Genomic DNA, 114,244 nt, shown 5'->3' with positions numbered 1-114,244 from the left:
GTTCCTTGCTTACTCCTGGAATTGTAAATGAAAGAGCACAGATACATTATCATTATATCAGACCTTATCTAAAGCAGGCTGGGGGACTGTTCAGAGGAACAGATATTGCCTTAGAACTGGAAATTAAATACTTGAAAGGAAAGCTTTATGCACACACTTTGCATTTTAAAAGTCGCTGTTGCCCTTTTCCACTTGCACTTGGTTTGTTTTAAATAAAGAACATAAGTGAGCCCTTCTTAAATTAACAGTTCTGAAAAACTACCTTCATTTTTCCTCACTGGATGTAAAGTGTATGGGAAAACCAGCATCAACCCTGGGAATAAACCAGGGAATCACAGCAAAACCTAGAAATAGCAAGTATTTTATATTTTAATTGCAGTAATTATACGAGACTCTCAAAAATCAAGGCTCTGCCAGCTTGTCCTGAGACAGCCAGGGATGCAGTGGCAGCTCTGTGAGCAGGTCAGGGTTTTTTCCTCTCCCTGGCTCCAGGTGCAGAAGGGATTTATTGCAGTGAAACCATGGGAGCAAAGCTCCAGCTCAGACCTGCCCAGACCCACCTCCCCTCCTCCTGCAGCTCAGGCTCCCACCACAGATCCCTGTGCTGGGCAGAGACGTGACTGGAATGTTCCCACCTGCCAGAGCTGCTGCTCAGCCCTTGGAACATCCAACTCCACTGGACTGGAGAGTCAGAGAGTGAAGAGAAAGATGCTCAGGTATCTCAAATAATCTGGTGAAAGTTTCAACCACAGGAGCGCTGACACAGAGTGTTCATTTGCTACATATTATTATACCAAGGCACTGCAAATCTTTTCAAACACTCTCACATCGTCCATACAAAGACAGATGCAGATGGGGCAGGGGAAGATCCATGTCTGAATATTAACTTCCCAACAATTCCTGAGAAACTCTTCATATTAACTGAATACAACAGTGGGGAATAGGAGCACTTTAATAAAGCATGAATAAATAATTGCTAATTACTGCTTTACACCAGTACTTAAATAAAGCCAAGCTAAGAAAGAAGTATTTCAAGTGTTTTACTCTATAGATAAATGCTAATGAGAGGATAATAAAAGGATGTACCCAAAACCCATTAGATACCCAAGCAACATCAGAGGAGACCTCTCCCTTGGCTTTATTCATACAAATTATCCTTAAAATATCCTCTGAGAATTACATCTTATTTATCTAAGATCTCCTGACAGCAAAATCAAAATGACTTTCAGTTTCCTGCTACAGCTGAGCAGAAACACTCAGACAAGGTATCCTGGGGTTAGAGGAGCTGATGTAGGTTAATGCATTAGCCTTCCACCTCTGGATAATTCCCATCAATCCTGCCTCATTCTCCAAATGAATCTGTACCTGCTCCACACAGCTTAATTGCTGTCTTCAACAAAATCAGAGCACCTCTCAACTGGAGCAAATGGTCAAAACATGCCCAGACCATGACAGGTCCAGAGTCTGATTTCACAAGAAAAGTAATTTCCAAGTGTCCAAAATGAAAAAAAAGAAAAAGTTTTCTTAATAATGCAAAAAAACCCCCCCCAGGACAGTTCACCATTCATTCCTGGCTTCAGCTGGTTCAAGAGCAGGGGAATTTTGTCTTCATGCCAAAGGGAAAGGTCCAAGCTGTAAGTTTTAGATTTAGAGGAACAAGGAGTAATGTAGTTGGAGGGACCCTCTGAAGTTCAACCCTGCCAGGGCACTTTGCTCCCATATATTTAGAGCTGGGGGATATTAATAAATAAAACAGTGTGTTAAACAACTCCATGTCGGAGACTGGGGTTTGGAAAGAGCTCCTTGACGTGGATTTAAGCAAGTAAGGTCACATCACAATCAAAATTTCCAGGAGATTCAAGGACTTCCCCTCAAACTGAGATCCAGAGGAACTGATTTGACTTAAAATGTTTTTCAGTGACTGAGGGAGACAAAGGGGATGAGCCTTGCAAGTGCCAGGGAAGCAGAAGAGGCAGCTGAAGCTGATACTCTACTTTTTCATAACTCTAATATTATTTCTTTCCATCTCTCAAAAAATGCACATTTTTCCCCAAGTTCTGATATAGTTTGGAAGAGTTTACATGACTGTAAGCTCTACTACTGACATACTTTATTATTCATTATCCTAACCCCTGTGGTGGAGGATTTCCCTTTTCTAACAGAAAAGAGTTGAAGCCTTTTCTTTCTCCCTGTTCATTTGGAATGAGGGAGGTTATTTGACACTGCAGCACTGTCAGACCCTCTTAAGTCTTTCCTGCCTTCTCCTGCAGTTTAAATAACACATTCTCTAGACCTGTAACTGCTCTTTCTGCTCCTCTGGTCTCCAATTTACCCAAAGCTGTGCAGAGCACTGACATCTGTCAGCACATTGATCTCTCTAGCTAAGGCCCACCAAAGTTCAGAGGAAAGATTGTTCACTGCTTTTCCAGTATAACTCTAGGAACAGATTTTCTGGCCAGAAACCTTTTTTTTTCTCCTAGGAGTGAAGAATGTAAATTATACCTAAATTTATAAAGGTTAAGTGTGTGTCACAGTAGCTTGAGTTGGTTCTGCTCATATCACTTCCTCTTACACTCCTTTTTTCCTAGCCCAGTCTCCCAGGAGATCAAAGTTTTCCCTTTATTATCCCATAAAATTTATTGATATATAAACTTCCCCAACGTGTGCTAATCTTTTATTGTACATTTTTTCCTTCTTAGCTTCTCTTAAAAGTAGATACACGACTCAAAGTCAATCCTTGAAAATACTCTGAATAAGGACTTTAAATAATACTCATCATCATCTATGCCATGAAACCATAAGAGAGGAAACAACAGCAGTGGGAAGTAGAAATACAAAAGTCAGCTCAAGCAATCTGACAGCTTTTTCCATGGATGAAAAGAAAAATACTGTCACCACAAGCAAATTGCAAACATTTTCCCTGAAAAGACAATAACCTGTAAGTTTGGGGGCAGGAAATAAAATCCCAGGATGTTTTAGTGCTTTGTTTGCCAACAGCAGTGAGTACAGCAATAGCTGCATTATTTTAGGCCTTGCCAAAGGAGCCCATCGAGCTGTCACCCACGTGCCCAGCAGCCACCCAAGGCCCTTGGTATTTATGTCAGCAATAATCAGCTGAATCACAGCTCTATTTCTTAAAAGCATCTCTAAATTCCACAAATTTAGAGAGAAAAAAAAAACAAAACCAAAAACAGAGGCTTGAAAGTTTTCCTGAGAGATATGACTTGTTTGGTTAACAAGAAAAAGGAGTTTTACAGGTAGAATACATAAAATTTCCTAAGGGCTTCTTTCCTTTACAATTAATTTTCCAACACTGTCACCACTTCGCCTCTGGAGAACAAGAATGTTACTTTTTTGGCATTTTCTGTAGTTGTCCCACCAACAGACTGCAAAATAACCTCCCTGAGCATCTCCTGCAGGGTGGAGGTGTCTGAGCTGAGATTTCTCATGTCCATGCCCTGCCAGGAAATATCTGACAGCGAGTCTGGGACTCCAAAGAGAGCAGGGAGTGAGGCTGAAGGTTTTGGATCAATGGAGTTGAGTGTTTCCCTGCCTTACCCCTTCCAGCTGCCTGTCCTGACCTTCTCCCAGGGTCAGTGAAACGTGGAGAGTGAAACACAGTCCCATTTTCCCTCCTGCTGCCTTTGTTAGGAGGACAGGGACCGCCAGTAGAGGACAAAGTAACCATGAAATCAGAAAAAGAGGAGGGAAGTTTGGAGTCCCAAGAGTTGCTTACTTTAAAGGAAGTTTTGTCCGAGCCCTGGACCCTGAACAAAAGAATTGTGAATAAGGATAATTTTCAGCAATGGGAGGATAAACCAGAGAAATTGGACTGCTCAAGTATCTAGAAGATGGTTTGTTGTACCAGAAAACAGGTAAAAATGCAAAAATTAAGATACTGTATTTACACCTGCTTGGTTAGACAAAATACTCCAAAAAACCCTGTCTGCAGAATCTCTACCTTATTTTCAGAATTATAAATTAAACATGCACGTAACAGTGTAGTATTATTTACTTTTGCATCAATGGTGGAATTACTCTGACTGGATTCTTGTTGCAGTTCATCTCATCACTTGAACTACAGCAAACCACCAAAAGAGGCTCCAGTGGTGTCTTCCAAACACAGGAAGAAAGTTTGAACTCCATGTAAGTTAAAAGAACAAGTAGGATGACTGAAAACCCAATAACAATCTCTGTTCTGGGATAGTTCAAAATCTGTCACAGGTAGAACTTGAAACTTCTCAAAAGAGAGCAAACAGCAAACATTTCAATCCTGACACTTCCCTGCAGTTCTGTTTTCTCTTTCCTGGCGTTATTCTCCTTTATGAGAACATTTTCCATTAAAACAAAGGTTCCCCCAATAAGCAGATAGTATAAGTGAGCAGATGTGATGGATCTGCAGGCAAGGCAGCACATATTGCAGCACTATTTCTGGGTAATAGATGTGCACATCAAGAGAGCAGGAGAACTTGAAAGGTGCTTTCATCACCCTTCACCACAGATTCTACATCTAATCTATATTTCCATTAATCCTGCAAGGTAATAATTTCATGTCTAGTCTATGGAAATAAGAGTGTCTTGCTTCTTTTTCATTTCCTTTCTAATGTTTCGTTTTGTTTTTCCCTTCTGTTGTTATTGTTAGTAACAAAACCCTTAGAGATGTTGGCAATTTCTGCAATAGATGTGCTTCTTCTCCTAAAAGAGAAAATTCAGTTCAAATCAACAAGAAACAGAAGTTGAGTAATTTGAACTCAGCCCAACTCTATTCTGTTCCCTGTTAGTTTAACTTAATGAGTCTACAAAGAGCCATCAGCTGAGAACTATCTTCAAACCCCAACATACTAATTATTAAGAAGAGGCAGTTTATAAGAGGAATATTTAGCAGGGATAGAAAATAAATGGGATTATTTCTACAATAGAGCTTGTTTACAGTGAGACAAATGTGAGCTAATTCAGATTTTGGTCCTGGAATCAAAAACGAGCTTCACGGTGTTTCACCGGCCCAAATCACCCTCTGAGTCGCCTTCTCTAGTAATTATCTCCTGACAGGGTGTAATTAGTTCCTCAAGTCAAATTCCCCCACAACTATCACATTTGCAAAGAAAATTAAAAAAAAAAACAAACCCACAGAGCAGGTAGAAGGCTCAGAAAGCCCCAGGAATAGCAGTGGGGGTGTGTGGAATGTGTGTGTTTAGTTCAGGAGCACACGGGGTTAATACAGAACTACAGCTGTCTCAACTCCAGCTGCATCTAGACAAGAACCAGGAGGTTCAGATCCTGTTGAGCCCCTGAGTGTCCCCCCAGCAGAGCCAGGAACACCCATTCTGCCAGAGGAAGAGGCTGAGGAGCAGCAATTTTTGTCCTGGGCTTAGGTGTGCTCTAATATTCCTTCTTTCTTAGCCCAGACCTTCCTCTCTGCGACCCTTCCTTGCTGTGGGGGAGGACAAAGAGGTACCACAAACACAGGAGGGACAGCTGAAAGAGTTAGAAATCCCCATGGCTCGCTAGCAGAAGGTATCTTTAGATCCAAATTTAGCTTGTGCTGTTCAGCACTACATATACAACCACAATTCTCCCCAGGGAGCTCCACCACACAGTGCTCACCTCACCCCACATAAACCCAGTGTTTCAACCTCTTCTCAGGAAACACTCCCAGAGCACATGTCTTGAGGTAAGGGGTATGAATTCCAAATTATTGATTACATGCAAAGGTCTAAGCAGGCTGAGAGAATTGGGATTGTTCAGCCTGGAGAAGAGAGGACTTAGGGTTGATCTAAATCTTGCCTTCCAGGACCCGAAAGGAGCCACCAGGAAAGACTGAGACAGACTTCGGTCAAGGCATGTAGTGACAGGACCAGGGGGAATAGCTTCAAAATGAGAGTAAGTTTAGACAGAATATTAAGAAAAAATTCTTCCCTGTGAGGGTGGGGAGGCCCTGGCACAGGTTGCCCAGAGAAGCTGTGGCTGCCCCTGGATCCCTGGAAGTGTCCAAGGCCAGGTGGGACGGGGCTTGGAGCAACCTGAGCTAGTGGAAGGTGTCCCTACCCATGGCAGAGGGTTGGAACTGGATGAGCTTTAAGGTCTCTTCCAACTCAAACCATTCTGGGATTCCACACCTACCTCTAGTTCCTGTTGTGCAGCTATTTCAGCAAAACACTGAAGTGCTCCCTCAAAGTAGAGCAAGTGGATTGTTACTTCATGAAGCTGAGGTGCTAGTGACAAATGGTATTTGAGGGTTATTCACTAATAAAATTAGTTCCAATAAGATTAGAAAAAAATCATGTTCACAAATATTCTTTCATTGCTTTCTTTCTCCAAAACATCCAGAATGTGTTGATTATATCTTAGATATGTAGGGTTTTCAATGGGTTTTGTACAGCATTAGCACAAGTGAGTGCTTACAAGCCTTAGCAAATGTTCCCCTGTTCAAAGCAAGAGCTGTTTGTGAGCAGAGCAGTGAGATCTGATGGTTTACACTCCCAAACTGCAGAAAATACTTTCTCTGGGAATACAGAGTCAGAAAATGCAACAAGCAGAAAATGAGAGTCATCGTCTGGATTGGCACCTCAGCTGACTTTAACCCACCCATGCCCAGGGTTCTGCTACAAGGAGGAACAGGCAGAACAACACCAGGTTCCTCAGAGCACAGCTGTTCAGAGACCTTGGATCAAAGCCTAAGGAACTCTCCCTGCAGGTAAAAGAGTCTTCTCTCACCATTATGGAGAACTGGGTGCCATGGAAAGTGTTTTGAAAAGAGACAGCCAGAAAAAGCATGGAAGTAAGCAACAGCCAGCAGACACATTTTGTCTTGGAAAGAGACAGCTGGCAAAGAGACCTTGCCCATCATTTTACGAGCTACAAGGATGTCACTGAATCAGCATCTGAACTCTGCACACACCAATGCATTAGGACATATCAACTATTGACTGGTGTGTTATTTACTTTGTTTATCAGTACAAAGTGAAGACTCATCTGTTAGTGTTTATCAGCTGGTTTTCAATTGCACACCAACACAAAAAAAAAAAATAAATCAGAAGTTGGCAAGCATTACTCAGCATCATGGAACTGTGAGTAATAAAACCTCAGTGGATATCTTAGTATGCAAACTGCATAACAGGTTTGGGTTCCAGAACAGGGGTACATTTTCACTTCCCTCTCCCACCAAAGCTTCCCACCCCACAACCCAGGCTGACTCCTGAATCCACTCACTGTAACAGGGTAGGTGGAAACTTTCTGTGGGTGGACAGAAAAACACAAAAATACTCCACTCCATCAGACTTTGCAAATCAGTGCCAGGGAAAATGAACAAGAGCTGCTCTTGGGTCTTGCTAGGCCAGACACCCCAGGGAAAGGCAAGTTGTGGCTGTGTGTAAACCAGGGGTAGGTGAGCACAGATTTAAGTGGTAATGTGATCTTTAGAGTGGCTCAAATCCCATTTGATGGCCACCACATCTCCTGTGTCAAACTCTGCACAAAGAAACTGCTCAGCTTTTAATGAATGTGAAGTTGGTGTTGCAAATAGATACACAGATGACTGTATATGTCTGTACAAACAGAACAAGCCAGAGATCAATATTCCTCTTTACATCTATTAGCAAAACACACAGTAAAAGTCAATTTCATTAATAATGTTTCTTCTGTTAATTTAATTTTGCACCTTTTGCCTGTCCCATTCATTCCAGACAAACAATTCCTCTTCCAGATAAGGATTATCAGAGCTTTGCATATTTAAGCTAAACCTAATTTCAATTCTTGGTTCTATGGGAAGGGCTGGGGAAAGGGTGGGGAAATCTGAGCAGTGCATCCCAATTCCTGCTGTGAGCTAAACCAAGGAACAAATCCCTTCAAGGCACTGGATTCATGGATTCTCTCTCTTTCCTTTTAGCTCTGCTGAGCTATTGCTGCTGTAAAGGATGGCAGGACTCCAGACTCGCTTGACCAGCAAAGTTTTAGGTTGTGACTTCACCTGTGGTCCCTGGTGGTGCCAAAAAGGCTTCCTCAGGCACCTTCCCTCCTGGTGGATCCTGGGGACCATCCACAGGGATCTTTTCCACAGCCAGGTGTGTGCCCACACCACCACCAAAACGTGCTCATTTTCTCTCATGTAGCAACAGTTCTGGGATTTTGGTGATTTTTTTTTCTTAGTGATACAACAAAATATCCCCCCAGAGAGCCAAGTACACCAAAATGGTTGAACCTCTTTGCATGTCCTAAGCTACACCAAATATCCTGGCTAAGGGCATCCCATAACTCATGGAAACAATTGAAACACTAAAATTCATTACTTTTGAACTTAATAATGCTCATTTTCCTCTTTCATTCCTCCCAGATTCTGAATCTTTCCAACTGGCAAACGTATCAAACTTGGAAGCAGCTTGAGTTTCCCCTCAGCCATCGCTTCTTAAATGAAACAATCACAAATAGAATGCAATTGTGAGTTAAACCAGATTTAAAGCAGAGAGCAACTGCAACGAAGCTGATCCTCAGATTGGAAGGTTATTTTCAGCTTCATTAAACCAAGAGCTTACAGGGATCTGCAGGAACTCAGTCCTTCCCTGAAAGCAGAGAAAATTGCTTACTTAGAGACACCAAAATACCTTGATGTTTATGAACATCATAAACAATTTCAGAGCAATAGGCTTTTATCTACTCATTTGATGCAGTTTTAATTAGAAACTGATTTTTACAGCCATATTTATGTGATATTTTTGACGTTTAACCGACATTTTTCACATAAGGAGAGCAGCACAACTTTACATAAGCACAGACACATAAATTTTAAGGGTCTTTATAACTTCAGCTGATATATGTAGCTATTAATACATAGTTATATGATATATGGTTGTTAGAACATTATATAAATATTAAGTGCTACATAATTTCACCACTAAATATCACTATAATTAATTTTTTTTAATGCATGAAGAAATCTCTAAACAAACAAACACACAGAAACTGCACAGGCAACAAAGCCAGGGGAGTTTGGCTTTGCTGCAGTTTTAATCTGCCCATTTACCTTTTCCTTAAAAGTTAAAAAGTCACAACATTAGAGAGGCTTCTTAAATTAAATTATCATTAACATATTTCTGCCCAGTTTTAATGATTCCAGCATTTTCTTGCCTGTCAAACTACTGAAATCTGCTGGGGTGGAGAGAAGGTTGTAATTCCAATGAAACCATAGGAATCTTTCAGGCCTCCAGGATTAGGGTTTTGTTTCAATCAGAACTCTGAATCTTTTGGGGGCTCAAGTGTGACAAGTGATGAGGGAAGGTCACAGACCTCATAAATATCTGGATAATTAAGGGGTTTGATAAATCTTTGCAAATTTTTTTTTCTCTAGAGACCAAAATGCAGCCACTTTTATGAATTTAATCAAAGGCCTAAGGAAAATACAGATAATATTGCAGAGCACTGTTCCACTGGACTGGGTTTGTTATTCCCCCTCCATACACCTGTTTAATCAGTCATGCACTACTGAATACCAAGTCCATCTTCTGTGCCCTCTATAATTGCAAATCAATCATTACAGAGGATTCTAAGCAAGAAAACAATACTAATAAGAGCAAAAAGTGACCCCTAATTAATTAAACTCAAAGCCTTGGTAATCCAGCTGGTCTGGCTCTGTGACAGGTAATCATTGCTGGGCTGGTTTAATAACCATGTTCATCCTGACACTTCCCCTCTCTCATGGCCACTGGTTTGGTAGGTTTGTTAATTTATTTTTTTGGAACCTAAATGGAATGGGAGAATTTAATGTTCAAACTGAAATATTTTACTTACAGAGTCACTTACACTGAAGGTTATTTGGTGTATTTGGGAACACAGTTTGTGTTTGGAAGGAAGACTCTGAGGTGTAGAAATGAAGTGTTACCTCAGGATGAGATGCACACACATCCCCAGACTTGCCTGTTTGCATTATCTGCAACATCTGCACTTGTACTTTTTGCCCAGGGAAACTCCAACTCGTGACAGAAACAGGAAAAAAATTGCAAAATATTAGCCTGTAAGGGCAGTTTTATAAAAGCACAGAAGTGCTTGCTTTGTATAAGCAATTATTTTTTATTTTTCTGCCATTTTCACCTCCAGGCTTTTTGCTTCAGTCCCTGTGTGCAAATGGAATTACTCACTCAATACGGAACTGTGAGCAAAACACGTGCTCCAAGTCACAGCCCTGTAACACGAGGACTTCCTGATGTACCAATACAGGGTTTTATGGTTATAGGGATTTTTTTTTTTTGCACACAGTTTGGCTGCACCCACAGAGTCAGCCTGATCCTTGATCAGGAGTATCCTGATGCCAAAATCCCAGTAAAAACATGGACTAGACCTGTCCCCCAGGACAATCAGGGGGAGCTCCAGCCCACTGAGATTCTTGCCCATCTAGACCCAGAGAAACAAGAAAGACACAAGCAATAGCTTTGAGAACTCTATAAATTGCATTACTAATTTATTAAATTAGCAACACTGGTAAATTATTCAGGTTTTAAATCATGTCTCCTAATCCCAGTGTTTAAATAAAACACTCCTTAAGGACTATGTGTGTGATAAATCTCCCATACAGGATAATTCACACAGCACAGATTACAACATTGTTACACCGGTGGGCAATCACTGAGAAATGGATTTTATTCCCTGAAAACCACTTTACACACAAAACAATTTTCTCCCGAGATTAACTATGGAGTTTCTTACAGGTTACTGAAATTTTTGTAATGGAAAAGAAATAAAACCTTTTTTCCCCCCGCCCCGTATTTTCTTTCTTCCTTTAGAACAAACACAACTGCATCCTGTTTTACAAAGCAGGTTGTTGATTTGTGAAAAGCACACCTGACAAAACCCCTAATGAGGTCTGATAACATGCCCAGGACACGTGGGAAAGGCAAGACAGAGATAACAGGGTAAATGATTGATCTCCAGAGTGGAAGAACAGATCGCTTGGATAAGCCCTTGGGATCTCACAGGGGTTGCAGTTCAGGGAAAGCAAAACAGTCACAGGAGCTGCACTGGTTGCTGCTGAAACCCCAGCTTAAACGTGGGAGCATATTCATACAGATTCCAAGCCTTAAACTGCTATAAAACTCATGGTTTTCCCAGAATTACACTTTTTTTTGTGAGGCAGAGTGGAGCAAGGTGTGCTGTGCCAAGGGGGCACCATTAACACTGAACTCTGCACCAGCAACAAAACTAATTAAAACTAATCTCCAGCACCCTGATCAATACCCATTGGCAGCTACTACTGCCTTTAGCATTTGGTTAGGAACGTTTAACCTTATAAAACAGAGTTAAACGCTGATAAATTGGCTCTTTTGAGTTAAGAAAGTGTGGGAATGCACGTGCTTTGCATTAGCATATCAGAACACATGCAATGTGTTTTCATAGCAGGGTGTTTGCGGTGGGAAGCTGCAGAAGAATCTTCTGTGAGAAGAGGCCAGGGACAACCCCAGCCAGCTCAAAAATGGACCCAAATACGAGCCCACCAGTGGAAATTGGAGGTCTCTGTGATAATCTTTAAAAAAAGGAAAAAAACCACACACACAAAAACCCAACAAAACAAACCAAACCAACAACAACACCAAAACAAACAAACAAAAAACACTGCACAGCACAGCTGTGAGAGAGGTGTGAGGAAAAACTGTGAGAGAAACAGCCCTGCAGACACAGCAAGGCCACTCCACCTGGGTTCCTGGAAACCCCACAGCCACAGGGATGGATGAAGAGCAGAAGCAGTGCCAGCCCATCCACACCCCAGAGGAGTAAAGCCAGAGCTTAGGTAACTAAGTGCTTTTCTGTGTGGTCAATAACAAAGAAGTGTTTAAAATACCATAATCTGGTCACATTTTCTCCTATAATTTCAAAATTCGTAAGCATTTTTAATATGGCAATTATGTTACTCCACCAGGGAATATTCAGACTTCAAGTGTGAAAGGACAACATGCAAAAACACATATCTCTGAAAGGCATCTTAAGGCTTGTTCCTTTCTTTTCCAAAGCATAGATATAGAACAACTACATGGGCCAAAAATTATCAGAGTCCCTTCCATGACATTTGACTTGTTTAGTGACCTTTAAACTGTGCCTTGCACTCAAGTGGTAATGTCTGCATTGCTATGACAAAGGATTAATATCCTGAAATGTTAAATAGTGCTCCTGTTTTATACAGGCATCTCTCACAAATCCTTACAGGTTTTTACCATACTGGTTTCAAGGTGTTCTCTCTAAACACAACAGCTGGGAGGTTTTTTAATTAAAAACAAACAAACCAACCCCATAAACAAACAAAGGAAACAAACCCCAAAGAAACCCTGCTATTTTTACTGTCCCTTTTTAAGATGAGTTGCCAATTACTCTCCCAATAACCAGCATACAAGAAGCACCCTGAGAAATACCTTAAAATTTCCAACTCAGTTACCCCTACAGCAAATGCTGCTCCTTTATGGACACTTCCTTAGAAACACGGTTCAATATTATTTATAATTACTTATTGAATTATTATTAATCACACGTTAACAAATTATTAATTTATTGAATTATGAACAACTTACACTCACAGAAAATGTTCCTCCACAGAAGGAGCAGCCTCACTCCTGATGTTAACCTTGTTGTGGAGACATTCCTGCTGCCATCAGATAAATTAAACCTGAGCATATGAACCAACATCCCTTTAGAAAATGGGCAATATTACAGTATCCTTTATTTCAGCTGTGCCATTACTCAAAAAGGCTGTTGTTGTGCTGGATATGACACTGCTGTCAATGAAATATGCTAAAAACTGAAAAGACATTTCTGTAAAATGGGCCTACAATGCTGCCTGAATTCCTTAAGGGTTATCTTTCAGTAAAACTATGACTATATTTTTTTTTATGAACTGCTGTTTGCAGCAGAACTGTCAAAATATCACAGAAGCCCTTTAGATTACAGTGACTTTAAAAATTAAATAAATCCTAATAAACAAAAAAGAGTAAATCACCACCTAAATTAACCTATTTATAACTTGATCAAAAGCAAATATTGACCAAATTTTCACTCATTCAATTCACATTAAAACTGATATTGAGCCAGTGAGACCTAATCCTTGAACCAAAACATGAACAGAAATCCCTCTTCCCAACTTCAATGCCAGAAAAAAACATAAAGGACATATAAAGTACAAATTTATGGGAATAAAGACACTGTACTTGCTCCATGAGTGTGATGATCTCTGTGGGGCCATGTCCTGCTTTGGTCCTCACTAGGAACAATCATGACAAAACAAGACCCTGCCTTGGTTCAGGACAAAATTATTCTAGCCCTCATTTGGAAAAAAACAATATTCTTTCACTGAGTTTTACGTGTTATTCAGAATAAGACAGCAGATTCACTCTTTTTTGTGTGAAAAAAGAAAAGCCAAACACAACACCATCCTCATCCTCCTCCTCCTCTTCAAGTCCACGGATAGATGGGAGATAAAAATGGCAGTATTTAAAATTAAACTTCTGTGAGAGCAAACTATAGGCTGGTTTATTTAGTCCCTGTGCTTTTTAGGGGAAGCTACAGCCACTGGTTCTGCCAATTCACGTTAGAAACACAGAAATACATTGATTTTATGTCTTTACCTCTCAGCAGCATCTCAGGAAGTTGAACACAAACACCTTCAAAGCTCCCTGTCTTTCTTCAGTGAGGGAATATGAGGGGCACGTAGCTGGTGATTAGTGTGGGTCAGACCAAGATTACAGTCTGTTAATTTCTGGCCTTTGAACTTAAAATTCCCAGAGCCAAGTTGCCAAATTCAAGCACATATAAAAGGCAGATTGTATGAAGGAAATAGTGAAACAAATGGATTTGAAGGCAAATCCTAAAGACATGGAGGAAAAAAGCCAGAAGACAAAAGTATCAAAATAGATGGGAGAGATTTGGTGCCTCTACTACAGATACAGGACAGCTTTAAATGAGAAAAATTCATAATGCAGCCAAGTGGGATTGAATTGCTACCCAAGTTCTGATTAGGATCACAAACACATAAAAAATGTTAATAAGTGAACTCAAAGTGGTCCATCGACACCCAGGTCCCACAGCAACAGGGAACATAGATGGGAACACCCTTGGGAGCCTTTAGTACCTCATTCCAGGAGCTCCAGCCTGGTCACCTCTGGGTCAGCAGAAAGCTTGGATCCTGCCCTGTGGGTGGGTTTTATATTGGTTGGGAACCAGGTGGGCTGCAGTTTGCTGATGATCTGCAGCTGCCACAAAGCAGAAGACACAACGTGATCTGAGGGGGTTTGTTGTTATCAAGCCAAGCTTGTGAGTTTAGGGAATTCATCTAAGCAGGTACCATCCATTTGCTCACCCAAAAAGAGGCAGGTGCATGTCCAGCACCTACAGAGGTTTTAAGCACACCCACATTTTTTGCTGTCAGAGGCAACGGGGAGAAAGATTTAGAGATGTTTTCCAAACCCCTGGGGAATATGGGAAATAAGAAATAAGGAGAAGTAAGCAATGAGTGTAAAATAAAAAGACTTGTGCTGTACAGCTTGTGAAAAAAACCAAAAAACCAACATAAAAGACAAGGAAAAAAATATGAAGACAACTACATCTTTCACCTCTAATGTGTATTGCTTAGATAAGAAACAGGAGAAAGGACAAGGAAATATTTAATGTTTCATTTGACTATTTGCTGAGGTGTTGCTTGAAAAGGCTATTGGGAGGAAAAAAACCATTCCATTCACTTTTGCCCAGGATTGCAAGCCAGGAACCAGAAACTGCAGCCTCCAGAGGGTGGCAATCTAATCTCAAACGAGATTATCTCTTGGGCACTCTGGTCACCTGGGCTTGTACATGCCAGGTAAATGGTGCCTGTCACCTGTGCTGCCACTTGTCCACGGTGCCCTTGCTCATCCCCGGTGCTCCTGATGCTGCACGAAGCTTCTTGATCTCCAGAGCTGCTGTCACTGCTTTTCTGTGGCCTTATTGCTACAGCTTATTCTCTGCAGTGTCAGAAACATCCTGCTGTGACTCTGCACTAAGTGACAGATGTCACAAACCTCCTGCCTGTCACCCTCCCTGCCCCTCACGCAAGGAGGGCTCAGCCTTGTCCCCGGATTTGCTCTTTTGTGTCACACCAGCAGGCTCAGCTCTTGCTCTGCAGTGGAGTGACCTGGCCCTGGAGTGGTGGTGTTGGTGGATCTATTCTTTCTCTTTAGTTTCTGCTTTCTCATCCCTTTCTTCCTTTCACTATAAAATTGGCTTCCTCGGGGTGAGGCAAAATCAGCACGTGGAATTTGCTGCTGGTTTGCTCAGATGAAACCCCACAAGGTGCGTGGCCCTTGGAAAAAAAAAACCAAGGGCTTGTTGTAGCCTGTTCTGACATCATCCCTTCCAAAGTGCTGGGACTGCTGGGGAGGAACTGCACGACCAAATCAACTCAAAGGGAAATGAGAAACATCTTAAAACCTGAATATTCAGTTGTTTGTCCAAAAGGTACTTTAATTAAACAAAGAAGCCCAGCAGGCTGAGGTTTGGCATCTGCATGTGGCAGAAAGCACAGCACAGGGACCAGCTGCCTGAGCCCTGCCTTGGGAAGGCTGGTTTGGAAATGCAGAGACAATTCAGGTGTTGTTTCCACCTTCAGCCTGTGAGATCACTCCCAAAAGGCATCACCTGCCTCCAAATGATGAGGACATTGCAGGAACTTGGACAGAATGAATTTGGTCAGGACCAACTAGTCACATAGACAAAGAACCAGAACAACTTTTTGACAAATCCTAAACTGAATTTGAATTCCCAAAAAAAAAAAAAAGTGTTAACAAGCCTCATTAACATGAATATTGCTGTGAAAGTGGAAAGCATTATGCAATTGCAAATTATTTTTAGACAATGAACTGTTGGTTCTTAACGTGTAATTTTTCCTGTCTGAAGACTAACACAGATTCTTTTTTTCTAATTTTCTAAAATAAATCCTACTCTAAGAGTGAAAGTCAAAGCTGGCTAGATGTACTGTCAGAGAGAAAGGAGAGTGTGCCTGATTGATTTAAATAATTTAATTTATCTGTCATGTACCAAAAGTTGAGCTGGAGAATCACTGGGGTCATGGGATAAAACTACCTCTTGTATTTCTTGTGTGACGTGACACCCAGGAGAGAGTGACAAACCTTTTCCTCAGCAACTCCTGCTTTTCTTTTATGGGTGTTCCCTTTTCCTTCGGCCCAACTCATGATTTTAGGAAGAAATTGTTCCCTGGGAGGGTGGGCAGGCCCTGGCACAGGTTGCCCAGAGAAGCTGTGGCTGCTCCATCCCTGGAAGTGTCCAAGGCCAGGTTGGAGCAACCTGGGCTGGTGGAAGGTGTCCCTGCCCATGGCAGGGGGTGGGATGAGATGATCTTTAGTGTCCCTTCCAACCATTCCACGATTCCATGATAGTTTCAGCTTATGCAGTGCTAATCTCTCTGTGGGGTTTGCTTTTTTATCCACGCTAAATCCAGCACTGTGTGGCCACAGATGCTTTGTTTAGGTTATTCCTGTCAATAAGTGAAATGAATTTCAGGTGTATTCTCCCATCATTCTTCCCTGGAAGCAGCAAGTGGATAGTGTGGAGTTCACAGTCCCAAACCTTTGTTGCTGGTTGACCTGAAAGACATGCAGCAGCAGGAGGGCTCAGACTGCTTTAAAGCACAAACAAAACTGAAAAAAAAAAGAAAAAACTTGCAGATATTTGAAATCATTATTTCACCTTTCTCTTGAAGTCTGCGTGGTCTGACCTAAGCAGTCCTGGTCATCCACGTGGGGTGGGATGGGACTGTCATCCTGGAGGTCTTCACCTGCTTTTCTGCTGTTAAATTTAAAATTGGATCATCTTTAAATTGGGTTTAAAGCCCCTTGGTGAGGAATGGTTGCTGTGGAATGTGACAGAACCTCCTCAGGGATGGGCGTTGTCACAACACACAGGACCTGCATCTTCTGGCTACCAGAAGCTCTTGGGGCATCACAGCAATTCCTGGAGAGGGAAGAGTTTCTCACCCTGCTGCCTGTGCGTGTGGTTTGCAAGCAGAGCCCGGCTCTGCCCCTGGAGGAGCTGCTCTTGGAGGCAGGATGAGTGACTAAGCTTTGCTCAGAGGCTTGGAGGAACATCAAGTCTGCTCCTCAGTTAGCTTTTTAAGCATTTGAAAAGAAGGCAAAGCAGCAGATGCAAACAGATAAGCAGAGTCTCTTGCCTCGGGTCTGAGAGTTATTTCTGTTGATTTAATAAGTCCCTGCTTGGTCAGCTCTTGCTCTAAATGATGAGCTGGTTTCATTTTTCAGGTATGTACTTGTACTGCTCAGAAAATAATATGTGGTTTAGTAGAGAACAGTGCTGGAGATTGACTTCTTTAATTACCACAACTCTTGGATGTCTACTAGGGATGTTTGCCCCTGCCAGAAATAGTAAAATAATTTATAAAGTGCAAAGAGTTGGGTCTTATATTAGTTAAAAAAAAAAAAATAGTTTCAGATCAAAAAGAATTAAGTTCTTGCTTTTTCTTCAAAACAAATCTATATTTCATCTTCTGATCAAAAAGGGAAAAGAAGAAATATAATGAAATGTTTGCAACTTGAGTCTTGGAAAATCAGTCAGTTGTTGTTCAGACTCAGCTGTGTGTCCTCCCTACACAGCCAACCCTGACTGAGGCACTGGAGATTCCATTTTTGGAGACTTTCGATGCCTGTCTTGACATTTTACAGTTCCCTGTCCAGATTCTCCTTCGGTTTGAAGCTGTGACCTGGGAACTGTGGAAATTTTGGGCTCGGTGCTTCTCTGTGTGTTTTTGTGGACCCAAAAAGCCGTCACTGCAGCTGAAAACGCCTCACAGAGACCCCTGCCTCAATCCATCTGCACTTGCACAAACCCTCCACAACTGGAGCGCTTTCCTGAATGATATGTTTGATGTTTGTGCTTTAAAGTCTCATTTACATTCACTTTTGTGCTTGTGTGGCACTTACACAAAATTCAGAGGGTTCTCAAGTAAATGACTGTTGGTACTTAAATACAGAATATGCTTTTTAAACATATAATTAAACCCAAGATACTTCCAACAAGTGCACTGAAACCTACATGCCCAATTTCAAGGCTAGAGCCCTGTCATGTTCTACGTTTGTGTTAAAATCACATTTTAATTAAAATAATGAGGGTTTTTTTGGTTTTTTTTGCTGTCATGTTCTATGTACGTTTATCTTGCATGAAAAGGGGAGCTTTTGGGGTGTTTCCTCAGCCCGATTTTCAAGTGGGGGGTTAGATTTCCTTCCAACTCATCTCTGTTTCTGGCTTACACTTGAACATATGTTTATTTCTGAGGGAAAACCTTAGGCAACAATACAAGGTTGTAGATGTGGTGATGTAAAAAATGCTTGTTTGTTATCCAGGCCTGTACACTGGGAATTTTCTCCTGACAGTTCAGTGCTCGGCATCAAAGTCACATTTTCTGAAAATTAACATCAAAGTGATTCAGCTCGTTATGGTGGGGTTTCAGCTACATCCCTGTAAATGAAAATGGAATAACTGTTATTGGCTTTCTACTGACTGTATCACAATTATGTTGTAAAAGATGTGATCCAGTGTAGAGAAACGTTCCAGGAATTGAAAAAATTGATCCATCTTAAAAAATAAGAAAATAAGTTGGTTTTCCTTTCTTATTATGACATTTAACAATCAGTTAATTTTTTAACTATTTATGGTAGTGAAACTACATAAGGAATTCTCTTTCAGGAAAATAGATAATCCACAGTGTGGTCCTGAAGGCAATAATATAGGACATAATCAGTCCTATATAGTTTTTTTTTTTTTTCAGTTAGACAAAATCCCTGGTCAGGGACTTCATGAAACACTGACAGATCTTATCAGAAGCCAACAAGAGGAATTTGTCTCTCTGTGGTTACCATGACCCAGAGGATATTTTTAACAGATTTTGATCTTTCTGGAGAGGAGAGCTCAAGACCCAGAGATGTTGTGAAGTCCTGAGGACATCTGAAAAATTATTGCAGTATGTATGTTTTATATATGATAATAGCCATGTATATAGAAATGAAATTACAATGAGTGAATTTGAGAGGTGCCTGACTTGTTTTTTGATTAAAAACTGCTGCTGAAAAGGTCTAAGGTTTGTGTGTGGTTCCTTTTCCCAAAATACCACGTGGTCTTTACGTAGATTTCCAGTTTAGTTTCCAAAGTCCGTCACTAAACAAGAGTTATCCAGAAATAAACTGGCAAAGATTCGCATGGAGCAAACCCTGACTCACAACTGTGACCTCACTGTAATAGCCTTGATTTGGCCATTTTGTAATCTTGTGCCTATTTTTATGATTTGAAAACCAATTTAAAACTGTAAACACAAGCATGACTCATTTTATAGGCATATTCTCCAAAAGATGCTTACCCAGGGTTTTTAAATGCTTGCTAGTTTATGCTTCTGTTTCCTGGAGATATTTAGAGAAATAATTAGAAGTAGGAAGATGCAGAGCTACTACTTTTATTAATAATGCACAAACTTGGGGCAGCCAACAACTTGTACACAGTTATTGAGCATCCAAACAGTACAAAAGGACTCTATAGATTTTACATTAATATTATTTTCTTGAAAGCATTAATATTCTGGAATTTCAAGTCAATCAAGTTCCTCAAATTATAACTTAAACTCAGATAAAAGCATTAAAAAATGTGGGAATTTTGCCCAAACTAAAGTGGGTTTTTTTTCTTCTCTGTTTTGTGTATGATTATGCATTTTTCTGTTGAATACATGCCTTGAAATACAGCATATTTTCTATTCTAGCTGTTAAAATATAACCTCCATGATTGATGCAGAATCAGTCCTTATCATTCCCTCACTGGAATTTCTGATCCCACACAAAGCCACGTCCTCTGCTGAGACTTTCCAACCCTGCAGCTGGGAAATTCTACCAAGTAATACTAAATACCATTACAAAAGGGACAAAACCAACTGAAACCTGACTTTTAGGACTGCAAGCTTTTAAAAGGCAGCTCGGAATTTTGAGTTTGGTTTTTTTTTTTTTTCCATAACTTTTGTGAGTCTTTTGCTTTTCATCAGTAACATGCACAATCTGGCACGACGTGATAAAATGGGAAGCGAGTCCACCAGGAAATCATTTCAGTGCTTTTTCTGAGTGCTGCAAACTGCTTTGGTGGCTGTAAAGAAACTTATTTCATTGAAGGGATCCTTCTTGCGTCGTGCTGCTCTGAATTGCTCTGCAGCAGTCACAGCTTTGGGTGTCCACAGGGATGTGCCCACACAAAATCGTGGAAGGAGCCATGCCCTGGAAAAGCAATAGGAAGAATTACATTCTGCTTGTAACCCTCCCATTAATTGGTTATTGTTCCTTAAAATAAACATAAGAACAAGCAATGGTTTGCATTTTTGTTCCTCTTGTTAGGGACGATTCTGCAATTTTTCGGTTCAGATTCGCTCGGAAAATATTCAAAATAGCCCACATTATCCATAATCCCTTCCAGCCTAATTTCATTCAGTGTTTACTGATGATGCTAGCTGACATCCCCAGGAACTGAGGACTAAGTTTAGCCTCCAAACATGCACGTTCCATGCAGTTTTATCAGGATTCCCTGCAGACATGGATCTGCCTTGACTGCGAGGGATGTAATTTGTTTGCTCCGGTCAAGACGAACACGCGGCTCCCACGACACCGGGACAAAGCAGATCCTTTGTGGCAGCACCTCCAGGCCATGGTGCAACATCCCTGTGTGCAGTGCTGCTGATCCCTGCCAGCCCTGTCCCCCTGCCTTGGCACTGCAGGTGGCTGGGCCCTGCCCTTTGGCGCCCCAAGGACACACTGCTGCCCATATTTATCCCACAGGGAGCAAAAAAACCCCTAATAATGCAGGGACAGTGGCCCAAATGCAAATTGCACCCGAGATCGGGGATTTTTCACTGCACCTGAACACAAGGCAGGCACCCCAAAACAGGTTAAAAAAATCAGATCCAAACCATTCTCCCCTGTTTAGTTTCTCCCTCCAGCTGGCAGCACACGGGTTTGAACAGAAACCCACATACTTTTCTTCACCACCTTTACTGGTGGACATTTCCCTGCACTTCTGAAGAGCCACCACGGCCTCAGTGTCATCAGTCCCTGCTTGGGTTCCTCCTCCCTGCTCCCCACTTCTGGTCCCACAGTATTTCTGTCTCTGGCTCTTGGAGACCAGTGTGTCCCCTTTAGAAAAAAATGTGACTGATTCCCAGCTTTCTCATTATGCTTTCCATGCACTGATCTGTGCTTTGAGACAGGTGTTAGCACCGTCCTTTAGATAAGGAGAGGGAGACATGCAAAAACCATAGGGTTTTTTTCCAGCTGGCTGGTGTAGACTTAAGATCTCCAAAATTCAAGTAACCCACCCCAGCCTGGCCAAGCTGCTCTGCTGTGCCATTGTCTCCCTTCTTGCAAAGAAACATCTTTATTCCCATTTGCGGCCTTAAAGCGAAGAGCTATTGACTGCGAGCAAGCCAGTGGCTGGAACAGTAAATAAATCTTCCATGCCACACTGCTGCCTCTGCAGTGAGAAAACTGGAGATGACACGTCCCTCATTACTTTGTGCTGCTCCTTGTATAATTTATGAATCTCCATGGCATGTGTTTTGAGTCGTAAACGCGATCCGCGCCCGGGTTTGACATCAGGGATGCAAAGGACGGCTCCCAGTAACGCTGCTCCTCGTTCCTGGGCAGAGTTACAGTAAATAACACTTAGTGTGAAATATGTAGTGCCATAATAAACACGACAGTGGGCTGAGGTGGCTTCTGCTGAGGATGCTGAGGCTACTGGCAGTGAGGGAAGGAGCTGCAGCAAGGGCTGGGCACCAGGGTTTGCAGGTTCTTTGCAGAATGCCTCCTCCTCGCTGTTGCTAAGGCAGCACTTAAGGTAAAACACCACAGTAAATTTGTTTTGATGCTTCTGTTACAATAAATTCTAAGAGTTCTGTCTAGATGAAATAATATCTGCTCTTCACTCCATTAAAGCTACTCAGGAGCAGCTCCAGGTAATCCAAGCCAATTGATCCACTGTAAATGTGGATGTATCTCATCCACTGCTAAATATGAGCACAGTGTCTCCATCCAGGGCAATTTTTCACCAGGTTCACAGTCTGATCTCTGCATTCCCTCACTGACTCACTAAACCCAACCAGGAGCACTAAGTAAGATGCAGATTTGCTACAGGCCCTGGCACAGGTTACCCAGAGAAGCTGTGGCTGCCCCAGCCCTGGAAGTGTCCAAGGCCAGGTTGGATGGGGCTTGGAGCAACCTGGGCTGGTGGAAGGTGTCCCTGCCCATGGCAGGGGGGTGGAAAAAGAGGGTCTTTAAGATCCCTTCCAACTCAAACCATTCTGTGATTCTATTTTATGATTCTATGATATTTCCTGAGGTCCACTGGGAATCTCCTCCACACAGAGCTGTGCCAGTGCCCAGTAATGGTATTATTTGTCTCTCACGCCACACAAGCTGTGTTTAAAAGGTCAGCAGAAAGTGAAAATACCTGTATGTGACCTCTCAAGTGCTGCTGGTTATTATAATTCTCAGGTATTGCCCAGATCTTCCCCAGTGCCAACCTCTCCACAGAGGTTCCATCAGTCAAAGGTGGGACCCAATGATCTTAGAGGACTTTTCCAACCTTAATGATTCTGTGAAGCAGTTTGAGAGGTAAAAAACTTGCTGGGATGGTGCTCACAGCTCAGAGCTGAGCAGAGCTTCACAGTTTGGGACTTCCTGAATATTCCAGTTTTCTTTACTTGTTACAAGGTGCTGCAAAGTTAAGAATTGGAAACCAGCCCAAAACACAACCAGCTTTTCATGTGGAAGGCTCCAGGATCAAACATCTGTAAATCTCCAGTGCCTTCCCCTGTTTGGGCTCTCTCCACCCAGCTCACCACGGCACCGGGAAACTTGGAAAAGCCGTCGCAGAGAATCCTAATTCCAAGTTTTTCCTGTGCTCTGATTAAGCTGTGGAAAAGAAACAGGCGAATGTAAAGAGAGCCACCCACTGCAAGCACATTAATTATAGGTACTGAAAATCAGCCAGTAATGAAGGTGAGACAGAAATCCAAGGCTTTAACAGCTCAACAATGCTCCTTCTTCTCCCGTTTACCCACAGCTGCAGGTGTGCACAGCACGGGCTTTGTCTTTGCCAGGCTAATTTGAGCACCCTAAGCCCGTGACATTGCCAGAAGTGCTCCTTTATCCAGGAATATTATCCTGTCATACCTGTCCCATGCAGCACATTTTGTTTCACGCACGAATAAACAGATGAAAACCTGTTTGTGTGTGCCCTCCTTCAAGGACCATTATGTTTTTCTGGATTATAGTTGTGGCACAAAAGCAAAAAAAAAAAAACAAACAACAAATAAATACATAACTTAGGTAATTGAAACCATTTTCCTGATGTTGTGGTGGCATTTCCTTGTGGATAATAATAATTAAAAAAAAAATAATAAAAAAAAGATGTGTTGAGGAGTCTACCTACAGAAAAGACATCTTATTCCTGGTGTTAACCAGTCCCAGCAGTCAAGGAGCTGCCCATACACAGCTGAATGCTGCAGGGCCAACTAAAGACAAACATTTGGACTGCTTTCCTCTTCTTTTCATCAATAATCATTCAATTTTACTGTTATTTCATTAAATTGGACACACAAAGTAGAACTTTCAGTTTAAGTGCCAGGTATCACCGGAAAAGCAAAGTAGCTGTTGTTTTCCCCACCTTCTCCTATTCCCACCCTTCCATTTGCCCAGAACTATCACTTTTGGTAATGACAGGGTGGCAGCAACAAAGATTATGAACTCAGTCGTAGTTTGCACTTGTAATAATATAATAAAAAAAGTGAGTAAATCCTTTGATATTGATTCAAAAGGATTATTCATTCACAAGGCCCTGTTGGTTACACCCACATTTCTGGCAATGGAAGCCCAGTATTTTAATTTTAGGCCCTTTGCCACCAATACTTGAGTTATTCTTTTCTTCAGTACTTCATTCTTTTATTCATCCTGAATATCAGAGAATCCCAGAGTGGTTTGGGTTGGAAGGGACCTTAAAGCCCAATCCAGTTCCACCCCCTGCCATGGACAGGGACACCTTCCACTATCCCAGGTTGCTCCAAGCCCTGTCCAACCTGGCTTTGAACACTTCCAGGGATAAACCCTTTCTTTTTTTTCCTTAAAAAAGTCAAATGCTGAAGTGAGAGAACATGTAATTTCTTTTAGAAAAAAAACTGATACAGGTAGACAAAATTTTTTGAGTCCAAAAAACAAAACCTTCATGTGCCTGAGTGTTTGTTTTTTTTTCCAAAATACCAGCAAGATTAAAGATTCTTTTTTTTCCCCTACAGACAAAATTGGCAGAAATCAAAGCACATAAAAGTTAAGACATTTTTTCTGATAAAAAGGAAAAAAATTGATCTATTTCTATAAACATAAAAGTTTGACAAAAAAAGTATTTCCTTCTAAATTAGTATTATTTTCAGAAAACTTCCCTGAGTTTCAAAAAAATTTCAAAATTTTCTCAAGATGAACAATGTGGGTTTTTTTCTTAGGATGAAAACAATTTTGGAAAGGTTTTTGTTTGAAGTAACATTCAAGGAGTCAAATCTTTTTCAGCTACCAAAAAAATCATTAAAAAAATCAGGTTGAGGATTTTGGTTTCCAATTTTCCAACTTTTTCCACAGAAAAATTTTAAAGATTAAAAATCTTCAGCAATTAAATCACTACCAAACTGTTCAGACCTTAATCCTAACATTGCTACATAAATATCCAGATTTGTCAGTGATTTATTACCACAGCACAGTATTTCAGTAGGTTAATAATTATTTTGCTATGAATAATTTAACTTATTGATTGTTTATTTTTTACTTCACCCTAAAATCCCTTCCTACAGAAAGAAATACCAACAACATAATTTTCCCCTTCTTTTGTACATATGCAAAGTTCCATTAAATGGAGTATCTGGACATTTAATAACATATTATACTCATAATCTTTTTATGAGATAAGAAAACCTCACTGTCTTCTCCATGGAGATGGGAAATTGGGAACAGGAGAGCTTAATTCCAGTTAAATTCTAATTATTTGAAATATTTAAATGTTCAAATCCAACACAATCACCCAAAGCTCCAGGTAGGATTAGGGGGTGGCATAGACCTCTCCCTGGGAAATGTTTTGCTCCCCTTAAGACACAAACCCCTTAAGATCACTTTCCTCTCCCATATTCTACCTGGGGAATAAATTGCATCTGATTAAAGTAGGATGAGTCTGTACCAAAATGATTTACAGAGGGAAGAGGAGGGAAACTAAAGACTTTTCAGAGGAAAAATCTGTGGTTGTCTCTCATACTCCAGACAAGACCTTGGTGGTCAGTGCCTGCTTATTTGTTAATAAAATGCATTATATAAAGCATTATCATTATTCTTATGGTGAAAATACCTCTGGCTTAAGCAGGATTTGGTTCAGGGAGATTTCCTCAGGGATTTCTTTTCAGCACACGTGGACAGGAGCAGGTTTTAGGTGTGTGTAGAAGCTCGTGCAGGACTTGAGCAGGAGCCTGAAAAACCCTTGTCCTTGTGAATTAACAGCCCAAAGGTCATCACACAGCAATGACTTCAGCTCTTTGCACTCCCAGGGGATAGAAAAACCCCCACCTGGGTGGAAAGGGTGACGATGCCACACCCAGGGGAAGCAGCCCAAGAACTGTGCTGGGCTGGTGCCAGCTCATAGGAGCTGAGAAATTGGGCTGAATCATCTTAGTTCTGAAACTTATTTAAAGAAATACTGGTGGCTGCTTAGAAAGCCTTCCAGAGGAACACCAGCAGGTACCAAACCTCTTTGAGTCACCTCATCAGAGTGGGAGACTGCTGTGCTGAGGGCAGTGGAGCTGCAACCATTTAGACCAGTGGAGCTTCAGGCACCCACAGGGCTTTAGGGCATCTCATTTCTTTGGCTGCCTATCTGTAGCATCAGCTTGGTTTGTACATCTGATCCTAAAATCCACTTCACCACAAAGAGCCACAGCAAAATTCAACTTTACAGAAGGCAGGGTTGGTTTATTGTTTCTTTTAGAGCAGCAGAGCAAGACCAGGTTCACCAAAGACTAAATTCGTCCTGCGAGGAAGAGATTGCCCCAGAGCAGAAGGAGATTTGCAAACCTCACCACTCCTTTCCTGGCTTCAGTTTGTGGCTTTCCTGTGTGAATGGCTGCTCCCCTGAGCACACAGACATCGAGGCATCTTCTTGAACAAGTGACATCAGACAAACTTATTTCCCAAAGTCTCCAGATGCTCAAGCAAAGCAGTGGCTCTCTGAGCTTTGTGATTCACTCTGCTCAAATCCTGGTGCTTCTTGCTAAAAGGAGAAATTAGCCATTTGAGGATGATATTCCTGTGTGTGCCCCAGAGACACTGCATTCAAGTGCTTAGCCCGACATTAGGCCTCCATGAGTTAATTAAAAAATAATCATTTTTTCTGCTCCTCTTCTGGTTGCCTTCACTCAGGCAAATGTGCTGAAACCACAAAACCAGCAAAAGGATTGCTTTAGCTGGAAGATACTATATGAATTCAGCATATTTTCTGCATAGAAATATGACATTTGTATGGAAATGACCTATTTTCTTGAACAGGCAGCTATATATCACAGGGAGTTTCACTGTAACATTTATGCAAACGAGATTGGGAAGCACTTTCCTGTAAGGTGCTTATTTCCTCCAGACCAAATAATAAGGCAAAGCACAATCAAGAAGCTTAGAAGAAATATTTCCCTCAATGTCATATGTTTCGAGCCACTGGGTATTTGTTTTGATTTCTGTGATATTTCGTGTTTGTTTGTCTTCTGCCTTAAAGGAAGCGGAGGGCTCAGAAAGGAATAATCCATTCTCCCTCTTTTCTTTTCTAATCACATTACAGTTTGCAGACGATGGCAGATTGGCAGCATGACAGATCCACGCTGCCCTAATGACCATGGCAGCCCTGGCCTGGTCACTGGTGGAGGCACAGGGGCATTTCTGTGCAGCAGCACCACCAACCCCGAGCTCGCTGCGCAGAGGGAGCCAAAATCCTCCTGACAAATCCACGTTACCATGACCTACATTTATCCCAGCACAACACATGTGGCAATTCAGCAATCAGCCACCATTCCGGGCAGACAGCCTAAGGAATGCTGACAGGGATCATTACTTTGCAGCTTTTCCCTTCAGCTGCAGAATTATGGTGTGTTACTCCAGGGGCTTGAGCCGCTTCCAGCTCCAGTCGGGGCAAAACTCAGGGTAACGACCAGCAACACAAAATCAAACCCAAAGCCAACACATCACATCGATAGAAAGGTGTTGTAGCCATAGAACACATAACTAGTAAGTCATTTTTAGGCTGCTTTTATTGCAAAATTACAGTTTGAATTAATAGTTGCACAGCTACCAGATTGCTTTTTTCGCCAGCGCTGAATGAAACTCTCTGAACTGATTCAACCCCACTGAAGACAAGTGCAAAATTCACCCTGACATGAACGGGTTTCCAGCTGAGAGATCCTTTGAGCTTATCATGAATTAAGGTATAGCTTGTTCTGATGATGAATTGAAATGATTTAAAATCAATTACAACATAAAAGACATCCCAAACTAGATGTTCACTGAGCTAAGATTCTTGATTTACAGCCCAACATCCTGCCCCTAAATGGAAATCCATACATCACTGAATCAACGTAATCAGACTTCAGATAACTTACTTTAGAGCAGAAAATTCATCCTTTTTCCTCTATTCAAGCCATTAGCATTAGCTGGGCATTAACAGCAATCAGAATAATTATCAGTGCAGACATTTCACCATCAAAACTCCATGAGCATAACAGAGGCTTCCAAACAGTCAACAACCCACTATGAAACCAGCCCTGAGTCATTTTGGCCACTGCTTTATGTCACAAATGCAGAACAGCTGTGGAGCAGATAATGATTTACTCTGAGTCCTCTGGAAGTGTCAAACCCTTCCAGGCTTGTGCTCAGCCACAAGCACCACTCCTTTTCTAAGGAGAAAAGAAAACTTAAGACACTTGTGCCAATATGATATTAATGGAAGCAGCTTTTTGTTGTGTTTTAAGGAGAGAGGACACACCACTGAACTGTGAGTTCCCATAGTTGCATGACTATTTATATAGAGAAATATAAATTCATATAAATGTATACATATCTATAGATACACATTTTATACATTTTTAAGCATATACATACGTACATATATACACACGGTGTTATATACACATACACAGATTTGTATATACATATATATAAATATATATATATACACACAATTGCACACACAGCTTGCTTTTTAGCTAGCTAGAGTTATAAATTCTCCCTCCCCCACAGAGCCAAGATGATCCCAGCTGCCTCTGCTGAACACCCCACGGTTGCCTCTCCATCCCAAATTAAATATAATCCTCATTATTCTGCCGCTCTGGTTCCCGAGAAATTTGGCAACCTTTCGGAACGACTCGAGATGCAGCAATTCCTCCTGCCTTGCCTCTACTAACCTATTCTAGGAGATGCAATATGCTGCTAAGATTAAGTGTCCAAAATGCTAATATGTCTGAGAAGTGCCTCCACTGACCTACATTGGGAATGTAGGTCGTAAAGTGGCTATTTTTAGCTTCGTTACCGAAATGCCCATATTTTAATAACAGTCCATAGCAAGCCATGCTCCTGAACACTCACCCCAGAACTTTCCAGCCATCCAATTCTACACTTTAACAGCATAGATACAGACTTAGATACACACACAGGATATGTGCATACACTGTACAATCCCAGTGTCAGCATTTCCACAACATTCCATCTCCCCGTTCCAGAAGAAGTAACGACACGGGAGGCAGTTACCCCTTCTCTGAGTTGTCAGCAACTCATTCTAGGAGCATCTCCTCTTTGTCCCTGAAGTGCAGCTCTTTGGGATCCATCTGCCCCGGGGGATTTGTGCTCTGAAGGCTTTAGCAGGCTTTGGTTGGCTTGGAGGGGCTGGCGGAGCACGGGGCCCGTGGCACCGCCAGGGCCAACCTCGGGAGGAGGCTACAGGTGGGCAATCCAGTCGGTGCAGAGGGAAGTCTTGAGGTGCAAATACATCACTCTACAGAGAAACCCAACAGAGAGAGCCACGTTTTCAGCTGGTCCCCACTCCAGGCAATGTGCCAACAGAGGGGGCAGAACTTGTGGTCGGTCTGAGCATGCAGAGGGGTCGGAGCTGAGAATGCCAAAGACCTGGAGGCTGGTTGAGAACGTGGGCCAAAGGCAGGGAAAACAGGGGTTTGTGAGACATTTGCTCACTGCTCTAAAGGGTTTTCAGTAAGGTTTTCCTGTTGTCATTGACTGCCTCCACCCCAGCGAGAGGCACTTGGCTTTCAGGTGCCGTTGGCACTGTCAGCCGTGGCACAGCTCCCACTTGTCACAGCTCAACCCACCTCCCAGCAATGCCACTGTCATCCCCTCCATCAGCATTCCAGGCTGTAGTGTCACAGCCCCTCAGTGCTCACAGCAGGAATATATCTATTTATATTTATAGATATAAATTAGATACATCCACAATTCTTACTTTATTGCTTTAAAACTGAAGGGGAGAATTAACCATAGATTAAATGATGACTCTTTGCCTTAACCAGTGCCTTTACTCCTCCTCGGGGCTGCAGAACGAGGAGCCCATAGCTGTGACTCGCCCTTTCTTTGAAGAAAACACTCACATAAACTGGATCTAAAAAAATACCTTTACTTGCCATATCTCTTTGCTTGCCAATACTATCCACTTTCCAAAGCAGCCAGGGGTTTTGGATCACTGCAAGAAAACATAACAGAAGTGATGCCACACGAAATTGCTCTCTAATTAAGAAAAATGCATTAGCTACACATCTATTTTAGCAGTGCTTTGAGGACAGCTGATCAGATGTGCCCTTGCAGGGCAGTTTAACAGCACCAGAAAAACTCTGGATGGGTTTTCTAAAGAAAACAGAGACAAAATATTAAATTCCCAGCTTTTTAAAAGCTCCTTTTTTCAGCAAAACGCTACAACATGATTTTTCTAAGTGCTCCCTGTGCACACTGGACCAGTCCCTCCAGTGGTGCAGCACCCCAGGGACCGGATTTCTCAGGGTGGAGCAGATTAGCTGGACAAATCCAACCCTGGAATCTCACTAGTGGGAATTTCTTACACCTCCCTTTGAGTCAAGACTGTCCTGGGCACTCTCAGGACACGGCAGAGTGAACACATTTCAGCTCTAAGCTGAGTGGCAATGCCTGTACTCTTTTGAGCATAACTCCTTCCTTCTCCAAAGAAAAGAAAAATATTAACATTTAGAAGCCCTATTAAAAAGTATAGCTTCATGAGAATTTTCACACTTTGCAATGTTTCCCTCTCTCCAGTCATACTCAGAATAAAATCAAACCAAACAATCACAGAACAAGAAAAACCCAAACAAAACCCCCAAACAAACAAAAACCTCGAAACAAACAAACCCCACAAAAACAAAACCAAAAACCAACAAACAAACCATTAATTAACTTTGATTTGCAAAACTAAAGCTCAATGACAGACTTCGGTTCAAGGGTTATCCAGATAATGGACATTATATATATATATATATATATATATATATATATTTACACACATATAATAACTTGGAGAATACAAAACCAAAGGTTTTTGTAGCTTTCTAGAAAACTCATCTCAGTTTAGGACAGTCTGCTGTGACAGACTTAGTTTTAAACAATTTTGGTCTGAAAAAATATCAACAAACACATTCCTGCAGTTCTTTAACACCTAAACCAGGTACTGTCTCTGGAAAAGCAAAGCAAAGCTGAGGAAAGAAAGAAAAAAACCATAACAATCCCATAACAGTATATTAATGCCACTGGAACATCTGGAGAAAGTCATTATCTTCAGATGAGATGGTCCCTGCAGGACAAAGACTCCCAAACATTTCCTCTGCTTTTTTTTTTGGCTGCTTGGTTGTTTTTTTTAGGGTTTCTGTGACAGGAGTCCCCCCCTTGGCAGTGGTGCCAGGTGCCACCACCAGCAGCAGGGATGGCAGTGCCATCAGAAGCAGCAGCACATCTCAGGTCTTTTCCATTCCAGCAGTGATTTATCACAGTTCAGGAACCCCTGTTTGGAATCATTCAGGCCCTCCTGGAAAATCTCCTTGCTGCAGAGAACCTCCCTCACTGGCACCACGCTACAGCAAGGTGCCAGATTGCTGTGCCACGTGCCATGGGCAGGATATTCCTCCACAAAAACAAGTGGCCTTTGCTTGAATTCCCAGATACTGAGAGATTCAACCCTTGGCTATCCTAAAATATTTCTTCAGGACTCATAGGATATCTCTGAGAGACTTAGAAAATTCTGGTAGAGAAATAAAGACGTTAGAAAAAGTAAATGGACATTAAAGATTCAGCGAGTTATTCATATTTTATGTCGTGCTATGCCCTCTATTTGTATCTATTCTTTTCCAGGCACCCAACAGCTGAGTATATCATGTACATCTTCGTGACGCCTAAAAATAACCCCACACTTCAGATGAACATCCTTAACATTCAAAAAACACAATGGTTGATGCAACATCCACCCTGCAGGGACTGCCCAGCGTGAATGTGGGACAGAGCACTCCTACAGCAATGCCAGTGGCTCTGCTCCTCTGAGCCTTTTCCTGTCATTTTTGCCCAAAAATGATCCACCTGACACCATTCTGAAAAACACAGCGTCAACCAATTTAACAGAAAGTGCCACCACAGGGGAGCGTTTCCCAAACACAGTCCCAGTGATCAAAGATCACCTGAAAGTTTCACCTCCTGGGGGAACCCTGTGTGTAGCAAAGCAAATGCTCTCCTCAGGAACACCCCAAACTGCCCCAAACAACCTCAACAAAAATGAGAATCACCTGCTTTTACAACTGGGGAACTATAAGGATGAAGGAAAAGGTATTTTAAGAATAATTCTATGAAACAAAGTTGTCAGCGCCTGTTAATCATAGAATCACAGAATGGCCTGGGTTGGAATAGTTAATATTCTTGCTTTCAAAGTAAAAAGTAATACTAATAAAGTGTTTTCAAATAATTTGCAATTGTAACATTAATAATCTTCTTGGCTAGTTGGTTACCAATGACATTAGGTCTAAACTAATTTGTCTTGATGCAAATGTTCTTATTTTAAAATCAAAAGCATTAATTTGTGAGTGAGGTCAATCAGAAAAATTACTAAATTGATACAAACCCATTTTCTCTGTGCCATGACTCATTTTATTCTGAAATAGTTACAGGGAGCACTTGTCTCAACATACTTGAATCCACTTAATGTGTGTTGTAATTTTCTGAGATCAGCTTTTGCTCTTCACTCAAGTCTGTTGACTAAAACTGAGCAAAATGTGGTGTTTCAACAGTGGCTCCAAGGGAGCAGAATTGGGCCTCTAGCCCATCCCCACTCAAGGGTTTGTTCCAGGCACATTCCAGTTCTTCCACTAGCTCAAACAGGTTTCAAACTGGGGCACAGCTACACCTGTCCAATCAAAACAGCAATATTTCAAGAACTGGAAAATGGAACTGCATTTCCACTCATATCAGTATTAAAAACCAGCAATTTTTGTACAAAAAGCTGTCGTGAAGCTCCATATTGTGCGGATTTACATTTCTTCCATGGAGAACAACTGTGTTGTACTGTGTCACCCATTCATAAATCCATCCATCCATAAATTCACTGCGAAACCCAGCTATGAGGAAGCCAGATTTAGAATCAAGCCTAGGAAAACTCGGAAAATAGGAATATGCCGTGCACAGCAGCCTGATTTCCTAGTGTACATAAATCCACATTGTAAAAGCAAATGCCTCTGGAAGAAGTGCAATCCTGGAACAAGTTCCCACCTAAGTGGCTGGAGCTCTGCCAGGAGTCGTACCCTGTGGTTGAGTGATGTAGCTGAGCAATGAACTCCCACACTTACAGCCAAATTCTACACCATTTTTTTTTTCATATGAGCATTTCTGTTCCACCTAAACCCAAATCATCAGGTCTCATTCGTCTGGAGTAGCTACTCGAACCAAGTGGAAGCAGCACAGAGCTCATGAAGTGCCACTGGCACACCTGAGTTCTCCAGAAATGTAGAGCACTGCAGATTGACATTTTGTAGAGACCTTTCTGTCCTGCTGCTGGAAAAGTTCACAGAGAGAACATCAGCTGAACAAAACCACCCATTTCGAGCTTAAAACCAAATCAGCCACACTCAAAAGTGATTTTGCCTGGAAAGGTCTCTGACAAAATCTTGAGCTATCACAGCTTAACTCAAATTCGCTGACTGTCATAACAAATGAGGTTCTCACTCTCAATACCCATCTAACCAGAGCAGTTCAGGTTCTGTCTTCCTGCAACAGGCATTGGATTGCTTCCCAAAATTCAGATTATTACTCATACCGTAACAATGAACAACTTTCTCTCACTGTTGATACACCCAAGAGATCCATGAAGCAATTTCCAAGCAAATCTTTTAACCCAGGGCACAGTGTGACCGTGACATCAATGACAATATCCAGGAAATACAAAAGAGCACCAATAACTGAGCACCATCCTTTCCATTTCCCTGTGTGCAGCTGTTATTGACTGGGAACTTACCTGGCCTTGCTGTTCTTTTCCACCTGTAGGAAGAATTTCAATATAGTCAATGAGTGAACAGACCAAACACATGCTGAAAACTTTGCTACCAGCACCCCCAGAGGCTGAACTGCTCAGGCCAACACCAGGTACTTTTACAGCAGTGAAATAAGCTAAAAAAATATTTATTTAAAATAGTATCCCATCAAACAGCTCTAATGTAACTGCAGATCACTTTGACTTTATTTGATTCCTTCCCAGCATCATGAATGCTACCAAGAATACTGCTGATAATGATATAATTAGCATTAATACTCCCTAATAATTAGGTGTAACCCAGGCTGAAGCATGTGAAGAGTCACCTATCACAGATCAGAGGTGAGGGATCCACTTTAGTTTCCTGCAGTGGGAAGCACTGCTGCCACCCCCTCAACCCTCAGCTCAGCACAATGAAACAGCAAAATAAAAGTCATCAAAACACCCTTTAGACATCACACTTAAATACTGTCAGCAATTCCAAAGCGAATCGTCTCTTTAAAATACTGTCAACACTTCCAGAGCAACTCGTCCCCAAATCATCTCAGTGCACAGGGAAAAGGAAGTTTCCTACGCAAGGAAAGAAAAATAACTCAGCATAAGCCAAAAATTATCTCTTTTAATACAAAATTCCATTCTCATAGAACAAATTTATTTTCCACTGAATAAATAGATCTGCTCACCGTCCGCGGGCGAGATTACTGCCTATAGTTACCTTGAAATTCTCTTGCCTTTCTGCAGTTTAATTAAAATATAAACATTATTTGCAACAGGCTTTACTCTGTTTGGATACAAGTATGAACACTTGGGGGTTTGGTGACATTGCCAAATGTTTACAGCACCACTCTCACTGGGGGTTGTACTTTAACCTGATTTATACAGCTCCACGTGTTACTTGCATGTAGGCTCATCGATGTAATTATTACAATTATGATGAGGAGGATCTGGCCTTTGCACTTGCATGGTTCATACTTTTAGCATGTGCATGCTCTTCTATCATCCATTAAAAAAAAAAAAGCAAACAAAAAAAAAACAAGCAACAAAGAGAACAAATGAACCAACCCCAAGGGGTTAGAGCTGAAGGCAGCAGTGATAAAACACAGTATCAACTCAACAGAAGAAATTCGGATGGGTAACATTTTTTACTGATGTAATGGAGGTGATGCTGGGTTTACAGACGTTTGGAGCTGTCCCTCTGTCTCCAGACTCCCACAGCTACTACCATGACTCTCCAAGACAGATGGACCCAAAAAGCCTACCAGGAGCATCCTGGCTGGAGCTGTAAATAGCGACACTGGGGGGGAAAACAAGTATTAATGGGTTTATCTCTGCTAAAACGCATTGTGCAGGGTGAAACCGAGCTGTTCCCCAGAGGGAGGAGGGTGGATGGTCGGGAGAGTGACCTTGGGAGGGGGGGAGGAAGGAGGGGGAGATGACAAATCCCGTTCCCCTCAGGACAGCGGCAGGAGCGCTCCGGGCAGCACCTTTGGAGCTCAGCGGGGGGAATAACCTCCATACACCCGGATACATCACCCTGGACCGCTGCTCAGGCAAATTATATTTATGAAACAGGTTGGATACTTCTGTATAAAAATCGCTATTTGAAGGACTTGAGGAGCTACGGGCTGTGCCCCGCCCCGGAATAAGGCGCCCGGGGGTACATTCAGCGGGGCGGGGTGGGATGGCAGGAGAGGGGCCGGGGATGCAGGAGCGGCTCCAGAGGCGGCCCCGGGAGCGGCTCCGTGCGCGCTCCCGCGGCCGCCCCAGCGCTGGAGCGGCGGTGCCACCTGGCGGCCGCGCGGGGACGCGCACCGGCGGCGACACGGGGTGGGGACACCGGGGACAACAGACACACCAACGGCGGCAAGATACCACCCGGGACCTGCCCCGGGGCCAGGGCAACCCGATCGTCTTTGGTCTCGCTCCGCTTGAGGCGGGAGCGGGGAGGGACGCTGCCTTTCCAGATCGCACCGCCCCATTCCAAACTGGAATTTGCGGTTTAATTCACCCCCCCTCTCCTGCGCGTTTTGACCGCTCAGCCCCGCACGGACTGCGGGGACACCCCAGCGAAGCCTCGGTGCCTCCAGCAGGCCGGGAGCCAGCGCTCCGGAGGGATGCGCTCCCAGTTTTCCCGGTATTTTTAACTATCAGCACAGCACAGCAGGGATACAGATCGCAAATCGGATTTGTGACAGTCTCGGGTGGTATCTTGGCAAGAGACGCTGTACAGGTTTTTTTTTTTTCTCTGTTAACATCACAGTGCATCGAACTGTTATTAATAAAATAGCGTTCAAGGTTATGGGAGGGAAGGAAATCTCCGTGGGGGAAGCTGAAGTTTCAGGTTCAAGCTTTGTATTCCTATATATATATATATATTTGGGGTTGTATATATATATATATATATATGCATTGTTTTTCAAAACGTTTTATTAGGAAAGCTATACCAGACGCATCACTGTACAATGATTAAACATTACCTTTACAATTTATATTCACTTGAAATTACAGAATAAATATATGCACATTGTTGTACCTTTGTGTGTGTGTGTGTGTGTGCGTGTATGTGTGCATGAGAGAAAACATTAAAAGTGCTTCCTACAAAGCTGTTAGTGAGAGGTGCCCAGTAGCTTTTTTTTTTTTTTTTTTTCCCTTTTTTTCTGTATATTTGCATGTTGCTTTTATTAGGAAAGTGCGGATGTCCTCCAAAAAACCATGGCGTCATGATGAAGTGTCACTGAGCATCCCCTAGGTGTGTGCGCCACGTGGTGACATCCTTTGGGCTGCTCGGCTCCGGGGAGGACGGGGGGGAGTTCCCCCCAGCCCACGGGATTCCCCCCGCGGCCCCCGGGCCCCGCTGCCGCCCTGCGCGGAGGGGCCGGGGTGGCGGGGAGGGTGAGGGTGAGTGTGCGTGCGAGGGAGGGAGAGAGACAAGAGTGAGACATTCGAGCAAGACCCTCCCCTCCCTTCCCCTCTTGCAGTTTCCAGGCATGCAGCAAACCGCTCTCGTTTGCTTCTTTGCATTTTTGTTTTCTTTTAAATAAATGTACAGAATCTGTGCCATGATGGGCAAGAAGAAAGCAAGCCACAAAATGCCATCTTCCCTCCCCCTCCCCTCCAAGGGAAAATATCAAGGAAGTTTACTCGCAACGGAAATAAAAAAAGAAAAAAAAAAAGCCAACAAACAAAACAAAGGACAAGAATAAAGAAAAACAAAGAAAAAAGATAAAGAAAAAGAAAAAAGAGAGACACACACATAGAATTTACTTAATCAGGATCAATACAAAGATCCCCCATAATAATAATATAATAATAATAATAATAATATACCTTTATGACATGGCACAGTCAAAGTCTCAGTTTCAGTATAAAAAATAATGATTGATTAACATCTGCTGGCAAAAGTCTGCGAAGGCACTTCGTCGATTACTGATCTGAGAAGGGCCCTGCCCCGCAGCGCGCACATCTGGCAGGGCAGAGCGCACAGCTGTATCCTCTGCCCGCGGGCGGCGGGGCCGGGCGGGCGGCGGGGCGGCGGTCAGAACCGGTACGTGGTCTTCTCCAGGACTTCGAGGTAATCCGGCTTGGTTTGGAGTTTGGCCCTTAACTCGAGGTATTCGCTTGTGGGGGTTTGGTGGTCCGGGAAGCCCTTGCCGGCCGCGAAGAGGAGCGTCTCCTTCAGCCTGGCGTCCTGCTGCAGGTCCGGGTATTGCATGCCGGGGGGGTGGACGTGCAGTTCCTTCAGCTTGGGCACGGTGCCGTACAGGCAGTCCACGAAGCCCACGGCGCAGGGCGGCGGGCGGTCGCGGTCCCGCGGGGCTCCCCCCGCCGCCGCCGCCCCGAGCGCGCCCGCCGCCAGCCCTCCGCCCGCGGGGTGCTGGGGGTGCACGGCCACGATGGTGTTGAGCTGCGAGCTGGACACGGCCAGGCTCCACTCCTGCTCCTTCTCCAGCAAGGTGCGGTAGCTGCTGCCGGGCTCCGGCGCGGCGGCGGGGGCGGCGGGGTGGGCGAAGCCGCGCTCGCCGCCGCCCCGCAGCAGCTCGGCCGGCTCCCCTCCACCTCCACCGCCGCCACCGCCGCCGCCGCCCGCCGCCTCCTCCTCCTCCCGCGGCTTGTAGATGGGGTTGTTGCACATCTGGGTCACCGGGTGCGGGATGTAGTCGTAGACGTGGCCCGCCGGGGGCGCCTTCTCCGGGGACCGCTCGCCGGTGCCCCCCCGCCCCCGCCGCCGCCGCCGCCGCCGCCGCCTCGGGGAAGAGCCTCGGGCAGCGCAGCGGCACCGCGCCCAGGTCCGCCGCCTCCGCCCGCGGGCCGCGGAACGGCAGCTTCCTCCGGCGGCGCCGCGGCACGAAGGCGAAGAGCCCGGCGGCCACCAGCACGGCGGAGAAGAAGAGGACGAGCAGGCTGAGGATGAGCACGGACAGCGGCACGGCGGCGGCGGCCGCGGGCAGCTCGTAGGCGGCCGCGCCGGTGGCCGCGGGCGGCGAGAGGGCGGCGGGGGCGGGCAGGCGGCGGCGGCGGCGGGCGCAGGGCGGCGGGGCACAGCGCGGCCAGCTCCAGGGAGCGCAGGTCGCGGCGGGCCAGCGGCTCGGGGGTGAAGCACAGCACCTCGCCCACCACGCTGACCGAGCTGAGCCCCTCCAGCCACTGCTTGAGCGGCACCAGCTCGCAGGTGCAGTCCCAGGGGTTGAGCTTCAGGTCGATCTGCACGATGGCGTGCAGGTGCTCCAGCACCCCGGCCACCGGCAGCGCCAGGAAGTGGTTGTTGCGCAGGTTGAGGCGCGCCAGGGAGGTGCCGGCGAAGGCGTCGGTGGGCAGCGTGCGGAGCAGGTTGTCGTTGAGGAAGAGGAGCTTCAGGTTGGGCATGAGGCTGAAGGCCGCCGGCTGGATTTCCCTGATCAGGTTGTACTCGAAGTACAGGTAATGCAAACTCTGCAGGCCCCGGAACATGCCCGGGGTGAGCCGCTCGATGTCGTTCCCGTTCAGGTACAGGCTCTTGAGGTTGGGCAGGTTGATGAACGCCCCGTCCTGCACGTAGGAGATCCGGTTGTTCCCCAGGTGTAAGAGATCCAAGGAGGAAAAATTCCAGAAATCGGAGCGGTAGATTTTCTGGATCAAATTCCCGTTCAGGTACAGCTTCTTGGCGTTCAAGGGCCTGGGCAGGAGCTCGGAGATGTTGTGGAACCCTCGCTCCTTGCAGTTGACCGTCAGGCCCAGGTCGTTGATGTGCAAACTGCAAGAGCAGCCGGTGGGGCAGATGATGGGGATGGGGGGCCGGGTCTGGTAGGCAGCCACGGGGGGTTGGTTGGGCCCAGGGTACAGGCCGCGGGGGGTCGGGGGAGGCCGGGGCGCCCTGGGCTGCTTGGTGGGCTTGGGCTGCTTGTTGGAGGTTTTGTACTCAACAGAGGAGGCGGTGAAATGGAAGGAGGACAGCATGGAGGAAGGCTTCGTAGGCCACGCGTTCTCCTTGCTGGACGACAGCTGAGGGATGCCCAGGCTGGCTTCCACCTCGGAGTCGGACAGCATGGGACACAGCTTGCTTCTCTTGATTTCCCTCAGGTCCTTCCCGTGGAAGTGGAAGGGGGTCTCGCAGGTGATGTCCCCCACCAGGGCAGTGTAGGGGATGCGCTCCAACCAGCTCTTCAGCTGCACGATCTCACACGTACAGTTCCACGGGTTCTCCTCCAGCTGGATCTCCATCAGGCTCCTGCCAATATGGTCCAACATCCCGCGGTAGGAAAGGACTTTCAGCCGGTTCCCGCGCAAGTCCAAGTGGGTTAAGGACACAGACTTAAATAAATTGGTGGGAAGCATGGGGATGAGATTGTCGTTTAGGATAAGGACCCTCAATTTACTCAGGTTTCGAAATGCCCCGCTTTCAATCCGTTTAATGACATTGTAATCTGCCTGCAGATATTCCAGACTTTCCAAACCCAGGAAAGTGTCGTTCCTGAAAATGTCCAATTTGTTTTCGTGCAAATACAACCTCTTCAGAACTCGGAGCCCATTAAAAGCCCCCGTCTGAATGTCCTGCAGTGCGTTGTTCCCAAGGTTAATAGACACAGCATTGTTCAAGTGAAGAAAACTGTTGGTGTACAATTTCCTCATGGAATTCCTCTGCAGATAAAGTTTAAAAGGTCTCGACCATGACTCTGTTATCTGACTAATATTTATAAATCCTTTGTTGTCACAATGTATATGGAAAAGGCTCTCCTTCACTTCACAGTAACATGGATCAAAGCAGGGCTCATCCAGTTCCTCCGAGTCCTCTATCAAGGGAATAGGTGTAGTCCATGCTAGAGCAATTGTGCTTAGAAGAATTATCCACAACATCCTTCCTTTATGAAGCGTCTCTGCCGTGGAAGGTTTCATCATTTCTTGGTGTTTACAAAACTGCAACGGGAAGAAAAATGCAGATTTCAGTGTTTCTGCCCTGCCCCACTCCTTTTACTTAAGCCCCTTACCTGCCAGACTCGCGTTAGGCTCTTGGAAAGTTCAGCAATTGTTGGGCAGACGTTCACAACCAACTCCAGGGGTGTGGGATGGGCGAGCCTTGCCCTGATTTATACTTAAGAGATGGTAGACGGTTCCATCACGCGATAGCAGCCTCCCTTCTCCCCCTCCCCGTGGTAAATGCCACCTATAAAGAGGACAGCACATGCAGCCCCACACAGCAACACGAGCACGCTCGGGATGGACGTGTTGCATCTCTCTACACGATTTCCACCGTAGGACCAGCGTTTGCAACTCCACAGATCTCACACTTGGGTGCTTTGTGGCCATCACAGCCCCCATCGGCTACGGGGGGGGGAGTGAAACACCGGTGGGCAGATTTCTCCAGTGTCGCACTCCATCCTGCAGCCATGCAAACTCCCAAAGTTATTGAGCCTCAGCCCTCGAATCCCTCTCCCTCCCGGCTCAATGTATTCCACACGTAAGTTGCATGGAGTGTGCAGGGTTTGCTGATGTCCCTGGCAGAACGGTTCCCCCTCAGAAATCCCCACAGCATCTTCACCAGAGTAAATGGTTAACAGCCCTCCCTGATGCGAAAGGGAAGCTTCCCCTCGCAAATGCGCCGGTGAATTAATGCAACTGGTATATTATCAGATAAATACACACCACATATTAGTCATTTTAGCTGATTAAAGCATTTAGAGATGATTAATCTTTCTAAAGCACATGCCCATGCGATCAGCAGATCTAAAGGGAAGTGACAGCTAAAGAGGCACCTAGGATTGAAACGCTCAGCCTGCCTTGGATTAGGGCATTTTGTGCCCCCAGGACCAAGCAGGAGACCCGGTTAAAAAGCTAAAAGTGGAGGAAAAAAAAAAAAACAAACCACAAAACCTTGACACTTACCAGCCGATAAATTTGCTATCCTACTATATACGTTCCCGAATGAAGACACCATTCTTCTCCAATCAGATGAAAATAACGCTGCACTAATGAGATGCAGCTCCTTCAACATATGGTTTCACCCTTCCTTCCACCAGATATTTTAAATGTATGGGCACAGAGGAACGCTAAGGATGGTAATAATAACGGCGGTGATGCAGCCTTCCTTGAATCCCTGAAATGCCCATTAGAACCGTTCGGAGCGATCGTCGCTTTTAGTCTTAATCTCTCAATAGAAAAGGTCCTTTTTGCCTTCCTCGTGTAAGAACTAGAAAAATTTGCCCCCCATCCACAAACTTAAGAGCAGAAGGATGCATTTAGGGGAGAGAAATGCCAGAGGAACAGAAATCCTTAGGATCAACTTGCAAATGAAACCCTCCCCTGTGGGAAAGAGGAGATGGTTGAAAGCACGAAAAGAGAAATACCCTCTGCAATTAAAACCAGCATCTAATTGGGGAGAAGGGAGAGAGATGAGAGCTATATTGCAGTATCAGTCTCTCTGTCTCCTTTGCAAAATATTAAGTTCTTTCTCTTCTGCAAGGGCTGTAATAAAAAATAAAAAAATAAATAAAGAGGATTATTATATCTTCTTTTTGGAAGAGGGGGGTGTCTTTGACCCTAGGCGGAAACAAAAGGATCCAGAAAGGTTGTACTTACCGGTTTGCAGGAGAGATTTTAGCACATCGTTACAATAGCAAAAAAGCAAAAGAGGGGAAGGGGGGAAAAAAAAAAGCTCGAGTTTAAAGATTGCTGGTTTCTCTCTGCCTCTCCCTCTCTGTGGCTCTCTCTCCCTGTCTCTCTACTCCTGCTGAAGCTGAGGCAAAAGGGAAAAAAAAAAAAAAAAAGGCAGGGAAAAAAAAAAAAAAAAAAAAAAAAAGAAGCAAGCCTGAAACGTGCTGGGAATGCAATGAGCCCCTCAATGATCTTCTTTAGGATGCAGAGCTGCTGTTTGGCACACTCAATGGAGGAGGGAGGAGAGGGGCTGCTGCAGGCTCCAGCGCCGCCGCCACCGCCGCCTTCTCCGGGCAGCGGCAGCGCGGAGCGGGAGGCTGGGGCGCGGCGGAGCGCGGGCTGCGCTCCCTCCCCGTGTGCGGGTGTGTGTGTGCGGTGTGTGCGGGGCGGCTGTGTGTGTGTGTGCGTGTGTGTGTGTGTGTGTGGTGCTGTTGTTGCCCTGGATCAGGCTTTTCCACGTCATGAAAATGAGCTTCAAGAAGGGGAACAAATGAAGGGGGCGCGCTTGGCTCCAGGTCGGGGGCGCGCATTTAGGAAGCCCTGACTATACAGTTTTTTTGGTGTTTTTTTTTTTTTTTTGCCTTGCCATTTTTTTTTTCTTTTTTTTTTTTTAAAGAGAGAAGGAGGGGGCTGGTTGGCGGAGAGAAAGGGAAGTGGGAAACGAGCAGATGGGGGAGGAAAAAGCCTAAGAAGAATCAGAGAGGAAAAAGCCGCTGGGATGGGGCAGAATTTGCACACCCCCCCTAAAAAAAAAAAAAAAAAAAAAAAAAAAAAAAAAGGAAAAGAAAGAAAGAAAGCCTAAGTGTGGAGGAAATGAAAGCTGCTCTGACTGCGAGTGCCAGCGGAGGGCTGCAGCGGGGAGCAGCCCAGGGGTCCCGCTCCGGTCGCCCCGCTTTCCCCGCCGCCAGCGCAACCTCCTCTCGGTCCCGCTGCCTTTCCCTCCGTCCCGGGGCCGCTCCCGCCCCGCAGCCTCGCCACGATCCAGCCGCTTCCCGCAAAGCCAAACCCCTCGGGGGAGAGACCCGGCACCTCCTGCATCCTGCCGCCCGGCGCGGGGTGTGCGCGGGGGCGGAGGGGCCGCGCCCGCGGAGGACGGAGCGGTGCCCGCCCGGCCCGGGAGCCGCCGGCAGGTAACGGGGCTGCGCGGGGCGCGGAGGGGCCGCGCAGAGGGCGCGGAGGGAGCTTCGCGCGGGTTCTCCCGCGGGCGAAAGTTGGTGGGTGAGATGCGCCGGGAGAGGGATGGGGGTCACGGCCGGGGGGCTGCGGGTGCCCCCTGGGTCGCACCCAGGCGGGAGGGAAGGGCTGCGGGCAGGGCAGGAGGTGACCCCCGCGATGCTCCGCGCGTTCCCGCTCTCCGCACCCGCGCACACCCTTGCGCACCCCGGCACACGCACACGGCATCCCCGCCCATCCCCGCGCACACATCTGCGCGCATCTCCGCGCACAGCGGGAGCCGCGGAACTCCCGGGGCATCCCGCACCCCTTGCCATTCTCGGTTGTCGCCTTGAACCCGAATTCCCCTCCCGCACCGCGGGGTGACCCGGCCGGGAGGAGACTTAACTGGAACAGCGGCTCGGTAGCAAAAAGTTGAGGGGCAAAGCTGCGGGTGCGGGCGGGAGGACCCGGGGGACCCGCGGGGTTCCGCCGCCCCGGGGCCGCTCTGCGCGGGCAGGGGCGCAGCGTCCGCGCCCGCGGACACGAACCATTTTCCCCCGGCTCCAGAGCTCTCCTGCACCGGTGCAATATGGACGCACCGCTCCCTCCTAATTAAATTGCTGCATCATTCATTTTCTGACGCGGGAGCGACATGGGGGACCGGCAGGCGCCGTGCACCGACACCCCCCCTTTAGGGATGGGGGGGGGAGGCGGAGAGAAAGGGCGAGAGGGGAAATCACAACAGTTTGTTCTTGTAACAAGCTCGCACAGCGGTTTTGCAGCCACTCAGAAAAACGACCTCTGGGCGCTCCCCGCCGCACCCCGCTGTGTTTTGGGGGGCAGACCCCCTTCCCCATGGGTGCTGGTGGTGGGGCAGGGCTGGAGTACAGGGCAGGGAGCCCCGACCTTGCAACTTTCCCAAATGCCGCTGAATATGGCTCGTTATCCTTGCCAGGGGCTCCTGCCGTCGGGTTGTGCAGAGGGGCTGGAAGAGGGGAGGGTGAGGAGGGGGTTGGGAATAGGGGGATGCCCCTGGAATGCAGATCAGCGAGCGCTGCGGGGCTCTGCGGGGAGGGACGGACACCCCGCCGGGTCCCCCGCCCGCAGGCAGGGCCGACCCCGGGCCCATGGACACCCCTCTGCCGGCTGTGGCACGGGGCAGCCCCGCGGGATGCCCCAGGGGAGGAGAGGAATCACCCCGCACCTCCCGCTCCATCCTTTCCGTCCCCGCAGTTTCCCAGAGGGGTGAGGAGTCTCGGCTGGCCGCAGCGGAGGCTCTCACAGGGTTTGTCCAGGCCGTGTCCTCTTGTCCCCCCAGCCAGGAGACAGGAGTCACCGCGGGCCATGCCCTGCATCTCCCTCCAGCCACAGCAGCTCACGGCCCTTCTGTCCCTGCTCCACACACCCTGCTGAGAACACGACCGGTGTGAGTGAGACTGGCAGGAGCTCCAGCGAAGGCTACAGCTGATGTAACCAAGATTAGGACGTCACTCGGTTATTAATGATAATTATTATTATTGGCAAGCGAGCTATTTCCTTGCAAAACCCCATCCTGGAGCTGTGGAGTCGGCGGAGATGCATCTCAGCAGGGTGGGAGCTGGCAGGTGCCCTTCGGCTGCCTCTTCCCAGCCTCAGTTGTCATGACTGAAATGCACCTTTCCCCCCTGATAGCCTTGTGAAAATAAGGGGGAGAGAGAGACACAACTTGGAAAAGGATACTTGAACTGTCATTGTACCTTTCTGAGATATCCTCACAGCGTTCCCTTTCCACTGGAGGCGAACGTTCCCCCCACTGCAGTCATTGCACAGCAGGCATTCAATGCTCCAGTCAGCCTGCAGTGTGAACCAGCCCCTTCCCTCTCCAACACAAGTGGCAATGCTGGAGAGAAAGAGGGAGTTTTCTTCCAAAGCTCGCTCTGCCTGCCCAGAAAGAAATATCCCGAGCTTTAATAGTCTCTGTGTCTCCAGCAATCTATAGCAAGGGCAAAAGCAATAAATAGTGCAAGGGCAAGGGAAACTCTCTTGTAATTATTACAGATGGGAGCTGCTTCCCAGCTCTCTCTGTTTTGTCAGAGCTAGGGAATAGTTTAGAGGTTCTGGATTCGAGTGTGGAAAGGGTTTGGACACAGCTCCAGCTGCATCCCTGCCTAAAAGCCCCGGCACAGCCAGCTCCTGCTGGGTACTCACCCCCAGCTCCCTGGGGAGGGAAGTCGCCTCCAGCTGCCAATTATTGGGACAGGAGAACATGTGGGAACCCGAGTGTGGGAGGGGGAGCAGAGAGGCACGAGCAGGGCTGGGATGTGATTAATCCGTGACGCAAAACCCACATGCGCTGGGTTGGCAGAGCTGCCAGTCCGTGCTCCGGGGAGAGATGCCCCTGTGCCCCTGCCGGGGTGCAGGGCACAGCCCACGGCTCAGACAGAGCTTCCCAGGGGGCATCCTGCCTTTGTGGGCCCCAGCAGAGTAAATCCTGGAATTAGGAGGGAAGGCCAGAGCTGGGCTGTGGGAAATACAGAGCTGGAACTCTCCAGCACACAGGGAGCGGTCCTGGGCAGAAACACTCCCAGCTGCAGAGGCTGCACGAGGCAGACACCTCATCGTGCCATCAGTCTGGGCTGGGCTCAAAGCTGAGCTTAAAATTCCTTCGCTGGTCTGCTGACCCCTTTACTTGTCTCCCAGAGATTTCTGTTTGTCTGGTGTCTTCAGATAAATGTATTCAATATTGAGGTTCCCCTCCCGCCACTTTTTTTAGGGAATCTCTCAAACAGTCTTGGGTTTGTATATTATAAATTATTCATGAGGAAATTTTAGCATTTTTGAGTATGTTGATAGAGGAAAATCAGAATAGAGAGTCTTCTCTGAGTACCAGTTAGTGAAGCAGCTTATGAGCTTCACTTTTCTTTTTCTCTCTCTGTTCCTTAATTCATTTATCAGACACAGACAGAGAAATAAAACCATCAGATGGAATTTACCTATAGTTCTTCTTTGGAAGAAAATACTTCTGTTAAATCTATATCATATCATCCCAGTGGTATTTTAGGGACCATGACCTCTCTTGCTGTTCAGCCTCCCTTCCAGGGGACCCGAATTGGATGCAGAGGGTTGTCCTGTCTCCCTCAAGTCATTGCAGAGGTCTCACTGGTTGCTGGAGGGTTGTGTTTGGACTGTGAGAGCTCAGGCCAAGGCTCAGGTGCCCCTGAGGTGCCTTCAGGTGTTTCTGACTGCTCCTTTGCTCCATGCCCTCCCAGTATCTGACACACCATACATAAGCACAAGCACAGATTATTTGGACTGCTTAAGCATTGGTGAATACACGTGAAATGGAGGAAATGTAAGACTTTTAAACTGTGCTTTTCCAGCTGGATTCCTTCTGGCTGGAGAATCTTCTTATGTCAAACCCATGCTCCTCTCCACAATTTTTCTCAGTCACTTCATTATCAGTTATTTATTAACCTATGGAATAGCTGCCGATTTTTTCCCAGTCTAGCTGATTTTGATGTGCTATTTTTAGATGAAGTTAAGAAATAACAATGCACCCAATTATATTGGCACGGACTATTTCTAATATAAAAATGTCCTCAGCTACTTTAAACTCAATGGGACTCTGGAGCTGTGCAGAAAGCCCAGCCATGCCCTCAGTAACAAGTTATGTGTAATTGGTTTCCACTCATGGGATTTTTTTTTTTTTAAGCAGAGAAATTTTGCCCAGTATTTGATGATATGTGTAAATATTAAAAGGAAAGGAGGGAAGAACTAATAGATAGTATTAAAATAGAACAGCAAATACCAGCAAATTTTGAGTGAGGCAGTTTTAATGGGCTGTTATTAGAAATAAAAGAGAAAAGGAGGCAAAATAAAAGGGAGTTTTAATAGGACAAAATTGACAGTTCTGTTATCCTCACTGATTCCTGACATTTCAAGATCAGTTTTTTATCTAATGTTTCAACAGCTTTGGATATTTTCTCCCAGTAAATCAGACTCAGCTATAGCTTTTTTCCCACCTCAGACACGTAAGCCCACAATTTGTTTCTGAATGTGCTGATATTTATTGTACCAAGTGTCAAAAATCCCCACACTCCTCTTATGTACGAGCTCCTCTTTGGCCTTTTTTGGGATGCTGTACAGCAGTGGCTGGGCATGCACAGCCTCCCCTGACAGCAGCTGGGATTTCAGGTGTGGATCAAAGGTAGAGTGATGCTCTCAGCGTGATCTCCTCCCTCCAAACTGGAGCTATGACCCATCCTGCAGCACTGCGAGGGGCTTCTTCAGCTCTTCACACGGGCAGTTCTGCAGCCCTACAGCCACGTCCTGGAATCATGGAATCATTTAGATTGGAAAAGACCTTTGAGAACATCCAGTCCCACTGCCAGGTTCACCCCTAAACCATGTCCCTAACATTGATACCTTTTTTGAACAGCTCCTGGGATGGGGATTCCACCACTTCCCTGAACAGCCCCTTCCAGTGCTGGACAACCTTTTCACTGAAGACATTTTCCATGATATCCAAACCTCCCTTGGCACAGCTTGATGCTGTTTCTTCTTGTTCTACTGCTTGTTACCTGGGAGAAGGGTCCAATCTCCAATCTCCACGTGTCTACAACCTCCTTTCCTCTTTATCACAACCTACTGCACCTTTTTTAAGCTTTTTTATTCAGTCCAGAGACTTGTTTTCACCTGGTAGCACAACTGCAGGTTTTGATGCCCTAAACAAGGATGAACACGAAGCACACAAAGGAAGAGCATGGACTTTGAACTGTGTTTTCTGAATCTCTCTATCGCAGACCTTCAGATGGCAATTGCTTGGTTCCCATCAGAAAAATCTTAGACAATGCAAAAAAACAGTGCTGGAATTCTCTTAGCTGAAACACTTGTGGAATAACCATTGTGGTTTATTTTTTACACCCACACACTCTACATCTAAACATTTTCTGTTGTAATTTCCACTTTGGTTTTCTTTTCACCTTGTGTGCTAATCTTCCATACATCCTAATTCCTATATTTTGCCTGTGCACAGTAAAATGGAGATTACCCTCCAGTATGTGCTGTGGATTTCCAGGGCATCTGGATTTAGAGTTGCCAGAATTAGAAACACAAGCCAGACGAGATCATGCCATGGCAACTCCCCAGGACTGGGCCATAAAGCCAATCAATTTAAAATGTAATAGGAAGCACCATTGCTGTGCTGACTTCTGTGTGAAGGAAAGCACTTACTGCTCGTTTGGAAAGAGAAGCTCATATCTGAAATTGCTTTTTAGATCAGTCTCGATGCTGCTTTTAGTGATGTCAGTGGTGACACTTCCGCTCAGTCCGGTGGTGCCAGAATTTTCTCTTTACTGCTGTTACCTCTCCAGTTCCTCCTCTTCTCCCTTTCCTAAGCTCCCTGTCAGCACCACCCCTTGCATGGTTCAGAGGAGGCACCAAGATGGTCAGAGGGATGGAGCAGCTCTGCTATGAGGAAGGGCTGAGAGAACTGGGATTGTTCAGCCCAAAGAAGAGAAGCTTCGGGGTGACCTGATTGTGGCCTCCCAGGACCTGAGGGGGACCAGCAGGAAAGATGGAGAGAGACAAGGGATGGAGGGACAGGACCAGGGGTGATGGCTTCAAACTGGCAGAAAGTGAGTTTTGATATTGAGAATAAATTGTTCCCTGTGAGGGTGGGCAGGCCCTGGCACAGGTTACCAGAGAAGCTGTGGCTGCCCCATCCCTGGAAGTGTCCAAGACCAGGTTGGACGGGGCTTGGAGCGATCTGGGCTAGTGGAAGATGTCCCTGCCCATGGCAAGGAGTGGACTGGGATAAGCTTTAAGGTCCCTCCCAACCCAGGCAATTCTATGATTTTACTGATTCTTCCTTGAGGACACTTAAGACAAAGCCAGACCTCCTCATTCAGCTCAGGGGAAAAGAGATGGACAGTCATTTTAATCTCTCAGAGAAAGGATTTCAACAGATCTGAAGGAGATGGTGACAATGATGCTTTCTCTCTTCTTGTGAGTCTTGCCCTCCTTTCCTCTTGCTGCCACTCACACAAGTCTTACAGTAGCCCCAGTGGTGAACAGGAGGTGATCTTTCACGTGAAATGGGCTCAGCAGTGAAGCTCAAGATGAGCTGACTCACCCTGATTCCACTTCCCTCTAATGGAAGTTGTGAACTAATGCACATCTGTAAAAACAGCGAAAGAGATTTGGGTCTTGAACTCGTGGATCTCCTCTAACATCTCATACCATAACACTTGGGTTTCTAGTGCATTAACACATCAGCATCCACTTAAGACATAATTTTTATTATGCTAAAATTACTAAATGGTGAGAGACAGAACGAGCTGAAGTACCTGAGTGTGTCTTCCCCAGCCTTCAGCTCCCAGCTGACCTCTGGAAGAGTCTTGCTCTCCGTCTTTCCCACCAGCCAGGGATCATTCTCACTTGGGCAACGGAAATTGCCACCAGAAATCAAGTAGTGTGGCTGCTCTACTTGAAGTAGTTCCCTGTTTCCTTGTCTGATATAATTTTGTTCAAGAGGAAAATGGCTGTTTTTCATGAGTGTTTTTGCCGTTTTATATAACACCAAATTTCTTTTACAGGGAGCTGTGGGAAACTGCCATTTTTGATCGCTACATCCAGAGAGTCATTACATGTGCAAGGGGGATCAGAGGTCTAGAAAGTAAGACCTGTCAGGAGAGAGTAAATTGGGATTGTTCTGAATGGAAGAGTAGAGGGGAGATGATAATCCTTTTGAATTATAGAAAAGTATGTTGAAAAATGAAGGGAATACTTTGTTCTCTATAAATAGCATCAGAGAGAGAACAAGAAATTGGTTTTAATTTGTAGCTAGAAAGATTGTCAAATATTAGGAGGATGTTTGTGATGGAGAGGATAGAGCCTCTGGCATAAGAGACCTGGAAAAAGGCAGATGAGATTCTGTGGCAGGAATGGCAGAGGACAATTCCTGTGGCTCAGAAATGGGGAAGGTGATCCCCTGAGAATCCCCCAAACCCTACATTCCTGTGGCTGTTCATATTGAGGGACAAATTGCTTGTGATCATATACTATACTGCTTTATATATATATATATATGTATTTAATCATTAAGGACAGTAGGAAAATTCATTAGAAAAACAGATTTGGAACCAGATCCCAATAGAAATAATGCTATAAAAAATGCAACATGAAAGAACTGAAGGTTTCTAGGCCAACAGTACATACATGGCTAGGTCATATGCCAAGCATTGTATATCCAGGCTCTGAACTCTCTGGGCTGAAATCATCATCTTGAAATTATATATATATATATATATATATATAGGGATATATGGATACACAAAGCCATGTGCCTTCAAAGCTACATCCTTGGATGATTCTGCATATCTTCAATTTTTCAGGGTTCTTTTCTTTTCATTTTTCTATTCATTTTCAATCTCTCTGTACCGTCCTTCTATCTCCAGTTGGCTGGAAAGCCAGAAACACCCCTTTCTTGGGTAGTCACCTTCCAGAAACCAGAATTTTAGGCAAAACCTCAATGTAAGTAGACTTACAATGAGCTCTGAGAATAGGGATTCTTGACTACAGATAAAATCCTAAGTATTAGTGTAATGTAATGTAAAACCCATAACAATACTCAGCATTTCCTACCCACTTTTACAGTATTAAATGTTTGCAGTTCCAGGGAGTGTGAGCAAGGCTTCCTTTTAGCTGTTGATTTAACTAGGCTTAAAATCCAATGAATAAATTGTACATAGTTCATCAGCTTGTGGGGTGCTCAGTGCCTACACACCAAATAATAAGCTCCACATCCCACTGTGAGCAGTTTATGGCCAGGAGACTGCAGGAACACCACGGTGGAACTGTCAAAATAAAACATGTAATGGACTCATAAATGAAATGAAGGGATATTGGTTGAAAATCAAGCCCATAAATATGTGTCACACCTGGCCTCTGGGTGGTCAGCAGCAACCAAGCTGTTAAATTCTGAACATATTTCCAAGCTGGTGCTGTCTGATTTGTCCTTCCTTCCTTGCTGAGAGACATCAAGGGGGAAAGTGGAAGACTGAAGTGATGTGGTGCCACTGCAAAGGGTGCAGCCAAGGGGATGTTAAGATTTCAAGCTAAATATACAGCTGACCCAGGAAAATTGGCGGCTAATTATGTTTTACTGTGTTAACCCTTTGAGATAAAAAAATAAAAATAAAAAAAAAATCAATGAAAATGAGTTTACAGCAGCTGCTTTCACCACCCAGCAAGATTCTGGCCTTTCCCACAGAGGTCACTCTGACTGTGGAAACAGTCTAACATAAGGATTAATAATAATAATAATTTACACCGTGGGAGTGCCAAGGATTCCCTCCATGCAAGGTACTGTAGAAGCAAAAACTTTCCACAGGGAAGCTTCCAACCAGTGACCAATGTGTGTGAATCTACTTGTGATTATTCCTCTTCATACCCACAACTCCAGTTTTTAATAAATTCAGCTCCTTTCTTAATGTAGTCCTCCCGAAGGTTACTATTTTTAACAGGCAGTTTTCATTATTTTTCTAAAGAAGCCGTAAAGGCAGACCCAGCATTTGGTGTCTCCCCACAAAAGATCCCAAGAAACCACCTAAGTGGTTTCAGGGGTGTACCCCATCTGCTAAAACAGGTACCTGTTCCAGCAGCTGCTTTGGGACTTCGTGTGGTTTTAGTGCAAGATCTTTTTTCTCCCTTATTCATCACCAGTATTGTCCAGGTAGGGACTGATTGCTTTGTTTTAAATATATGACTAAAACACATTGTGCTGTTAAACTGGATTAGAACACGAAAAAAAGCAGCAGAATGGCCAAACTGCTGGAACACCTGGGAAAACACAGGCACTGCCTGATTTTCTGGTGTGCAATGCAGATGGAAAAGGCACCATTTTTTCCCCATCCATTTGCATATCTGTAAATGACTGCAAGGCAGGGTAGAAGGAGGCCAGCTGGATTCAATTACACAGAAAGGTAAAAGCCTTTTTGCTTCTGATTTTCATTTTGCACTTTAGAGCGGGGTCACATTTTGAATTTTCTTCACAGACTTTTAAAAAAACGAGTGAAGTTCTCTCCACAACGCATCCCAAGTGTGGGAGCGCCTGTTCATCAGAATTCTGAAAGGAAATTCTGCTTTCCTAACCAATAATTAATGTTTTGTCTCGTGCAGTCTTCCTGGTGATCCACATAAAGCACATTTTAGGGACATTAAAGCTGCTTAGGGAGATTTCAGGGGACACTAATCTGCGGGACTTTTGCTGACAACCTAAGGGCAGTGTCACGTGAAAGTCTCATGACACAAACCCACCCCGAGCCCATCTGCAGCATCCTGAGCCACAGAGCTCCCAGGAGGATCCCCCAGCACAGGATGCTGTGTTTGCTGGGGTTAGATGGGAGGATTTTTTGGTGGGCCAGAATTATTTCTGCTGTTTTCAGATGAAATTGGGGCACCAGGTTAGTGATATCCCACGATGAGATGAGGTAAATAGGGATCTTGGAAGCAAACCTCTTAATAATAATAATAATGATAAGAATCACGATCAGCACCACCATCTATACCAACAACAATAACAATAATTACAATAACAGCAATAATTACCTTTCACTAGCTCTTCATATGCCTTGATCATTATTTTATGTGTCTTCTGAGCCTTTTTTTCCCATCCTTTGCTTCACACTTCAAGTTGCAGCAGCCCCTGGTTGTGCAATGCTGAGCCAGTGCCATAATTCCTGCCCTCCATGCACAAACACAGCAAGGAAAGGATGGTAAAACTGGGGCATAAACCTATAGGAGTAGGTGCACAGTAAATAATTATTCATTCTTTATAGCCATTTCTACCTTATAGAGTTTATTCTTGCTCTGAATTACTGACCTCTGCTGATAAATATAATCCTGTGAGTAGTTACTCTTAGTTCTTTTGTACTTGGTGCAACATGAAGGTTTGTTAAACCTTCCCCTCCATGCCCTTATCTCTTAGCCAAGCCTTTAGCACAGAATTGGATTCCCCAGATACCCAGGTGATGCTCAAATGCCCTAAAGTTAAGGGGGGATAAAGGCAGAGCCAAGGAAGTAGAGCAGCAGATTCTCTGGGTTAACATGACAGACAGGTTAAGATGACAGACATTGTTCCCCCTCCTACTTAACCAGCTATATTTATTTTTTTCAGTGGATTTTCTCCTTTCTGGAGTCTCACTGCACCCTGCAGTGTCAGGGAAATGTGTTAACAAAGCTCTGCCACCCAGGGAACGGCATGGTCTTAAAATTTATGCACAGGGAGGGAAACAGGTAGGGCTATTTGGAGCTTATAGACAGCTAGAGGAGTTGGAAGGAGAGCTGGAGAGTCTCGGCTGTCTGACGGTTGTACGTCGTGCCGGGGATGGAGATCCTTCCTTCCCTGCAGCAAAACCTATACCCCCCGACACCTGGGGGATAGCAGTGGCTCTGAGTTTCTCCTCTGCTCCCAGTGCAGCCTGGTGGTGGTTATTTCAGTCATAACCTCATCTTACATTCCCACGTTCGCTGCTGCCACTTTGCCGGTGCCGGGGTGATCAGTCCCCGGCAAGGGAGGCGTTGGATGTGAGCATTTCCATCCTGTCTGCAGCAAATTCTGGTGGGTTTTAAAGCTACTGGGGTTCTTACAGGATTAGAGGAGGTTTCCATCTCCCCCAGCCCCTCTTGTGTAACCCCTGGGGCTGGACTGGAGCGCTGGCCACTTGGGGTGGAGGTGGTTCAGTCTAAGGCTCCTGAAGTCCATATGCTAAAATATTCCTTGTTCTGGCTTTCTCCCAGGAAGGTAACCTCACTGTGGCAGAAAGCAGTCCCTCAAAGAATCCTTGGCTAATTTTAGAAATTCAAGGGTGACTTGCCCCATTTATTGCAGGTGTAAGGAGCAAAAGAGCCTTTCTGCACCAAACCCTTTTTTCTCTGTTTGTGCCAGTGCGAGTGAGAAAGAGCCTGACTTTAACAGAACAGATAAAAATAAACCCAGCCATGGACAAAGCCAATTATGTTCTCCATTGCCTAGGGATGGGCAGCCTAATTTGCAGCTGACAGCGATTTGATTGACTGAACCATCCTTTTTCTGATCCAGCATTTGCAGTAATTTTTATTGTAAACCAATCATTACCATGCAGGACTCTCAGAACCATCAGTGTCACCATGACAAATCCCCGCATCAGTGTTAGTGTTGCTGCTGGGGTTTTTCCTCCCATCCTTCAGCGCCTGACACGTTCTGGGAAGTGCTGGACATGGAACACCATGGTCTGTCCTCGGCACGAGCCCTGGGCAGAGCAGCTAATGGGTCGTGTGAGGGGGACAGTGCCAGCACCAACACTGGGGGACACGTTTCCAATCTCTCCCCTCTCGTTTTGGCAGGGATGCTAAATTTAGTCCTCTAGTTGGGAGTAGACAGACAGCACATTAGGCTGGGAGCTTAGCAGTGCACATTTTCTCCATCTTCATCTGGAATTGTCTCAGATTTTGCTCTTTTATGTGGTTTATAGGTCATAAAATGCTTTCCCCCCTCCCTGAGGATATTGTACTGGTTTGTGTCCGACATCTGTGCAGTAGAGTAAGTCCCAAGCTGTGGTGTAGCATCCTTATGCTCCCTGAGTGGACACACAGGCACAGCTTCTGCCCAGTGTTGTTGGACAGAACATCACTTCATTAGAACCAGCTGGAATTGCTTTTCACCAGAACCTCAGCAATTTGCCTTTCGAGCAGCCAGATCCCTGATTTTTCAGAGTTGTTGGAATTTACTTCCCTGCACCAGAAAAACTTCTCACTGGGTCACATAAGCTGTGGGTGCAGAGGTACGAGGAAATTTGGACAAAGTGACCTGAGAGGGTACATGGAGGGTGAAGATCTGTTGCTCTTGCAGAGGTGATGTGCCCTACATTCCCTTTCCCAGGTCCAGGAGGGCACAGTGTAGACCCAGGAGACTCCATCTACACATTTCCCCTGTTTCTCTTAGCTGTGAAATCTGCAATTTCTTTCTTTCTGTTCCAGTATCCAGTGAAGACTGATTAGCAAATGACAGACAGACACCTCTATTGTTAACAGGAGGAATAAAAGCCTATAATTTCCATAAAACAAGTCACCAAGACTTCGCTCTAATATTGCATAGTTCTGTCAACACCTCAAATCCTGCCAGAGCCCTGAGTTAAAGGAGGGTTATTAAGGCTGTAACATCAAGCATAGAGATGGTGAGACAGTTCAGGGTTGTGGTAACTGGTGCACATCAACTTCTGTCCCCTCCAACCATCCTCTTCAGCTGCACAGCCACGTGGATGTAAAGGTAACTGCACTGAAGAACCATGAGAAGCAAACTACGTATTTTCCACTCACATGCTTTGTGCCTTGTAATTTAGATTGACTACATGTTTGTATTGACCAAATATGTATGCATTGATTTTATTAGGCCAAAAAATCAAAGATGGACAAATATATTTAATCATCATTAATCATTTCAGGGATGCCCTGCCACAGATGGGACACCACACCTGGTGCTCCGGGGTCCTGCAAGCTCACGATCTACCCCTGCAGTGCATCAGCAGGGACTCATGGGGGGCTCCTGACCTTAGTTCTGGGGTGGGATGTGGTGACATCACTGCTGGAGAGGTGTAGGATCTGCACTGTGCATCGGGAAGAGCTCGTGGTGGGGTTGGCAGAGGTCGAGGTGGTTGGCTGAGTGATCCCATGGGAAGGGCAGAGAGGCTGGGACAGGTGGGAGATCCCATGGGAAGGGCAGAGAGGCTGGGACATGTGGGAGACACAGCAGCCCTCGGTGTTTCTGGGATCTCTGCAGGGATCTGGGGTGAGAACTGTGCCCTCACCACAGCCGGGAAGCGCTGAGAACAGTCCTCACAGCCCCGTTTCAGGAACAACCCTGTGAAAGGAAACAGCTTGCCTCAGGCGAGACATTTAGAGGGTCTTACACTTCTCTTTGTGCTTTTAAAGTGCCTGTTCTTGCTCTCAGGGAAACACTGCCTTCCCAGGATGAACTCGGACAGGGACACGCTGTGTGCTGGGCACACCTGCCGTGGGCTGCTCCGAGCTGGAAGAGCTTGTTTAGGTTCATCCCCACACACAGAAATCCAGGGAAACGGGAAGATCTTTGTGCACCCAAATATTGCTGCGTATCTGCTTTGTATCACAGAGTGGTTTGGGTTGGAAGGGACCTTAAAGCTCATCAAATTCCACATCCCTGGGCAGGGACAGCTTCCACTCGCCCAGGTTGCTCCAAGCCCTGTCCAACCTGGCCTTGGACACTTCCAGGGCTGGGGCATCCACAGCTGTGCACCAATAATCTCGTGGAGCTGTTTGCAGCAGTTAAGTACAGTTTTACCAAATGTAGGTTTGCTAAAATTGAGGCTAAAAATCGAGGCTTCCAAACTCCTGCTCAAACCCACGGGGTTTGGAGTTACCGAGCACGTTTCTCAGGGATTTCAATAGGCCTGGTCCTCCCACTTGTTCAAAATAAGCTGTAAGACTATTCATCTTGCAGCACTCTATGTTTAGACACTTATTTTTGAAGGTTTAATTTTATTTTTTAATGTATTCCCCCTATCTGAAAATCAGGAGAAGGTTTGCTGGAAAAATAATGACAATTTTTTCTCTCTCCCCACCTTTTTTCACGTTAATTACTCATACATCTCTCTTATTGTTCTGCAAGTTCTCTGAGTCATGGATCAAAATACAACAGCCACTGCCAGGCTCAGCCTTCCCACCCAGCAGGGGCCACAGAGCAGGACAGACAAACTAATTTTTCAATTAAATTGTATTTTCAATTAAATTTTCAGTTCAAACCCTAATTTCTCTTTTAAGAAGCCAGACAGTTGAGACAACAGGCAGAAGTTGAGTGGCAGCAAAGAAGTTCCTCCAAATAACCACCCATTCTACTTCAGTCCTTTGTTATGTGGTAAACCAATATGTTGATTTTTAAGTACAAGAACTAATTTCACAAGACATTTTTTTAGAATAATCCTCCAGAAGTTTGATCTAATTTCAGTCGGTGAGAAAAGTGATCAATAATTATTATTACATGATCAGTTTTCCTCAAGGCCTGTCTACTGTATAGATTTTAGTATATCTATATAGCTTATTACACTTTTCTGAAAGGGGAAAATAACGTTATAACTCATTCTGGGGGGTTATAAAAGGAGTAATTTTCTTGAAACTGGTCCTTAATACAGCTGATAGCTCTTGGCTTCACCTCAAGATGGTTAACAAGCCCATCATTAACTATGGCTAATGAAAAATTAATTAAACTTTTCATAATCTAATACCAGATGACAAATCATTATAAATCATACCCTTGGTTATTCATGTCACTAAAGCCAATAAATGAGTTTGAAAGTCCACATGTATGTATAAAACAGAACTGTAAGCAAATATACCATGGATGATGCAGGTTATCAGGAAATGTTTTTTTTTTTTTTCAGTGGCTTTTAAATTTTCTTCTCACCATTCCCAGAATTCTCTCTAATGGGTGACCCTGACTGTAATTTTTGGAAGATTTCATAGGAAACCTGGACCTTGCATGTGATCAGAGAGTCCTGGCAGCTGCACTAGGATTGACCACACCAACCTGGAAGGCAATTACCAAAACTGTGAAAATTTAGAAGGGATGGGGGGGGGGGGGGGGTTTGCAGAATTATTACAAAGGAAATAACAAAATTATTCCACTAGATTTTAAACTCTTCCAGGATGCCCATACAAGCAGGAAACTATTTTCTTCTTTTTGTTTTGAATTTGCTTAAGTAACTCAGTGAAGGAACAGCGGCCAGATCAATAAATTCTTTCTGAAAACCAGTTTAAAGTGAGCCACTGAAAACCAGTTTAAAGGGAGGACTTAGATGTGCAGGACTAATGGGAGAAAAGGCTGAGCACTCAAAGAGCCTCTCACAGGACAGGTCAGAAACCATTTGGTAAATCCAGTGGATATTTCAAAGATACCAGGATCAGCTCCCAACCCCCAAAATACTGCCCATATATGACTGATGTGAGTCGTAGCTTCTGAGTGTCGGGGCTGATCCAACCCTAACCCTTCTTTTCATGAGCTGAACGTTCCTTGTGTGGAATTAGGGCACTCCAAGGGGGCTTTGTCAGGAGCAGATGCCAAGGATGCTCCTGTTTGGAGTGTGGAGAGGGGAGCAGGGGGAGGTGGGAGGAGGGAGCAGGGCAGGAGCAGCCAGAGCTGCTGCTGGAGGTGACCCCCTGCCCAGGATCCAGGCCCTGTCCATCAGCTCCCACAGCTCCTCTTTGGAGATCTGCTCCAGCTGCAAACATGAAACCCTTTGTCATGATGAGAAGAGAGGGTTTCCTTTGAAGTGACTCCTGTTCTGTGCGTGATGTGCTCCCTGCCCTTTATTCAGGAGCTCTTTCAGCGCTGCCCAGGCTATACCTGCTCCTCTTCTGGGGCCACAGGACTTGACCTCTATCCCTGTGGCTCCTTTGTTTTCTTTCCCTTCCCCTCCCATAAGACTGGGACGTGCTCACTGCATGTTCCCTTCAGGGCTGAGCTTCCAGCTGCACTTCCACCTCCTGGCTCACCTTGTGATCCCTCACACCTCATCCCTTACAGATCTATAAATACACCTCAGGAAGATGCAGCTCAGTGGCAGATCCACGTCCTGTGCAACTGCCTCGTGTCCCATTTGGGGTGTGGTTGTGCCTGGAGACAAAGGCCATTCTCAGTGAACTTATCAAAGCCCCAAAAGTTACTGAGGTGCATCAGTCATTACTGTAACCCAACACAAGAATATTCCCTGTTGCTTGGAAAAGCCCAAATTGATTTATTTTTCGAATACAGGCATCGGTTTGCCAAGTGCAAGAATATGTAATGCAGCAATTATGGGCATTCCCCAAAAGCTGCTTTTATGTATTTATGAAGAAAGCTCCCATGGGTACCACTTCTTATAAAATATTTGACTTGGAAATGCTTTTATTTTTCCAAGTTCTTTTCAGTTTTCCATTCTGAAAGCTGATGTGATATTTTTCATACCGTGCAATATTTCTTTGAAAGGCCACATCCTGTAGCCAGAATTGCCACGGAAAACATTCAGGCAGTGAGGAAACTTGTGTGGAGACAGGCACAGCTCCTTAAGAAAAGCTATTTTACAAAAGAGATCACAGCATCACATCTGGTTTTTTTGGTTGGTTTTTTTTTTTTTCCTCCAAAGACCACATTTAAACTGAATTTTTTTTTTGGATTATCTGTAATTCAGACATACCCTAAAATGTAATTAATTTTGATCCCAGTGTTTCTGTGATTCAAATGATGGATAACAAATGGGTTATGCATATCCCTAATATAACAGCCTTATATCAAACACTCAGTTTATTGCATTACAAATGATACCAAGTAATGGTAGTCATTCACATGAATAGTTCTCAAGTCTGATTGAATTTGATTCGTTATTAAAGAGAGTTCCACGGTGCAGAATATCACCCCAGCAATAAAATAACAGAAATTGCTTCCAGCATGTGAAATGTGCAATTATAACAAGCAAATATTTAACTCATGCTATGCTCTTGGGATCACAATGTCAATAAGAGACTTCAAAAAAATTAATTGTTTCATCAGGCAGAAGCACCTCAGGAGGGTCCATAGCCCCTGGTCTGCCAGGGCTGCCCAGTGGGCTGAGATGGCTTTAGGAGGAAGCTGATGACGACACCTGGTAGAAATAAAGGCTGGGATCTGCTTGACCATCAAAATGTTGAACATAAAATCAACAACCACCCAGCCATGACAGCAATAAGTGACAATGACATTCAGGTGATGGGAATGTCAGAGGAAAATGGGAGCATAATGGGTGTGTGTAGAGTTGTGGAGCACACACACGTGGGGTGAACTTCACCAAGGGCTGCTCAGGTGCTCTCACCAGCAGAGATTTACTTCAGGGGTGCAAAAAAAAAGGGGCTGTCACTGTGCTCACCCTGTCACAGAAGGTGTAACTGATGTGTAAATATTGCTCTGAGAAGAAAAATAATATTCATTGTGCCCCCCTTAATATTCCTTCAAGTGCTTTGGACAACCTGGTCCTGAGGATGCTCCTGAACCGAAATTAAAATAAAAATGGAATTTCTGTGCCTTCAGAGCCTCCTGCCTTTCACACAGAGCTGGAGCCGCTCGTTGCTTTCGTGCTGGCTGGTGCCATTATTCATGAGCATTTTCAGCAGGAGACAGATGTATGAACTCTCATTTTCTGTGGAAGATTTCTTATGGAGCCAGCATTACCAGGCAATGATTAGATAAGATGACACCATGGGAAATTCAAGATGGAAAAAAGCCGGAGCGGGGATGCTGCGGAGCTGGAACACTCTGAGTCCTCAGTGAAGGGCCTTCATCTAGGGCATTCACTGAGATCCTTTTAAAGGCACCAGCTCTCTAATGAAGCTTAATAATTGGGATTTGACAATACCTAGCAGCAGAAACTGCCTGGATGCTTAATAATAGTGCAATCATTTGCTGTCAGCCCTTTGGTTTGCAGCAGGATACGTGGGCTTGCATTCCTCAGTCTAAAATAGAGATATTTGTGATATTTACTGAAATTATATACCTTTGTGTTATGTATCTCTCCATTTATCAGTTTCATTGTTTTTTTCCAAGGCAGGGCTGCAGGGATTTCCATTGGCTAACAAACACCAGGGGAAATTTAGGATGAACCAGAGCCAGTGCCAGTTGAAAGCCGAGCTGAGAATTCATCTGCTTCAATTCCAGCGCTCTTTTATGGAAATCAGCTCTCTAATCAGGCCTCATTTGTCGTCACTTTGTGAGGGTTGGCGTGTCAGGATAAATCGAGTCATTAATTGCAAATGCACCAGCGAGCTCTTGGAAGGTGGATGTGATGCACCTTGTGCACGTGGAGGTGTTGAAGGAATGGGGTGTGCAGACAAAGGGAGGCTGCAGCAGGGAGGGAATGTTGAGCACGAAGGGTGAGAACAGAGGAACCGAAATGCAAAAGGTGATTTTAAAGGAAAGGCGACTATCATGCACAGCAAAGGGGAAGGCAGAGGTAAGAATTAAATGCTGGATGTTCCACATGCTTTCAAACACATTAGGAGCAGAAAAGCTGCCATAAATTACATTTCCTTGCATTACATGAAACATGAAAAATTATGGGCTTTCCACTCCTGACTCATGGTATTTAACAGAAGCTCCAACAACACTGTGCAGAGGTGGAATGGCAGGATAAGGACTATTGGGAAGGGATGCTCCAGAGGGGCTTTAGATGCTGTTGAAGGGGTCCTGCCTCTTGGGAGCTTAGGTTCTCAATTTTTACTTATTAATTTGGATTTATTTAGCAGTTTCAAATGGATTGTGATGAAGTTAAATAGAAGGAATTTACAAAACTTGTGTGGCATAAATAACAAAAATATTGGCTTTTTCAGCAGAGCCTTGGGGGAAAAAAATGACTGTTGGATCTTGTGCAGCTCTCCCAGCAACTTTGATGGTGTTGTAAGCTTAAAAAAGCAGTGAGTCAGGCTGTCAAATAACCTGAGCAGCAATGTATATATATGTGAGGTGTTACATAAAAGAGGAATTTTAATATATTGTAAAAAACTGGTAACACGATGACAAGAAATCTGTTAATTAGCATGTCTGCCACGCATCTTTTTGAACAGTCACCTTAAGAAGAACTGAAGACAGCGGTAGCAACAATGTGATACAAAATAATTAGCTTGTTTTCAGGGCTTAAATAGTCATTACTTTCTTGTGAAGTCCCTAATTAAGGTAATCCTAGTTTATAATACATTAGCAACTATTTATGTGGGAGCTCCTTCTTCGAGGACAAAAATAACTTCAAGTTTTGAGACGCTCCAAATGATGTTTAAAAATTGTAGAGCTTGGGACAGGAACAATGTAGACTAAAAAAAAAATAAATTATGTAAGTGCTTGATTTATTCCTTGCTGCCCACATGAAATTTGCTCACCTGAAGGCTGCAGATACAACTGTTTAAAAGCTTTCATGAAACAATCTTCCCTCTCTGCTCTGCAAGCCCGTGACAGCCCGTTACCATGATTTTCTCAGGAGGTCCTGTTACAGCCTTGCCCAATTATTTCCTAAAAAGTGTAAAGGTTTATTTTTTTCTTTTTTTTTTTACCTGACTCACACTGTAATAGATGAAGGAGTGATTTTCAGTTTGATGTTCCACTTCAGTCAAAGGAAAAGAACCGGTAACACGAAGTTGACACAAAACAAAGCACAAAGGCTGCGCTGTTGGACAAAATGGGCTTTGACCCTCGCCCACAAAAAAGAAAAGAAACTCTCAAAAGGTAGAAAAAGGTACATTTTGGAAGAGGAAGATCCATATCTTATGATTTTTTTTTTTTCAAATGGACAGAATTGCTGCTTTCCTTGACTTTGTGCCTGGTTTGATAATCTACCTGTGGTCAGTTGGAGGCAAGATTTTGGTACAAAGCCCTCCAGTGGTGCAGGAATGAGCTCATGTTTATGCAAAATTAGCTGAGGTGGGAAAATACAGACTGACATAGAAAAACAGGGGCTCCCTTCCCAGCCAAAAGGAATAATTTATGGGGAAAAAAAAGAAAAAGAAGAAGCTGAAAATTCAGCCAATGAGTCCTTCAAAGAGATCAAAATGAAGCAGGGAAGCCTGGATGTCTCTGTCTCTTGGAGACAACAAGGAAGGGATTGCAGTTCCCATTTAAAGACAGAGCTGAACTTCTCCACTTAAATAATTTGTAGAAGCTTTTGTATCAGCTTAGGCTCAAAACCTGGTTGAGGTAACCACAGTGAGCAAGAAAGTACCTGAGATCAACTCAACGTGTGCTGAGCCACAAACCACAGGGCTTCTCAGAGAGCTGCTTACCCAGACACCTCTTGAAATCTGTGGTTGTTTTATCCCATCATGGAATATTCTCTCTGTTCCCCCCTGTTCTCTCCTGTACAGCATCAATAATTCATCTACTTTTCTTACATGGGCTGTTTAATATGTTGTAAGAGGCAAAATATACAGTGTGTGTAAGGGAAAGGGATTTCCTACAAAAGGTGTCTAAAAGACCTGGAAAGCCCAGGAACACAGATGAATCAAAGTGCAAGGACGTGTCTCACCCAGGTGTAATAAGCAATTCCTTTTCATGCCCATTTTTAACTTCTTTTTTTTTTTTTGTAATGAGAAGTTCAAAAACCCACAATTTTCTAGGGCAAATATCTGCGAGTTCCTGATTTTAACCTCTACAAAACAGAGAACAAACAAACCACAATGAAACAAGGCACTGGAATAATGTGATATCGATGATCTCAGAGGTCTTTTCCAACCTAATTGATTCTGTGATAGTGTGTTCAGAGCAGAGGCAACTGTGTATTTCCTATTTTTTTTTTGGTGGTGGTGTTTGGCTCTGAATTGTGAGTCAAAGCTGCTGATTCCCTCCCCGAGGGAGACTTCGGTAGCACTGCCTAAGCCAACGTGTCCAAGCCTCCATTCTCACCATGCTGAAGGCTGGGACAGGCCTTTTAAGTTAAAAAGTCCTTAATGCACAAGGGTACATGCTCAGATTTATTTTTTCATGAGCACATTTAAGCTGGAAATGATTAAGTGGAATTAAACACGGATGCCTTTTTAACGGAGCCCGTTCCCAGAAGAAATCCATTTTTTCCAGCATTCACTCCAAAGACTCCTCTGGCAGTGTTAGATTTGACTGCAAATGACAAGCTGTACACAGGAACCAGACATTTATGTCCCCATCATCACTTATTAACTGTTGTTATTGTCGCTGACAATGTAGTGATAATAATAGGGATTCTTTCAACACCTGGCTTTAAGATGTAGGAGTTTATGACATTCAAAAGTATCTCAACAGAAGTGACAAGTGAAGGCTTGCTCAGAAGCAATTTATCCTGGGAACTGTATATAAAAGCCATTCAGCAGCTGACTGGGACCTTGGGGGGTCTTTGCTTACCCTGAGGATTTGTTGTAGACGTTGAAAAGCATTTTCTTTTAATAAGGTCTCACCATCTCCACCTGTAAATCACTCCCCAGTGTCAGTGTGTTGCAGCTCATCCAGGAAAATGACTAATAGGGAATTATAGTGTTGCACTAACCAGTGTGAGGACAGCTGTGGCTGAGTGGAAAAAAAAAAAAAAAAGCAGGAAAAATGGCTGTTGCTGCTTCGTTGACTAATTCATGTCATGAGGTGAATGTGCTGAGATGCTGATTTCTTTCAGCTTTTGTAAGATGTGAGTTCCTTCCAAGAGAGGTTTGGCTGCTGAAAGGCTCAGGCCTGGAGAATGGAGAGTGCCTTCATCTTCCAAGATTTTGGTTTTGTGGGCAGTGGGATGTGAACCTTTCAGGCCCTGCCTCATCTGCAGTGCAAAGAGCTGGATCCTGCCTGCTCATCCTTCTGGTGAGCAGTGCCATGTCCAAACACTGGTCCACCACAGACACCTACCAGCCAAAGCACATGCAGGCCAGATTTCAGTGGGGTTTTCAGTGGGATTGCTGTGAGGGCCTGAAAATTATTGACACAGGCCAAAGTCAACCTAATCTCTCCAGTAAATCTACATCCATGGGACTCTAAAAGAAGGATTAAAACCAAAAACGCTCCCCAGCCTGTTGGTAGACCATCTCCACTTGAGTTGCTCCCAGATGGTTGGAAAAACAGTGCAGCCTGAGCAGCCTGAAGTTGTACCTGTGCCACGATGGGTTTGGAGGGACCTCAGCAAGACTTGGAATGCCAGGAGGAGTTACTGTGTTGGGTGGTTTGCAACTCAGCCTTCAAGAAGCATTTGCACGATGCCCTCAGGCACTTGGTAGGATTTTTGGTGTGGTCCTGTGCAGAGCCAGGAGCTGGACTTGATGATCCCTGTGTGTCCCTTCCAGCTCAGGATATTCTGTGGATCTGTGAGCTGTTGAGGTCTCCCTTGTGAAGGCCTTGGAGTTCAGTGTGTGAGGTACCTGAGGCGCTGATAACCATCCCTGGCACAGAACTGGCCTCCAAGACTGCACAGCTTTGCAGCAGCAGATGGCTCTGCCACAGCTCTGCCTCTCCAAGCCCTGGACACCTCCAAGGATGGCAGTGTCCCTGCTCCACCACGTGCATTGGGCTCTTGCTGGGAAAACTCTTCCTGCTGTCCAAGGAAATCAATCTTTACACGCTCTCCAGACGTAAACTAATGGTTCAGGGTGATCAAAATAAAATCACTTAACTAATGTGTTATCTTGAAGCTGGAAGAGGCATGTTTGAGTTGTGCTATAACAAAGGCAGGGGTGATATTATTATCCAGGCACTGTTTCCCAGGATTAGAGGTATGAGATATAATATATATGAGGACCCCAGGGTGAGATTATCTCAGGATAATACAGCCCTTTAAGTTTTGAAATTGCAGCCAAAGCAATCAAACCTGTTACCATAGCATTCATTTTAATGCACAGATAAATTTGTAGCTCTTGTTTATATAGCTCGTCCTCTGGAGGCACTAATATTGTTCCCTTTAAAACTCCAGTTAATGAGAAAATAATGGAGCATTGTAGATATAAGCAAAAATCTTTTTTTTCCCACTGTCACTGTCATCATCTTTTATACAGCCAGATGGATCTTTGAAAGTATAAGTTGGATTTATTTTATGTACCACAAAACCTCTAAAAACCTTTCTTTAAACTGAGCTTTCTGATTCCAGCCTAGGGCCAAAAATACTTACTGTCTGAACATATTTATAAATCAGTATATCATCTATAAATCTTACCTTATCCCTAATAGAAAATTTAAAATTGCAAGTCTTAAAACTTCACCTTGGCAACACACATCCTTATTTTATTGGCTTTCCTGGACAGAAGTCACTGATGAGATAGTGAGTGTGGCCAGGGAATAGGGATTGCATATCTGTGGGTGAGTGCAGTGAGCTGTGTAACGAAGCCATGTGTGTTTGCTTTCCTTTGTACACAGCACTGCAGCAAATCTCCAGCCATTTTCAAGGCTTTTTTCAACTCTCTCTTTACTCCATAACTTCTCCTAATCCTTCTGCCCCAGCTGAGGAGCTCTTTTCTCATGGAATGTCCTCCAGCTCAAGGACGAGACGTTCCCAGTGTTGACATCAGCAAGTCTGGTACGAGCTGGTACCAGATCTCACTAATTCGTTGTGTCTGGAAAGGATTGGTGGTATATACATAATTTACATCATTTAGCATTTATTATTCATCCCTATAAACAAACACCTCTGCGGATTTGGTCTTCAGACGTTCCAAACTTCCTAAGATCGAATACGAGCAAAGGTAACACAATTTACTGGGAGCGAAGTATTGCCCCGGGCTCACTGTGGGAGTTTTGACTTGAGCAGGAAAAGCTTCAAGGCTTCTGTTGGCTGTACCTGCTGGTGAGGGGCACCTCCTTTGCAAGATTCATATTGTCACTCTGTAGTTTTTTTGTCTCTGCTGCCTTTGGTTTCCCTCAATCTTACTTGAATTTGAGACTCGTGATGAGTCTGGACATGCACAGAGTCATACCTGCTCTTCCCTCTGTGTTGTCACTGGGGACTCTTTGTAGCTGGTCCATCTGGAGAGTTAAAAGGGCATCTCTTTGGGAAGGTGACCAAGTTAAAGTTCATCTCCCTGGGTCACCAAGCCAGGCTCCTACAGAGGCTGGTGCCTGGTTCGTGCAGAAGAGTTACAGGCATTTCGCTTCTTCCCTCTGGGCGTGGAGGTTTGGGTGGTGAGATGGTCACCAGCCACAAAATCACAGAATCAGCTCAGTTGGGAAAGACCTCTGAGATCATCAAGTCCAACCTTTGACCCAACAACCCCTTGCCTACTAGACCATGGCACTGAGAGCCACATCCAATCTCCTCTCCAAGGACGGTGACTCCACCACCCTGAGGCTTTTGAAGCCTTGTCCCCTCACAGCCCAGTCTCAAGGCTCTCAAACCTGCTGTTAAAACAGCAACGTAATCATTGACTTCAGGAAGAATAAATGCTACTTTGGGAAGGCACTAATGAAGTCAGCCTAAAACCAGTGAATTGGAGAGAGCATTGCATTGTTAGGAGCACTAAGAAATATTGTCTCAGTTGTCAGCAGTGGCAGGAGGAAGAGGACTGCAAAGCTTTAGCTGTGCCTCGCGTTTCTGTACGAGCGCAGAAATGGGATGTGACGGGGCCGACTAAGATTTAGGGAATCGAGGAAACAGGCTGATCATATTAAAAACCAGGACTGGGGATTTAATAAAGGCCAGACTTAATTCTCCTATTCCTTAAGCCCTGGACGTCTCACCAGGGTGTGAGATGCCTCCTCCCTGCTAACCCTTGCAATTCCAAATCTGCTCTTTCTCGTCCCTGTTTTCCTTAATGCCACGGGGCTGACACAGCTGGAGTCACACTCAGCCTATCCCACTGGGATCTGATCAGGAAAACCATTCCAGTTTTCCTCTTGCCAGATTTACTTTGAATAACTTTATACTTCAAACTGCCTTGGGATAGGAAATATGTATGGAAAGATCTCCAGGGATCAGATTAAGTAGTTTTAATTACGCCACTGGCCTCTACGGAGAAGCATTTCTTGAAAAACATTAAACAAATATACTCTTATTTTTTTAACTTCACTTGGTGTATGGGAATTTCCTACATTTAAAAATAAAAAAAAAAAAAAGAAAAAAAGATTTTTTAAATTTAATTCTAGTGTTTTAATTAAGTCTGCACAACCACAGTGATCTGCCATGTGCATAAGTAGATATCTCAGTGCAGGATTTGGGGACCTTATTCATGTTCCTTGCAAATAAGCCCAGGCAGTTGGAAAGTTCAGGCATTCAGGGAGATTTTTTTTTTTTTAGGATGTCCTCACACCTCCCTGCAGATGTAAAATTGTTCTCCACCCTGCTTCTCTAACACTGTGCCAAATCTGACATTAGAGGCGTCGAATGGCACCGTTTCCATTCCTTCCTTTGGGAGGCTGTTTTAGTTCAGCTGATCCTGCTGCTGGGAATAATTTGTTCTTAATATTCAACTCCATTTCCCCTCTAATCCCGTTTATCCTGCTTGTGGCCCCATGTACACCCCGTAAGGATCCTTCCCCTCCTCGGGGTGTTTTGCCTCAGAGACTTTTAGACCACTCAGTGTTGTCTTATAATTACAGCTCAGCTGAGCTCCACGAATTCCATATGTACCAGCAAACAGGGAAAACATCCTGAATGAATCCATTCAACTCTGAATCATTTTCCTGAGCTTTCCCCAGATCATCCCTATTTCACTGCATTTGCTGTTTGGTCTGTAAAACAGAAATCCCAAACTGCAGCCCCAGGAGGGATATTCCACTGAATAGAGAGGAAAGGATTATGTAATAGTAATAATAATAACAACAACAATAATAATGATGAAAATAACAACAATAATATCATAATCATCTTCTCAGTGTTTTCTTCTTGCCCAGGGAAATATTTAGGTTTATTTTGAGGTTTACTCAGATGAATTTTAGGCTGGAGCTGGGGTTGTCAGAGCCTGAACCCACATCCAGGGAAGGCTTCCAGCTTATTTTAATGCATATTAGCATTATAGCAGACTATATTAGCAGGCTGGGTTTTTAAACCTCAGGCCTTCAGTTTTCAAGATCCTGACTGACACAGATCAATGGATTTTATTCCAGAAACTCAGCTGGGACAGTTAATGCCCATTAAGTTAGAGACAGTGGTGTCCAGACAGGTGCCAAAGTGCTTATCTGAACTGGATGTTATTAAAAAAAATGAATTTGTAGCTTGATATGTAACTATTTGATGAGGCAAATCAATCAGATAAGGAGAGAAGATAAATTGGTGCATAATTTGTACATTTATTGAATGACTAAATCAGTATTTTTTTTCTTTTTCTGGTCATGTGGGCCTTTATTTAATGCATAACATGTTTAAGACCCTCTTCCCTTGACAGTGGAATGAACCCTGTGACCATAATTCTAAATTCTGTGGTGCAGTTGTGTGTGTGTTTTAGAAGGTTGCAGGTGTGACCTTGGGGGATTATGGTACAAGTGGAATGAGGATTTAGACATTTTATTTTATTTTAGGAGATAATAAGATTTTAAGTGCCTTGTGTCTTCTAATTGTCTTTCACGACCCTTTGGAGTTGCAATCAACTGGTCGAGAGAAGCAGCACTAAATAAATCGAATTGCGACTTGTCAGAATTAAATTCTCAAGGCCTTTCTCAAGGATATGTGGTTTTCCATGTTTTACCCTGGGAAAATGTTGCTAGAGGGACACTTTCACAGGGTGGGAAATGTTCAGTTGTGACAAAATACAGGAACTCGAATTAGATCCTGGTGGTCCTGCTCCTTTTAAACAAGAATGGTCCCTCCTCACAGTTTTAGAAAGGCCATTCTGTCCATTCCCAGCTTAATGATCTTAGATCCATTCAGAGGTTTTCAGAATATATTGTTTTCTCAAGAATCCAGTAGCATTAGAATTCATCTTCCAGTAGGAAACTGTCATTTTAAGTGCAGAGATACAAATAGCAATCCTTTTTTTTTTTTTATAAAGATAACTTATCTAATACTATAATGCCAACATCAAATAAATCTGGGGATGAAATAAGGGGTTACATAAATTCACTCAGCTATCAGTGAAATACCTGTGATAACACTCCTGTGTTTATTGTACACCAAAAAGCCCTTTCCACATGCACACATGATGTATACCCAGAATTTCCTGTCTGAAGACAAAGAAAGCAAAGGGGTTTTAAAGGAAGAATTGCAAATAATGAGGAACCATACAGCTGACTTATATAAATACACGAGCAAATACATGTTGATTGCTACTCCATGCTGATAAATGCAGCCTATTGAAAGCTGGGAGAAGGGAAAAAATGTCTGCTAAATGTTCCAGGGTTGCTGAATACTAACCAGGAAAGAGATTTCAACTTTATTGTTGGGAAATCCCCAAAGCCTTTGCTGTGGGGCTTCAATAGGCAGCTGTGCCACACGTAGGACAAACAGAACACTGTGCAAAGAAATAAACCTCTGACAAAGGGGCTGGGACTGCAAACTAACAGATCCCTGGGCTAAAGACACTCCTGCCAGAAATATATCGATATAATTGCTATTGTGCTGCTGAAATTCCTATTTTTAGAACGAGCTGGTTAAAATAAGGGTTTTTTTAAAAAAAAGCACCAATAACAGGTTGTAAAGGGGGTTGCTAATCTTTGGAAGCAGATCTCGTGCTTGAAAAGTGGATTTGAAAATATCTAGCAAAAAGCTGGATGAGCAGGTAGGGTTAGATAACTGGCTGTCAAGGGGAGAATAGATGCCTTCACCCGATTTTGTTTCCATTCAAAGTGATAATATCTGGAAAAGATACCACTGGATATCCCAACTGCATGCCACAGTTATCAGTGGGCAGGTCATAATATCAAGCAGTAGGGTACTAAATCATAATTGCACTTATTGTATAAATGTCTGCCTTTCTACAAGGTTTTCAATAACATCCCTTTTTCAGGCTGTTTGGTGATTATTCAGATTATAATCTTAGAAGTATGGTCAGACTAAATGTGTTCTGGCAATGTTAATTAAAATATTTGAAAAGCTTTCGTTTATTTATTTCAGTCACCTGCTAAGTTTAGTGACTCTGTTTAGTGAGAAGTAAAAAAAAGCTCCTTTTGAGGGTATGTGAAAAGGAGTGAATCAAATAAATCTTTCCCTCAAAGAGGAAATCCAGCACTTCAAAATGTAATACCATGGGTGAGGAAATGCTCAGTGTACACTCAATAGCTCTGATATTTTCCCAGTAAATGTTTTAACACGTTGGATAGTTTAAAAGTTTAAGCCATTTCAAAGTTTTGGCTGTTTGCTGGTCTGAAAACCTGCATTAAAGGGGATTCAGGAGGAGGGAATTGAGTCTGGGAGGAAAAACCACAACTGGAAGAGGCTGCAGAAGGTGGTGTGTCCAAGTTTTGAGGGTGCAGGTCCATGTCCTTGCAGTGGCCCTGTTTTCCTGAGTCACCTTGAGCACAGTCGGCCCTGCCGAGCTCCAGCTCCGTGTCCGTGGGGATGGAAGTTGTGCCCTGTCTTGAAGCTTTGTCGTAAAGCAAAACACAGATTGTGAAGCACCTCTGGGATGGCCAAATCCACAGAATCACAGAACGGGTTGGGTTGGAAGGGATCTCAAAGCCCATCCAGTCCCACCCCTGCCATGGGCAGGGACACCTTCCACTAGTCCAGGTTGCTCCAAGCCCCGTCCAGCCTGGCCTTGGACACTTCCAGGGATCCAGGGGCAGCCACAGCTTCTCTGGGCAACCTGTGCCAGGGCCTTGCCACCCTCACAGGCAGGAATTTCTCCCTTATATGCCATCTAACCCTGCCCTCTGCCAAACTGAAGCCATTCCCCCTTGTCCTGTCACTCCACACCCTCGTCCAAAGTCCCTCTCTGGCTCTCTTGGAACCCCTTCAGTCACAGTTTCACAGGTACATGATATATTGACTTTTTTTGCCTTGGAATACACTTCACAAGATAACAAATGTAACAATGTCAGTTAAGCAGCACAGTTTTACCATTTTATATGAAGATTAGCAAACACAAGCTGAAGGTGTGCCTGAAGGAAGGGACAAAGTGTTCCTTTGGTGAAAAACAGACTCACTCTTTTCAAGCTTCCTGATCCAATATGAGAATAATACCTATTAACACACAGAAGAGGAGGGAGCAGCAGTGTGGAAATTAGTATATTCTAATGGGGAAATTATAAGAAATGCAGCTGTTCTTGCTTTCCCTACTGATCCCAACCTTCAGATTCCTCTAAATTGAATTGTAAAATAACGATCTCCTTTTCTGTTTTCTACTAAGCCACATAGTTAATCCCTGATACAGAAATACATCAAGGATACATATATTTAGAAAAAAAACCCCTCTTCTTAAAATAGAGAAGGCCTCAAACCAAAGGGTTTCCATAATTTCCAGTGCATATTTGAACCCAGATCTAAATTCTCTGCCCGAGTTTGCCTGTGTCTAATCCTTTTGTTTATAACCTGATTTTCAGGGGGAAAATCAGACTATGGTCTTAACAGGAACATTCGGCTGTTGCAGCAACACACATACTGAAATAATCTGAAACAGCCTGTCTGCTTTAGCTTTTTTGAGCTTATGATTATTTTTTTTTCCTGATGATTTCCAATGGCAGCAGAGTAAGAACAGCAGACAGGCCTGGGAAAGGATCGTCACTGTTATCAACAGCACTCGATGCCAGACTGTTAAAAATAACATAGCTTGTGGGGACCAAGCAACAGGAGAAATGGTAATAACTGTAATTAAAGTTGTCCTGTTAAGGGGGATTTCCATGGCTTTAATAAGGTCACCGGTGTCACAGCAACGCACGTATTTTAAACTTCTGGGTTTCTCAGCCCAAGTGAACGTGGCATTTCAGCACATTGTCAGCCTGTGTGACATCATAATTCCTTTGATACGGGAGTTGTTTATTTAAGTTGCAGTTGCATGTCCAGGCTCTGCTCCACGAGGGCTGCAGTGTTGTCTTTTCTGCTCACCAGGGACCAGTTCTGACCCGATTGCAGATGGCAGGTTGTGCCATCCAGTGTCTCTGTCCTCTGGTGCCCTGAAGGCATGCAAATGAGAAAGAAATGCAAGGGACATCTCCTTTGTATAAAACCCACTAAGTTATGCATAATAGATAATTACCTTTTCTTCCAAATTGCCTTTTTTTTTTTTTTTAACTAACATGCCCTCTTTCTCTCCTGCATCTCCTACCACCAGGTAAAAAAATAAAACTAAGGGGGGAAAAAAAAAAGACTGACAACAAAGAATTATTCTGGGCCTTTTGAGAGAAACCAGGATATTTATGGATTTATTATATTCCCTATGATAACAGGTTTCGGAGATGTTAGTACACTGTCAAATATTTTTCAAGGTTAACAGTTTAGGGACACAATTATGTTGCAAGTTGTCTGCAAGATTAATTAAGGGTATTTCAGAGATATGGGAGAAAAATTGTTCCAGGAGTTCTTAGAGTGTGAGTAATCCCAACTTGAGCAGCAGTTCCCCTTCATTTTATTCCTCTTCAGAGGATATATTCCCTTGTTTAAGGTATACTCAGAAGCAGATAAAATGTGCATATTTGGGCTGAGACAAACAGTGATGGGGAGGCAATTCTAAAAACAACCCTTATAGTCACAACTGGAGTAGGGATGGCCCCTGCAGAAAGGTTATTTTGAATAAATATTTCTCAGAGGCAAAAATACCAGAAGATGCCACAGAGGCAAGGTAAGGAAGGTAAAGGTGAGAGTCAGGCTTAGAGGAGCTGCCCTTGACATCAAAAGACACTGGGCAGGCAGTGGGAGGGCAGTGGGAACCTTATTGTCCAGCACTGATGGTAACTTTATTGGGTCAGTTAATAAAAAGTCAGGGATTGTTTGTGGAAATAATTGCAAGGCCTGAGAGCTGTGAATATGAGAGAACCTAAATGAAGGGAAAAAACCCACCAGCAACCCAGCTCTTTAATCAAAGCCCTGCAACCAATACACATATCTATGCATCTATCTATAATCTGATATTATTTTTAATCCTTTTTTTAAATCCCAGGCACTAATGAGGGATAATGCTGGATTGAGGAGGGCCAAAGAGATTTATTGATACAAACTCAGAGGCGTCGCTGTAAATCAGGACAGTGAAGTATCCACTGCTGGCTTATGTTCTCTTCCTGCAAAGGGACAGGGATGAATGAACAAGTGTCTGAATGAATGACTGAATAGATGAATGAATGAAAGAATGAATGCATAATCAAATAAATACATTAAAATACATTGCCAACTTGCTCACATAGCAAGGGAGCTCTTCGGGGCCTTTGTAAAAATACAGGCAACAGTGTCCTCGCTCCTATTAGAAATTAAAATCTGCTTTGCCCAATCCCTCTGGGTGTTTAATTTTTACTGAAGGTCAAAAGGTGCTTTGCATCAGGAAAAAAAAATGCAGCCCCATGTAACCCCCCTCGGTGATGAGGAGCACCAGGATCCCACTGCCTGCCAGGGCTGCCCACGGGCAGAGGGGACCCCAGGGGTCCCCAGGGCCACCACACCACTGACACAGCAGCTCAGACCCTGTGGAGGACGGAGTTTGTACAATCATCAGCCTGTTCCCCTCCTCCCTGCAGTGCTGAAGGCCCTCTCCTCCTCACTGGCCACAACCCCAACCTGCATTTTATGGAATCACGGAATTACGGAATCAGGGAATCGTGGAATCATTTAGTTTGGCAAAGACCCGTAAGGTCATCAAATCCCATTGTTTAGCTTGACAAAGACCCTTAAGGTCATCAAGTCCAGCCATTCCCACAGCACTGCCAAACCCACCACTAAACCCACGTCCCAAAGTGCCACATCCACACGGCTTTTAAATCCCTCCAGGAACGGTTATTTCACCACTGCCCTGAGCAACCTGTGCCAGGCACGGACAACCCTTTCTGTGAAGAAATTTTTCCCAATATCCAAGCTGAACCTCCCCTGGCACAACCTGAGGCCGTTTCCTCTCGTCCTAACGAAGGACAAGATCCGTGATGCCTCTTTGGAATTCAGCCTCAGGCTTGCATGCCGTGTACCAAGGTGGCATCTGGGCAAGGGTGAGAAGGACAGGTGGTGGAAGCCTGACAGGTACCCAGTGACAGTTGTGGGCTTTCCACCAGCAGTTTCCAGGTCCACAAAGGACTTGCCAAACGCCTCTTGCCAGCTCCAGCTTGCAGAAACCACCTCTTTGGCTTCGTGGGACCAGTTTTATTCCTTTTGAAGACAAGACTGTGGTGATCCACCTTTAATTATTTTATTATTTTATTTTATTTTATTTTATTTTATTTTATTTATTTTATTTATTTTTTTTATTTTTTTTATGAGATCCATCCCCGTTTTGAACTCTGTGACATGATTAGCTGAAGTTCACTTGCATTTCAGTCCCTTTCCCCCTTCTGTAACGAGGTCCTGGAGGATGAAACTCTTCTAGCTTGAGATGAAGGTCCTCCAAATGAGAAGAACAGAGCTCTGGCTGCCAATTTAATTAGCTGTCACGCATTCACCCACAGATGGAAGGACTTTTGGAAGGAGAGAATATATTCAATATGAATAAATGACTTCATTTTTTAAATAACTAAACCAGCAGTTTTATTTCCCACTGCTAATATTTCTGTCAGTCAGGTCAAGGATAATGAACCAAAATTCTACAAGGGGTCACCCAAACCTTGGCTTTCCTTATTGCAAATGTTCCCATTCACAAAACCTACATCTGCAAGTACAAAATCAACAGTTAAATGTTTGCCTTTTCTGTGTCCATATTTCTCCAAGGAGAGATGATTTTTACCCAGCTTTCACTTATAACATTCTGTTGAAGTTTTTGAAGGAAAAAACAAGTCTTTTAAACTTTGTTCCTGTTATTGTTTTTACTTGTGGGTAAATATGTTCTTTGCTGTTAATAGATCTTATGTTTTTCCTTACATGATAAGAACTTTTTCCATACGTGTCTCCGGTCATAGTTTAGATTGGTTCTGTTTCTCACAATTTTTGTGAGTTAATTTTTACCTTTTATTGAAAAGAAAAACTACAAAAAAACCCCACCCCCCTCCCCTTCAAAAAAAACAAACAGGAAACAAACCAACAAACAAACTACAAAAAAACCCCAAAAAAACAAACAAAACAAAAAAAAAACCAAACAAAAAACCCAAAACAAAACAAACAAAAAAACCCCCCAAAACCCACAAAAAAACCCACACCCGCAAAAAACCAAAACAACAACAAAAAACCCCACAAAAAACCCCAAACAAAACAAAACAAAACAAAACAAAACCACAAAAAAAGCTAGCCCCAGAAGCCATCTCAAAAAGCCAGAACGTGGCTCTGAAATAAAGGAAACCGAACAAAGCAGTTATTTTGGAAAGATGCACAGACAGCAAAGTTCAATGTGCTTTGGCAGGACCCAGGTTACATGTTTTAAAAATTGCTTCCAGCAGATGAAATAAGCACTAAAAGCAGGTGTTTATTCCAAAAGCTGCAGCAATGTTTTCTGTCATGTCCCATTAAATCGTGTGAGCTGCATCTTGCCGCTACACCACATCGTGGACGTACGTGTGGTGAACCCAAAGTGGAGTAACATGATGTGACAGACAACATTTAGCACAAATATCCACTTATTTGACTCAGATCCTCGCTATCAGCTCGAATCAGGGAGCGTGGTCCCAAATGGAGCTGACAGATGGATGTGAACTCACCGAGGAACAGCCTCCAACGTAAATCTGGAAGATCCTTGTTGTGTACCTGGTGCTGGTCCTGTTGGTGGTTGTTGCTCCTCTTTCTCGGCATTCCCTTCCCTTCTGGGAGCAGTGGGACCAGTTGGTTGTCATTTATTTTGACACAACTCGTGGCTTTCACATGAGGGATTAATCACATACTTGGTACAGAAGGGCTGTCAACTGACAGCTGATGGAATTGCTGTAAACAGCTTTTAAATGAGCCAAATTGTGAACTGCACAGGAAAGTGTTTGGCCTCTGTATTTATGTTTAGAGAAAGACTATTTTAGGTAGCAAGAAGCTTATCCCTGAAGGCACCTGTATTTTGTAGTGTGGCAAAGTTGTTTTGACTGACTTAAAAATATTGAGGCTTCGTTACTGCTCTTGGAGGAACAATTTTCTGGTAATACTTCTGAAAAAGTTTAGGAAATAAGCACATGCTCATGAAGACAAGAAATCAAGCAGAAGCCAGGCAGCTGAGGTGCAGGCCTTGTCACACAAGGATTTTTATAAATATCAGTCCTGACCTAGATGACCATTTCCAACCCATGGGGCAGGTCTGGGACATCTCCAGAACCATGGTGTGTTTTGGCACAATTTGTCCTGACAGAAATTGGGATGAGAGAATCTCGTTCCAGGCATCAAGGAGGGCTTCAGGGCTGCTAGTGAAGGTAGTTCAAGGGCACAAGGCCTGGCTGCTGAAGTATGAACAAATTTGCATGTGGATTTGAAGCCTCTCCTCCTTATGGTGATGGAGGCAGAGATATGGACCAAGCTGCCCAGTGATTCCCTGGATCCCACCAGGATGGATATGTAGTGGTAGGCACAACCCTAGAGAAAAGAACAAGAAGACAGCCAAGACACTGCAGGAGTCTGACAAGAAAGCTATAAATGTCAAAATACAAGATATGTATTAAGGCAGCAATTCATAGGATAGAATATCCTGAATTGGAAAGGACCCACAAGGATTACCCAGTCCAACTCCCTGCCCTGCCCAGCACCACCCCAAAAATCCCATCCTATTCCTGAGGACATTGTCCAAATGCTTCTTGAGCTCTGTGAGGCTTGGGGCTGTGACCAGTGCCCTGGGGAGCCTGTTCAGTGCCCAATCACCCAACCTTTTCCTAATATCCAACCTATGGATAATATAACTTGTGAAAATTAAATATGGATAATTCAACCTGCTCAGAAGAAGAAGAAGAAGAAAAAGGAATACTAACAATGAGTTTCCTTTGGTCTGTGCCACCTTAGCCAAAGCTTTTGGCAGGTGTTATATCTGAGGAATGAACTCAGCCTGGCTCGTGGGGAGCTGGGGAAGCAGGGCTCTTTTCATGCCCCCAAACGCCCGGCGAATCCCCTGCCCACGCTCGCCCCGGGAGCCGCCGCTACCGCTGCGCTTGGTGCTGACGCTGTTCACTCTCCCCAGGAAACCTCAGGAGCCTCCTTGCCTCGGGCAGTCTGCTGGAGATGTGGGGATGGCTGGATCTTGCATCAGCACTCAGCAGTTCCCGCTGCCGTGCCCACAAGCCGAGCGTGGGTTGTGTCTCCGCAGGGACGCGGAGCGGGAGCTCCGGGAGGGGAAGCCCCAGCACCACAAGGCTCCCCAAAATGCAGTGTGATGGCAGGGTGGGAGGCTTGCCCAGCAGCCAGGGGGAGCTGAGATGAATAAATCATTATCCAAAAGGTAAGTGGCAGCTCTCAGTGAAGCAAACCCGACAAAGTCCAATACCCAGTGGTCCCGTGTCCATGCTGAGAGGCCTCCATGGGCTCCTGGCTCTGCAGCACTGGCACATCCCTGCTGCTCAGTCTGGCTGTGAGCCTTTACCAGCCCTTTACTGAAGCACCAGAACATGGAAAAAATGCTGCTTCTTGCTCCTGGTGACACCAACCCCTCCAGCAGCTTTTAAGGAAAGGTTTCTGCCCCTCTGCCCAGGCAAAGGCATCGTGCCCTGTGCTGGCTTTGGAGTCTGGTGTGCCAAGGTGGAAAGAAATCCTTGGAGCAACTGTGCTGTTCTCTTCTTACCTGATGAAAAATAATAAAAGAGTGATTAAACAATTAATACTGGGTGTTGCTTAACAGTTGCTAAGAGGTTTACTCAATAATATTCTGAAGCTTTTTTTTCCTCTAATTTAGGAATAAAACAGACATAATTGAGCATGCTATTCTGAAGCTCCAAATTACACTCTGAAGAGAATTGAAGGAAACACATTTCTTTGATTTGAATATTTTTCTCATTAACAGGAGGCTCAGAGTAAAGCAAAAATATTTGATGCACAGAGCCTGTGGCAGTATCAAGTTAACACTGGTGTGCTCCTGCTTTTTACCTCATGTTTACTAATCAACCCAAAAAGAAAGGTCACATCTTTCATCACAAAACGGAAACTTTTTGACAAGAAACAATTGGAATTTCAGCATTCCCTTTGAAGTGGGTTCCAGCGTGGAGAGTGAGAGAACAAAATAGTGGGATTAGACAACCAAGCAGAGCTGTGCCCTTGGGATGTTACCACACACTCTGAGTAAGGGACTCTCGGGTGGATCCAGGTATCATGCTGCTCTAAGACAGGGGTATCTAAGCCCAAATCGTTTGGAGAAGAGAATAAATAATGTTTGGGTGGGTGTTGGTGAGCAGTTTTGGCTCAGACAGCAGTGTCAGGGTTGAGACACTGCTGCATGTCTGGTCAGGATGCTGCAGGACGAGCCAGCCTGAAGGTGTGAGAGCCATGGCCACCTGCAGAGTGTTAAACCATGTTCCTCTTCTGTGGAGTCTTCTTTCTTTTATCTTCCCTGTGGCTGTACCACAGCCCTCTAGTTCTATTCTTTCCCTGATTTTTTTTTTTTTTAAAGACCTGTATTTTGAGAAAGTGAATTTTCTTGGCAGTTGGGAAAAAAAAATACCATTTTCCCAGGTAGAAAAAATGGCAGTTCCACAAGCAAAATACTCTCTGTATAATTTCTTCTTTTTCTCTCCCTTTCCCATTTCTTTTGCTCCAAGGGGAGGAGAAGCCCTGCTGGGTAAGGGAATTTCTGCCTCTCTGGGAGCAGTTCCCACCCATCCCTGGGTGCAGGTGGGAGCTGGACCAGGGGTTGCCAGCAGATGTGGCTGGATCACACTGCTCAGAGCTCACCTTCACTGTCCCCTGAGCTCTCCTGCAAGTTACAGTCATGCCCTCAAGACAACTGAGGTGAAAGCAGAGAAGTGACCACGAAATGTCACTGGTTCTCTTGTTCTTCCTTCCCCTCCACTGGTTGCACAGACATCAGCCACCTCCAAGGACTCTCCCAGGCAGTGACAACCACAGGAGACTTACCCCTGGCTAGGACTTACACCCTCAGCCTGCTGGGGAAATGGTGGGTATGAAAAGATGCCCACGTTGCCTGCAGCTGTAGCACATATTGCATGGCAGGACACACACAGAAGTGAGATTAATTTGAGTTCTGGGCATCATTAGCTCAATTAAAACTGTGATTTTTTAGCTCAGACCTACAGGCCACTGAGGAGAAGAGCAATCATAAGACAGAAAACGAGTTCCCTAGTTAAAAATTAATTCCCCAGACTAAAAATATAATCAAACGGTGTCTACAGCACTTTATGAAGAGCTGGGAGGATAATAAAATTTAAAGCAGTGCAACATTTGCATTTTGTTCCTTTCTCTCCATATTTTTCCATAGACTGCCTTTCTGTGTGCTTGTTAATCATATGCACTGCTACAGTCCTGGCATTTTAAGATCACTGTTCACATCAAGATTGAAAGGAAACTAATTACAACCGCATTTCAGGCTGCTTGTTCAAAGCTCGTACGGCGCCGGCTACAGCGCAGGAGCCTTGACCTTTATTTGTAAGCATGGAAATAAGGTGAAGATGAAAGATTGGTTTTTCCTCCAGCTCTCGTTCGGGGATCAGGAGGCCCTCCGGAGCAGCAGGGATGTGGCAAACCTCGCTCCTCGCCTCCTCTGCCGTGCTGGCAGCAGAGGCCAGTAGAGCTATGCAGAAGCTGTTCTCCACTGCAGAGAGGTGAAGGAGAGCTCCGCTGTTGTTTTGCAGCTCGCCCTCGGGCTAGGAGAACACGGGAAGAATTAGAAGCCCCGAGGAGTCTGCCTTTTTGACCCCCATCCAGAGCTTGGTGTGCAGTGCCTGGTGCTCAGATGATGGAGGTGCCTGTTACCTGCTGGTGAGAGCTGCTGGCAGTGCTACAGCCTCTTTTGCCACTCAAGTTAGGGCTTAATAACACTAATAGGATCTAGGAGGACTCATCAGGGCAGAATAAGGTCCCTCAAACCTGAGGGAGTGCAGGTAATCCTGAAGCTATCCCTGATTTCATTCAGTGTGGATGCATTGAGAACACGCTGAGTGGCAGAGTTACACAGTGGGTTTCACCCTCTTCTCTGTGCCCCTGAATTTTCAAAGCTGTAACTGTCATAAATTTGTACTATGCCCAAAATAAGCTGAGAGGTATTTACACGAACAGGTTTCAGCCCAGGAGCTGCTGCTGTGGCCTTTTCACCAAATGTGCTTTTCAGGGTCACTACCAGGTGTTCAAAAAGCTGTGCCATGGCAAGAGCCGACCCCAGAGGGGTCCTGAGCTTCCATCCTCCCTGGATTATCACAGCTCTGCACTGGAATGAGCTCACTGAGGAAAAGTTCTCCACCCCTGAACCAAACCAATCCCATTCTCCACTTGTATTCCACGCTGTATTTACCCTGCACAGTCATTGCATTTGCCAGGCTCCATGTTCATCACTGCTGGAGCCCTGAGGTTCAGTGGCTTTATTGGCAGGCTCTGCCAAGTAATTTGTATCTCCTGGTTGGAAAAGCTCTGTTTAGGGCATTCAGCAGTGAAAGGAGGGAAAGACTCATCTCACACCCAACCCAGAGCCCTGCTGCAGGCAGAGGACCTCTCTTTCCTGGTCCATGCTGAGGACACAGACCTTGGACTGGATGTTCCTGGGACCCTGGATGCCGCTCAAACCAAGAAGCAAAGATGATTTTGCAACACTTTTATCTCATGTTCTCCTTCTGCCTACATTCTTCAAAGCAAAAATTCACTCAGGCAAATATTTACAGGAACTAAAGAAAAGGAACAGACCCCTGCTATAGACACTGCTGCAGTGAACTTCTAATTACAATCCACACAGCGGTTATGAATAAATTTATCTATTATTTGTGTAGTTCTAGCACTGCATACACTTTGCCTTGTACCATTACATGCTGAAGGAAACAATATGCAGCATGAAAATGAAAACAATTTGACTTAATTATTTACACCATTTACCGCCGCTTTGAATGAGGCCCTCCATTTCTTCGGGATTTTGTAAAATTTAACTGCTAATTATGCTTGCTTAATTAATTTTATTTATCTACCACTACAATAAGATCAAAACAACAACAACAACAACAACAAAAAGATCAAAACCACAACCCTACCAGAATGGAAAGCACAGGCTGTGTCCCCTAATTGTAAATGTTGCTTTTAAGCCTTTATGATAAAAATGTAATATTTTGTAGCGTTTCATTTGGAGCGTATCTGGCCACGCTCCAGTACTATTTAAGTGTAAACAGGAAAAGCCTTGGAGGACAAGTAATCATACTCAAATGGCACAAAGATCATTACAATAATGTTCCAAAAACATGGCAAAATTAGACATTGCAAAACTGTTTTCTTCTCTGAAGTGTTTCACCAGATGGCGAAGAGTGCTGAAACCGTAGATCCGAGAGGGGAGGAAAAACATCTCCGCAGTTTTCTCCGTGCAGGATGCTCAGCTCCCACCCCAGCTCGTCTGAAGCGGCATCTCCCACCTTGCCTCCATCGAACCTTCAAGCTGGAGATGACATCAAGGTGTTTTTGAGAGCAGCTCAGCGCTCAATCACAGCCTGGGAAATCCCCGCTTTGCTCCGTTCAAGTTGTCGACCGGATTTATTCCGGCGATGAGAACGAACGAGCGCGTCAGCAGAAGTTATTGTGGTAATTTGTGAAACTCTTAATGAGATATTTTCAGAGCTCATAAAAAGGAAGAGCTATGTCATTGAATTACTGCACAATAAGTGCATTTTGATACAGGAAAAGAGTTGGGCTTTTATCAGAAATGGCACTGCATGAGTGGGGACGTGTCAGGGAGTATTTAAAGGGGTCTGACAAGGGTCTAACAACCATTTCAGAAAGTCAGGGCTGCTCCACATAAATGGGACATGTCTGTGTGTGTTGCTGCTCTGTGAAATGGCCACAAGTGAGGTGACTGCACTAAATGTGTTCCTTAAGGACTTGACAAAGTTCCTTTCTACAGGACTTGCAGTGCCTTCAGATGTCACCAGCTTTTTGCTTGCTTTCTTGTTAAAAGTATCTTAGAACCATCTAGAAATTAGTCATTAAAGTAACACCTAATTTTGTTGCTTAGATATTGAAAGGAAGTCCTTCTCTCATGGCTAGGGGTTTCTACTTTTAGGAGTATTGGTGAACCCCAAGTATTTGCCATCCATCCATCCACCCCCTCCTGAACCTCTAACCTCTGTTAATGTATTTTGGAGAATCTGTGAATGAACAAGGTGAAATGCTTGGAGTTCCTGAAATCATTAGTGGTTTCTGCTGACCCAATCCCAGCTCCCTATGGAAAAGCCTGTCATGTCCTGGGAGACGAGAGAGCCACACTGGGGACAGGAGCTGTGCCCTGGAGGAGAGGGTTTCTCATCAACTGAACACAAGCAGCTGGGCTGAACGATGGTGAAGAGGGTGTAAATGCACTTCCAAGCCCTCCACCTTCCAGAAATGTTGGCTTTCTCAATAATTTCCTTGGGAACATACGTGACAAATCCAGATCCACAGGAAATCTCATCCTTCTTCACTGAAAGAGCCTGAAATGGAAGGTGACTTCATTCCTGACTGGCAGTCATTCCAGCTCCATGCTGAGCAAGGAAACAGCCTCTTATTCACCATATTACAAATATTTTTGAACTGAATATTCATCGTGTCCAAAGAACAGCCTGCAGGCTGCATTCAGTGTGCTTCCATTACCCAGAGTTAGCCACAAAAATTAAGCAAAAATCCCACCATTTTCCACCTATCCCCATTCAAAGAACATTTGGAAGTGGGGCTTGCAAATGGAAAAGGGTTGACTCTAACATTAGGAATTTGGTTTATCAGTTTGCATCCAGCTCATCTGCTTAATTGAAAAGCTTGTCCATGGATGGTTTCCAACAGTTTGTTTTCAGGGAAGGGCTGATTTTAACCCACTTCCTTGACCATTTGCTGAGCACAGCCTGTGGGTGACATTAACTGCCATCCCAACAATCCCTCTCTGATGTCATGAGATGCAAAGTGTCCCATAGTCTTGAAAACTGACTGTACTCTGAGCTTGCACTGATCCCATGTTCTTCCCAAGCTAAATAAGTTGGGAGAACCAGGTCTCAGGGGCACTGAGCCTCAGTTTTCCATCTGTAAAATAGCAATACAAGGACTTTGGTAAAAAATTATTGCATTTTCACCTGACATGGACTGTTCTCTTTTTAGAAGGACTCTTCTAGCAACACCAGATCTTTCTGAAAACTTGATTCACCAAAAAACCCACTTTACAGTAATTGGTAATCTCTCTGTCTTCAGCAAGGCCAAGGTTTTATTCTCACATCTGAGCTTAATTATGTTTTCAGAACCGTGTCACGGAGGCTTAGATGAAATTCTTGCTTTGTGTGCAAGAAAGTCGCTCCACATTTGCATTTGCTTTGACAAGAACCACTGATCTCAGCCAATATGGAGCGCTCAGAATTGGCAGTGCTCCAGCTGGACATCTCTTTTACATTCTACCTAAATTCCAGGCAAAATATCATCCCTTATGCTGAAATGCTGATGCCTTCAAGGGAGGGAATAAAGCCTGATATATGAAAATGAAATCCTGCTGCCGAGAGCTCCATCTCCACCAACCAGCAGAGGTTGCTCTGATGTTAGTGAACAATCATGGAGCTTATTTTCCGTGATAAAACCCCTGAAGGAAACCAAACACAATTATTGAGGTGATGAAATGATCTGTGAGCAAGAATGACATGGAATTTGCTGTGGGTGGGTAGGTTGTGAAACAGCAATCCCTGGTCCAAATCTTCTGGACAACCAGCTGCCCATGGGGTTTTCCAACATCACGTTGTGACCAGGCGGGTTCCAGGAACAACAGAGCACGGCCAACACATCCTGCTTCCCATGAGATGGTGAGAACTGGGATTCTTCTTCTAGGATATAAATTCTGTCCCACTGGCCCTTAAAAATCCAGGAGTTCTGCTAATTTTAATTGATCCTTGAATGGAAATAAAGGAAACACATTCTTTGCCCTTACTTAGCAAAGAGGATTTTTTTTTTTTCCTTTCCCAGTTATTAATTTCCTTAAATGTAAAGTGACATCTAAAATGAAAACAGTTTATTGCTTGCCAGGAGCAAAGCCAGCCTAATTTAAGAAATTCAGAATCAAAGCTTTTGAAGCATATCAGGGCATGTTTATAAAACAATTATCATTGCAAACGTTCTCTCTGCTCAACTCAGCCTCTTCAGGCCACCTCCCGAAGCCTGAAACTTCATCACCAGTCTTCCCCACCCTCAAATGTTTCATCAGTCGCATAAAATCAGGTCAGCCCTGGATTGCAGCTTCCCTTCGTCGACCCAGGCGTTCGATCCCAAATCAAACCGACCTGCAACTCTTCGATGCCGCAAGAAAAATGAGCTGAGTGCTTAAAATTAAGTAGCAGGCTCATCATTAAGAACCGACAGCAGACAAAGGAATGCAGTGACCTCTCCAACAGAGCATTTAAATCTTTGCGCAACATGCTCTGCTTGTTCGAGGCTGGTTTCACAAACAACAGCTGTGGAGTTCGTTAACATATGAATCCCCTTGAGGTAATTTGGAGGAGCCAAATGTGCTAAACTAAACACCTCGTTAAGACACTACTCTAAAAAAAACAAAACAAAACAAAACAAAACCAAACCCCTGACCAAACCAATTTCACTTTCACGTGTGGAGGTTCTGTCGTGTGGAATTCATTTGTCTGGCGTGGCTGGAAATAGGGGGGGTTAAAAAATCAGTGATAATATGGGGCTTTTCTCTGCTGAGATGCACTTGAGACTAAATTGTCTTTGAAGTGTAGTCTGCCACAAAGAAGCGATTAGCTGAGGACAATAATGTTTTCTTTTGCTCCCTGTTACTAAGCACAGGACAGGAGGTTGTACTAAAATACGCAGGACCCCGTTGTTTCTCTTCAGTCTGGGGAGCCAATGGACACGACCAGAGGGACTCTCTCTCCAGCAGGTCTTGGATGGGGCCAAGGCAGAAGCACACCCAAGTGCCCCTGGGGTCACTGTGCCCCCCAGGAGGGCCTGGCAGGAGATTTGGAGGGAAGTTCTCCCTGACAAACACTGATGCAAGTCCAGGTGACCACACACAAGAGGTGCAGTCCGAAGGCACTGGAAGAAACGCCTGTCCTTGTTCCTGAGGGCTGCAGAGGGCTCAGATGCCTTGATCAGATTTTGCCACCAAGAACAGCTGCTTGCCATCCTTTTTTATTTCTCCCTTTTTTGTAATAGTTATATAATTTTGCCAGTAAAGGAGTTCACAATCTCCTTGGTGACACTACTAGAAGTCCCTCCTGGAAAACAGCATCTCCTGCCCAGGTAACGCTGCTCAGTGAAGCTTGAATGGCTTCAAACCCACACAGAAATTCACTCTTCTCCAAAATAAACATGTTTTCTTCTCTGTCTCCAGCTTTTTTGATTTTGTTGATTTTGAATTTGTTGATGACTGGAAGGAAGGATGCAACAGACACGTGTTCTGATGGCCCACAAGGAATTTTACAACAGTAAAACAGCAATAATAAGATTGATCCCCACCAGTGCCTCCAAAATATATAGTCACCCCTCTCTTTTACCAATGATTTACTATCTGCATCAAGAGTATTTTTGAGAGATGCTCATGGAGTTGAGTTCCTAAATGGGACTGCAAGCCTTTTTAAAATGTAGATGTAGTTTTGTACTTTGATAACATTCTGAAAGGCAAATGACAGGGATTTTTTTCTCCTACAGTCTTAGGAAGCAACAGACCTTCTTCCTTTAGGAAATTATGCTATAAAGTTGTCCTGGATGACCTCAAATGAAAGGATGCCAGGTTAGAGTTACAGGATTTTTCTGTTGTTTTCCACTAAAAATTTTATGTCTCCTGTATCAGAAAAGACATCAACCTAAACAGCAATGATAATATGGAACTTTCATAAGAAACATTTAACATGGATAAAACCAACAGAATTTGTAAAACACCAAGGAACTTATGCATGCTCCATAGTTTTTATTTTCTCTTTTAAAGCCTTTATCCAGAAAACTTAGGCAAGGAACTTGATTTTAGGGAGGCGAAGAAAAAGAAAACTCCCATGCCTGCAATCTTATTTTTGTTCAATTTAAAGCGTAGCTTTATAACATGGTGGAATTTCCTCAAGGTTTTGTAAATACTCTTCTGAATTCCTCCCAGGTATTAGTATGTCATCCAAAAACCAGAAAATACTATTTATTCTCTGCAGGATTCAATCCATTCATCTTGGAAATCCTGCAGGTAACTGGCTCCCCCCAGGGTAATCTCTCCTACTTCAATAGGCACGAATGTGTGAGTTCAGTCAGAATTAGTATGTTTTTAAAACTTGGATTCCTGTGTTGCTGCCAGGCTTTGGACAAGCACAGTTTGGAAAACTCTATTCCCTCTGCCAGGTTTAGAAGTAAATCCTGTGGTTTGGGGATTTTCATGGGCACACTGAATGCAGCACATGCTCTGACTTCCACATGTACAGTCATTCCCACTCTGCCAACGCCTGCTTTTGCTTTTCCGTGGTTTCTTTGCCTGTGTTCAGCACAATTATACACTTTAACAAGCGTAAATGTTCCTCCCACTTTTCCTACAGCACAGATTTTGGCTTGGTAAATTCAACTTTGACTATTCCCATTGGCATTATCTTGCTGCTTTCCCACCTGGCCCCAAGTTTTGCCTGATTTATCGAATTTACCATCTTACACGTGAAGCCACCAAGAACCTCCAGTGGTTCTGCTCTTCCTGGGATTTGTGCACCCCAGTTTCTGAGAGAAAGGCTGTGAAATAACCTTTGAGATCATCCAAGCCACGCCTTTAGCACCTTCACTCCCTCCCACCCTGTGGATGTGGTGTGACCAAGCTCATCGATTTTTTTTAAATGCTGGCACATTTGATAGGCTGAAGTTGAGCTCAGCAGCTTCTCCAGTGGCAGCTCCTTCACCCACCCAACATCCAGCAGCTTCTTTCTCAGTTTGGGGAATTATATGCAAACAACAAATTGATTTCTGAGAGTCTTTTCCACAGCATTACCATAACAACAAGGACGGTCATTGAAAACGTGCCAAAAATGCAGAGTTTCTTGCTGGTTTCTGAGACGCAACTTAAATTCAGGAATTGGTGGTAGGCACATGATGTTCTGCAGAGGCTTTATAAGGACTTCAGAATCCATCTCACTGCCTCGTGGAAAGCCTCAGACCCTGAGCGCTGCAACTCCAGCATAAATCTTTAAACTGTAGGTTTACTGGTAAGTAAAAATTCCTTTGCACAGCTGTATTTGTGACAGCAGCTGCATAAAATGCTATTCATAATAAGAAGGTTTTGAAATCTTTCTCTCTTTTCATTTATCTGGAAAGTCTGTCACATGTGGCTTTTTATCTATGAACTTATTTCTTTTAAATCCACCTTTCATTGCTATTTTTCTGATGAATTAAAAAACCCCAACAAACCCCAGAAAACAGAATGAGAAAAGCAGTGAAGGAGCAGCTCCAAAGCTGCACTTTCTTTAATGGAAAGATATTACCCTGAATCCCAGTACAAACCTGACACTCAGCTGATACCATTGCATGCTTAAATCATAACCCAAGTGAAAACAAAACATTCAGATTGTGCATTTCCTGTAAAAATAAAAAATAAACACATTTATGAGTGAGAACAGCTTTTCAGCCCCTCAGTGGTGTGTTGCTGGATTTCCTTCTTACCTCTACATCACCCAAGCTGTTGTAGGATGTGAGGCCCTGGCACAGGTTGCCCAGAGAAGCTGTGGCTGCCCCTGAATCCCTGGAAGTGTCCAAGGCCAGGTTGGACGGGGCTTGGAGCAACCTGGGCTGGTGGAAGGGGTTCCTGCCCATAGCAGAGGGTGGGATGAGATGATCTTTAAGGTCCCTTGCAACCCAAACCATTCTGGGATTCTGTGGTTTGGTTTTTTTCCCAACTAAATCCTCACCCAAGTTCCTCGTGCCTATTTCTGCCTGCAGTCATTGACTCCAAATAGAACTTTATTCTCCTTTTAGAGACAAATCTGTCTCTCTCAGAGCAGCCCTGCCTTGCTCTGAAAATGAAATTTCATTTCAGGAGATTCCATCAGCTCCTGTGTTTAACCATCTTTCTCCCAGTCTGGAGCAGAGAGCAATGAAGGAGCAGGTCACCACAAAATCAGTTTATTGCAAACTCCCATGTCACACCAAAGTTAACCACTGACTGCAAGTAAAATAGATTTAAAAGTCTTTTCAGAGCAGCAAGATTCTAGAGGAAGAGATCAAATTATTTACTTTTATGTTGTCATAAAGCTACAGAGACATTTTTTGTCTCTTGTGTGTTTTGAAAGGGTCACAGTTTTGTCCTAGGGGCCAAATGAATTAAATAAGAGCAATGGTAATATTAAAATCAAATAGGGCTATTAGTAAGCATTAACTGAAAATTAATGAATATATTTTTAAAATAAGTTCCTGCACCTTTCACCTTACAGAGGTAGATTTAGTTATAGAAATACTTTCACTTTGAGTAGATTAAAAATACCAGTTTTTTGATTTTTATTAAAACTTTCTGCATTGCCCATAGAGTTCTACTGGGTATACCTATCATTCATGAAATAAATAATATAAAAAATATGAATAGCATAAATACAATGAATAGGATAAATGAAGAACATATGAGATGAATGGTGGGATTCTTGGGGTGTTTTGTGCAGGGCCAGGACTTGGACTCGATGATCCTGGTGGGACCTTTCCAACTCAGCATATTCTATGATTCTGTGACAAATAAAAGAGCTACAAGAATATTAATTAAGGAAGAAACAAATAAATATTTAGCCCATAAAATGAGCAGTACATGCATGAAATTAAAAAAAAATTAAAAAAAAGACAGGATTAAATACTTGCAAGTTGTTCAGTGCTGAGTTAAGTAATGGACCAGCACAAGCTTTGCTTGCCCTCCCAACTCAAGAGTTACTCTGCTAATCACCCAATCTTCAAATCCTTAATATACTGAAGCATTTGCCTTTAAGGCAGCCATAATTTAGGACTGCTATCAAAATGAATGTTTTTGCATTAGGCAAAATAATTATGTCATATATCCTAACAACGTCTTTGGACTTCAATCTTCTCCAGTGAAGGAAACCGTCCGTCAGCTGCGATTTCATCGAGAATCTTGATCAAAAGCTGCTGCATAAGGAGAATGCAAATAAAAAGTGACTTTTCCATGTGCCACAGTAACTCAAGACCATTCATAAAAATTAACATCTAAAGGACAGGTCCCATGTCACCCCAGGGCCCTGGTGCACTTTGAGGGAGGCGTTTGAGTTTTTATTTACGTGTTTGGAAGCCGGCGTCGGTACCTGCGCAAATTTAAAGCCTTGCAACTCTGCACACCGGAGCTAACTCGTATATTTTACTGTGGCTTTTCACGGGGTTGTGGGATTGTAATTGTGAAGCCAGTAAATCCTTACAGTCTGTGATTACTTGGATGCTGGTTTCGAAGCCCTCGGTCCCCCGAGACGTGTTTTACTGCCCCCTTACTCACACAGAACAAACACGCAGTGTTTCTGCACAGGATGTGCTTCAGAATCCACCCCAAGGTAAGAACTTAGGAAAAGTGAAGGGGATTAATTTATTACCTGGCTGGTGTTCTGCAATATTTAAAAAAACCCAAGCTTTACCTCATTTAACTGGAAATTGCACTTGGATGCTGCCACATCGGGTCGCTCCCATCATCTCCGTCGTTGCACAGGATTATCTTGAGCAAATACTTCAACCTTCCTGTGATTTAATATCTGTTTATCTCTCTTTGGGGAGCAGGTTTGGCTGCAGGGAAGCTGCTGGCCTGCAAGGCAATTCCAAGGAATCCCCCAGAATCCTTAAAGCTGGAAAGGACTTCAAGTCCAACCTTTGACCAAATATCACACGATGGCCACTAAACTGTATTGAGAAGTGCCTTGTCTATGTGGTTTTTGAACTCTTCCAGGGATGGTGACTCCACCACTTCCCTAGCGAGCCTGTTCCAATGCTTAACCACTTTTTCAGTGACTAATTCTTTTCCTAATATCCACCTGAACCTTCCCTGGTGCAACTTGTCCCCTTGTCCCGTCTCTTGTTACCTGGGAGAAGAGGCTGACCCTCACCTTGGCTACAGCCTCCTTTCAGCTGCTTTTAGAGAGCAATAAGGTCTTCCCTGAGCCCTCTTTTCACCAGACTTCCAGGTCTCCATGGAAGGTCAAGGGTGGCTCCAAGAACAGTCTTTCTGGCTACAGCCTCTCCCAACACCCCTTTGAGATGTTCAGTTGTTAATATGCAGATGAGCACCTCACTTGGAGGCTGAGACCTGACCCTGTTAGTCTGGACATCTGGGTTCATTCTGCCCCATTTATAAACCAGCTCACGAGGAGTTTTTTCTTTTTTTTTGCAATCATAAGTAATCAGGGACCTGCTCTCACTTCTCATCAGTAGAGGTCACCTCCAGGTGATTCTCTGGCACATCTCTGGGTGCCAGCTATGTTTTTGGAATATCTGATTGCACGTGTGTCAGTGGAAGAGTCCCAGGTGTGTGTGGGAGTGCTGAGACAGGGACTCAGAAGAGAAACAGAGCCACTGGTAATAGCACAGATCTCTGTGTATGTGGTGGCCACTTCCACTTAAATAATATTTGCCCTGCTTTCCCCTGGGATATGGAATATGGCAAATGCAATCACTGCAAAGCACTCACAGCTGACCCACCGAGAGCTGGAGTGTTCTCAGATGGCAGGGTAATAAAAGACAGTTTTATATCAAAACCCCCAAACAAGTGTTGGAGCCAAATGTCTCGTCTGGAGATGGCAAATCCCTGACTTTTTGCTTTGCACAGCTTCTGTCTTCTGGTCTTCAACTTGCAGCCTGCACAGCCCTGACTGCAGCCCCACCTGGCTGTGGCTGCTGCAGGTGGGAACATCATGGGAGATGGATATCACCACAGATATTATTGCCCATGCAGGTGTGGTTAAAGTCAGTAACAGTGTGTCTCCAGCTGGAAAAATCATCTTTTCCTGTTGCTGTGCAGGCACAGTCCTCCTCATTGATGCACTGAAGCCTTGTGTGGTGGGCTGGGTTCCAGCTGGCTGCTCTACCTGGTGTGACAATAAAGGATTTTAGCAAAAAAAGTGCGTGCAAGGAGCATTTTGATTTTCTTTATCAAAAGTTACCAGAACTTTTCTTGGAAAAACAAACCCCACTGGGTTACAGACTATTTCTCCTGTTGGTGGGGGAGGGCTCTTCAATAAGTTCCTTTCAGGGATTCCAGTTAAGTGTTTGAGGGTAAATTGTGGGAAAGCACCACTAGAGGTCACCCGACATTAATTGTTACCTAATTAGCACATTTTGACCCCACATTTTAGGTCATTCTGCCACTTTCATATTTGAGGCACTGTCAGCTTTGACTCTTAGGCTAATTCTGGCAAAACCCAGAAGAGCTGGAGACAGAAAATGTTCCTTCAGCTCTTCCCTCGTGCGACTCTTCCCAAGGCTCCCAAATCAGCTTTGCTGTTGGCTCTGCAGGCAGCAAATCATTCTTTCCTCAGCAGTGAGATTAATAATGCTGGCAGTGATGAACCTCTGGAAGGCTTGGGTTTAGAGGCTCTCAGGCCTGGCTGTGTTATCTCAAATAGCTGCTCACCCATACTGAAAATTAAACCAAAGTGAATGGTCCAAGTGAGGGAAATATAGGGGAAAAAGATGTTTTCAGTGTTTTCAGGTCCTCCTCCAAGCACCCTGTCCCCCTGTAAATTTGTAACCATTGATATGAAGAAGAAAAAAGTGGATTTTTATAACAATTGCTTGGCTGACTAAAAGAGAGTTAAAGCAAAGTTTAAATTTGATTAATGGGTGTCTGTTGAAACATCTCCGAATGTGTTTAATCAAAAGCAGATGTTCTATTTGCAGGGGTTTTTTCCCCATAATCTCTGCAAATGATGACAACAGGAAAAGGGATGGCTAATTAGGATGTTCTAGAAGGTTAAGACCACCAGCTGCTGGTGCACATGCACACATCACCTCCTAGATGTGATCAAACACACTCAGGGCACTGAGTACTCCCATCCCTCAGGGTTATCCCCTCAGGGGATGGGAGGTGGGATAATTGTGTCCCCATTTCAAATCCAGCTCAGTGCAGGCAAAGTCCCTGAAAGGATTCCCTATCAGAAATGACCCATTCTTATTTAATTTTAATTACCATTTTTTAAAACTCTGAAGCATCCTCTAAACTTCTACACAAGTGGTTTGTAAGGCCTGTTGTGATAGGACATGGGGCAATGATTTTAGACTAAAAGAGGGTGGATTCTGACCAGACTCAAGGAAGATGAGGGTGGTAAAACACTGGCAGAGGTTGCTCAAAGATGCCCTATCCCTGGAAATATTCAGGGACAGATTGGACAGGGCTTGGAGCAACCTGGGCTGGTGGAAGGTGTCCCTGCCCATGGCAGGGGGTGGAATGAGATGGGCTTTAAGGTCCCTTCCAACCTAAACCATTCTGTGATTCTATGATGAACTGTCATCATGCAACAAAACATGATTTTTTAAAGTCAGTAAGGAATAAGACAACAAGTAGCCAAAGCTCTAAACCTGCCACGGAGAAATGGAGGAACAGCTTTGCCCTTTTTTTCTTTTTTTTCCCAAAATAATAGCTCTAATTAGGGAATAAACCCACACCCATGAAAAGTTAATACAAAAGACCAAGGGCTGAAGAGTCTTACCAGTGAAAATCAAAATCAAGTGGGCTCAGTAGGGGAAACTGTCATTCCTTTTCAAGGGAAATCACAGCTTTTGATATTCAAATAGCTGCACAACTCCACAAATCTTCAGCTACCTGGAGCTGTCAGTTGCCCCAGCTGGGTCACTACGAGGTGATTTTTGTTCCCTGATCAGTCTATTTTTCTGCCCATTGTTATACTGGCAACTATTGTAAAATATTCTCAGCTGGGGCAAATAACTCCCTATTCCTTTCCTTTTCAGCTCCCCAAGAAGATCATCCAGCAGCTGAGCAGAGTTTCTAGGAAGATTTCTACCCAGCTGACACAACAATTTGCAAGGACTTGTTCTTCTCCCCCTACAAACCTGCCTTTTATTCTTATGCCTCACCATAAAAAAAGCTGATTTCCAATTTATAGCACTTAAATCCCAGCCACAAGAGCCTCCTCTCCTCAATCCCCTGTACAGCTTTAACTGAGAAATTAGAAATTAGGGGAAAAAACTTTTTGCTTCTTGTTGAAAAACATGCACAGATGTTTCTTACCAAATATATGGATTAGATGATCCAGTTGCCAGTGACACACTTTTTTATCAGACTTTTAGGAGTACTGAGTGCTGAAGATTTAATGTAGGTTTTTCCACTCAGTGTTAAAGTTTTCAGAGAGGTTTAACTTCCCTTTGCACATAGCGGGGTTCAGGTGCTCAGATTTTTGCAATAATCCAATAATGGTTCAAAATTAGCACTGAAAAACTGAGGGAAAGCAAACAGCTGTGATGTATTAGTGAAATTATAAACCAGGACTCACAGTGGGCATTATAACTGAGTGCATGGAGACAATGAACAGCTGAGCTCATATGCCATAAGTTCTCCATTTCAAACTAATCCATAAACTGCTTTTTCAATTCTCTAAAAGCACATAAAAATACCAACAGTTCTTTCCAAGCGTCCCCATCAATCCCATCAAAAAACTCGTCGTTTGCAAAGGACAACAAAAAGCTTTGATACTAAAAATATCCTGCCATTGCATTAAAACTGGTTTTGCAATCCCTGTTGCAGTGTTCCACGTGCTCTCCTTTCCCTGAGGAAGTTGTGAGCTTGGTGTCTCCTGCTCTCCCCAGAGAAGGGATTCACATGTCCAGAGGCACTGTCTTTTAAGGAATTGGTTTTGATGGGGAAGTCTCAAATGGACCAGAGAAAACCAGCACGTTTCCTAACCAGCCTGAAATATCAGAAGACACCGATAGAAGTTGCACAACTGTAGGAAATAGGTGTAATAAAATTCAATACAAACTTAAGAAGGGGAAGGACTTGGCCAAATTTTTGCCTCATTCCATTATGCTTCTAATTCTGTTTATTGTCCTGTCGTCTTACATTTGTATCATTTGGCCTCCACCTTCTGTAACATTTAAAGATGTCATTCCTTTAACCCTTGTTTTGCTGTTTCCTCTCGATGCTTTCCACACATTTCCATCCCTGGTGTTTATAACCATCACCAGCCTCTGTGCAGTGACCTCTGCCACCACAAAATCTTTAAATCCCAGCTTGATTGACTTCAGACTTCATTTTAGTTCCTTTACCATGATGGTAAAGTGGCTCCATAGAAATTCAGTCACTGATGAAGCATTTCCATGCACCCACATGCCCATGAGCAGGTCCTTTTTGCTTTTCATGAGGAGAAGTTCTTTCCCCAAAGGGTGGTTGGGCACTGGAACTGGATCCTCAGGGAAGTGGTCACAGCATCAAGCCTGACAGAGATAAAGAAACATCTGGACAACGCTCTCAGGCACGTGGTGTTGTTTTTGGGGTGTCCTCTACGGTGTCAGTAGTTGGACTCTGATACTTTTGGGTCCCTTCCAACTCAGGGTGTTTTATGGTTTGATCACCTTTGAAAGGCAGTGTTGGAAGGCATGAAGAGGAGGATGTGCACGACCTGCAGGTGTGCCACGGAGATGCTCTTTTCCTTTTTCATGTTCTTAGTAAAATATCTTCCTTAAACCTTGGCACAGCTCTGTCCCCTAACCTGGAGGTCTGAATCCAAATGCCAGTGTGCTCCTCTCCTGGCTAATTGGAACCCGAGCACAGATATTTCACAAGAGGATAATTATGAGCTGCTTTCTCTGCTCTGTTTGTCTCCATTTTTACATTTACAGTGTCTGGCCTGCTCTGCTGAGCTGCCAGTCATCCCCTGGGGACACTCTCTCTTCCTGACAGCTCCTGGGACTGGCTGATTTTCCCTCATCTCCAGGGACCTCCTGCTTTCAGATCCTCAGGCTGGGGCACACCATCTGGAAGCTGGACCTGTGGACAAGGTGGCTGCTCAGGAAGTGCCTCACGGTCATGGATCTGCTCATTACCACCCTGGCAGCTGGTTCTGAGCTCAGAGGAGCTCAGTGCTAATGAGGGAGCTCATCCTCTGATCCTCTCCTTGCTTGGTTCAGGAGGAGCTGGGGGCTGAATTGCTGCTGCCTCACCTTCATCAACTCCATTTATTCGAGGGTTTTGAGGAGCTGCATGTGAAAGGCTCATGGATGGAGGTATCTCGTGGCTTTGCTTTGCCTACAGACAAGGATTTCATCTTATTAAAGCCAGATTTTGGCTCTGCCTTCTGCACTGAGCAAGGTCTCCTACAACGCCCAGAACACAGGAAAAAATACTGAACAGGATAATTAATTTTTTGTCTTTCAATAATCCTGAAAATGAGGCATGACTGACAAGTGTGAGGCAGAAGGATTTGAAGCACTACAATTTCTTTTTCCAGTGTATTTTGTATTGATAACAGTGGATGCCACTGTCATTGCAGGGAGGGTTATGAGAGCATTCAAAGGGTTAAGACCTTAGCTCTGCCTGAGGACACTGCTTTTTGCTTTTCTGTGCTGCTCTATCCTATCAGGTTTCTTGCTCCCTCTGGTCAAAATAGTAACTTATATAATTGCCTAATTCATATAAGTTTGCAAGGCAACAAATGGAATGAAAACCCTTCCGCTCACAGGGCTCGGAAACATAAAAATACACATAAATCAAATAAGCATCTCAAACACCTGAAGTGACAAGTAGCCACATTGAATTCCTGCACTGCAAGCTGGAGAGGCGTGAGACAGAGTAAAAATGCAAAGCACAAGGCAGAAATGTGCCAGGCAGCCTTTTTAGAAGGCTGTGCATATCATCAGCGAGGGCTGGTTGGCATTAGTGCCCCTCAGCTCGGATTTGTCTCTCAGGTGTAACAGCTGCCCACAGGTTGTGCCCACACGAGTGAATTGAGTGTGACACGGAGCCAGAACATTGTGGTGAGTTGCTTCTTGTACTAATAAATATTTAAGGATAAAGCCTAAGTGCTTGTTCTGCAGCATCTGATCCTTCTACGTTACAAGAGGCAAAAAAAAAAAAAAAAACCAGCTTGCAAATTGCTGCCCTTAATGGAAAAACGAATAAACAAACAAACAAAAAAAACACCCAAATAATAAAAATAAGATGCTGAGAAGCTTGTGGTAATGGATCCTGTATTTTGAATTGTTGTGGGTTTGTTGTTTGTGGGTTTTTTTTTTGTGTATGAAAATGCTTCACCAGTGATGGAATTTTTAGAGGTTACATCTCTGAGGGAGGTAGAGCCACTGGTCACCCTTGCACGCAGCACATGCTGAGTTCCTGAGAACTTGTCCACAGGCTTCAGAACTCCAGCTCTGGGGCCTCAGAAATGTCCAAAGCCAATCCTGACAGCTGAGCTCCAAGCCAGCCCTAATTTCAAACACAGGGTTCTTGGGGAAGGTCTTTGGAGGAATGCAACCAGCACAGCAGAGCTGGAAAGTGAAATCCCACAGCTGCTTTTTTTTTTTTAAACTTTTTTGTTGTTATTTCTGATATCCAGCCCTGTCTCTCTACACAGGTCAGCCATGAGGGAAGGGAGGGAAAAAAGTGCCCACGGGCCACGTTTCAAGGCTCTTTTCTTCATGGAATTTTATCTGGGAAGGGGAAGAAAAGCTCCTCAGCCCCTCGGAGTTGGAGTGGCTTCTCCCTTCTTCTCCCCTTCGGTGTGAAATGAGACATTTCCCAAATTCACCCCTCAGCGTTGATAAACAGCAAAAATGTCCTGCCTTCAAACCATTCCACGAGCCCCCAGTCGGATCCATGACTCTGGAATGAGCAATCACAGCTTTACCACAACCCCTGCAAATAATATTTGCACAGTTCCCCTGACAAACAAGCACGGGCAGAAAGCATTTACAAACCCTGGCAGTGCTAATTGCTTCTGGGAGCGTCTGGAGATTACTCTACCTGAAAATATTTGATGTTTTTGATGAAAACTCATATATTGTGGCTCACAGACAACAAGGCAAACACTCCACTCATTTGCTCTCTGGATTTTGAAATTAAAAAGGGAAAAGAGCCACATCTGTGTTCAGGAGTCCATTTCCAACCTCCTTATCCAGCTGTGTTGCCTTCCCTGGCTGGGCAGTGTTGGTGGAGTAGAGTCAGAAATTTGGGATTTACTTCTAGAACCTCAAGTTCTTACACCTTGTGGGGTATTTATTGCTTGAAATTTAGGAGTTTATGAAGGAAAAAAAAAAAGGGGAGGAGGTGAAATTAATTCATTATTTCCTTCTAGGATCACTCTCCATCCTCAATTCTGTAACGAGATTTGGCTTCTGTGGACCTTTTTCTGTGATTTAGGGCAAAACCTGTGCTGTAAAAGTTGTCTGACCTGCTGTGAATATTCTTTCCTTTCTATCAGAAGAGCTCCTCAACCAGAGAATCAAATCCCAAGGTAGGTTTTTGTGTGGTAATCTCTGTGTTGATTCAAAAAAGCAGAAAAATGAAGGAAAGCAATGGCTTTCCACCAGTTTTACCCACGTTTATTTTACATGCCAGGAAATTTCCACTGGTTCAGCAGGAGCAGGAGATAAGTTTGGTCTCACTATGAGTGTTACTTTTATTATTCTGAAATACCCATTTATTTTTCTCAATTGGTGAAAACAAATTACCAAATGTAAATATATATATTTTTTTATTTCTGATTGCTGGTGTGAATTTGGGCAAAGCTTGGAAACTGCTGCTATCAAGATTCTGTGGAAAAAACCCCGACCCTTTAAAATTCATAGGCTTGTGTTTTATGAGATATGAATCCATTCTGTTTCATGATAAACTAGAAGGGAGTTTTCATTGGGATCCCAGAAGTGAACTGGGAACCAGAGGGAACAAATTCAAAATGGCTGTTTGGAAACCTTGATCTTTACCATGATCAGATAATTAATGCTGCAGGATGAAAGAGGACAAGGAGACATGGACAGAAAACATATTCCACAGCAAATAAATTGTGCAGAAATGCATCTTCACTTTAACAGAATCCACCTCTGGCTTCCTAAATATCTTTGTCAGTGTTCCCATTAAGCTTATTTAGCTCATAGAAGTTCACCCCAAGAATTAACCTTACTTTTTTAGATGAGAGTTTTCTAAAATCTTGTGTTTCTTATATTATACACTGCATTTGTGTTATAGACGTTTGGGGCTGTGATTTGAGCAGAAAATCAGAAAATATTCATTCTCAGTCAAGTCTCTGTTTTCGTGCATCCTGCCCAGGATTTTGAAAGTGGAATTTCATAAGTAAATATTGGATTGGATCTGATGAATCCAAAGGATTTTCACTACTGAAGAACTGTCACTGTAGAGGGGGATTTGAGAGCTTTGAATTTTGTTGTCACCCTCAGTGTTATGAAATGCATCTACCCCTCCTCCCAAGATCCCTTCCAGCTGCTCCAAAGAAAGAGCAGTTATTATCATCTGCAGGCAAGGTTGGCTTTGTTCCACAGCAGATATTAGAAGGAATCCCATGTAATCAGCCAGAGCACGAGTGGATCTCAGCACTGGAGCTGAATTTTTTAGAATAAGCTGCAAAAAAATTCGAGTCTCCCAAATTTTCTTCCTCATTTCTTGTGTTTCTCCACCTCAGCAAATCAAAACAAATGTAAAAGGGCTCCTACCATGTTTGCAGCCAGCACTGTGCCTGATATATTCTGATAGCAGGTTAAGAAGGCCCCCCAAAAATTGGCAAAATAATTGTTATGCCTCACAACACACCCTCACAGACGTATCAACATTGCAAACCTTCAGTGTCCTCTTTCAAAAAAACACCAGGATATTTCTTCTAAATTCTCTTCAGATGTGAATGACTGATCCCCTAGAAAAAGGCAGAAGGACCTTGAAATGAAAGGCTGCCGTCATGGCTGGCAGGGATCGGCTCCTCCCAAGTTCTCAGCACAATTATATGCTTATTACTTCGGAAGAGTTGGAAAACAAGCAAGCTGCAGCTTTTAATGAAGCTTTCATAGCAGTGAGGACTATGAAAAAGCATTTAAAGCAGCTCATCTCCTCCTCTATTCAGGCTGCCTTTCATTTCCAGAGGCAGTTGCGAGGAGAAATTTGGATGCTCTCCAGTCTGGGTTTGTAAGGAAGCAGAAAAGGAGATAATGGCGGAAGTTGGAGCTTTCTTCCCCCGTGGAAATTTGATCCCCTTCAGCGTTCGATCAGATTTTGAGGAACACGAGGTAAAAAAACCCCAAAACCCCAGCGGGTATTTCCAATCATGCATTTTAAACCCTCAGGGGAGCTTTGCAGAGCCTCCCTGCACCCAGAGCTGCTTCAGGCTTTTCTTTCATTATTTTTGGGGGAGACGCAGAACAGAACCAGTCACTTATTCCTGCCACCTGATTATGAAATCCTGACTCAGAGCAGCTGAAAGTTGTGCTTACAATGCACAGACATCCATCCCAGCCCTTTGTACTGTCAGGCTGCCACCCTAACAAGCCAGAAATATGTATGTGAGTGGAGAAGACATTCCAGGATCAGAGGAACAGTCAGTTACCACTATATTATTGAGACTGATTCCTTTGTCAGTCCATAAAAACTAAATGTGACCCCAAAGGAGACATTTTTTATTATGGGGACCCAATTTTCTCAGCCTTTCATGGCGCTGTTCTGATTACCAGCATTATTCACAATTCTCTAATTAGAGAGCACAGCACTGGTATGCTGGTTTTTTCCTCTTCACTTTGGATGCTCACAGGCATTACAGATGCCATGAGAAGGTGTATTTGTGCAGTAAGATGGAATAATAATCCTTTTCCCTTCTGTTTTTTTTTGCACAGAGGCCAGTGGGGCACAATATTTTAATATGAGTCTGCTTTAATCCTGTGACCTCACATGTGCACTTGAAAAAGAAAGTGCATATGTGGTTTTTTTCTGTTTCAAAGAGCTTGTTTGAAACTTTGGAATCAAAGCTTGCTTCAGGTTTTATTTCTAAAAGTGCACACCCTTGAGCAAGTGAGAAAAGCAACAGGTGTCAACACATGTGAAATTGTTCAAACTCAGGTTCCTGAATTCAGGATCTCACCTCACACGTTGGTGCTCCTGGAAGGTGACCTGGCTTTGTGTGCCAACATGGAACTGACACCCAGGAAAAATCTGGGAAAAGTTAAGCCATTGCTTTGTAGGTGCCTAAAGGGAATTTAAGGGACTTGACTTAACTCTAGAAAAGACATTGTTTGTTTTTTTGTCTATTTATTTTCATAAGACTTGCTATTCATAGCAGAACATAAAGCCTGAACCTGACAAGAACAAAATACGGAGCATTTCTGTCTTCCCAAAGAATTTCTGGACAACTGTGAAGAAATCTCATCATGCAGCAACCTATTAATAGCAGAGAGGGTACCAACTGCCCCAAATCTTCCCTTTTTTTTTCCCCAGACCTTGAAGAATCGTAACTCTTTGTCCTTTTGAGGGATGTTACGGATCAATTCCCTGCTCGGGATTTCACTTTACAGGCCCAGTACGGCCCTAAACGTCAGCTGTGGGGTGGGGAAGTGATTCCTCTTTGGTTTGTTTGTTTCCCTCCCTGAAGCCTCTCCATATTCCACTGCTCAGAAGTCAAGCAGGGGGTTTCACAGCAGGTCTAGTGAAGTGCAGTCCTCCAACTGCAGCCCAGCTGGAAAATACACGGCAGAGCTTTTTTCCTTCTCACTTCCAGGCAGCGAGTTTTGGCCTGTCGTGGTTTGACCCACCAGCCCATCCCTGGGGCTGAGGATGGTTTTGTCCAGGTGATTTCCGGACAAAAAACCAATCAAAAAGTTCAGTGACGCCTTTGCTAATTACATCTTTAAGAAAACGGAAGAGAAGGTTGTTGCGCAGTTGAAATTAGGAGCAGTAGCCATGTAGAAGGGTAGCGGGCCCGAGGAGGGCCAAGGCCCCCTCCTCCCCGGCTTGGGCCGGGGGGGGGCAGGTGCAGCACTGAAGCCTCCCTTCTCTCTTGTGAAAGAGTGAAGAAAAAAAAAGTTTAAAAGACGAACTGCTTAGACGAGAAACCGCTACCGAAGAATTCCAGCCATGAGATAAGAGAATTTTCAAGGTCAAAGCTGCAGTCGCAGGAGAGAGAAGAAAAGTTCAAAGGGGGGAGAGCTGCTGTTTTTCTCCCTTTCGCTCTCCCTCCCTTCAGCAGGGTAAAGACTGAAAAATAAAACCCTGCCACCTGTAGAAGTTTGTTGGGGTGAAGAGACCCCCCATGCGGCTCACAGAGGAGCTTGTGGATGCACCAGAGATTTGTGACTTTAACAGAGAAAGCCTTATGCTGGAGTAAAAGCGGCTCAGATGAGGCAGAGTCCTGTTAAAGACTTTGTGACCCTCGAAGGGATCGATGCTTATGCTGGAGCGAGACGGCTCAGATAAGCTTGGGATCTCAGTGAGAGATCCATGCTGCTGCTGTTGAAGATTTATGACCCTGACGGGTATTAGAACCTACGCTGGAACACAAAACGGTTCAGGTAGGGATGTTGGGATCCATGTGTGGGATCCGTGCTGCTGGTGCTAGAGAGAACCTACGCTGGAGCAGAAAATGGCTCAGGTGGGATATTGGGATCCGAGTAAGGGATCCAAACTAGACCCATGCCGAGAAGTCAATCAAGGACTGTTCTCCCATGGGGAGGGACCTCCATAGAGAAACAGGGGTGAACTCTTAAACCATTATCCCCTGTAACCCTGTGGAAGAAGATCCATAGTAAGCAAGTGTCCCCTTGCAAGTCTATGGAAGGAAACCCTTCAGAACCTGGGTAACCCTCAGCCTTCGGTTTTAACCCAGGAGGGGGGTAGGCCCAGCCCTGGGGGCCAACACAGAATAAGAGAAAGATAAAGAAGTTCCAACTGCGACGAAAGTGCTGCAGAGTTACTGGAGAGAGAGAGCTGGAATTCTGAGAATAGAAAAAGACTGCTTCTCCTCCTTAGACTGATATAAAGGGAGGTGGGGGGAGAAGTATCTTTTGTAAATACATAATACCTTTTACTCAAGTAGAATTGTTGTAAATATGATTCTTTAGTGTTAGCTTGTTAATAATAAATACTCATAGCCCTGTCAGTTGAAACCACCTAAAAGAAGGAGGAAGAAAGGGGGAAATGAGTGTTCAGTGAACCTGAGGAGAATTATGGAGTTGTAGAGCCTCAGAAGGAATTTAGGCAGTTTTATATTGCCCAGCTCAGCTCACATTTATACTGTCTCAGAGCTTCAAATGAGCTGAGCTGTGTGCTGGGTAAAACTGCCTCTGCTGACTGATGCATCTGAGCAATCTGGTTTGGATATGGCTGGATGACACAGAAAAGAGAGGTTTTTAGCAGCAAAGCAGACCAAAATCTGTATCATATTACACTATATTTTTATGATGCTGTAATACATTTAATGCAAGCAGGAACCAGATAGTGCTAAAACCCCACAATTTGCACGCAGAGGAAAACAAAGGTTCAATAAAGAGCTAGGAACTTTGCAACAGTTAAACACTTCCATGGGAACTTAGTTATGTCCAAATTACTGCTTGAACTTGGGAGGAGGAAAAACTGCAGCAAGCTGGAAGGTTGTGCTGCAAATGTAACTGCTATTCTAGATAAAAGCATAAACATCTCCTAAATCAGAGTAATTATCCAGTTGTGCCTGGGTTCTGACTACGTGAGGCACTCAGAAAGCCTCCCAGGAACCTGGAGACACTCTGAACAAAGTGTTCTGTCAGTGAAGATTTATCTACAGTTTCACCTGATAAGATTTTTCATCTTGTTTTGAGCAGAGCAATTTACCCTCCTCAGCTGTCTTGCATTCATATATGTGGAGAAGAACTGGATTGATTATCTTCAGGCTTCCTGCCACTAAACTCAGCAAATTAGCTGCTCATGATTCCAGCAAATGACTGTTCTTTTTATTTTTTTCTTTTTTCCTAGTGCTCCAGGAGTAATTCAACTGCAAAGCTTTGGCTGGGAAGCTGAAAACTTGTTTAGGAACTCCCCACAGAGGAAAAAAGCTGCTGTTATCATTAGTAAGGAGGTGCAGCAATACGTGAGATGGTCCTGATAGCTCAGAGGACCCGAGGAAATCGAGCTCTGTTTCTCTTGGTGGCTTTCCTGTAGAGGTGGATCAGCTGGTGTGTGTCACATTCATGGAATCCCAGAATGGTTTGGGGTTGGAAGGGACCTTAAAGCCCATCTCATTCCAACCCCCTGCCCTGGGCAGGGACACCTTCCACTGGACCAGGTTGCTCCAGCCTGGCTTTGAACACTTTTAGGGATGAGACACTTTCAGCAGTAATAACAGTATTTAGTGGTAAGATCCAGTGACAGGAAAGAGAAACCCCTTTCTTTCTCAGATTAATGCAGTTATCCGTGTCTCCCTCAGCATGGATGAATCCTACACAGCTTTAGAGTGGTATAGAAATAAGAGGAATAATAATTTTCAGAAGGAAGATCCATCTTTAATGGAATAAGGGACCTTTTCCTTCTCTCCACTCCAGACTTTTAAATGCTCCTTCAGTTGAGAGGTCACAATTTGGCATCATGTGGCTGAATCCATGTCCAGTTCAGGACTGAATCCATGTTTTATCCATTATCAGAAAAAAAAAGACTGGCTACCTTTTCTCCTTGTGATATTAAAAATCTGGGATTCAAAGTCCATTAAAGCCAGTGCTGTTAAACTAGAGTTGACTGCCAGGGGTTGAAAACCAAACCAAAGCAAAATAACCCCAAACCCACATTTCTAAGGTGAAATACAGCACATTTCCCACACTTAGTGGCAAAACAAGAGTTGTGAACTCCCCATGTTCTTTTATGATGCTAAACTCCCGGAGGTAATGGGAAAAAAATTAAAATTTATTATTTGTTCTTCAAATAATAGATGCTGACAATTATTACCAAGAAATTGATGATAAACAATTAATGTTTTTTTAAAATTTTGCTTTCAGAATGAAATGTTACTGTGTTATTAGATTAACAAGATGCTTCTATAATTGAATTGTTATCACTGTGGGACACAATCTCCACATTATTTAAAATAAATTACGTTTTCTTAGTTGTTCTTGATTCCTGTTTATCTTGTGATTCTGCAGTAAAATTATGTAGAAACAGGTATCATTTGCAATATTTTACATTTTTAGATATTAATTCAGTTGAAGTCTTGAACATTTCATTAAAAATACGAAACTTTTAAAAATATTGCTGATGGATTTATGTTCATGGAAATGAAAACATTCAAATCATTTATGGCAAATGTTTATAATGATTTAACTGTGGGAGACCTTGTGCCAACAGTTGCCTCAGTGTAAGCTTGGATCAACAGCCTGACAGACCAAAACAAGATTAAACACAAACAGAACTTTGGAGGGGCTTTATTTCTGTTCACACAGGAAGGTGGAGAAACAAAATCAACCATAGGATGGTTTAGGCTGGAAAAAACCTGGAAGATCACCAAGTCCAACCATCCCCAGCACTGCCAAGGCCGCCAATTTTACCAATTGCATCTCCAGTTTTACCTCAGCTCCCTGGCCTGTCGTGGAATCTTGGACAGTGGCACAGCTGTGGGACATTGGACAAAGCACTTTAATTTTATCTCCTCATTTTCTTTTCATCTTAACAATTCACTTTCTGCCACTTAGAATAAATTACTATTTTATCCAGCGACTTTTGGCCGTGGTATGGGCTTTCCAACACAAGTAAGAAATAATAATAATCCATCATTCCTCAACTGTACCATCACTGTCAAAAATAAAAAAATAAAATTAAATAAAATAAATTAAATTAATAAAATTTTAAAAAAGTAGAAGAAGAAAGGAAAAAAAAAACTAATTCGAAGCTGGAAGGAGGTGGGGTACTTCAAGGAGTAAATATATCTTCCAGTTCTGAAATTCCTTGCAGCTTTGGCTACACCTCTCACCAGCTGAACTAAAATTGCAGCAGCTGGAAGGGGGTGAGAGCAGGACAGACATGGCCTTACTGACACAGAGGTCCCTGAAATCCGTGAATGGGAGTGACCTTGAGGGAAAAGTCCCAATTTTCATCAAGAAAACCATTTTGAAATGGAGTGGGGAGAGGGAAAGCCCCGGGGCTGGACACTCTCCAGGGCTCCGTGGGCTCACTTGATATTCCCTTGAAAAAACCTTAACCAGGTTCAGATGCAGCATTTTATTTTATTTTTTTCTTTGACTTTTAATTTCTCTGAATACAAATTTGTCAGGGCAACATCTGATAAGTTTTTAAGCCATTGAAGGGGGAGGATGAAGCCTTGTGGGCTCTTTGTGAAACCCCTGCTGTGAGGGACACCCAGACCTGCCCAGCACATTTTGACCATTCCCCTCTCATTTCTCTTCAATCTTATTAATTCTAATAAAAATTAACTCTTAATTCTAATTAATTAACTCTTAATTCTAATTAATTCACTCCCTCTTCTTCCTTTGTCTTTTAAATCTTATTTGTACCGTTTTATCTTCGCTGTTCAGTTTGGGGTTTTTTTTCCCCTTCCATAAAACCCAATAAAATATTAATGTGGCATAAAAAAATCTGTCTGTGCTGGGAGTCTCTTGGAACTATTGATGAAGCCATGAATAAATTATGAATTTTTATTTTGCTTGTGGTGTATCAGATTTCACGTGTTCATGATATTTTCTGGGAAATAAGCTTATCCAACAGAGGTTTTGCTTGTTTGTTTGCCTGCTTTTATTTTAGGTAGCCCTTGAGCACTTGATTTATTAATCTTTGGAAAAGGTAATGTTGATGTAGTGCTACGTGAAATATAAAAAAAAACCCCTCCATTTGGATCAATTTTTTAGTCTCTCTTATCTGGAAAAAGAAAAAGGAAAAGAATAACACCCTGCTTATCCCAGAAAAGAAAATCAGATTTTTTTTCATTTTTGTATTGTTGAGCTGCATCTTCCAGTATTATGTTGGTCTAAGGAAAAAACCCCTTCAAATGTGATGATTTTCACCATTAAAAAAAAAAAAAAGAAAGAAAAATCTCCAAACCTTGGGTATTGTAATAGTAATTCTTTTTTCTTTGGAAAATATGTCTCTTTTTAGCAATCTTAATCAAGATTTTTCCTCCAATTATGGACTAATTTGAAAGTTTAAGTGTGGGTTGCTCTTTTTTTTTTTTTTAAATTATAATTATGCCTTAGTCTTTAGTGCAATTCTTTAGTGCAAACCGAAGGCAAACTGAATCTGAAATAGAATTTTCTGGAGATGTCTGCTAGTTTACTGACAAAGGATCTGCTCGTTTGGGCATCCCATTCCTGGGCTAACCTAATCACAGATTTTTTTTATTTTTTTTTTTAATAACATTGATTTTCCAACAATCCATTTAACGGAGGCAAAAGAGAGTTTTGAGTTAAATCTCTGAAAGAGAGACTGGCTGATGTACAGCTGTCACTTCAGGGGTGAACACAAACACAGCTCCTGGCATAAACTAAGGAATCACTGCCTATTTAGGCTCTTTCACTTGTGCCTGGGGGGCGGTACAGAGCATTTGGAATTTCAAATTTCCTGCTCCAGAAAGGCAGGTGAAAGTCCTGACAATATGTATTTAGAAAAGCATGCCTTGGAATCCTTAAAAAATCCTTAAAATATTGATATAAAAGTTACAACATTAAGATGCAACATTAATATTTGAAACCTTTTCAAATTCCTTCTGCAGGTTTGGTAACTTTATAATTAAGGCATATTTTAATTAAATATTTCTCAGGTAAACTGTGTCTTTTGCTTGATATGTCGTGAATTCCAAAAGCTCTTTTGGGCATCCAAAGAGCACACAAGTGAAAAGGGAACTGAAATCCGTGCAGAGTTTTGGGTTCAGCCAGAAAGGTAAAGGAAAACTGACTCTCAGGTAATTCTCCTTATAAAATTCCTGTGAAACCACAAGTTTTAAGCAGAGTTTTAAGGGAAATAGAGTGTTTGGCTCACAGGCCTTTCTGTAGGACATTAATTATAATTACTAAGGCTTGATGACAGTGGACAAACATCAGTGTGTGATAGAAATGCAGGGCAGAGGACTTTATTTCTTTCTTCTTTGTTTTAAACAATTTTTACCTGCACAACATACCCAGAGAAGTGTTTTTCCTCCATATATTCCAGTAATATTCAGTTCCTTAAAATACAAATCAGGGGTAATTTATATGTAATTAGAAAGAGAAGGAGGAGATGAAGAAAGAAGGAGAAGGAGGAGAAGGAGAAGGTGGAGAAGAAGAAGAAGAAGAAAAGAAGAAGAAGAAAAGAAGAAGAAAAGAAGAAGAAGGAAAAGAAGAAGAAAAAATAATAGCCAGGACTAAATTTCCAAGAGTGCTTCCTATTTCAGGTGTGAAGTGTGACCCATGTGAGTCCCACCTTCCCCAGATTTTTAACAGATTTCAATGCAGGAAACCATTTAAGAATTGCCTTAGAAAAAAAAGAGGGATTTTTCTCTACAGGTTGGTATCAACATCCACCCTGGAGATGCTGGGGAAGGAGGATCTCCCACCATCCCTCCACCTTATGACTCAGCTGCCCACCTTCTTCCAGAGCCTATAACTGGATGAATCCACAAAACACTGGCAATACAACATGGAAAATGTCCATTTGGATGGAAAAAGGAACTCAGAGGAGGGTATGTGGAGGGGCTTCCTCTGAATTAATGTGACAAGTGGCAAATGCAGGTACAGGTCAAGCCACAGACACATCTCAAGCAAACACAAGAGGAGCTGCTTTGAAGAGACTCCTTAAACCATTCTACTCATGACAGAAAATAAAAGATGAGGATAAGCCTTGTGTTACCTAAAAAGTGAGGTGAATTTGCTGAGCAGGGAGAAAATCCATTCTGTCCTCTTTGCAAGGAGAAATCTCAGGTTTCCAGCTTTTTCCCCCCCCTTTTTTTTTTTTGGTGGTGAAATGCTCCCTGGAGGAATGATGGTGATTGTCCCCTGCAGATCTCAGACAAAAGAGGCTGTTTTATCGATCCCTGCTCCTTACTGCAAAGTTATAATTAAAAATAAGTATTAAAGCTGGTTCCAGTATAACCTGGCACTCCGGAGCTGGCTGCGTACAATAAAAATCACATCATGCTCTCCTCGTCAGGAGAGCCGTCACAGATCCAATTTCCGAGTTCTGCAGTGGTAATTGAAGGCTGCAGGAGGTTGTTCAGCAAAAGTTAAGATTAGGACTTAGCTGAGAACGTGTCAGCAGGAAGCAACATCTCGTGCAAATTTTTGGGGAGGCAGCGCCACACAACAGGGCTGAAGGTGAGAAGTCCATCGCTCTCACACTCAGGAATTAAGAGCATTTAAAGTTTACAACGGGCAGTGGATATATCTTGTTTTTAATTAGCAATTAGTTTTTAAAGAAAAGGCATTAATCTTTTAAAATGTTAACTTCTGTACTCTGACAGCTGGGGTGTTGTGTTTTTTTCTTGGCTGCGAAGAAGGATGATAACACTGCCAGATGATCTGTCTCTGAGACTGGAAGATCATTCTCTGAGAGTACCTAAACAGTATGAATATATATGCCATAAATATATTTATAAATATGGGCAGGACAGTATCTGTTTAAACAGGAAAGGTCAAGTTTAAGCCCTCAGGAATCTCATTGCAGAGCGAGCGAAGCCTGCACTTCTATCACTGTTTACATGTGCTCACTCCCATTTCACAGTGGAAATTGCCTCTGTTAGAGTTGATTTTATATTTTTCTGGGAACTGGAATGGAGTAATTTTTTGATACACTGAGTTCTCACACATTGCTGGGCAAGGGTGTTGCACCTCAGGAAAGCATCTCAGTCCTCGTGCAGCCTGTCCTCGACCCCAGCGCTGCCCCAGAACCTGAATTTGCCAACTTTTGTGCTTTTTTCTTTTTTTTTTTAAATGAACAAGTGCACTGTGATCTTATCTAGCTACTGATTTGTGTAGCTGCTGATCTTAAAAGGCTTGGGAGGTAGATGGATGTTGGGAGTTGTACAATACCGAGGCAAAGAAAAGGGGAGCCTGTGAGATTGCTGATCAATTTTCTAAAGAATCATCCTGCAGAAGGCCCAGCTGTAAATTGTTTCATATTTCTCTTTAATTTAAGCAAAACCATCTAAGGTGACCTGCTGGCATCTGTCTATGTTGACTTTAATGTATTTTATTGGTCTTTTAGCACTGCTTCTATTGCTCATCAGCTACTCTGAATGTCCCTGTAAAGTTTCCCGAGGAAAATAAAGATGCTTACGGTGGAAATTATTTCCCTCATTTTGAGACACATTACATTTATTAATCTAATGCTGAATCTCCTCGAATTGCTGCTTTGGAAAGAGTGAATGGCAATTTAGGATCTCCTGTGCTGGGTGCTCTGCTTCCTAATGGGACATATCCTGACTGTCAATCCATGCACTGAAAGAAAGAGATAAAACATGGGGGAGAAAAATTATCACCAGGGTCACAAACACAGAGCTGAGGGGAGGGGAGATTTGTTTAAGCTCACCTAAAATAGGCTGTGGCACGGTCAGGTGCTGAACTTGGATGTCAGGCTCTTCATCTCAGGGCCAGGTACACAAAAATCCATCCTCAGACTTACAGCTTCAGTGAAATACGGATGAAGCTTTTGGGAGAAGTTAAAATGAATTGAGAGAAAACAATAATCTGACAAATGTAAGTTTAAAAGTTACTGTGGATGGGAGAAACATTTTTAAAAGTCTGTATATTACTTGCATTGTCTAAATATTTAAGATCAGAGCAGCTTTGGTTTTAGAGCACAGGGATCATCCCTCAGCTTCTCTAAAATCTCAAAGAAGAAAAGAAGAAATCTTGAAGTTTAAAAACAATAATTGAAGTTTGTTAATTTGCAGCTCTTTGCTTTTGCCTTCAAATAATTGTAATGTAACAGCTCAAGAGGGATGTGTGATAGTTCCTGCAACGATAACACTTATAATGAAGTGATTTTCTTTTACTATTAATACATCTGAAGAAACCTCAGCATAGCTTTCATAAAAGCTTATTGGACTTTTCTATCCATTTCCACACCCCAACATCTGAGTATCCCCTTTGTTATTTCCACCAGGCACTAAGAGTATTTCATGTTACTTAAAAATTGAGGACAACTTTCCTCAGCTGCTTTGAATGGGAAAACTGCCTGTGCTCACAGTCCCTCGATTACACCCACGAGAATCTCCCTCCCACTTCCAACAATAAAACCCATTTGTGTCACTAACAGCAACGTGCTGCATTTGTAGAAGCTGCTTCAACAGAGGCAAAATACCCCTTAAATTAATTTATTTTCTCTTTAGCTTCCAATGCAATTGTAATATTTTTTTATAAAAAGAGGGAAATCCTGGGTAGGACAAACGGTTTAAATATTTAAATATAGAGATTAAACCAGTTGCTGTAAGCTTAACGTGGAAAAGCCAAGCAGGACAAATGATAAAGGGAATTAGGAAAGACACAGCAAACAGGAGTAGGGCTTGGAATTAGGGAAGCCAAGGAGAAAAGGTTGGTAACACCCTCTTGTTAGAGAAGAATCCACATTGCCTGGGAAGTTTGGTTGTGTGATCAGTGACACCAAAAGCTCAGGTGATTTATTCATAAAGGCTTTGCTTAGCTTTGAAGTCAGAGAGAATTTCCCCTTAGTAAGGGCTTCAAGGTGAGACCCCAGATGACAAAAGGCAGCAGATCAAGGAGGGTGCAGTAAGTTTGTGAAATTCAGGTTGTCACTTACGCTCATCCAAAGTCATTTCCCAGCCCATGTCCTCGGCTCCGTGCCAAGGAAAGCAGAGCCCTCCTTGGGAATGAATCACAAACTTTTACAAAGTAAGGATCATCTTTTGTTCACTGATTTATGGGGGAAAAAAATCCAACTTCTCCCACCACTTTAGTTTTGAGTTTAGCTAAATATTCCAATATTTACAGAAAAGGATGTAAACCTTGACGGGGAGGTGAGAAAACCAACACCAGCTCTTTCTTTCCCTTTTAAACTCCAACCACAGCAGCGAATCCTCACTTTTATTGCAATTCAAGTATCACTCACAAGCCCCTTGAAGAGGAGCAGGACTAGGGGTTTATCACATCAGGATCATAATGAAGGATCTGTGCTTTCTCCTTCCAGGATCTTGTTAAGGAGCACTTGTGCTGGGTTTTGTTTTTCACATGTGCCTGCTGCAATATATACAGGAGAGAGAGGAACTGAAACACCATTTCCCAGCAAAGAAAGCAGTTTTGGCTTTTTTTCCCCTTTTTATTTTCAGGACTCTCAAGGACAATGGGTTATTAGTGGCCTTTCACTCTCCAGGGCAGGAACTTTTCAGGCTTCAGAAATTTTTACCCTGTTGAGTGAATGCAATCCATTGAATTTCTTTATTACTTTCATGTTGCTGAGGTCTACTTCGATTTCTGAGCAAATAATTAACTGCTACTCAAACCAGGAGAATGAAACTGGAAATGTAGCAGTAACACAAAGAAATCCTCAAATAACCTCAGAATAGTATGAGCTGATTTTTTATTTAGCTACCAGTCCTGAAAAAATCGAGGGAAATCATTTTGGGTTGGCTTTAACAAAAGCATTTTAAACCTTTCTGAACTAAAAAGTAAAACTGATGGTTTTCTTGTGAAATGAAAACCTCCACTTAAACAGAGAGGAGTAATGTTTTTAAACTGAAAGGGGTAGTAGATGATGGTGCACATCCTCTGATTTTTGTACAGAAAATGTGGTTTGAGCAGTTACCATATGGTTTCATAAAGGGAAAACAGGTTTGTTTTTTTTTTTTTAACTTGGAGGAGAGGAAAAGAGTACTGGACAAGTGCTGAAGATGCAATTCCCAGCACATCCTGCCTCTTTTGAACATCTCTGGTGCAGTGCCTGCCTGGCTTTGTGTGCCATCCCCACTTACACCCACACACTAGACTGTGAGGCAGCAACTGGCATCTGATATTCAGAGGGATCATTTTCCTGAAAGCTGGGGAAAGGACAAGCCTTTCACTTCACTTAAGCTAAGAAAAAAGTATTTTCAGTCTGGTTTTTTCTCTCTGTTATCCAGAGGTCAGCAAGTGAAACATGCAGGGAGAAGAGTAACGAGCTCAAAATCCTCTGAATTGGTACATCTCTATTTCCATATAATTTGAAATGCAAAAGGCACAGTATGTGATATCACAGCCCAAGAAAACAAGACAGTAAACCAGTCACCTAGAAATACAACCCAGGTGAAGCCATCAGCAGTGAGTTACTGTGCAAGTGCGTTAAGCAAACTGGTAATATTTCAAAAAAAATTCTTTCAAAGTTCTTTATAAAACTGTGAGAGTTCCCTGAGAAACCACAGAGGTGTCAGCAGCATTTCAACATGTATGAGCTGGGACAGCAGTTCCAAGAATTTGACCATTAAATCTCTATATTAAAATCATGGAAGTGTTCAAAAAATGGGTAAATGTTGTATTTTTCCACAGGGTTTAGTGGGCAGGGGGTGTTTGGTCAAATGTTGGACTTGATGATCTTGGAGGACTTTTCCAGCCTTAATGATTCCATGATTCTGTGATGTGGGTCACTCAGAAAAGGCAAATTCCATCAATTTTAATGACATTTGCAGCTGTCACAACAAAAATCTCTTTCCTTCACAAAGGTATATCAAAACCAAATTACTTTGTAAACCATCAGTTAAGTTTGGCTGTTGTATTTTTTTCTATTGCATAAGCAAGTTCTTAATTGCTCCTGTTGAAAAATCTAAAAATAATGGCTATATCTATTGATTTACTTTTTAAAAGTGTTAAAAACTTGGAAAATTTTGTTCCTTCTGTTGTAAAGTTGCCCTTGAGCTAATGTTCTGCAAGTCAACTGCAAGAAACTAACAGTGCAGCCAGGGAAAATCAGGTGTATTTTTTTTCATCATATTGAAAAGTTTCAAAATATGACCCACAGGAATTCATTTAAATGTCAAAATTGGTATTAAAGAGGAAGAAACAATAAATAATAATAATAATAAATAAAACCCCAACCAGTTGAAGAATAAGTAAAAGGAAGAAAGGATGTGACATGTCTATTCAGTCCTCACAAACCAGGGTCACCTGTCCTGAAAGCACTATTATTAGATGTTTATTTAATCATATTTGAAAGTCTTTACTTCTCAGAAAATCTATATTTTCTACAAGCCACTCTAGCTTTTAGCCATACTTACAGTTAGAAAATGGAAAGATTGTCCTAATAAGCTCCCTTTGGGACTATTTTATCCTGGCAACACAAAACACTTTACTCAGAAAATTATCCTCAAACCATTTTATTCCTGATGCAATTTTTCCTGCCCCACCCTGCAAAATGGGCTCAATTATCCCGATTTCTACCATGTCCAAGCAGAGACATTAAAGAAAAGGTCACTCATGTCTGGATTGAGGAATCAGGAATGATAAAAGCTGGGGGAGAAACACTTTGGAGGGATGATGGAGCAGGAGTGGGGTCGGTGGTGATGCTCAGGACCAAGGGTTGACTCTCAGCCACCCGGGAGCTGCTGAGGGATCAAACCACTCCAACCTTCTCCCTTCAGCAGGATGGCTGCAAATGTCCTGCTGGAGGGGCCTCTGAAGGGCTGGATTTCTCCCAGGGATGGTGATCCACCACCTCACAGGCTGGGCTTGATGGATGATGTCCACACAAAACCTCATCTGCCTTTGGATTCTGCTGGTTTGTGTGTGACTCAGGGGGCAGCTTGACTGAAAATAAAGTGGAATTAATTAAATCCAGACATGTAGAATGTATTTAAACTTGGGAACAGTGGAGACCATTTGTAAATAGAAGCAATCAAAGCAGATGTAGGGGAGACATCAAGGGACAGCTTGGGAGATCACGTGTTAGAATCACACAGCGATCTGCTCAT

The 114,244-nt window shown here is 43.7% G+C and overlaps 2 protein-coding genes and 1 long non-coding RNA gene across 4 annotated transcripts; 2 read left to right on the top strand and 1 right to left on the bottom strand.

Moving 5' to 3' along the window:
* Nucleotides 1-27,352: 27,352 nt before the first annotated feature.
* On the bottom strand, nt 27,353-42,112 carry SLITRK3 (SLIT and NTRK like family member 3). The gene is given in 5 exon segments (XM_050308027.1): nt 27,353-29,106; nt 29,737-37,833; nt 37,836-37,880; nt 37,883-38,109; nt 38,111-42,112. Coding segments are annotated over 4 exon segments (2,832 nt in total). The 5' UTR covers nt 40,006-42,112; the 3' UTR covers nt 27,353-29,106; nt 29,737-37,168.
* Nucleotides 42,113-42,324: 212 nt separating this feature from the next.
* On the top strand, nt 42,325-93,603 carry LOC126636135 (translation initiation factor IF-2-like). Of its 2 annotated transcripts, none has more exons than XR_007627903.1 (2): nt 42,325-42,887; nt 77,521-85,820. XR_007627903.1 is itself a non-coding variant. In XM_050308036.1 (2 exons), the coding sequence occupies exons 1-2, from the start codon at nt 42,571-42,573 to the stop codon at nt 93,406-93,408; spliced, it is 345 nt and encodes a 114-aa protein (XP_050163993.1). In that variant the 5' UTR covers nt 42,325-42,570; the 3' UTR covers nt 93,409-93,603. The 2 variants fall into 2 exon arrangements, 1 of the variants encoding a protein (XP_050163993.1); XM_050308036.1 differs by lacking the exon at nt 77,521-85,820 and adding an exon at nt 93,381-93,603.
* LOC126636137 (uncharacterized) lies at nt 77,673-85,820 on the top strand. The gene is made up of 2 exons (XR_007627904.1): nt 77,673-77,778; nt 79,088-85,820. It is a non-coding gene; the product is annotated as an uncharacterized LOC126636137 (long non-coding RNA).
* Nucleotides 93,604-114,244: the final 20,641 nt, after the last annotated feature.

This window comes from Myiozetetes cayanensis, unplaced genomic scaffold (genome assembly GCF_022539395.1).
Source record: "Myiozetetes cayanensis isolate MyiCay16 unplaced genomic scaffold, myiCay2020 scf13, whole genome shotgun sequence".
Taxonomy (NCBI): domain Eukaryota; kingdom Metazoa; phylum Chordata; class Aves; order Passeriformes; family Tyrannidae; genus Myiozetetes; species Myiozetetes cayanensis.
Note: the sequence above shows the minus strand (reverse complement) of the source record. Positions and strands in the feature narration are given on the sequence as shown.

Excerpts from the sequence above, each read along its gene's own strand:
- LOC126636135 (XM_050308036.1), top strand. The coding sequence starts at position 42,571 with ATGAAAGCTGCTCTGACTGCGAGTGCCAGCGGAGGGCTGCAGCGGGGA. Across the intron at positions 42,888-93,380 it reads GGCCCGGGAGCCGCCGGCAG|CTCCCCAAGAAGATCATCCA; the intron begins GTAACGGGGCTG and ends TTTCCTTTTCAG.